This window comes from Bos indicus x Bos taurus, chromosome 18, assembly GCF_003369695.1.
Source record: "Bos indicus x Bos taurus breed Angus x Brahman F1 hybrid chromosome 18, Bos_hybrid_MaternalHap_v2.0, whole genome shotgun sequence".
Classification (NCBI taxonomy): Eukaryota; Metazoa; Chordata; class Mammalia; order Artiodactyla; family Bovidae; genus Bos; species Bos indicus x Bos taurus.
The window spans coordinates 55306634-55414663 of record NC_040093.1 but is presented as its reverse complement, the minus strand read 5'-3'; the positions used below and the strand labels follow the sequence as shown (position 1 = coordinate 55414663).

The 108030-nt window shown below is 50.7% G+C and overlaps 5 protein-coding genes and 1 pseudogene across 10 annotated transcripts; 3 read left to right on the top strand and 3 right to left on the bottom strand.

Annotated features, from left to right (window-relative positions):
• Positions 1-2753: 2753 nt before the first annotated feature.
• Positions 2754-47534, bottom strand: MBTPS1 (membrane bound transcription factor peptidase, site 1). 2 transcript variants are annotated; one of them, XM_027513927.1, is made up of 23 exons: positions 47411-47534; positions 37795-38278; positions 36802-37059; positions 33829-34032; positions 32158-32268; positions 31652-31761; positions 30080-30196; positions 29573-29640; positions 26000-26102; positions 24944-25095; positions 23517-23678; positions 20177-20321; positions 16380-16568; positions 15994-16166; positions 15425-15540; positions 14698-14854; positions 13873-13997; positions 13106-13183; positions 10377-10517; positions 8445-8576; positions 7576-7702; positions 4430-4560; positions 2754-3552 (listed from the first exon to the last, which is right to left on the bottom strand). In XM_027513927.1, exons 2-23 carry the CDS (start codon positions 37955-37957, stop codon positions 3356-3358), a joined length of 3159 nt encoding a protein of 1052 aa, XP_027369728.1. In that variant the 5' UTR covers positions 37958-38278; positions 47411-47534; the 3' UTR covers positions 2754-3355. The 2 variants fall into 2 exon arrangements, with proteins under 2 accessions (XP_027369728.1, XP_027369729.1); XM_027513928.1 differs by having other exon boundaries at positions 2763-3552; positions 33829-34029.
• On the top strand, positions 18789-18907 carry LOC113876855 (annotated as a pseudogene).
• A 2236-nt stretch (positions 47535-49770) lies between the features above and the next one.
• Positions 49771-61539, bottom strand: HSDL1 (hydroxysteroid dehydrogenase like 1). Of its 2 annotated transcripts, XM_027513926.1 has the most exons (6): positions 61434-61536; positions 57294-57347; positions 54182-54407; positions 53063-53508; positions 52628-52855; positions 49771-51959 (listed from the first exon to the last, which is right to left on the bottom strand). In XM_027513926.1, the coding sequence occupies exons 3-6, from the start codon at positions 54399-54401 to the stop codon at positions 51861-51863; spliced, it is 993 nt and encodes a 330-aa protein (XP_027369727.1). In that variant the 5' UTR covers positions 54402-54407; positions 57294-57347; positions 61434-61536; the 3' UTR covers positions 49771-51860. The 2 variants fall into 2 exon arrangements, with proteins under 2 accessions (XP_027369727.1, XP_027369726.1); XM_027513925.1 differs by lacking the exon at positions 57294-57347 and having other exon boundaries at positions 61434-61539.
• Positions 61540-61635: 96 nt separating this feature from the next.
• Positions 61636-82216, top strand: DNAAF1 (dynein axonemal assembly factor 1). The gene is made up of 12 exons (XM_027513923.1): positions 61636-61881; positions 63992-64127; positions 64589-64680; positions 66515-66736; positions 67734-67900; positions 72261-72382; positions 75424-75590; positions 76534-76785; positions 77895-78004; positions 79705-79761; positions 80733-81108; positions 81879-82216. The coding sequence occupies exons 1-12, from the start codon at positions 61758-61760 to the stop codon at positions 81983-81985; spliced, it is 1932 nt and encodes a 643-aa protein (XP_027369724.1). The 5' UTR covers positions 61636-61757; the 3' UTR covers positions 81986-82216.
• Positions 82217-82497: 281 nt separating this feature from the next.
• On the bottom strand, positions 82498-92341 carry TAF1C (TATA-box binding protein associated factor, RNA polymerase I subunit C). Of its 4 annotated transcripts, XM_027513922.1 has the most exons (15): positions 92159-92340; positions 88934-89142; positions 87485-87566; positions 87203-87300; positions 87036-87125; positions 86866-86939; positions 85999-86237; positions 85786-85902; positions 85586-85703; positions 85425-85496; positions 85162-85297; positions 84898-85041; positions 84364-84538; positions 84151-84288; positions 82498-84076 (listed from the first exon to the last, which is right to left on the bottom strand). In XM_027513922.1, exons 2-15 carry the CDS (start codon positions 89069-89071, stop codon positions 83016-83018), a joined length of 2682 nt encoding a protein of 893 aa, XP_027369723.1. In that variant the 5' UTR covers positions 89072-89142; positions 92159-92340; the 3' UTR covers positions 82498-83015. The 4 variants fall into 4 exon arrangements, with proteins under 4 accessions (XP_027369723.1, XP_027369720.1, XP_027369721.1 ...); XM_027513919.1 differs by having other exon boundaries at positions 84151-84247; positions 84364-85041; positions 92159-92341; XM_027513920.1 differs by lacking the exon at positions 92159-92340 and adding an exon at positions 92049-92136 and having other exon boundaries at positions 84151-84247; positions 84364-85041.
• A 1573-nt stretch (positions 92342-93914) lies between these two features.
• ADAD2 (adenosine deaminase domain containing 2) lies at positions 93915-100324 on the top strand. Its single transcript, XM_027514523.1, has 10 exons — positions 93915-94210; positions 94305-94448; positions 97828-97980; positions 98315-98362; positions 98453-98813; positions 98894-99061; positions 99165-99394; positions 99484-99727; positions 99960-100080; positions 100163-100324. The coding sequence occupies exons 1-10, from the start codon at positions 94009-94011 to the stop codon at positions 100265-100267; spliced, it is 1776 nt and encodes a 591-aa protein (XP_027370324.1). The 5' UTR covers positions 93915-94008; the 3' UTR covers positions 100268-100324.
• The last annotated feature ends 7706 nt before the right edge of the window (positions 100325-108030 follow it).

Genomic DNA, 108030 nt, shown 5'->3' with positions numbered 1-108030 from the left:
ACCACCCATCGGGGGGAAAAAAAATCGAGTTTTTTTCTCTGGAAACTTCTTCTTACTCTACATGTGACAGTCCTTAACTCACTTCATCTTGGAGCCAGTAAACATTGAGTAGCACCCCCAGCATTACCAGGCAAGCAGACAGCCTTCCCACCATAAGAAGTGATCTGGCACTGGGGGCTCAGGCCCAGGCCAGATCTGGGTTGGAAGGCTGGCCCCCCTCAGCCTAGAAATGGTGGTTGGGGTATCACGGGATGAATGAGACTACCCTGCCCAAGCCCCTTAATGCACACCAAACACCCCCCTGGCTAGGCCAGCGGTGCGCTCAGCAGAGGCAGCACCGTTGTTCCAGGGGGGCTCGCTGAGCACAGCCTTGTGCTGGTGGGAGGTCCTCAGGGTCCTTGTACCCGGGCACCAGAGGCTAGGTGTGTGCAGGGAAGACCCCAGACCGGTGTGCCAACACAGGGGAGGGCTGAGGGTGGGAAGAGTAAGCAGCAGGGCTAAGGAAACCCTGATCACCCCACTTCTGGCCCCTCTCCACACAGTCAGGATACTGCCTGCCTGGGTGAGCATGCCTAACCAGCCCTGGGGCCAACCTCCATGCTCAGCCCCTGGGAGACCCCAGGGCCCTCGAGGACTCCCAGGCCTATCTATAGTTGTGCTGGGGCAGCTGCTCCTGCTTTTGGTTTTTAAGACACGGAGCCATTCCCTAGAACAATGAGAGTCCACTCCAGGCAAACACGGGACTTTTCGAAGCAGTGAGTAGGCCTCAGGCACACGTGTTAGGAAGAGACCCACAGTCAGCCAGAGAACATAACTGAGCACTGCCTCTGCATAAGGCCCAGGGCTGGATGACAGCAGACAAGGCCCACTGGCTGGAAGTGGCCGGTCTGAGTCTACACCCAGGGCCCCGGCACGTTCCTCCCAGGTGGGCCTTGTATCCCACAACCCCCGACAGGTCTCCCCTTAGGACAGGGAGGCGCACAGCAGATGCCATCGAGTGGTCCTGCAGAGACTCTCCCCCTCTCTGTGCACGCTCACCCTGCTGAAGCCCTCTCTCCAGGCTCCTTCGCCTGTAACGTCCACATTCTCGGGGGCGGCAACTGGGGGAATGGGAGAGCTCTGCAGGGCCCTCAGCAATGCCTCTAAGTCCTCAAAGCAACAGCAGCCATGGAACATGGTTCAAAGCCGCCAGGTTACCGCTGTGACCTGCTGAGGGTGACATGTGGCAGGGAGAGTTGGGCGTTTGTGGCTCCTCCCTCATCCCTTGTCCGGGGTCCCTCTCTTCCCGGGACCTCACACGCGCCCTGACCCCACACGGACTCTGCCCTTTCCCGTCAGTCTGTCCTCACCTGTCATCAAAAAGCTGATGTCTGGGCCAGCTGAAGAACAGAAAGCAGACTATACAGGCAGGGGTTAAAAATTAACAGGCTGCCCTGGATGAGGCAATGGTTTCTTAGAAATCGACCCTGAGAGATAAAATGAACTTCATCAAAATGAAAAACTCAGGCCCGAAAGGATACCATTAGGAAAGTAAAAAGATGATTGACAGAATGGAGAAACTATTTTCAAGTCATAAATCTCATAAGGGACTTTCATCTGAAATATATAAAGAACTCTTAGAAGTCAACAATAAAGACAACTCAAAAAATGGACACAGCACTGAAACAGACATTTCTCCAAAGACAGAAAAATGGCCAATGAACACATGAAAAAATGCTCAACACTCATCTTTAGGGAAATGCAAATCAAACCACAGTGAGACATCAGTTCACATCCCCTGGGGTGCAACTGTCAAAAAGATGGGTAATAGCACGTGTTGGAGAGAAGGTAAAGCTGTGACCCTCACACACTGCTGGCAGGAACTACTGATAAAACAGTGAAGCTCTGGAAAGAGAGCTTGGTGGTTCCTCAAAAAATGAAGCATAAAGCTACAGGATTTTACTCTTAGGTGTCAGCCCAACAGAAATGAAGACTTATGTCCACACCAAAAATGGTACCCGCATGCTCAAAGCAAGACTATTCACAATGGATAAAAAGTGGAAGCAGCTCAGAGGTCCATCAAGTGAGGATAAACAAACTAAGACCTGTCCACATGAGGTCCAGAAAGGAGTGAAGTACTGAGACAGCTATGACACGGACAGACCACTAAAACACGCGCTGCGGAAGCAGCTAGTCCCCAGAGGCCATGGATTACATGCTGCTGTTTACATGCAATGTTCAGAACAGGTGAATTCAGAGACAGCACATCAGTGCCAGCCTGGGGCGGTGGGGGAGGGGATAGAGGCTGACTTGCTACTGTGTACGAGGTTTCTTTTGGAGGTGATGAAAGTGTTCTGGAATTACAGCACTGATGGTGCACAAACTTGTGAATATACTAAAACCCACAGAACTGTACACTTGTAAAGAGAATTTTGTAGTAGTGAATTAGATCTCAAGAAGAATTCAGTAGGCTGATTCAGAACCCATTCCAGGCTGTCAGTAGGAGAAAGGGACAGGTAGGAAAGGGACCACTTACACATTGCTTCTTAGCCTCATGCATGCATGTGTGCATGTTCAGTCATGTCTGAACATGTCTCTGCAACCCCACAGACTGCAGCCCACCAGGCCCCTCTGTGTGTGGGACTTCTCAGGCAAGAAGATTGGAGTGGGTTGCCATTCCCTCCCTCCATGGGATCTTCCCAACCCAGGAATTGAACCCATGTCCCCTGCATTGGCAGGCAGATGCTTTACCACTGAGCCACGTAGGAAGCCCCTTAGCTTCATACAGGTAATGCATATTTATTGAAAATTTTCTTCACCGACAATGGTGAAATCAAGACCCAAATTACAAAACATGATGGCAGTTGATACTTATAAAAATAAAGCAAAGGGCTATGTTTCACAGATTTGTGCAAGTTTCTTTCAAATCTCAGTCTGTTCTTTCATCAAAAAGGAGATCGCAGCATCTGTGTTAGTCCTCATGATGAAATAGTAAAAAACTGCATTCCATTGACAAAAAAAATAGCTTTGCTTCCAAACAGCACAAGTCTTTAAAGTGACTTTTCCCCAACAATAAATATAGAAAATAGCCTTTATGGAGCATGTCTGGCTTGGTCAGAGCTGCTTCCTCCCCAGTAGCCTTTAGACGTCGTCTTAGTCTTTGGTGCATGGGCAGCCGGCGAGGTCTGACTCCAGGCTGCCCTTCGGGGCCCTCCAGTGGCCCCAGCCCCGTGCAGCATAGGCTCTCAGCTACTGCAGACGCCCAGGTGAAGGCTTGAGCCCTTTCGAGCCGGGGCCCCTCAGACCCCACGGCTCCACCCGCCCCATGGCTGCCTGCGAAGGCGCTCCCTGGCTCTCACGGCCGGCCGGGGGGACGTCACACCGAGGGGGCCTTTGGCGGGTGAACTTGCTGCACGAGCTGTGGGCGTTTCACCCTGGGCTTTCTCCGCTTCGGCCTGCTCTTGGCCTTGTTGATCTGCACCACGAAGAAGGCCAAGACCACCATGGCTCCCAGGAAGGCGAAAACGGGAATGGTCTGGCCCACCTCCTGGTTGTAGCGGCCAGGCATGATCCCTGCAGGACAGTGGGAAGATGGTCAGTCTGACAGCTGCAACCAGCTGGGCTCATAGTGACCCAGAGAAAGGAGGAGACAAAAGTGCCGGCCAGCAGGGAGGTGAGGACGGCTGGCCTCACCGCTGGGAAGGCCTCCCCCAGGTGAGACCTGTGGTGGGCAACTGAGCGTGGCTGCTGGTGGACCCTTGGGTTCGTGCTGTCGTCAGCTCTGTAACTGGACAACATGTGTTCTGGGTTCCAGAACACAGGGCTGGACCACATGGGACAGGGTACCCCTTCCTGATCCCTGGAGTTTCTCTGGCCAGTTCCTAGACCCAGGAGAAATGCCCCCAGGGAGCTATAAAGTCATGTAAGAGCACAGGGATTTCCAGAGCAGATGAGGGGCCCACACTCTGCCAGAATGACTTGATCCCATCGTCCCAGATAAAGGACCACCTGCCCCCAACATTCTAGCCAGGCCAAAGCCATATCAGGGTTGGGGGCGGGGGAAGGACATCTGATGTCACTTGGGGGAAGGGACACCCCCAGAATTAACTGGGCATCCCAGGTTAGGGAAGTCCCATCCCAGGTGGGCTGGGGCAGAGAATCGGTGGAGATGTCTGGGTTGAGGATTCAGGGCCAGGCTGTGACAGATGAATATCATAAAATAAATTCTGATTTGAAAATTCAGATAGGATTTTCTAAGAGGCCACAATGGATTGATCCTTTAGGTCTGCTCTGGCCTTGTGATTTGTACCAGGAAGAAAGCCTGGACCACTGCTGCTCCCAGGAAGGCAAAGACAGGAACGGCCCGGCCCACCTCCTGGGCAAAAGGGAGAGGCTCTTTTGAATAAACCATAGGATGACTCAGCCCCACAATAAAGCACCTAGAACTGACCTCCAGGAATGTCCCAGGCTCCACTCTCTCCAGGAGACAAGGGCCTCACTTGAGGGCGATTCGATCGGAAGTTGGGCAGTACCACTTTGTCCAGGTCAATGGAGAGCAACTTCTGGTGTTTCCAAAGGTTACTTCAAGAAAACAGATTCAAACAAAATAAACATAAGCAACTGTACTGGCCCCAGGCAACGGAGCCAACTCCTAAGAAACAAAGTGATTTAAACAGAAACGTGAATTGATGTCCCATCTATGTCTATCTAAACACAACTGCGGATAACTGAGGGGCACTTCCAGGCCCCCAGGCGAGGACGTCAGATTGAGACCTTATGCACGAGATGCTTCTAGAGGGTCTATAACACCACCAACACGAGACTGTCTTGGCTCCAACCAGGAACACGACCCAGCAGAAAATGAGGAAACTACACGTGACCTCTGAAGGAGCTGGTGGACAGCGGCAGTGGACACAGCCCGGCTGGAAGGACCAGTCTCCACCATGGGACAGCAGAGCCATGGGCACCTACTGTGATGTGGCAAAGGGGGCAGACCTGGTGCTGGGGGCCAGCTGTCACCTTGGTCCTCAAGGACACTACGCGCAGGACGGAGAACGAGGCAGACACCCAAGTAACCAAGCAGTGGACAGAAACACGGGAATAAAGGAGTGAGCATGGGCCTTGCCTGAGGGCTCAGGATGATGAAGGGAACACATGTGCTTTGCAAAATGCACTGCACTCGTTTCGACTGCATCATTACTCTCAGTACTAACTCTGAGATGGGAAGCACATGTAACTGAGGAAGAGAGGCTGGTACACGGCCAAGAGCAGCGTGGGAAGACACAGAGATGAGAGCAAAGAGTGCAGACGGAAAATCTGAAGACCGTTCTGGCTAAAATAAAGGAAGAGAATAAAATATGCTTGCAATTATGAATTCCCCATTCTGCTTCTTATTCATGTGGACCCTGCTGGCCCATCTCTTACTTTGGCCAAGTGAGAGCAGAGAGTCGAGTTCTAGCAGCAGTCAAGAGGCAGGTCAGTGGGCAGCCAGGAGATGCCAGCTCCGTAAAGAGGCTTTCGGATAAGCTGCTATCGGGCACGTCCATCTGGGCAACTGCTTGGACTATAACCTGCTCTATTTTATATGATTTCACTTTGCTTTTCAGTTTCATCAGTCTGGAAATTAAACTGACAATGCTAAGTTACGGAATCGATGCGTTTAAGCTTTATAACTCTGCAGGTGAATATACATGGGGCTGTCTTTTAACGCTCACAGCGCTCTCCTGTTCTGGAATTTAATTACCCCACAGTGACCCTTTCTTGCTGAGCAGTCGGGGTGACAGAGCTTCACACTATCATTTGAGAATTCCACAATGTCCCGACGGGAGGACAGGTTAGCCTTGCGTGGGGCTCCTCGTAGGTCTGACCTACAGCCACTCGTAGTATGGACGCCCGGGAACAACGCCGGGAACTACATCCCGGTTTCAAGGACGGAGTGAACACCTGCACTCGGCACTAGGCTGACGACCCTGCCCTTTCCAGGGCTGACTGTGACGCTCTGACATTGTTTTGCATCTCCTCAGAGATTCAGAATCTAGACCCAGATCTAGGTCGCTGAGGACTGAGAACAATTTCCAGCAAGAAGTGAGATAAAGGTGGGGCCTGGTGGGTGTTTTAAGAAGAAGGAATTCCAGAGAGCAACAGTGAAAATCAAACTCTACGGGCTGCACAGCAGCAGCACCCTGATGGGCCAGGCTGGTACGTGACGGGCTGTCTGATGGACACGCAGATCTAGGACACTGTCACCTGTTCTCAGAGCCCAGAGCAGTACCATGGAGAAATGGGTTTCAGGAACCTTTGCCGACAGCGACTGTCCACTGAGTGTGAACTGCTGACAACAGCTGGAATTAAAGTCTGGTTTGAATGTTTGGATAATGATAGGTTATAAATAAATGAGATATAAAAATGGAATCTTATCAGAAAATTTTAAATGATGGCGTGTTAATTGGAATGGAAAAGTACTCAGTAATTAAAGTTTCAGGAAGAAACTGCTGACGAGGAGACAACGTGATGAATCTCCAATGCCGTTTCCTATCAAGCCTGTTCTAAAGATGACATGGTCAGTGAGAGGTGCACTCAGGGCTTCTGTTCATGATGACAGTCAAGCACAGGAAGCTTCTAGGCCTTCTGCAGGCATCTCCCTCCTCATGGTTCACCGTGTAGATGGCAGTCCCCGTGTCCTGCCACACCGCCCCCCAACACTGTACATGCTGAGACCCAAGCAAAGTGGGCAGCTGGTAGGGGAGAGAAGGCAGGAGCCCCTGGAGGGGAAATGGCCGCATGTGTGGGGTGTGCTGCCCGTGAGGGAGACAGTGGCTGGCAGCACTGCTCAGAGGAAGAGGAGCTGTGGGGGGGCGGGGGGGTCTCCCACACCCATGCCCAAAATATGGGGCCCTGCGTCACTGTACTAGGACTGCAATCCTCCTCGCCAAAGCAGGATCTCCTGCTGGGGCCAGAAATGCCAAAGAGAAAAACAGGAGAGGAATGATCTAGAGAAAGCAGGAACCAGTGGACTGAGCTGGCTCTTCTGCCTGAACAGAGAAACAGCACAGGTCACTCAATTTTGGCTTCTAAAAGGAACTGACACAAACGAAGAGCTCAAGCTTGACAGCCAGATGGAGAAGCAGGCAGATCACAGTGTCTAGGCCTGTCACAGTCTGAGGTCACTTTACCAGGGACAACACCCAGCACGGGGTGAGGGCATAAACGTGACTCCAGGTCGCCCCGGTGGGACACAGGAAGACCCCATCTGTATTCCAGAATCAACACCGCACACAGGCGAACTCAACTCCCGGATCTCCAGCTTAAGGAGTCAGAGCGACCCTTCCAGGGACAAGATCACAGCTTTTCAAGCAAAAACCAAGCAAACTTCACCAGAAGGCTAATTACCAGAGCTCTTTTTATGCATAATACCACCAGGGTGCGTGATTCTAAAGGTCAATACGGGGGCTCGCTAATTTAAAAACCATCACAAATGACAAGCTAGATTTGATTATTCGATAATGATGTCAGTAAAATTCCATTCTCTCCTATTAAAAAAGAAGCAATGAATCATAAATCCAGCAGAAGAAGTGGAAAAGCACAGGAGACACCAACCTGGGAGCCGTCTCGTTTAAAGGCTGTGGCTTGGCCCACGACAGGTGCGGACAGGCCGGCAGTGCGCGCGCCTCAGGGCCTCCGAGCCGGGCCTCCAGGACCTTGGAGTACCGATGCAGGTGGTTCCCTGGGCAGCACCACAGACAGGCCATCGTTGTTAGGAGGCGGGGAAAGAGACTTCGTTAGTTGTTACCTCCTCTAAAGTGGCCAGGCTGCATGCACAGCAGCAGCCGGGCCCCACATGCCCGTAATCACACATACGTGCCTACACTCAAGGAGTCTAACCTGTAGATGCACTTCATGGAAACAGCATCTCTTCAAATATTTAATGCTCAGACCAAAAAGAAAATCTCCATTTTCAAAATTCCAAATTCCTTTTGTTTCTCAGATCCGTGCTGCCCCGTAGCCACTGCCCACCCATGGCTACTGAGCAACTGAGAGGCTGGGTGCCACACGTTTAAATAATAATATTCTGGGGACTGGGGCTGTACAATTTTATCACAAGAACTTCCCGTTTCTTTTTACTCCTTAAGTGCAGCCAGTAGAAAGGTCAGAACTACACCAGCTCACACCACACGTCCATGGACAGCCTGGGAGGCGGGCCTCAGGCTATGAGGGCTCGCAGACCAGGGCTCCGCTGAGTGGCCCACTACTGAGGGACCTGGGCCCATCTCTTCCATGGACTTGGAAGAAGTATCTGCTTTCCAGGTTCTAAGAGGACTCAGAGAGTAGTCCCTGTGAAGCCACCCTGGCCCAGCGCCTGGTACCTAGTGACTACGCAGACCTGCTAACCACTCCTTCCCAGAGCCCCGAAGCCACGTCGTTTCAAGAGCCTCCACCCTGGAACCCCGACCCCTGAGGCCGCTCACCTTCCATCCTCTCCGGGGCTGCCGAGCCTGCTCCACTGGGGGGGCGCTGCCGAGCCCCCGAGTGGCTGAGGCTGGGGGGCGTCACCCCATACGACGTGAACTGCAGGAGTGCATCCAGGAGCCAGAAGCAGTCTGCGGGGTCAGCAACACACTGCTTAGGAAGTAGACTATTTTAAAGCAGCCTCTACAGGAAAACTAAAGTGAGCCCCGAACAAGGGGGAAATGGGGCGGGAAAAGATCAGGTCCCAGCACGGCCCTGCGTGACACACTCATGTCGTCACGGTCATCGGCTGCCCACAGGGCCTCCTTTCAAGGCCACAGGCTCAGCCAGGCTGGCCCACAGGCTCGGGGCTGCACGAGCTGCCCAGGCACCCCCCAGCTTTGGGCCCCTCATGACGAGGATGGGGGGTGGCCCCTACAGGGACAGCAGGACCACACGGCAGCACGGGAAGAAGAGCTGCTTGAGAACGGGGGGCCTGCCGAAGAGGGGAGAGTAGAGCTGACCCCAGTCAGCGCCCGCAGGCTGTCCTGGAGGAGGGGAGAGCCTAGATCTCAGGCGAGGGCAGAGCCAGGACCACCACGTACGTCCGGAGAAGTGGGCTCAAGGTCAGTGCAGGTGCAGTCTAGTGGTCTGGGCTGCCCTGAGTCGGTGGCCCCAGCCACAGAGTAGGAAGACAGTCCTCCTGGGGACGTCACCACGAGGCCTATGCCAGGCTGTGCTCAACAACCACCTCGTGGGGCCAAGTGGATGGACTTTCCTCTCAGGAGACCGAGGAGCTGCACTGGCTAAACCTGGATCACTGCCCCCACCAGCTTCTCCCCACGGCTGCCACGTCCCCCAGAACCAGCACGGACAGAAGAGGCCCACAGAAAGGAGAGGGGATGGCAGGAGGCGCCTGTACCCCAACAGAGCCCGAGTCAAGTGCTCACGGCCCCGAAAGCTCCTCCAGGTGGCCACAGGGAGTGTGGGACAGGACAGGCCCCCAACCACTGACAAGGCCAATAAAGACGCTTCCCAAGACCTCAGGTCTGCAACAACAGTCTCTACAGAAACAAAACATTCATCTTCTTTCAACTGTAACTTTAACCTTCACTTTTGATTTTTATTAAAAAAAAAAAAAAAAAAACGAACAATATTCTAATGCTTTACGTGAAATGCTAGGAACGCATAACCACTTAACATTCACATCACAGAGAGGGCGCAGGGAGAGAGACAGGGGGAGAGGTGCACCCCAGGCAGGAGGCCAGCTACGCTCAAGCCACCTTGCCCCTTCCCATGAAGCCTGGTCACCACCTGCCCATGAGGACACGCCTCTCCCCGCCGTCCTGCCCCTGAAGACTAGGTTCTGGTTCTGGTCTTGTCGTCTCCCCCCAGCAGAGATGGAACACTCGCACCCATCCACCCCTCCTTTACAAAGCAAGAGAAAGAAAAGTCTGTGTCCAAGCTCATCCTTCAAGTGTGAAGGACTCATCAAGAGATGCTGGAAAAGAGGGGTGCTAAGGACTAGGTGCCCCCTCTCTGCCACCCCCTCACGCCCAACAATGATACCACACACCCCTCACAACAGCCAAAACTCCCAGGTCTGGCATGAGGGCCAAGTGCCGGGCCCGCAGAAAAGGGGTGGTCAGATGTGAGAGTGGGCCTGCAGAGTAGTGCCAGGGACACAGACGCCAGAGAGGGAGTCGGAGAGGGCAAAGACAGGTAAACGGCCTCCCACCCACACATGGTGGGTCTGCCATCCGCCAGCCTCTGGAAGGCCACGAAGTTTTGTTTTGCTTATTAAACACGTCTGGCCCAAGATACCTATCGAAACATCCCAAGCAGCCTCTACCTGTTCACCAGCACCTCTTGGGGGCCTGTTCGGGGACCAGGGCAGAAAGTGGGAACGTCATGGCCGCTGAGCCCACCCGCTCAGCTGCACCACCGCTCACCCTTCTGCCGGTGACTGTCGTCCAAGCAGTTGGAGTCTCCATACAGCACGACACGGCCGCCGCCCTCAGCTGGGAGCTGGTACAGCCCCAAAATGGGGACGTTTTCAACCACCACCGTTTCCTGCTTCAAGACCTCCAGTCCTGAAACAACACAACAAAACAGGAGTGAGAACTTCCGTGGGGAAATGAAGCACTTCCCAGCTGCCCCTTAACTTAACATTTAGTCCACATGACAAAACAGAGAAAAAAAAAAAGAAAAATCACACCAAGATCTAACATGCAGTCACAACAGTGCACTTTTAGGAGAAGAAAACAATGTATAAAGTGCCACTAATTTGGGTTGTAGCGAAATTCGCATATGTATATCCCCATAATCCTCCTTTTCCATTTTTACTTGAAATGGTGATACATGGTATTCACAGTCCTAAAGGCATCACTTCTCTCTTTTCATCCCCCAAGCACAAATTTTCGTCCCTTCTTCTTATGCTGAAAGGCTATGTCTTCAGACTACACGCACACAAGCGGCAGTGCCCCTCAACACACAGGTACCTATGCACACAGCTATACACGCTGATGCCCAGGCTTCATGTTTAGTAACAAAAGCTACGACAATGACACTCATCTTTAGAACACATGCCCACGTATTTCTGATTTAAGGTATCTGTTACATGAGCCTCACAAACAGTACAAATGCTCCAACAGCAGAGCCTCTCGCCTCTGCCCAAACCGACGACAATTCACATCAACTGAACCAAGACGACACTGCACAGACACCACAGCAGCTGCTGCCAGTGACAGCAGCCCATAGCACAGTCTCGGCCCTGAAGCAAACGCAGCCACACACTGAGATGACGCAAGTCTGCATCCAGCGTCTACCACGCCGGTCACTCTAAAACATGTGGCTACAGGAACGCAGAGCTTCCTATTCTCTGCGTATAAGCCCCAGGAACCCTGCGGAAGGAAAACAGGCTTTTCTTTGTCAGAGGGAGAGAAGGGCAGTGAAACATACGAGGCAGGGAAAGTGCACACAGCACTGCAGCCTGGCCTCGGGCTTTGACAGTTTTGTCTCTGACAACAAGGTCCTTTTTGATCCAGCATAACACGGTTTTTAAATTCCTATTTGTACCCGCAAGATTATTCAAGCAACTTAAAGCCTGTTTGGAAATAAAAAGCCCTTTAAAAAGGATTCCAAAGTAATTAATCTTTATTTTCAGACTAGCAGAACACCAAAGTAAAGTATGCACCCTTAACCTACTTCCTCTCCCCCCAAAATGAAGAGCTACCAGACGGCAAGAGGCTAACAAGGAGTCCACGGCCTTCACCTGGGACCTAGGGGCGGAGGTGGTGTCTAGAAGCGACACGGCCTGGTGAAAAATGGAGCTCAGAAAGAATCACTAAGCCTGTGCCAGGGGACTGGGAAGATAGGATCATACACGTGCTTAAAAGTTAAAACATAATCTTATGAACACAGAACTACTCATTGACTGACTTTTCCTTGACTGGATGGAAGGAGCCCCTTCCAGACAACAAAGAAGTAAACTTCACCTTGCAAGTGCAAACACATGAGTGAGAAACCCTGACTTGTCATTCTCTATTAATGAAACTGTCCCTGACTTCAACTGCAGAAAATGACAAACATCACAATGAAGGGGGCCTGCCATTCTGAAACACGAGAGAAACATCAACCTGCATGAGGAGATGGACCCAGTCTGCAAGTGTCCATCACGCGGCCATGCAATAACCTCGTAGGGGAGAGATGCGCGGTGCGAACCCTGGCCCAGGAGCGCAGGGCTGCAGGACGACCACCCTGGGCAGGATGGGGGCGGGTGGCGCCTGCAGGAAGGGCAGAGGCACCCAGGCTCCCCGGCTCCCCTGCACCCGGTCCGCTCTGTGAGCCAAGCATGGTCACAGCACCAACGCTGGGGACACAGCATGGCTGATCTTCCAGGGTTAGAAAAGAGCAACTAAAAGCAAAGACCTTTCCTCCCTTCTAATTCTTCAGAGAATTTTAGGAGATGACTTTGTATTACAATATTCTTTACCTTCACATAGTTAAGACATTCAAGACAGTCAACATTTCTCTAAAATTTTAGTCATCTGGCAATCACAGAGTAGAACAATTCATAAATAGTAACAAAAGTTTCAAGCAACTTTGAAGGTAGTTTACAAAATACACAAAAGCCCCTTACCAGTGCCCTCTTCTCCTATATGGAAGTCAACTTACTTTGCAGTGCTCACTACCCACATATTCTAATTATCAGCAAGAGATGGTTGAACCTTCCTAGGTACCTCCAGAACCATCACACAGACGTCTTACCTGAAGTACCATACACACGCTGTGATGAATTTTTTAAAAATCCAAACTGCTAATGGAGAATGGATTTCTTTTCTGGTGATGAAAATGTTCTGGGACTAGGTGGTGGTGATGACTGCACAACTTGTGAATATACGAAAAAAGTGACTGAACTGTGGACTTTAAAAGAGCGAATGCTATGGCAGGTGCCCGCATGCATGCTAAGTCGTTTTAGTGGTGTCCAACTCTTTGGGACCCCATGGACTGTAACCCGCCAGGCTCCTCTGTCCATGGTGTTCTCCAGGCAAGAAAACTAGAGTGGGTTGCCATGCCCTCCTCCATATGGTAGGTGATTTACATGTAATAAAACTGTGATTAAAAATTAAAAAGAAAGAAAAAGAGAAACCAGAAAGTATATGGATAGCATATTCTGTACCTTGGTCCTTAAATGTCTGTGTTATCACGATGCCATCTTCTGGAAATTTAGCAATGCTGCACCCCGACGCGTAATACACTAGAATAAACAGCCGTTCACAGTTAGAACCTGGAAACACTGAAGGCATTCAGCAGCAGCTGCTTATTTACCTGGATGCACGCTTTAAACATTATGTATTTACTAAAACCATTCCTAATCTTAAGAGAGGAGCTACTATTATTGCCTGATCACACAAACTACAAGTAATAATCTCAAAATTCAAGCTAAATTATGCTATTAATCTAAGGTTTCTGGGCAGATTAAAGAAATCGGAGCTGTCAGACTTGGGACAACCTAAGTCAGAAAGAGCAGTTAGTGATAATAATGCTCAAGACGCTGTTTCAGAAACTAGTCACCAGAACGAAGGGGGACAGTGGGGTACTTGTTAAGTGAGGTATGCAACGTTATTTCATAAATAGAATTTCATAAATCATGAGGGACCTGGGCAGTGTTCCTTATTTGGGAATATACAGAACACAAAGAACCAAAACTAGGAATGCTGACAGGAGGTATTGCATCTTACAAATCTGGACAAAGACTAGGGGAGCACCCAGAATTGCAGGTGTCTGTGCAGACACTGCACAGCTCTCTCCACAGGTCTTGCATATTTAGGTGACAGCATGTTATTTTCTCTTGCTCTGAAACTCAAGACTTCAAAGTCGCACGGCATCTGCTAGCCCACCTCTGGGAACGATGAGACCTACTAAAAAGCAAACACAAAACCTTACTGTCATGGTTCGCCAAGGTAAAGTCCCCCTCGTACAGGCCATCGCTGAACGCCATGTTCCAGACTGAGAGCAGCTCGTTCAGGGCTGGGACGTTGGCTCCTCCGGTGTCCGGCATCCACCACTGCCTATGACAGGGACAGGGCCTTCGTGAGGCACTTGAGGCATCCCATAAACCCATCATATCTTGTGAGAAAATCGATTTCTCCCACCAGAGGCCACTCCATCCACACTAGGCTTCACCTAAAATTAACTGTCCGGGTTTGAGTAACAGCACAATGTAAATGCTCCAACCAGTGTACAGAATAAACCGAAGCTCAATTTATTTCATGAAATGCACCACATTCAACATAAACACACTGCATATACAGCCTAGACCTTGAGAGGGTCAGTGAAGGAAGAAGGAAACTTACGAAGTTCAAGTCACAGACTCTGAAGAAAAACCATGTATCATAAGGATGAGACATTCATAATACACTGGAAATTTGTCATCCATAACCAATCTACTGCAAGGTTTCTTTAAATAACCGTTCTTTTGGTGCATTTAAACATATACAGTAAACGAGAGATGGAAGAACAGAAAAGAATAAACAGAAAATTAAGGCTCCAATGTCTTAAGATCAACAAAAACAATGAACCCTTTCAACTAGAACTTGGTTCAATGAGCAGCTGACTTTCAAGAACATCTCTGCCAAAGGAGAGCTTGCCCTAACCAGGTGTCTGAACCTGCCTGATGGCCAGAAAGGTCATCACTCTAGGTCTCTGCTGGGTGGGATTTAATTCCTATAAAGTCAAATTTCTTATCCAAATACCAGTTAGTGTTAGTACCTCGTGTTTTCATCATAAAACTTGACTTTCCTCATCACGGATGTGTTGTACCAGTCACTGAAGACAATGAGTGAGAGGCCGTTGTCCACGTCCCTCCGCAGCTTGGCCACCTCTTCCGGGAAGTACTCCTCCTCACTGTCCACCATGAGCAGCGTTCCTGAGGGACAGGGGCGAGAACGGCCAGCTCACCATTCCAGACATGTGGTTTACACCCGCCTCATATCTCCAGTTACCGGCTTCTAATATTTTGTCCTGTACCCCTATTCCATGTCAGAAGGGGGTGTAAAAGAAAGGATCAGGGTCCGAAAGCACGTGGACACTGGCCAGCTGTAGCCTGTTTCACTGGTGATGACCTACATGAGGATGTTTCACTTACTCAAAAAGAAGCAAAATTCTGTGCTAGAATTTCTTTTGATTAAAAAAAAAAAAAAATCAACAACTTATTGACCAGAAACGTATTAATACGTATTTTGTTACTTGAACATTACCAAACAAAATGTTCCAATTTTTACTTACATAACAAATCATAGGCCACAGGCGTTACTTTCTGCAAAAACCACCCAGTCAATAATGTTGACGCTAATATAACGAAACTGTACCGATGTCCTTGTCCCCAGTGATCCTGAGAGTTTCACATTTCAGCTGAATGTCAGGAGCACAGACCCTAGCCTGCCTCCACCCGTCCCCAGCCAAGCAGGGCAGCCTGCCAGCACCTCGCATCGCTCACCGTACTGATTAGCATCAAAACACGTGAAGGGGGACCCGAGGACTTCGACGAAGTAGCCCATGCTCCTCAGGTGCTGGTACATGTCCCTGAAGTTGGTGTGGATGTGGTCACCGTTCCTGAAACAGAGGAAGCCCAGCACTAGCCCTCCCAGTCCTTCCACGGATTGAAGGCCACATGGCCGCGGGGTTCACTTCCAAAGGAGCAGCTTCACCGCCCAGACGGCTGGTCCACTGGCACGAAAGCCAGCCTTTCAGACCAGCTTGCCCTGGGCTGCATATAAAGTAGTGATAACAGGAATTACCCGCATAGCACAGACATGAAGAAGGGAAAATGAGAAGATATAGCCAGACATGTTTCGTAAAGTGCGCCAAAGCATCACTTTAGTGGTGGCACAGATGTAAAAGGCCAGCAAGCAGCCAGCTGTGCTGCACAAACTCAGCATGGGCATGCAGAGGTGCTGGCAGGGAACCGCGGTGGCCACACAGGCAGCCTTACATGCCTGCCACGGGTCACCTTCCCTCCCACCCCAGCCTGGCCGGGGAAGGACAGGGCAGGGTTTGTGGGCTCACCAGTCCAGAGGGTCGTTCTTCATCCTCAGGTTGTCCCGGGGGAAATAGCCAGGCGGGTAGCGCAGGTTGTGGTACTGGTCCCAGAGGACGCGCTTGCTCCGGGGAGGGGCGGGGATGATCTTCACCTTGATCGGCAGTTTCACTGTGGACGTCTGTTCTGCACCACTGTTTGACTGAAGGAAGAGAAAAATTCTGAAACACCCCTTCTGCTCAGAAGAAACGTTTTATGCCAGAAACGTGGCAGCAAACAGCCCACAGCCTCTTCACCGTGTAGGCGGTGCCCCCAGGTGCTCGCCAGCCAGGACCCCCATGGCCGGCGTCTCACACCCGAGTGCCCGGCGCTCGGCCCACGCCCACCTTCCCAGCAGCCCCCCAGGCACACGTACGTCCACCTCTGCCGGGGAAGCCACGGTGACCATGACGTGCCCCTGCGCGATGCCTTCCCAGGAGGCAGCCTTCTTGGTGACAGAGATGGAAATGGCCAGGTAGCCGGACCAGGGCCATAGCACTGAGGAGTAAGAGAAAGCGACCTCGATGTTGTCTCCGTGCTGCGGTAAGTAGGGCTGCCACTCGGGCTGCAGGAGGAAGAGGCAGAGGCCCGGGTGAGAAGCTCGGTTCCCAACTCACCCACGTCGGTGTCTGAGAAACACTCCAGTAAACAGGCGAAGTGAAATGTACACAGACACGGAGCAGCCTGTAACCAAGGCCGCCCGGGCAGGGTCTGGACCATCACCCACTAGAAAAGCCTAGAGACACTATTTTTGACAAAACACTTATTTTGACAAACTCCAGTTTTAAAGAAAAACTTCCTCCCCTCCAAGCTTTAACAAAGGAAGGGGTGGGGACAACACACATGGTTTGATAAAGAACTTGTTTCTGACAGATAATTAACATAAAAGAAATGCTCACGTGTGGGGTTGGATCTCAGCTGTGTGCTTAAAGAACCAAACTACTTATAAGGAATAAAATAATAAAAAAGACATGGATGTAAATTGTGACCAATCAGATTCAAAGGCCAGTGATTGGGCAGGCAGGGGGCCCAGAAGCCCCAGAAAGAGCTGGCCACGCTGTGAGGGAGACCACCCACCAGGCTCTCCAGGCTTGAGGAAGAAGGGAAGCCTGAAAGGGGAGACAGACAGTAGCTCTCACAATGAACCAGTACTTCAAGCGAACTCCCTCACAAGCCAGAGAACAGTAATATACTTCCCAGGAGAGTAAGCATATTAAAAAAAAAAAAAACCTGTGAAAAAGAAGAAAAATATTCATGGGAAACAACATCAGAGACAATGAGAAAGGACAGGGATTTTGAATAAGTTATTTTGAGACTGCTGGTTAACAACCGAGAAAAAAATGAACTCTCATCCATCTCTTATAACACACATCAGACTGACTCAATACAGATGAAAACATTAAATATTTAACAAGCATAAAAGAAAAGTGAGTTGAAAATAAAACTGAAATTTTCTTATGTTTCTGGAGAGATGAGTTTCTAGTTTTTGAAACAGAAGTAATCATAAAAGATGAAAATAACAACTACATGAAAAAGTGAAACTTTTACCAAACCACTCCCTTACCCCAAATTTTTAAGCCACTTCTAATATTAGAGGGACAAAAAACCAGTACTTTGGGCAATCTTTCAGCATGACACACAATATTGGTGTGAAGATGACAAGGACAACCTAGACTCTAATGAAAAATGGGTCAAGAAATGAAAAGCTAATTCACACAAGAGAAACATAATCAGAAACAAACATGCAGATCCCCACCTTATCAATAACCAAAAAAGTACACATTGAACAAGGTACCCGCTATCCTCTGTAGATTTAAAGTTATAAGATGAACCACATAAAAACAAAAGGTTCACCAACTGACACCGTGGGGTCTATCCACACAATAAGGCATGAAAAGGAGTGAAGCACTGACACACCTGCAGGGCGGAGGAGCCTCTTTTAAAGACACTGCACTCAGCGAAAGAGGCCACTCACAAAGACCATGAGATGTATGATTCGGTTCCTAGGAACCGTCCAGAAAAGGTAACTCCATGGAGACAAAGTGGATTAGGAGTTGTCAGGGTCTGAGGCGGAGGCAATGGGAAGTGTTAACAAGGGTCTCTCCTTCAAGTGATGAAAATGTTCCAGAATTACACAGTATGAGACTTACATAACTACTTGTGAATATAGTAATAACCACAGAAATGCACAATTTAAAAGGGCAGCATTAAAAAAAAAAAAAAAAAAGGGGCAGCATTTCATGGCATGTGAATTTTATCTCCGTTTTTTAAAATTTCATGCAATGGGGAAAAAAGAATGTACACCATCACTCTGTACCCCATCAGTGGCAGCCTCAGGTGATGGACCTCTTCTGGAAACCACCTGGTATTATGTCCCAAGAGCCACAGTAACATTCCTGTCCTCTTACTTGGAATTCTAACCCAGGGAAATTATGTTAAGAATATAATTCAGAACAAAAGAAAACCAAATATACAAAGATATTCTGTGAGGTGTTTACAGGTGAAACCACCTTGTTCAAGTAAGAATAGTAAGCAAACTATGACTTAGCAGTTCCACGTAATATTAAACCATTAACATTAGCGCTTATATACAATACAATTTTTAAATGCTTGAATGTGAGAACTGAAAAAACAAAAAAAAGACTAAATTTTTGCCTACCCACACAAAGATAACTAAAAATACCCTTTTCAGATAAGGGATAGAAAAGATTCTTTTTTTTTTTTTTTCCCCTCCCAGGCAACTGACTTTCATTAATCTCACAAAATCAAAAGAAAAGTACTTTCTGGGGATTTCCCTATCAGCCTGAAGGTGCCTGAGCTCATCTGATCTCGGAAGCTAAGCAGGGTTGGGCCTGGTTAGTACTTGGATGGGAGACCACCTGGGAATACCGGGTGCTGTAGGCTTTGGAGAAGGCAATGGCACTCCACTCCATGGAAAATCTCATGGATGGAGGAGCCTGGTAGGCTGCAGTCCATGGGGTCGCTGAGAGTCGGACATGACTGAGCGACTTCACTTTCACTTTTCACTTTCATGCATTGGAGGAGGAAATGGCAACCCACTCCAGTGTTCTTGCCTGGAGAATCCCAGGGACGGGGGAGCCTGGTGGGCTGACGTCTATGGGGTCGCACAGAGTCGGACACGACTGAAGTGACTCAGCAGCCAGTGGTTAAGACTGTGCTTCCACTGCAGGGAGCTTCCCCTCAACCCATGGTCAGAAAACTAAGACCCTACATGATACACTGTGGCCAAAAAGCAACAAAAAGAAGAAAAAAAAAAAGTACTTTCTGTGATAGCTTCCTGAAAAGTGAATTTCCGCCATCAAGACATTCTGCACCAATCCTGGTGGCCCAGTGGTTAACAATCTGCCTGCCAGCACAGGGAACACAGGTTCCAATCCTGGTCTGGGGAGTTTCCGTGTGCCTCAGGGTAACTAGGCCCGCGTGCCACAACTACTGAAGCCTGCACGCACTGGAGCCCGCGCTCTGCAACAAGAGGAGCCACCGCAATGAGAAGCCTGCACGCTGCAACCAGAGAGCAGCCCCTGCTGGCGGTAGCTAGAGAAAGCCTGCGCACAGCAACAAAGACTGAGTACAGCCAGAAATAAATAAATAAATAAGAAAGAAGTCAAATAAAGGACTCAGAAATGAAATAAAGCAAGGATGAAATAGTGTTGATAGGCACTGAATCAATTTAAATACACTTAAACAACTACAGTAATTTGTTACAAAATATGACTTGAATTTTTTTTTTAATAGTGGTTCTGTTCATGTCTGAGGCTAAAACCATTTTCTGTTCTTTTTCCCTATCCTTTATTGTTGTGATAATGTTTATATAGTAAGTGTAAAACAGATTATAAAAACAAAACTTAAATAAAGACCATACCTTCTAAATACAAAAGCCCATGTGTACTCATTAAACAATAAAATAATTACAAGTGGGCCTTTAATTATCAGTGATTAACTGTTAAGATGAAGACTCAAATGCAATTAGCTGATTCAAGAACCAAACTCAAGATACCAAGTACAAGCATAGCAAATTGGTCTCATCACTGTATCTCTGACTTATCTGTAAAGGCCTCAGGAGAGAACAAACCACTGCTTCCCATCCCCAGCCGTGGACAGGAGGAAGTCTGGGCCACATCTAGGTCCCCGCCAGCCGGAGGGCAGTCTCACCTTGTCCACGATCCTCCCCGTGACTCCCATGCCGTTGAGGATGGTGACGTTGACGATAGTCGGCATGCCCCCATAGTAGATAGGCTGGGAACAGTAGGGCCACATGTAAGGACACTCGGTCAGGTCGATGTAGCTGGGGCTCAAACTGAAACAGACAGGACAGTGTTGCAGCAGACAGAGTCGGAAACGGCAGTGACGCAACACAACCGCAGGAAAGCGTCGTCAGGGCGGGCCTGAGCCTCAGCCCGGGTCCGGGAACCTGGCCTCACAGCACTCCCTGCGGCGAGGAGGCCTCCAAGCCAGCCGGCCTCGCCCGCGGCACAGTGGCGTGCGTGGGCATCACCTCTGCCCCACGAGCCTGGAGCCTGGAGCCTGCAGCTGGCGAAGAACAAGTGCATGAGCGGCCCCAGGACAGACCTGGACTCAGTCTCAAGTCACGGGGCAAAGATGGCCTTTTTAATAACTGGACCTGGAATAAATGGGTGGCCATTTGGTAAAAGATAGAATCAGATTCACAACTCACACCGTACATACTGGAGTAAACCCCAAATGGAACAGAGTCTCAAGTAAATAAAAGAAAGCAAACAAGTAGAAGAAAACGGGTGAGTCTCTCCTTTACCTCAGGGCATGCGCCTCAAAATCCAGGGGCAAAAACAACAACGGACAAACTAACACAGCAGTTAAAACAAAAAAGACTGCATGGCCAGAAACACTTTTATGACAAAAGGCAGCTGACAAACTGGAAGAAATACCTGCAGCAAAGAGTTACTTGCCCTAATATGTAAACAACACTTAAACCAAGGAACGAACACCCCAGAAAAAAGAAAAATGGGTGAAAGAAATGAACAAACACTTCACAAGAAAGATACAGAAAAAGTTCTTACCTACAGACAGTGTTTAAACTCACTCACAACCTGAGAACTGCAAATAAAAGCAACCCTGACACAACTTCCCATGTGTCAGACAGGCACGAAGTGCAGCTCTGGGCAGACAGGCCAGAGGTGCCCCTGGGCACCCTCTGCTCACAGCCTGGACCCAGCGACCCTGCTTCTAGGAATCTTCCCTGCAGACACACCTCCAACAAAACTAGGACACATAGACATAAGCAGCTTAAAATGACAGAACGCTGAAAACATTTTAAATGCCCGTATATAGACGTGTACTTGAATACGCAAAGCTATCCACACTAGGCAGCTATAAAAAAGGAGACACGAGATCTCTGTGAATGGATACAAAGTGATTTCCAAGATACCTTTACATGAAAAAAGTACAAAATAGTATTTACAATAATGTATCCTTCATGTAACAAAAGAGATATATAAGAAGACAGATATGTATCTGCTCATTTGTGAAAACAGAAATTTAAGAAGGATAAATCAAAAACACCCAGCCTTGTTACCTGTGGGGGCGGAGGGGCGGGGAGCAGAACAGAGGGATGGGGGGACCACACCTGGCCAGGCGCACTCTGTGCAGCTCAGACCTTAGAGTCACCGTCCTTTCACAATGCAATACGTAACCAGCTGAAACCAACCAGAATGTAGTGGGAATCCAAAAAGAAATACGCATACTAACCAATGAACTCAACTATACTGCAAATAAAAGGCAAAATCAGACTGCCAGGGCCTGGTGGGGAAGAAAAGAACAGAACTGAGGCCACTGACAATGTGATTACGTTCTGTAAGTCTAAAAAGAACTGCCCACAACCGCCATCCTCTGGGGAGTAAACTCGTGTTCACCAGGGTACAAGTTACAGCTCTAAAACTTTCCACGTGTGCGTCCTAGGACCGAGTCAACAGAGACACGGTGAAGAGCGACAGCCAGGCTGCCTGCTGCTGGAGAAGGACAACCAGCGAGAAGACTCTGAGGGCCGCGGTGGGACAGGAGACAGGTGGCATCACACAGAGAGAAGGCACAGGAGTGTGCATGCGGACACTCGCCAGCTTGGTCTGCAGGAAGGGCCCAGAAACAAGCAGAAGCACAGGCGCCAAGAGCACACCTGGAGCCAGGTGTCCATTTCTAAACCCCACTCTCCAACTGAAGGACCAGGGCTGCTTGGACAAAGAACCGATACCCACAATGGGCACAGAAATGCTGCCAGTGGACAACGATGGAGACATGCTGAAAAGACACAGGAGCCAAACGGAAGGAACTCCAGAGAGCCAGATCTGGGACGACAGGAGCAATGAAATAAACAAAGACATTAGTGGATTATAGTCAAGAGTGAAACGAGGATCTCTGTCCATGCTGATGTAACTGAAATAATAAACAAGAGAAGAGGACAGCGCTTCCTTACAGCAGAATTTCAGTTAATAAATGCACAAAGAATGAGAGAAGCAGAAAATCGCCAGGGGCAATCTCTATATAAGAACCATTACAGGAAAGAACCATCTAAGGATACTAAACGTAGTGACGGAAGGTATGGCAAGAAACAAGATCATCTGCAAGCGTGCACCCATAAGACACTTCGCAGTCACAGAGAGACAGAGAGCCCCTGCAGTGGACACCTGGCACCGCCTCTCCTGCTGCCCAGCCCTGGACACTCTACCACAACTGTGTCAGGGACCGAGCACAGCGGGCACCAGAGCTGGCCCACCCTGGGGACTCAGCCTCCTCTAACAGGGACCTTGATTCAGGGATTCTCCGGGATGAGGATAGATTTCAGACCTGTGCTGGCGTGAGGGTCCTCTCCCCACTTCTCCCGCCTCCTCCCCCAGGAGATCTCTTGGCGCCCGCTTCCTGGAGGGTCCAGCCTGACACATCACCTAAACCTCAGGATGCAGGCAAGCACCGCCAAGAACAAAAGGGCACTGAGCCAATGAGCCCAGCTGGAGAAAACCAGGGACACGTGGCAACTAACCGCAACGCCGATGCTGGCCTGGATCCTGGACCAGGCTGAGGACAGGGTGGGGAGAATCTGGGCGAAATCCAAACACAGCCTGCAGGTTAGCAGATGGTAATGCATCACTATTAACTGCTAGGCTACGTGGCGTGTGCGATGGTTACGTAAGATGCCAACATCGGAAAAGCCAGGGCAGGGCTGGAGTCCTGATGTACGATATATAAGAACGTCCATATGATTATTGCAAATTTCTCTAAGTTTAAGGTTACTTCAAAAAAAAGTTTTACTAAGTAAAAAAAAGCAGGAATTCATTACTCTAAATCACTGACATTACAAACGGCAGGATGTAGGGAAGTGGGGAGCAGTCCTGGTGTCCCAGCAGAAGCAGCAGCACGAAGCTCCCCAAGGCCCCCAAGCCTTGTTGGTGGGGTGGGTTCTGTTTTGAGGCAAACAGCCTGTGCTGAGAAAGCCCAGGAAGAGGAGAAAGGCGGGAACACCAACCTGGCCTGGGGCTTGTAGCTGTTGAGGATCTGATAGGCTCGGAGGAGATCCAGCTTGCCGTGGCCTTGCTCAAACATGTTGACACCGGGAAGCCGCCGGGCGGACGCGATCAGGGCCTGCTTCATGCTGGCTGGGTTCACCAGTTCACGTTTCTGGACTGTGCTGGGGGGAGAACCACGTATTTGCTCATCTGCTCTTAGCAAAAGAAAGAAAACCAGACGATCCCTAACCCATAGTAGTGCAATCACACAACCTCCAACCTTGCTCTGTACCTAATGGGATCTTCAGTAAAACTCGTGTAAGACAAAGGCAAATATGCTCATTTCTGCTCCTGTCTCGGGACTGACCACTTACCTCCTTCCAAGTGGCTGTGAGAACACGGACTCTGGGCTCACACTAACTGACCAGGAAAACATATTTTCCTACTAACTCAATACAGCTGACCTCAGAGGCTGCAGGTAGGAGTTACAGGTTCCTGACAGGTGGACGCAGCCTGGCTGGGAGAAGGGGAGGGTGGAGGTGGGTCCAGCAGGCACTCGCTGCTGCGTGGCCTAGAGGCATGGCCAGGAGGGACCCACTGTCAGCAGGCCTGTTCTGTCTGGAGACCTGCGTGGGGTGCGCCACCCTGGTGGGGCGGGCCTGGTGGGGGCTCATCGTCAGAACACAGCTGGACTCAGGCAGCAGTGCCCAGACGCTCTGGCTTGCTTTAGAACACCAGCATTAACACATGTGCGTTTGTGTGCCTACATGCTATTAATTCAAGTAAACTCTGACTGCCTAAGTGCAGAGAAGAGACCTTTAGTAAACAGTAACGAAAATTCTCTCTCCACAGTTGCTAAGTATTTTTCTTCGAGGATGGCTGCTCTTGGAGTGTTACTGTGTTTTTTGCTAACAGGTCTAGATGGGAATCTGACTTCAGGAGATGTGAGGAGAATAAAGTGGAACTTTTGGCAAAAACAAGAACTGCTCACAGCTCAGCCCAAGGTGGATGCCCTGCCCCTCCTGCTGACAGAGCAAGACCAGGCCGCAGCTCCAGCTGCTCCCAGGGCTCTAAGGCCTGTGCTTCCCTGTGGCCTGGCATCTGCACGAGCTGCTTCTCACACTAGAAAGCACTGCTGACCCCCCAGAGGTGCTATCCCTGCTGCAGGGAGGAGGAAAGCGAAGCGGTCCTCCCCACTGAAAGCGTCATCCTCAGAGAGGCTGTGAGGCTGGGAACGGAAGGCACCGAGGACTCCCCTCCCGCCCCTGACGGCAGGAGACCAGACAGCACCCCCCCCGCCGCCCCGGCAACGCCCACAAGGACCGTCGAGACACAGACTCCTGGCTGCTCTGCAGACACGGGCCGAGGCCCCGCAACAAGCTGGCCAGTCCCAGGAGTCAGTTCCTGGCCTGCTGCCGCCTACCCCTCCCAACCAAGCGACACTCACCTTACCAGCAAGGTGACAGCACCGGCCACCACCGGGGAAGCCACACTGGTCCCCGAGAGGGCCCGGCACCCCCCTTTCACGCCCGAGCCCCGCACTCCAGCACCGTAGGTGACAATGTCAGGCTTCACGCGGCCATAGCCTCCAGGCAGCTCCTGTAACAACAGCAGTGTGGTCTCCATCAGGCCCCCACGTGGGCATACAGCCCTGAGCAGTTATGAGTGAATGAAACCAGAAACGCCATCAGCTAAACAGCATAGCCTGAGCATGGTGCTGGTTTTCATCTGAAATTCACTGCAATTCAGAAGAAGCTTAAATGATCTTACAGAAAATAAAATTATTTTTGATGTGTTTTTATAATGACCAGCATAATGCAATGCTCTACAGCATTTAGAAAATGAATATCTAAAATTTTGCTAACATGCAAGACTGGAAACTGATTTATAGACAACTTAAAAATTAGAAATATGTTAGAAAAATCAGCAAGTTAAAATTAAAAATTAGGAAAAAAAAAAGACACATTTTCTTAATAAGGTAAAAAGTTACATATGACTGACATTTCAATCTATCACCAGAAGGGAAAGAATGACTTAGAACGGTCAGTGTAGCCATACAAGTAGCCTAGGATAAGATTTTAACTGAGTACTCTCTTAAGCGTCCCTGAAACTGGGGGAAATGAGAATTCCATTGGCACTTATGTTCTGGAAGAAAGGACACATGTAAAGTGAAAACTCCTTCCTGGCCGCCACACATGAATGGCCCCTGGCCCTGCACGCATGGGACACTGAGCAAAGATGTCTTCACCTGCAGCTTCGCACATTATTTGGGAACATTTCTCAAAATGCCATTAAAACACCTGCCTCAATAAAGACCCAGGACACAGCAGGTGGGTGAGAAGACCAGGAGGACAGCGGGTACAGGTCAGGGTGCCCGGCTGCCATCCAAGGAAGCATCTGCTCGGACGGAAGGGTGAGCCAGACGCATAATTACAGCTCATGGAAGTACACACACATGCATGTGCGCACACACACACTCCAGCAGGAAAAGAGCCCCGCCTACCCAGGTGGTCATTCCCCGCGAGGAGAAGCGGGCGATGTTGTCCTCAAAGTCGATGCCGCCCACTCCGATGACATCCATCTGGTCAGCAGGGTTGTTCAGAGTCCTGCATCGGGCAAAAACACAAGGGAAGAGGACCACTTTAAATGAAAGATTCAAGTCAGGGCGAAGTCTGAGTCTGCAGCAGGCGCTCCTGTGACACGACATGTGGCTGTGGCCCTGGCCCGCGCACCGCCACCTCTGCCGGCTCGGTCTCCTCACACCTGGGCGCCCTCTCCTTCTCTCCTTCCTTCCTGCCCTGTCGGCTTCCCACCCTCCCGCCCCAGGCTCACGTCTCCCTCTACTGCCAGGCGTGAAGGAACACGCCCTCTGAGCTTCACAGGACCAGTCACCGTCACAGCATCACCTATGTACGCGCCCTCGCATCACCTCCCAACTGCTGCAAGTGCGTCCTCCTGCCTCCCCAGCTTGAGTCCAGATCCAGTGGAAGGAACTACAGCCACAGACGTGTCCCTGCCACCGTCAGAAACAAAGCTCTCAACTGGTCTTGGGTAGCTGTCCCCTCCCTCACGGCAACCATGGGGGCCACTCATCTCTCAGCAACCTGCGCTCCTCAGGGAGACGACACAGATGCACCAGGGAAGACCGTGCAATTCTCCCCAGCACCTCAAGGGCACTAGATCGACAAAGAAATGATGGTGAAGGGGGGAATGACACAATCGCTTACACTATGGAGTCAAGGTGGAAGTCAAGACGAAGCTGAACTTTTTGAAAGTATAAGACCACCAGTTATGGAGCTTTGTCTATTTCAGCTCCACCACCAGTAAATGAACTCCGGAACCACAACTGGCTGCATGCAGCTGAAATGACATCAGCAGGATTCAACTGTTTTAACCCATGGAGTCGATCCTGGCACCGCCTCCTAGATCACCCACCACCAACACACTACCAATCTGGTCGTACAAAGGCACCACAGTGATTTTTCAGTTGGCTGACAGTGAAAGTTTACAAATTTCCGTGACATCAGAGAGCAGAGATGAGAACAGAAATCACTGGCAGAACTTCCCACTGAAGCTAATACCAAAGATTGCCACCTTCCTGCCCTCCCTCTCCCTGCAAACCCCACACTTTGTGAGCGTTAAACCCTTAACATACAGAGGAAAGCATTGACAAAGCTCTGCTGGCGCTGAAAAGGGGGACGTGCAGCGTAGACTCCCAGGCACTATGAAGTCCAAGTGTCAAGGGGGCCACACCCCAGAGAGCTCCGGGAAGGGGTACCCGCGGGGACAGATCAGGCAGTGCCAGGCCTACAATACACAGCTCGGCTTCTTAGTGCATTACGGTCACCCGACCTGCCCTACCCAATGCCAGCAATAAGCCACACCTACTCAGGCTGTGCCCTGGTGAGCAGGTACCACCCTTGGCCCGCCCACCAGCTGGTGGACTCTGGATCCCGTGAGGCTCCGTGGGCAGACACCGGGGCCGCCTCTCCTGGGATCCTTGCTAACACACTGAGCATGAGTAGCTCTCTGATTAGAGGCTCCCACATGTGACTGCCCACAGGAATACAAGGATTTCAGAAGAGTGACCAGCATGTGCAGAGCAGTCAGGATGGCATGTGGAAGAGCTGGTATGAACGGAAAGGCAAGCCAAGGGTGTGGGGGCAGCAGAGGCAGTGAGCAGCAAGAGCAGGTGACAGCGACAGAAACATGGGGTCCCCAGGGAGACCCAGGGAGGAGCCAGACTTGGGGGAGATGTGCACAGGAGAGTGAGCAGTGAGGCCACAGCTGTGGAGCTCTGCCTGGGCCGGACCAGGCCCCTCATCCAACTTCCTAAGAAAGGTGTTACTGGGACACAGCCACGCCCCTTGCCTACACACACCCACACTACCTTCACACTATCAGGGTAGGTGAGCAAGTGCAACAAACACCATGTGGCCCACAGAGACTCCGCTGCTTACTGCCTGCTGCTTTCACAGAAAGCCTGCCGACTCCAGGCTAGACTACAGAAGACCCTGAAACCCAAGGAGAAGCTGAGATCTGACCAGGCAGTAACAATCCACCACAGATCCTTAGTTAGGGAAACTGCCTGACTGCATTTTAACAACAGAAACACAGAAAGAGGAAGAGAAAGGAACAGCTACCACTCACAGAGGCTCAGTGTTCATGGTGCTTTCCCTTGGATGTCTCATTTCATCCTCCAGCCACCACCCTGAGGAAGGTCTCGCGCCCTCTGGAGCCACATGGGGTGGCCAGGCCTCAGGAAAGCAAAGATCCCTCAGCCTAAGGACAGTCAGACCTGCCTGGCTCCGTCCCACATCACCCATGCAGGGAAGGGAGAGCTGGGGAGACTGAAGGCAGGAGAATGGGCTGGAAACCGACAATAACCTGGGGCTGCTGAGCTGTGGATGGCTGGCCTTGAGCAGGGACATCAGAACTGGGGGAGGGGTAAATGGAGAAGCATGAGAAAGAGAAGACAAGAGCGCCTAATGAGAGATGGCTAAGTAACTGGTGTCTGTCACAGCAGAACTCAGTTGGGGACATGTTTATGCCACTCACGCTCATGAGTCACAACCTGGACCCCCACAAGGAGAGTGGGATCGATGACGGAACTGAGGCTGGAACCATGACCTGGAGAGTCATTAATTTCATGGAGTTCAGCCTAAGCCTCCGCCCTGGACAGTTTCGCACGTGCTGTCAGGGCTCCCAAGGCCTGCTCCATGCAGCCACACAGCCAGGACGCCACGCACGCAAGCTTTGCGGGGCATGAGCATACAGCCGTGCCGGCGGCTCTCCTGGACCGGGGCACGCGGGGGCAGGACTGAGCGTTCGGTGCTTCCCCTGCATCACCGCAAACCCCCTGACACAACACTGAACTGCACCCATCCCGGGACATTACTAGAGACACTAGCTACAGAATAAAACTCGGAGCTGTAAGCAGAAAGGAAATTCGGATCTCTAACAGATACCGCCTGTGAACCAGTGACTAATGTCCCGGATCTCCAGTCACTCTGAAGTGACCTGATTCACCACACAACTGGGCACAAAGGGACCTGGCTATGACACTGCTCTCTGGCCCCTCCGATCTGATCTGATCCTTCCCGTCTGTGTCTGTCATGCCAGCCTGCACTTTGTCCTGTTAAGTTTCGTTGTATCCGCATCTTTTCCTAAAAAGGCAGGCGTCTCATCTCACCTACCTGCTCACCCTGTGCCCTGTGCACAGTGGGCCTCAAGAAATACTGTGGAGCCCACTTATTTCTGGTAGATTTACTCTCCTGACTGCTTGCAGGAGTAAAAAGAGCAGAATAAAAACATTAGGCCTCCAAATTGCTATTTCCAGTAAAGGTGAAAAAAAAAAATTAAACAGAAACAAGACTGTCCTTGAGTCACAACTGCTGCAGTATGTGGGTACCTGAGACTCATTACTGAGTCTTTTTTGTATGTATTGAAAAGTTCCACAACACAAAGTTTTAGATAGATACAAACAGGTACAGAAAAATACAGAGACAGACAACAATGCTGCAGTTATTTCAAGGAAAAAGATACCTCTAAGGTTATTCCTATCAGAGATACTTACCCATAAAGAGGCCCGTCATTGCCAATGGCAGACACCATGATGACATTGTTAGCTGTTAATTCCCACACCTACAAAATTAGCAAGCATTTACTTATGAAAGGACATCACTTTTAGACAATCAACGTATAACTGTCCAAAAACAACTTTCAAAAACAGAACTAAAGCATAAGAGATCCCCTGGAAGTGCAACATTGGGCCAGGACAGACATGGTACGTCTGGCAGCCAGTGTGTCAAGAAGAGAGAGTCCAGGACACAGGTCCCTGCGGCACACAGCAGACCTGGGCTTTCCTGACACGCCCAGAGAAGACGGGCCCCGTGCTCAGGTGAGAGGCACCAACACGGCGCCGTGACCTGCTGCCCACAAAAGTCTCTACAGCTCACGCCCTCAGAGCTGTCCCCACGTGGCTGACAGAGCCACCAGCATGCCAGACACCAAGCAAAGTGGGGAGCGGGAGAGCAGGAGCCACCACCCAACCAGCACGGGCCCCTGCAGAGACAGGTCCAACCTTGTCGACGAAGGGATGGTCCATGAAGTCGGGGCCGCCAATGCTCAGGTTCAGTACGTCAATCTTCTTCAGGATGGCGTAGTTGAAGGCGTCCAGGAACCAGGACGTGTAGGAGACCTGGCCGTGTGAAAACAGTGCTTAGGTGTTGCAGGGGAAGTCTCCAAATACCAGACTGCCAGTGGCATGAAGTAGTCACGTGAACTTCAGAAAGAGGTCCCAAGAACCACGAAGGCTCTACCGTGTACACCACTACACCCAGAGCCTCCGCTCCTCGGGCCTGGACACCGGGAGGGCGGGGTCCCAGGTCCTGTCCCGCCGGGTCTCACGTCCAGCACCTTCCTGACCTTACAGCCCGCCCGCCCGCCCAGGGGAGACCCCAAACTTCTAGTTGCCGCTCTTGCAGAAGGACGTGTCCTGAGACACATCTATTCAGTTAAGTGTTTCCAAACAGTTTAACGTATTTGTTTAATATTCTTTATTCCTAAATAGACTGAATGTCATTTCGCAGAATTATTTCTCTGATAGTTATTATTTCTCTCAGCTTCCTCACAGAAGTTAAATTACTTCATGTACCACCATTCAGGTGCTTTATAAGATACAAAATTAAATAGAGTAGAAAATAATAGACTGAAAACAATGGAGTAAAGTGCTGGAGGGAATAAAGACTTCCAATCCAGAATTTGATACTCAGTTAAAATAGTTTTTTGAGAATAAAGATGAAATAAAGATATTTTCAGATAAACTAGAGCTGAGAGAAATCATAGCTAACAGACTGCATTACAAGCAATACTAAAGGCATCTCTTCATGCTGAAAGGAAATTATACGATGTGGAAACTTAGACCCACAGGTAAAAATAAAAAGCACTACAAATTAAAAGCATGAATGAACACAAAACGTTAAAAACAGTGGAAAGAGAATATGATTCAGAATTATGCTTTTTAAAGGCTTTTTTTAAAAAAAATACAGTTATACTTGCTTGAATATGCAAAAGAAAGTCTAGAAGGAGAGGATATAAGAAAAAAAGAAAACATCACATGGGGGACTTGGGGAAGTGAGGTAAAAACCTGCGGGATGGGAGGGTTGGGAGAATTATCCCTGTGTGCCCTGGATATTTGTGAATTATGTATTACCTGGGCAAAAATTAGACTTTAACAATAAATAACTAACCAGGACTCTCCCTCTTTCCAGTAACGTTTCCAAATGCAGAGCCAGGGAGCAAGCGTCTAAATCCTCCTGACCCAACATGATGCTGGGTGCTGGGCACACAGCGACCCTAGTCCAGCAAAGCAGCAGCAACACAGACGTGGATTAGTCTCAAGTACAAGTGTGCCTGAGGCGTGGTGGACAGGAGAAACGGGAGGTCAAGGAACCCCCCTGGAGCAGGGTCTTTGGTGTTCTGGCGAGGCTGGTGAAGGGGGTGGCGGGAGGAGGGCAAAGTCACATGCGGGGCCGGGAGATGCTCAGCATCACGGGTGTGCATTGCCTTTAAACCAGCACTTCTCTTCTGAGTTTCGACTTTTCACATTTTAAAACCAATTCTTTTAAGTTTTAGGGGCCCTCAAAACACATACCTGGTTGTTGGTAAAGACTCTGAAAATATGAAGTTCTGCATCGGGAGCAAATCCCTGGCACTCTCTCATGCTGGCTATCACACCTGCCACGAACGTGCCATGGCCCAACCCTGCTGTCCGAAAGGAAAAATCATGAAGCATGGCTGATAACGTGGGCCATCCATTCAAACAGACTCGTTCTCCAAGTCCAAGACAGAGTCCCCAGTGCCTCTCCAGGGCCTCCACTCAGAGCCTGCACCTCACCAGCCCCACCTCGGGGGCCAACAGCTTCTGCTCCCCCAGAACAGCAAGGATTCCTCCCACCAGGCAACCCCTCTCCTCAGTCACCTCCCAACCTCCTCTGAGATAGTTAGAAAAGCTTCTGCCAAAGGCACAAAGCAACTTGGGTTTGTCTGAATAACTGTCGAATACAGACTATTTAATCATTTACACAGGAAAACCCCCTCAGCTGATAAAAGGGAGGATGGGAGCGACCAGAAACGCCCCTCAGGCCCCCGGCCACCCACCGTCGTCCAGCGTTCGCTCATTGGTCCAGTTGGTTCTCTCCTTCACGTTTTTGAAGTGGGGGTGCTTCTCACTTAGCCCAGTGTCAAACACGGCAACCCTTACATTAGTGCCTTATTCCAAGAAGAGAGCAGAATCGTGTTCAGAAAAACCACTGTTCTGGATTTTTGTCTATAAAATACATTCCTCGTTGGGACCCACACAGAACACCAGGGGACCCAGAGGCAAAGCCTGCCCACAGAATGCCCACAGTAGGGAAATGCCCGGGGCCTGGCTGGGCTGAGGCCAGAGAGAGGGACAGCTGAGGATGGCCAACACCAGCTGCTAAGTAAGACCCACGGACACACAGGAAGTCCTTCTGGCCATCCCTCAACTGTCACCCGCACCCGGGCGTGAAACCACCTCCCCCAAATCCTCCACTGATGATGGACTGTCCTCTTCAGGCCATTTTCTCCAGGCTCCATTCCCCTTAGAGGGGCCCTGGGGGTAGTGCAGAGCTCACTCATAGGAGCGGGGGGCGGCTCCTCCTTCTGACAAGGACTCAGTGCTGTTCACTCATGACAACAACTCTGCAGATACGAGCTTTCACCCACATGCAGGGAAAACCACACTTAAAGGAAAACCACTATACCACACACTTTCCTACAATAACAAGTCTATTTCCGATACTGGCCAAAAGGTATGTGCACAATGTGAAATATGATTGATACTGTCAGATCAAGAAATTCTAGAAAATATGTTAAGAAAAAAATACAAGATACTCATATTATTTAAAAGCTAACAGGAGTAAGCCTTGATATGTAAATGTCTTTCCAGTAAGAGAATTGTTTACATATCAATACTAAACATTAAACAATCAATTTACAATGAAACAACCATCAAAGTATATTGTTTCCTTTTTTAAAATGCACACACAATACTAGAAAATAGCTAGTGTGGGGGAAATAAAAAATGCTTTTCTGATGATTAGAGAATTTCTGTTTTGTGAAGCTATAAACCAAGAGGAAATCATCATTTAATAAAATGTCAGTCTCCCGAGTGTTGAGTCTGAGCAGGGGTAAGGTCTCTGGGTCTCTAAGCCAAGGAAAAATGGAAAGACACCAAGACAAACTGTGACGTATCAGGGGCCAGAGACATGAGTTGATGTTTAGGATCCAAAGTTCCACATCAGTGAAAACAGGAATTTTCTGCCATGATTAATCAGTAAGAAAAAACATTTGATTGGCTGAGTTCCATTTGCTAAGAAACAGTCTTTAATATTGTTTCCTGTTCTGAAACAAAAGATCACCATCTTGACAATCACTCAGCCATACTGCACACAGGCCACTGCATGGGAGGATGTGCTCAAATCAAGGTGACATCTCTGGATCTGACTTCCTTCCCTGGGAAATGACAGAACTCCACTGGACTGCCAGTCAGCCCTGGCGTGGGCAGCAAGTACTGTGCCTGCTCACGTGCAACAACAGGAAAGAACATGCCCTGACTACCTCAGAAACAGTAAGACACAGTAAGTGAGCAGGACTGGACAAATATAGGAGCTGTCACCCATACGTAGGACAAAGGGACAGCTGAGTGCGTCCAGCTCAACCTGCAGAAGGACAGATGCATGAGGTGGCACAGCCTCAGCTACGGGTGCTGGAGAGGGAGGAGGCCTGCCCAGCCCCCACGCCCACCTGTGTAGCCCATCTGCCACAGCACGTCAGCCTGCAGCGTCTGGGCGACCTGGCGCGGGATAGCCCTGAGCAGCCGCCGACTCGAGTGTCTCCCAGTGGCGTGCCAGAAGCCGGAGCCCAGGGAGAGGCTGGCCCTGCGCAGGGGCCGTGAGGACTGCCACTTCTGGCTCCAGCGGGTCTCGTTACAGGGCGAGCCGGGCTCTGCTGCAGGCAAGGAGAGAGAGCAGATCTCAGGATGTGTACCGTCAGGGGACACTCCTTCCACCGGTGCAGTGACCCCCTCCTGAAATCCCCGTGCAGGAGAGTGACACTCTCTCCCCTCTGCCAGGAGGAACTTCTCAACCCTTACATTCACAGGACATTATTTAGCCACCACATTCTTCCCAAACAGTTCTTTACCTGGAATCTTCTAACCAATAAGAGGGAGGGAACAACTGATAAAATGATTATTTCTAAAGAGATAAAGTCAGTTTTGATACTGAAATTGAAGAAATGCTTGGTATTTCACCAACCACTTATTCTCAATGAACCAGAAAGGGGGTGGGGGGGAGGGCAGAGTGCAAGAAAACGTGCACTAAGCAACAGCGCAGCTTCTCCGTTCACCGCGTGATCTCAGACAGGAAGGACCCTGTGATCCCCGGACACCTCGCTGCGACCTTGTCCTACTGTGACCTGTTCCACGTCCTCAGCACGAGTATCTACGAGGCCATCGCCCTTCAAAAAACAAAACACCTACACAGGACTCAGGGAGAACTGCTGGGGGTGACGTTTTACATCTTGATGTTGTTGGTGGGCACCTGACTGCACTTTTATCAAGACCTGCCAGACTGGGCACTAAAAGCATGAATTCACCATCTGTAAGCACTTGTTCTTTAATGGAAGAAAAAAGTAGAAATATCACAAGGGTGTCCCTTTACCTTTCAAAAACCATGCTATAAAGAAGAAAAAAACATATTTCAAACCCTTCTCTACAGGACCATCTGTAATACTACTGAAGTTCTGTTTCTAAAGGAAGTTATTATCTCTCTCTTTCCGGTCTCACCAGGCTATACCCATGAAAATACAAGGACCTGGAGAAATACACAGTTGCGTCAGTTCCATTAAGTGACTATTTGCACACTGCAACTGAGACGATTCTGCACTGACCCTCCCATATTGACTCCGTGCCTTCAGTCAACAGCCGGGGAACTGACAGAAGGACAATATTCAGACCAAGGAGGGTCTGCCAGGCTCTCGCTCCAGCAGACCATACTACACCCGGAGGGCTGAACTCGGTTCTGGCTTTACTCGTTAGGAGCAATTTAGAGAAAACGGGACATATTTGCAAGCAAGCCATTAAAAGGGTAAGACCAGGTTATATGAGTAGCTCCTGAAGGAACTGGTATCTATTATCCCAGAGACAAGTAACAGACAGGGACACCAAGCTGTCCTCGAAACGCCTCACAGTGCCGTCTCATGGAAATCAGGTCAGCTCTGTCTTACAGCCCACCGAGACCAGGGGTGGGATCCAGAGTGTGACAGGTTCAGACCCTAAATAAAGCAAAGCATTCTAACAATAAAGCCACAGAAAAATGAGTTGGTTTTTTTTGCTGCACCATGCAGCATACAGGATCTTAGTTCCCTGACCAGGGACTGAACCCAGGCCCCAGCACTGAAAGCTCAGAGTCCTGACCACTGGACTGCCAGGGAACTCCCAAAAATGAACATTTAACGTCTGCTTATAACAGCCCAAGAACTCTGCTAAGCTCTCTTCACGTGCACTATTTCCTTTCACCTTCAGAAGAACTCAGGTGGGTGGCATCATCTCCATTTTCTGGATAAGCAGAAGCTTAAAGAAAAGATGCTCACCACAGGTACCCACAGCTCATGACCAGAGGAAGAGATACACTATGTCCTTTCAGGGCAGCCCAACAATCTGAAACCATGCTGGAGAGGGTACAGAAGGGGACCCCGAACCATGAAACTCTATGCACTTCCCATGCTACCACATTTCCTAAAATATTCTGCAGCTCTCTAAAGAATAAAAAGACACAAGGCACGCATTTGGCTAACTGCACAGGTCTGATTTGTTTTTATCTTCATGGATTGCTTTGAGGTGACTGCTTTTCAAAGAGAACACAGGAAACATGGACTAATGGAAAGAGCTCTGCGAAGTCAGACCCCCCTGAACTCCGCAGCTGGCACGCGAACTGGCTTGTCCCCTGGGTGTGGTTTTAAACCTGAGAGGCTCTCGGGCCTCATATGACAGACATCTTATTTCGTTTTCCTTCTAATGAAAGAAAAACAATAAGCGATAACAGCTATTATCTATTTGCTACCCCAGTTTCTGATGAATAGGGAAAAACCCTTTCCCCTTTGGTAGTACACCTGCTTTGGAAACTAGCATATACTAATCTTCAACTAGTTATCTGAGAAGGAACTTCTCTCCACAGGCCTGTCGTAAGGACTCGGAGAGTGAGCCCTAGAGCTGAAAGGGACTCAGCAAATTCCTTCCATCCCCGCACGAGCCCAGCTTTCAGCTTCAACAAGCCCAGCCGAGGCACGATGGTGCACGGTCAGGAGGGTCTGAGAAAAGCAAAATGAAACCCAAAGAAAAAGCATTTTGCCAGATGCATCCAAAATAAAAACACGCACTGAAAGACGCAAAATGCAAGCAAGGAGACTCGAAGACACCATCTTAGTTTCCAAGCGAGAAGGGGTGTCAGGGCCTCACAGCCTGAAGGCTCTGAGAGAAACCTGGTGAAAATCTCTTCCCACACAACAGAGATCATTCTTACTGCAAACTTTTGATCAGAAGCACAAAGTCTCTTTTCTGGTTTTTTTTATTCCTGCTGAGAAAGTGTTCACAGCTGATGAAAGACGGGGTGTTCACTGTACTATTTCTCAGATACTGCCCTGTGTGAAGACATACACCCCCTGTGCTTCCAGCACAGCAGAAATGCACACAGACCAGCCCTCGGGAGCAGTACTCACCCTCTGTGTACTTGAGGGAACGAAAGACTTTCCGCTGGGGTGTTACCCGCTTGATGTTCGGATGGTCTTCGAGAGTCAGCAGCCCCGCCTTCTGTTTCTCATTTATCTGAATCACCTCAAAATCACTAGGGTAGTCACTGGATGGATTGTTTCGAGGTATAATTCTCCAGTTGTCGATTGCACTGCTCTTCAGGGCGCTTGAAATAAATGAATTTCTAGCTTTGGCCGTAAAGTATCCATTGAAAGCCACAATGTACTCTGAAATCAATGACCACAAAATAAAAATAAGAACTTACGAACCTATATTTTGACATTATACAAGACTATAGGTAATACAAAGTTTTCCTGGTAAAAGAAAACATATATATCATAACACCTACAGCAGAAAGAGCAGTAAACAGACTAGCTTAAACACCCTGGATGGCAGTGTCCAGAGCTCTGAGCTAAAACGATCTGGATGAACCCCACTGATCACAGGACACATCACTCAAAACCAGACACCCGAGCTCTTTTTCAAATACCGAATGTTAAGAGAAGTTTGAGCACATGGCAGAGAAATGCACGTAAGGTTTCAAGTAGGAAGGAGGAATTCAGAGAAGTGAAGGCTCTCTTCTTCCTGAAAACTTAACGAAACTTAGAACAGATCATATAAGACTCATTACTTAGTTATTCACAACTGGTCACATAAACTTTCAGCCTCTCCAAAGTCCCCACCCTCACCAGCTACAATGACATCTGTCCCATGGAATCCAATTTTAGGGAAATAATTCAGAATGTTAATTTCTTTGCTTTATATAAAATAAGTAAACTGAAAAAACAAACCAGCAGAATTAATATACACACACTACGCACTCAGCCCATTTGACCTTTATTGCAGAAGAGAGGGAAATGTTTTTGGCAAAAGCTAATGTTTGTAATAAATCTGAAAAAAGAAAACAGAAAAACCCAACACACTGAGGGGGAAGTCCCTAACATTTAAAATAATATCATTACCATATTCCACAACCGTTGAGGAGAACTCCACCTTCAAAGCCAGGTGGGAACAGCCAGGGCACGGGGCCTTTTCAAAAGGTTTCTTTTCCAGTCTGTCGCCCAGATGCTTCTTCCCGCAGAGCAAAACCACCAGCAGAAGCAGCCAGATGTTGACAAGCTTCATGGTCGTAAGTGAGTATGGTCATAAAATCGCATAAACTCAAATCGCACTTTTTTCTTCCTTGATTATAAGTTAATTTTTGTTTCAGCTTTCAGCTGAAACATTACTGATCCGCCATTTTACAGTCTTGTCCAACGTAAATAAAAGTTAAATTTCATGGCCTCTTGTGGCTTGGCCTGAAACGAGGCTTTCATTTCTTTCTTCGTTTCTTCTCCATCTTGGGCCTCAGGCTTCGCTCACTCTGGCCCAGACCCCTGAGTCCTACACTCCATGTGCACCACGGAACCAAAGTCCAGCGGGGATGAGCGATCACTGAGAGCCAGTCTACAAAACAAAGCAAGCAACAGGGACATGAGCAGCACAGCGACAGGGCCAGGGAAGTTTCGCGATCTCTGAAATTTAGATAAGAGGGTCTAAAAGCCACACCAGCTATAAGACAAAACAAATGCATGATGCAACCAAGAAATATCTATGGGCTCATTTTAATTTAGTCACTCCTCACCACTTTCACGGGGAAAAGAAAGTTTTAAGACAGCTTCAAAAATAAAACAGGATAAAATAAATGAGAAAAATGGAGAAAAACAAGGATAATAAATGACCCCCGGAACACTAAGCACATCAGCCCTGAGCTAACGAATGGGAGGCATGACTCTGCTCAAGCCCCTCCCTTGCGCCTCAGGTGTAGATCCCGCCTTTCCCTACCCCAGGGCGCTGCCCTCATCAGCACTTTAACTCCCACGCGCACTGCTGGTCCCTCAGCGCGCTGGACTCTGCGATCCAAGGCTCCTCTGTCCATGGGTTCTCCAGGCAAGAACACTGGAGTGGGTTACCAATGAAATTCCACCAGTTTTTCAAGTAAAGGCTTGGTACACATCCTTTTCTTTCTACTATAAGAGTAACTCCTAAGAACAGGCTAATTTCCATGCAATTCATGTATCTACCACCCTCTAAGACACACTGTGCTCTGAAATTACTCAAACTACACTTTTTCAGGTTTTGAAATATTTTCTGCCGATTCTATGAAGAGAGCATGGAAGAGTTTTTATTGTCAGTAAATGTATTTTACCTGAAGCCTCAACTTAAAGACTTTCAACCTGCTGAATGTGTTATAAAATCAGATTCTCTCTTTACTGGATGTGGTATGAGAAGACGGACAGTTGGTGAGGTAAAAGCTGTTGCCAGAGAAAAATGTGATTTGAGTATTAAATTGTATGTAAGCACAAATACCTTTCAAAATATCTGAATGGCAAAGAAAAGGGTAATTCTTCACAGTGAAGAATAGAGCAGCAGTTAAAAAACAAAAAACACAGGCTGTAGCACATCCAGAAAAACACATTGCACAGATCACATCAGAAACATAAATAACCCAGCAGGGGGAAAACAGAGCAATGAGACAGTCCTTCCTTCCATCACTACTTGTTTCTAAGAAGAAAACATTCAGGACAAGGAGTCAGCCCCTTTTTGAGAGAGGTGTGTCAAGGTATTAATAAACCCATTCTTCCGGCAGAAACTGGTATCTGAGAATAACAAGGGGTTTGTGGTTTCTAGGACTACTCACGTGTGCTTCTATAGGAAGCACAGATAAACAAGAAAACAGTGGTAAATACAGATAAGCAGTTGGAGTATCTAAACAATCTTTGCACTAATAATTAGTACATTCATCATTATAATAACAAATGATATGAAAAGCAGGCCTAATTCGAACTGGAAACCAAGGTTGGTGGAACAGTTTATCAGATAGAAATGAAATATTAAAATCTATTTCCATAGCAACACAGAGAACAAGAGAATGTCAATCATATAAACAATTAAAAACAACGAACAGAAGAGAAAGATGGAAGAAAAGCAACAGGGGACACCAAAAGCCTCTCCAACCTGTTTTAGAAGAAGCCACCTGGGAGTGAGCCCCAAGTTTCTGTTCATATTTGGTACTCGCAGCAATGAGGCTATCACAGAATACAATTACCTGAAGCATACACCTGGCTCATCGTATTACAGGTCACAGATGAGAAAGCTAATCACAGTGCCAAAGGCTAGCATGATACAGGAAATGAACTTACAGTGAAAAAACAAAAAAATAAATACAAACAGAATGCTATAGAATCTACGACACATTTGGACTGGATACCACACAAATATTAGTGAGCGACACTAGTGAGCAAATGTTAGACTCTGTAAGTTGAGTTACATCAACTTTCATTAAACCTGTTCCAAAATAATTCACACACAGGTAAAGACGATGAACTTAAAAGTCAGCCTGTGGGGAGAGAAGGCTGATGCTCTCTTCCAACTGAGGCAGTGCCCACGCCATCACTGGGGTCGCAAGACCAGCCACCGGCTACGGACCTCTGCAGCCCTGGCCTGTCTGCTTTAAAGACACAGTCCCCTACTCCTCCGTGGGGCTCTGAAGGCACTCCTCACCGTGCCCACGACGGCTCCTTCCACTCCGTCCCCAGTGCAGACCTGGAGAGCATGCTCCCCGGGCCAGGCTCACCATCTGGTAGCAGACACACACGCAGCAACCAGCACAGGTGGGCACAGAGAATGGAAGCACAAACACCTACACAGACACACAGGAAGGGAAAACACTTTTTACAAAAACAACAGGCTGAGGACAAGAAGGCAGGTGTTGGTGGGAAAGCCTCAGCAGCCCAGCCCGTGTGCAGTGATGGAGACTGAGGGCGGGGGGGTGCGTGTGAGGCCCCCAGCAAGGGGCGTCAGAATCTGAGTGAGGGGTCAGCAGTGACAGAAGGCAGAAGGACACCGATTGGGTCAAATAAATATTTTGTGGAGAATGGGAGGCACCTTTCTCACTGTCAGAGAAGGAAGTCTCAAACATGAAGGGAAACACTGGAATGAACCATGCAGGATGACAATGGAAACTGGTGTGAATGCAAGGTTTTCAACAGACAGCTGCAGAAACATACACCCGCACCAACACATGGAGTGTCTGCTCAAGGAAAGAGCATGGGGGCAGCAATATTCTCATAGGAGGGAACCCCTTACCCCCACTAGTGCCCAGCACTGCTTTTCTAAACACTATAAGCCACTGAAAGACACCAGGCTCCTTAGAGAGAGAGCGAGTTTCAGGCTGGGCAGGGTAAAAAGAGACAAATCTGCAACATCTGTGCCAAAGAGGAAGAAGGGCTCACAGAATGGTGGGGAGGGTCACAGGGGCCCGCTGGGATCTGAGCATCAAAGTAAACGTTGAAAGTAACAGATCTTGACCCACTGAAGACAAAAGTAAAACACGAGTCCACCATGGCATACACACAGAAAATAAACTTAAGTGCAAAGAGGATTAAGCTAGTTACATGATCTCAGAATGCCTCCCAACAAAACCCTGATTTACAAAAGGAAGTAGAGGAATGTCAGGATGGAGACGCTTCATCAAGTTAACCAGAGATGGGACAAAGAGACCCGGGTCCATCAGGCAGACGTGGTGGAAGAGCCTGGCATCTCCTGAGGGGTCCTGCCAAAGACACACAACTTGAATCAGGTCATGAGGAAACATCAGGACCCAAACTGAGGGACATCTTTCAGAACGACTGGCCTACAACCTCCCTAAATACTGAGGTAATGAAAACCAAGGAACAGCTGAGATTAGGCTCCAGACTGAAGGCAACTCAAGACTCTTGAACTGGATCCCTTTGCTGTGAGGATGTTACTGGAAGGAACAACTGGCACAACCTGCATGGGACCAGTCTGTGATTCGATAGTGGTGGAGTATCACGACCAACTGCTGGACTCCGAAGGCTGTGCCGTGGTTATGCAAGAAGGTCCTTGCTCGCAGGAAATGCCCACTACAGTACCTGGGGATCAAGGGCATCAGGTCTGCAACTTACTTACAAATACAGAGAAAAAAGGGCTTGTACTATTCTTCCACCCTTTCTGAAATGGTGGAAATGGTTTCCAAAATATACAAAGAAAAAAAAAGGTCCTATATTTAGTCTCAGTTGCTAGGACTGCCCTCAGTGAATTTGCAAATGTAGGGAAGGAGAGGAGGCAACTTTAAGCCTCTTGCAGACTCAGTCTGCACCGACCGATGTATGCCCAACCAGACCATGGACCTTGTCAAGCAGATTTACAGCCATCAGCTGTCACACAGAATGATACCTGAACATCCCAAGAGATGTGCTGAGCTACTCAAAGGAAAATTAAAAGTATTTCTCATTCTGAGGAACTGGGATAGTAAACAGCTGCTGGAATTAACCCCGGTGACTCTAATTTACATCATAAAAGTCAAGTAACATTTTGACAGACAAAACTGAGACAGCCAGATAAAATGAAATCAAGTTTAAGAATTCAACTTGAATACTTTCCTAGTTTGCTAGTGAATGTAAAAACTCTTATGACCTTTAAGAGTTGAAATTTGTCAATAAGAGAATGTAAAAAACTTTTAGCCTGATAAATTCGGTAAGAACAACAATGAACACATACGGAGCACTCAGCATGTGGCAGACACTATCCTATGTAATGCACATGTATTAACTCACTTAATCCGTACAACAATCTGTCCCCACCCCACTTTCAACAAGAAAACTGAGGCCTAGGCTGGCTCAGCACTGCCTGGAGTCACCTGGCCTCTGAGTGGGGAAGCTGGGCTGGGAACATGGGCGGTCTGGCTCCAGAGGCTACACTCTTAAGAGGAAGGTTGTTACCCAGCTTTCCTGAAATCCGCAGAAGTATGAATCTGAGGGCACACAATTTATGTGCAAGGCTTTTAACTGGGAAAAATCAGAGACCACCTAAAATGCAACAAGGAACTAGCTAAATAATTCATGTACATTATGGAATGCAATACAGCAATTTAAAATTAGGCTCCTTGGGAAGGCTGAATAGTGGTTCCCAAACGATGTCCACATTCTTATCCGCAGAACTTATGAATGTTACTTTATACGGCTGAAAGGACTCAGCAGGTGTAACTAAAAGCATGTTCTGATGGGGAGAGCATCCTGGATGGTCCATTTGGGTCCAGCGTAATGACAAGAGTCTATAAGAAGGAGGCAGGGGAGTGATGATGGGCGCGTGGGGCTGAAGTGATAGCAGCAGGACAGGCACCAAAGTCTGCAGGTGCCTCTGGATGCTGGAAAAGGGATGCAAACACATGTTCCCTGGAACTTCCAGAAGGAATGAAGCTGACACCTTGACTTAAGCCCAGTGACACTGATCTCAGACTACTGACCTTCAGAACTGCAAGACAACAAATCTGTTGTTTTAAGCCAACAAGTATGTAGAAATTTGTTACAGCAGCCACAGGAAACTAACGTATTTCCCAGAGAATATGGGGGAAGTGCTAATGAAATATTAAGTAAAACAGTTAATGTGATCCAAATTTTCATTTTTAAATATCTATCTATATGCACCAGGAAGAAAGAACATGAAAAAAGATAACTTTATGCAATAAAACTTGCACAGTCAAAATATGTTAAAAATGTAATTTCAATTATACATATAGCAGAGCTTAAAAGGGATCTGCATGTGTGCGTGCCAAAACACTTCAGTCATGTCTGACTCTCTGAGACCCCATGGGCTGTAGCCCACCAGGCTCCTCTGTCCATGGGATTCTCCAGGCAAAAATACTAGAGTGGGTTGCCATGTCCTCCTCCAGAAAAGGAATCTACTTCTTAGGATTTGTTTTTAAAAATCTGTCTACCTTCTAACTTAAGGTTATGCTAACTTAAGGTTATTCTAACTTAAGGTTCAACTAGTTCATTCTAAACAGATTTGTCATCTGTAATATCACTTACTTATAGGGCCTGGTTAGGGTTGTCTCTGGATCCACTAACTGTTGACTGGATTTAATTTCTATAAATTCTTTATGTAGAAGGCCTGGTTATTTTTCCATACAAAGGTACACCCTAAAAGATGGTATTTAACATTATGGATTTTCCATAAGTAAGTATAATTATGTCTCCAATACAGGTACAATCAAAAAATACTTGACATTAAATACTAAATGTAAAATACAAAGCTCAAATAATACAATGACAGGAATAAGATTTAATGGGATTGGTTAAGAGGGAGACCAAGTAGAGGAGATGGATTACCTGGGCAGGCAACAGTCAACATTCCTTACAGCCCAGAATCTTCTATGTGCATTATAAAACAGTGTCACTAGGATTATGATTCTGGGTATAGCTAAAGTACATACAAATTTGTTTCTTTGCAAATAATTAAAGAACACAAGTCAGGGAAATGACTTTTATCACCCAATAGTCGTCTAATCAGGAAGATGTGCCTTGCTTTTTAATGACCCTTTACTGAAACAGATCGAGAAAATTGTTTAGGTCACAAAAGGGTACCATTCAGTTTAATCAAAATTTGGCTGTAAAAATACCACTTTCATAGCTAACTGCACACTTGACTGTATTACCATTGTTTAACAGGCTAACATTTGAGAGATGCCAGATCACAATATCTTAAAACAAAGGTGTATTCTTAAGCCTGATTAAACCATTCATTCTGGCACATTCACCCATCAGTAGGTTCTGTAGGGGGAAATTCAGCCCCGCGAGTCAAGAGCACCAAAGTCAAGAGTCATGGTCCACACTGTTTTTATTGTCTGTTCTTTCACAGAGGCTGCTGCTGTCTCTTCATTCTCTTTACCTTCCCACCATCCAGGATCAGTCAGCCACACAGGAGGTTCACACTTGCCACATTTTAAACTCATTCCTTAAACAACCTCAGACAAAAAGACATCCTCAATATTAATAAACCAAGTGAACAGATTTTTGTAGCAGGTCAAAACTGATTAGGCCCCAGGGAGGAGGAAATCAGTCTCAAGCTGACTCAGACCATACACTGAGAGACCAAGGTCCATCTCCCGTTCTTAATATTTCAAGTCATCAAGGGTTAGACTTGCCAAGTTCTTCCAATAAAATATATGCAGTATCTCAACTCTCTCCTGATGTAAAGGGGCAGATGCAAATACACCACCCCCTACTGCACTTACAGCACTGCACTAGGAGCCACGTGCGGTCTATTGGGCCTGCAGCCTCTAGTTACTCTGGCACTGTGGCTGCCACACAAATGAAAGAGACAGCAGGCAGGACAAGAACCATCTCCCCCCGAGACTGACAGACAAGGTAATCACACAACATGAGAAGGACGTGAAGGGGATGATTAAACCTCCTGACTCTTCAGGAGGGAGCCTACAACATCCCATGGGGCCCAAGGAGCTTCTAAAGCTCTGCAAGCACTAGACTAAAAATGCTTTATTTACAGAGGCAACCAACTCTTGATTATAAGGATACTTGGGGAGCACACTGGAGTTAGCTTATGGGCCAGGGTCCCACCCAGCCACCCCAGGCGTCCCCCTCCCCACCTCTAACAAAAAGGGCTCTAGCCATCTGCTTCATACATGGCAACAAAAAACATTATCTGAAAGAAGTGCCCTGCATGAATGGATAAACAAAATGTGTTACATGCAAAGAGTGGACTATGAGTGTGCCATAAAAAGGAATGAAGTATGGAGGGAAAGGGTAAACTAGGAGTGCAGGATTATCAGATACACACCACTATGTATGGGGGCTTCCCTGATGGCTCAGATGGTAAAGAATCTGCCTGCAATGCAGGAGACACGGGGCAGGACACCCGGGTTCAATCCCTGGGTCAGGAAGATCCCTTGGAGAAGGGAATCGCAACCCACTCCAGTACTCTTGCCTGGAGAATTCTAAGCAAAGAGTCAAAGGGGTTGTAAAGATAAACAAGGACACGCTGTACAGCATGAGCGTCCCAGGGGGCACTACTGGTTAAGAACCTGCCTCCCAGTGCAGGACTTGTAAAGAAACACGGGTTTGATCCCTGGGTCAGTAAGATGCCCTGGAGGAGGGCAAGGCAGTCTACTCCAGTATTCTTGCCTGGAGAATCCCATGGACAGAGGAGCCTGGCAGGCTACAGTTCATAGGGTCACACAGAGTCAAACACGACTGAAGCGACTTAGCTCTGTTATAGCACAGAGAACTATGTTCAATATCTTGTAATAACCTAGAATAGAAAAGAATCTGAAAAAGAATATACATATGTGTAAATGAATCACTTTTGCTGGGCACCTGAAACTAATACCACATTGTAAAGCAATTATACTTCAATTTTTTTAAAAAAAAAAAAAAGAAGGAATGACACACCGATACAGGGTACAAATTACACGAAGTCTAAAGGCAGTATGAAAAACAGAAGGAGCCAGACACAATAGTCACATATAATCCCATCTGAATACACAAAATATTCAAAAAAGACAAATCTAAGGAGGCAGCAAATTAGTGGTCACCTGGAGCTGGAGTTAGAAATGGGCACTGACTTCAAATGGGCACTGTGGGGGATCTTTTGGGGATGGAAGAAATGTTCTAAAACTGGATTATGATGATTGCACAACTGCAAATTTACAGGAAAAAAAAATGTTGAATAAGCACACTTAAAAACAGTAATTTTAACCTTAATAAAGCGCTCACGTTAAAAAAGTGTGTGTGTATATATACATATATATATATATGTATGTATGTAAATATATATATGTAAAATGGGTGCCGCAGATTAAAAGTTGGGGGGGGGGGGGGTGGGAAATCACTGTTCTCCAAACCCTCATTTTCATACTTAGGCAAACTGAAACCTTGAAGCGAGAGCGCTACTTACCAGCAGTCAAGACTAAAGGGCCAAAGGAAACGAAATTCTCCAGTTCAACTCCGAGACCTTAGGCTACTCTCTCTTACTTGGAAGTGTCCTTCGGAATCTAAAGTAAATATTTAACTTAATCTGCATAAGCAAATAGGCCCAAAGTCTCAAGGGCGCTAACCCAGACAAGGGGTAAACATCTTAAATGAACGTAAAGGAGACGGCGTACAACAGTCTTAGGCAGCACGTGAAGCTCCTTCAGGTCTGAGAGTCAACCAGAACCTCCCCGACCCAAATGACCGACGAGGTTTTTGCCCCGCATTTATGAAAAACCAGACACGGAAGGGGCAGGAATCGAGGTCCCTTAAAATCCCACAGCAGGCTCCCCTCTGGGAAGCAGACCGAGAACCGCGGTCTGCTCCGAGGCTGAGGGCCCGGACCAGGCACACGGTGTGACTCGGTCAAAGTTCACTTCAGATCAAGGAAGCGGGGAAGTGAAGCGACCACCGAGGCGTGTCAACGCGCAAAGAGGGCCAGGCGGGGAAACCGGCCGGCAGTCCGGCCGGGGCGAGCGGCGGGACGGCGAGGCTCCCGCGGGCAGGCAAGCGGCGCACCGGCACGTCTCCAACGCTCGTCCTCCCCGCGCCCCCCACCGCCGCCCCCGTACCGCCCGGTTCGCGCCCGCGCGGCTCCAGGGGCGCAGAGAGGCCCCGCCGCCGCCGCCCCCGCCCGCACAGACCCCCGCCCTCGGGCCCTCGAGCGCGGCGATCAAGCCGGAGCGCGCGGGCGACCCGGCAGGTCGGGAGGGCCGGCGGCTCTGGGGAGCAGACTTGCTTGACGTACCTGCGGCCGCCTCAGGCTCGGGTCTGCTGGGCCCGGGATAACGGCGCCTCCGCCGCAAACACGCCTCGGGTCTCCATTCGGTGCTGTTTACTCCCAACTCTCGCGAGACTGCGCGATTGGGGCGGGGACACCGACGGCCCAGAACGCCGGACCCCGCCGACCGTGCGTGCCCTGCGTGCGCGCGCTGGACGCTGAGGTCCCGGGGCGGGAGGCACCCTGGCTGGGAGGAAGGGTGGAGGTCTCGCGACGTTTGCGGCCCTGGGGCAGGGGCGGGGTCAGGTTGCTGGGACTCGGCCCGAAGTCTGGAGAAAGGAAGATTGGGGGCGGATGGGGGATTCACAGGAGCTCTGGAAACCTGTATGGCCCCCGGGCGGGCGCAGCCCTGCGGAGGACAGCCGCGGCGGAACAGCCACCGAACCTTCGTATTCATCCAGTGCTCTCCTCCTGGGGCCTGTGGAGCCAGGTGCGGCGGCGCTCCCCCTGCAAACCTCTACCCGTTTAACCCTCGCTGCAGCTCGGATGCTGGCGAGTAAAGTGCTTACTCAAGGCCGGAGGGTGTTCGCCAGACTTCCACCCTGACAGGCGAGACCCCGGCCCGAAGTCCGGTCTGCTCTACTCTTAACCCCTCCCAGCGTCGCCTGGACCACGGACGCCAAGCGGTGACCCGTTCTGAAGATCAATGTATTAAACTCCCCTAAAAGTGCGCCCCCCCCCCAATTGTCTGGGTGATTGAGATACTAAAATCACCCACTTAATGTCTACATGTTGAGCTGATCCACACTAGACATTGGGCACAACTAGGGGATGGAGGCTTTCCAGCTGGCGGCAGTGGTAAAGAATCTGCCTGCCAATGCAGGAGATGCAAGTTCGATCCCTGGATAGGGAGATCCCCTGGAAAAGGAAATGACAACCTTGCCAGGAAAATTCCATGGACAGATGAGCCTTGAAGGCTACAGTTCATGGAGTTGCAAAACAGTCGGACACAACCAAGCTGGCACGCAAGGGGGACTGAAAGCCTGTTTTAGGTCATGCTGATGACAAATGATGTGCTATGTCCTGAGATAAAACTGCTCGTATTGTTTGACCTTTCCACAGCACCTGGATAATACCCCAATATTAGAAACCACAGTACTGCATATTCCTTTTAACACGATTTAACCAAACTGATATAATATAGTGAAGAAACTTAGAATCACCTACTAGCTTTTTGTGATCTTAGGCAAGTTGTACCTCAGCTCTCTGGAACTCACCTTACCCAAAGGAGTATGAGTATCTCCCTCAAAGGATGACGGTTAAATGAAGCATATACATACACACTTTGACACACAACTTATTCAATAGATGTGGTTGTACTAGACCAACCCACACCTGATCAAGTTCTTCCCCACCCCGAGATCACATCAGTGTTAGGAACTTTCAGAGAACTCTTGACTCTTGGATTTGTAAATCCAGAACACTCCCCTCCTACCACTACATAAGGGACTTGATCTTAACAGGGTTCTTTTAACAGCCCTTGAAGTCCCTATGCCATTGAATACAAAGCCCCACTGTTAGGAACTGGTAGGTTAGTGAATCGCAAACATCCTTGTCAGGTGATACTGAAGGGGAGGGGAACTTTGCAGCTCCTGAGAGCCCTAAAAACTGCAGGGGGCCTGGGGGGTGATAGGAGGTGGCCTGGAAATTTACCAAGGGAGGCTGAGCGCCCCAGAATCCTGGTCTACCGGTTTTCCACCACTCCAGGTTCTGGTAACTCCCTAAACTAACACTTCATGTGTATAATAAAGCATTTGTAATCCCATGGGAAGGTTAATCTTTATTAAACCTGAATGCTATTTTAAAGAGTTAACAGTCCAGAGACAGAGACACAGAAAGAAAGACTGATTTCGGAATGCACACAGTGTCAAGACTCGAGATGCCATTTAACCCAAATGTGCCAAGATTTTAAGTAACTGAGGTGAAAGCAAAACAAAGCAAAAAAAAAAAAAGATTCCTCAGAAGAGCTGTCTCTACTCACTGTCTCCCTTTTTCTTCCCACCCCTTGAACTTGCTACTTTTCATCGCTACCAGACGAAAAATGGATCATGGCAAAACCACCAGTGATCTCCATATCACCCACGCCAAGGAATAAAAATCGGCCTTTATCTTATTCAACCAATCAGGAGAATGAGAGCAAAAAATCAACTCTGTAGTTTCAAGACCCGTAAGACATATGGCTATGCATGATTTTCTGACTGAATTACCAGCTTTTAATAACTTACTGTCACAGGTGTTCAGAGATTAATTTTTTATAATTTTTAAATATTTGTTTCTATGGGGGGGGGAAACGTTTCTCTCTTTCCAAACATACGGACCAATACCTCTTCTAAAGGAAGCAGAAGCAACTGCTTTTATTGTTAAATTTTCAGGTCACAAGTTGTTTCAAAGGTTTATTTCCCACATCCTTAATAAGAAACCCCAGCTACAGTGGTCCAATTATAACTCTCAAATGAGCGCTGGGAAAGATGAAACCTAAGGAAGATTCTTGGTTTTCATCTTTCGTGAACTTTGCACCAATCAGTATATTTACATACATCCTGCCAAGAAGAGAATTTTAAAACATCACTGACATGGTTTACTTAGTCTCATCATGTAACAATGATCCAACATCTAATCTATAAGACACTGCTGTACCACACATCACCTTAAATATAAATATGGTATTTTTACATCACATCGCTGCTTATTATATGTCAAAGTTCAAGTCAATATGGCATGAAGTCAAGTTTTCTCTAGTCTTAATGACCATCAATTAACTGTCAGGTGGGGAAACGCCAAATATGACAAAGGCTTCCAGCTAACGCCATCAAAGTCGGCACTTCTGTGTCGAATCACTGGAATGTGACTTTCCACACTGCACTTCTTCCTCTTGTGTGATGAAGGCCTGATCTGTCAATGGAAGAGCTTCTGAATTTAACCTCTGATCCTGAGTCCAAGTCAGGTCTGGAAATACTAAGGCAATGTCACTGGCAAAACCGTGGGCATAAAATAAAAGCATGCTCAGGCCCCCTCGTAATGGGTATCAGCTCAGGAGTCAGCAATTCCATAAAAGTCCTGATTTCAATTAACTGGTTTCTGCATCAGCGCTGCAACATTAAACTCTGGATCTCAAATGTGCACATACTGTCATATTCGTCTCGTGATTTACAACTGTCAAAGCACTAGGTATGTGGTTCTCAAAAATGTTTGGCTTCAGGAGACCTGAACCAAAAAGACTACACAGCAGGTTTCAGTGCAAACCCACAGAGTGGTGGTTATCGGGCATTAATTATCTTCACATCAATGGAAGTGTTCACTATAACATACAAATTTGTTACATGAATCAAGAACGAGCTTCTGACTGATTTCAACAGATACAGTATGTCTTTTCATACACGTAATTTGTCCATATTTTAACTATTATTCTATAAATACTTGATATTTATATCATTAATGCTACTGGGATGGAATAATATTACACAGAAAAGTGTTTCACAACCAGGTATGAGAAGTTCTAGAGGGCTAAACTTCAGTTATAAAATGGGTCATAGGCTGAGAAGTCACTACTTATCCACAGTAACTATAAATCAAGAGATGACTGACGGTCAGTCATCACATGTCCAAATCTATGAATGAATTAATTCCTTAGTAGATTAAAAAAAAAACCAGAACACTGTTAGGTGATATTATATATGGCAAACCTATAGCACAAAATTAGGTGGCCTCATTTAGGGTGAAAAATAATAATGCAGAATTTTAATACCCCTTTGGGTGCCACATTAAGACATCTTGACAAGAAATACTTTTTAAAGTAAACTACCAATAAATACAGTTGCCCGGATGTACACAACATGTGTACACACGTGGGTCTCTAAGTATCAGTTGAGGAGAAGCATTTCATACACAGAGAGCCAAACGACTAAAGCTACACAATGCAATACAGGTTTCCACTAATCACACCAGCAACCTTACCTAGAAAATAACGCATTTCAATAGTCTTTCCTGATGGACATTTGAAAACCAATGCTGTAATTCATCTACTGACATAGATAATTTCCCTTAAGAAACATGTGAGACTGTAAGAGCTACCAAGTTATATCATATTTCAGTATCATATTACTGGAGCTCCTAGAACAACATATATCACACAACTTCTGAAAAGTTTAAAAAACAAAAGCACACATCACATTCTAGGTGTCCTCCATCGGTTCTCGCGCCACAGTCGGTATTCACCCTGTGCCCTCCGTGCGGCCCTGAAGGCTTTCCCACAGCACTCTTAAAAGGCTTATGTTTGTTTTGCAAAGGATGAGTCAAGAGTATGCTAAATAATCAGTCGTGAAAAAAAAATGCAGAAGATAAATTCCATGTGTTCCTCCAAATGTAGAATACTGCAGGTTCCCACGAATTGGTCAAACTTCCCAACCATCATCTGGCTTCAAGCTTTGCAGGATAAGGCCTCCTTACGCAAAGAACGGTTGAGAATATTTGCTCCCCACACCCAGAGCCATTCAGGCATATACTGTGCGAAAAGAAACTGAAGATGAAAGAGAAAAGGATTACAAGGTTAGAATCCAAAGCCATTGACAACAAACTGCACAGATCAGCAATGATTTAAGCCAACAAACATCACCAATCACCTTAAATACAAAAGAGGAAAAAAACCTTAGGTGATGCTGCACTGAGTACCCGCTTTTGCATAAGACCCTATGCTAGACTCTCTGGGGAACAGAAATGGGATCCCCACCCACTCACCCCCCTTCCTCTAAGTAGGCAGGACACACCTACATGCAGTGATACGATTCCATCTTTACTCAGTGTGATATGAATAGCAGGTCATGTAGGTAAGAATTCCAAATATCCCAGGAATGAAAGGCAGGTCAAAGAGCAAAATGCATCCATGGTCAGTACTGTGAGAGAGAACTGGGGTTTGAGGGGCAGGGTGGAGCTTACTGTACTGACATTAAAACAGTGAATTTCCTCTTCTAGACGTCATGCAGCTGGAACTTTCAAATGTTCTTAACATATAAATCCACAGAAGAGAATTCAGTGACTGAACTGGAACCACTAAGATCTGAGAATCAGAAGTTATGATCCTCATCTTCCAGCATCAGGTTTCCATCAGATTCCCATGTATCTATCGTTTGGAAAGGTTTAGGATGCCTTAACCTTAATTACGAGAGCTGAGCGCACACGGCTGGTTACCTGGATGGAATGGGACCAGTATCCTGTGGTCCTTTTTGAAATGCCGAGGGTAGAAACAGCATGATGTGCGTACACTTTTGGGGAAGGCACCAACCATGGGCACTTGTGCAGAAAGCTGCCAGGGGTGGCCACGTTGGTAGCCACGTAGAATGGGATTAAACTCTGTACAAAGATTCCTTTGGAAGCATATTCATACTGCAATGCTCTGCTGAAGTGGTCTAAATAAGCCTGTTAAATAAAACAGAAGAAAAGACTAATTTCGTTGGGAACTCGAAAGAATCAAGAGGGAAAAAAAAGACTAATGGTCATTTTGGGAAAAAAATACAGCATAAGCAAACATCAGCTGCTGACACAGAACTCAACAAACTAGACCAAACCACTGTGACAAATGTTTTCCTACATGATGACTTCACTTTCCACCTGGGAACGGGTTACCTTAGATGCTGAGAACGCTGCCAGCTGGGGGGTGGGTTTGCAGCAGGAGCCAGAGGAGATGGTGACGATGGCGCCCTTCTTCCTCTCCACCATCCCTGGTAACACGATGTGGACCATGAGGCTGGCCGCCGCGATGTTCACGTTGACAATGTCCCAGAGCGTGTCCTCAGAGACCTGCGTGAAGTACTGCGGATAGGGGTAGAACACACCCACGTTATTCACCAGGATGCCAATGTCTCTGTCCTGCAAGGCTTCCCGGATCATGTCATAAATCTCGCGGCCGCTGCTGAAGTCCGCGACTATGATGTCAGTCTCCACTTTGTAGGTGTCAGCTATGTCTTTAGCGACCATCTGCAGCTTCTCTTGGCTCCGGCTGATCAGGACAATGTTGAGCCCACGGCTGGCCAGCTCCTCTGCATAGGCCCTTCCAATCCCGTCCGTGGCACCTACAGGACAAGCCGGCAAAGGGAGCAAACTCATTTCACGGTGTGATCCTTAAAATGGACTTTAAATACCCTGGGTCTGGGTTTAATCAGAGAAGGAGTCACACTAGACATAAGCTCGGTTCTGTGAGTAATCAGTCAAGCACAAGGTGGAATCTGCAATACAAATGACATGAGCTAATCAAATGCTCGCCCAGACACTCTGACAGGTAGAGGAAGCGCCGCTTTACGTTTGCCAAGGTGACTGCGAGACACAGTGGGAGACTGTTCTCAAAGCCTCACCTGGTCTCTGTGAGTGTCAGGAGGTACTTTCCTAGGAAACAATGGTAAATGAAAATGAAATTTAAAAGAAGGGAAGCATTTCTGAAAGTGGTACCTGTTTGTAAGGACAGTTTCAAAACCAAGAGCAAGAAGGAAAAGCAAGCAGCAGGGAGGCAGGGCTGGATGGGGAACAGGAGGCAATAGAAGGACAAAAATCACAAGGAAACACCTTCCAAGATGAGCAGTGAGAAAGGTGCACATAATCATAACAGAGGAAGTTTTATTTCTTTATCCCATGAAAACATGATTAAATTCAGTTAAGTCCCTGAATGAAGCATCCAACTTAAAACACAGATCAAATGGGAAAGATGACTTCATTTTTAAATCAGGCATGAACTGAAATCTCATCTCTTACCACTCACGACCGCCCATCTTCCATACTGCTTGATCAGGTCCGCTCTGCTCACCAGGCGCGGGATGAAATGCAGCCTGATGAGGCTGTAGAAGTCACAGACGACGGTGATGCTTTTTCTGGCCGTGTACCAGGCTCCAACCAAGGCGAGGGCTTCAATGTAGCAGTTGCAGGACCTGGCGATTTCCCTGTACAAGAGGTAGAAGCTGTCGACGGCAGCCATGGCAGCCTGCAGGGGCGGGGAGCGAGAGAGGTGGTCTTTGCTTAGTAACTGAAAGGGACACACACAGTTTGGTTGAAGAAGGACATTTGAGACATCAGGGCTTAATAATTTTGCATTTAAATAACAGTAACTGTTCAAATGCACGTAGCCCGTGGATCCAGTCAATTTATGATATCATTACTTAACATCTGCAGCTTACAAAGTTCTTTCCATCCAAGAAGATTAGTCAACATGATTATCAAGAGTTACCAAATTCCTACTAAAATCCAGGCACTGAGCTAAATGTTATGGATACGACAATAAACACAATATGCTCTGCGCCCTAAGGAGTTCCCGGCCCAGCTTAGTGACAGGCAGACTTTTTAATCCACGTAACAGCTGAGAGTAATGTTTATTTCTTTTATTGAATTTATTCATGCAAAACCGGCAAGCACAGAGGACCTACTATTCCTGTAAAGACAAAGTATGAAAAATAGAAGCACTATTAAGACATAGCCTTGGCCTCAAAGGGGGCTTCCTGGTCATGCAGACAATACTGAAACTGCCTGCAATGCAGGAGACCAGGGTTCAATCCTTGGGTCAGAAAGATCCCCTGGACAAGAGAATGGCTACCCACTCCAGTGTGCTTGCCTGGAAAATCCCATGGATAGAGGAGCCTGGTGGGCTACAGTCCACAGGGTCTCAAAGAGTCAGACAGGACTGAGCGACTAACACTTCAGCCTCAAAGACCTTACAACTCACTTTGAGACAAAACTATGCTCTAATACTCTTTAATGTAAATTGCATCATGTATAAGTAATGTTCATAAATGTACATTTTAAAAAGAGATACTCCCCGAACCTGAAGACATTGTTTTCTGAAATGACAGTGGCTAAGCATGCTTCATCTAGCTGGCATCACTGGCACACCATCATCCTTGCCTGGCCCCTTGTGTTTGGGGAGAGAAAAGCCCAATATGACTCTTGTAGTACCCACACAGCAAGCATCTTTATGTGCCATGTACTGGGATGGACGCTAAGGTTTCAAAGATGAAGCAAAGGACTGCCTAGGAGGAGAGACTGACATCTAACAAAACAACTTAAATGCCATATGAACTGGTGTGTACGTGTGTGCACCTGCAGTCAGAGAGGCAGAGAAGGGCTGGGCATGACCAAGGCTGATAAATTTCCTTCTAGACCAGACCAGGGGAGTCACCAGGGCCTGAGCCAACCACGAGCTCTCAGTGAGGGTCAGGTATCAAAAAGATCAGAACAACCACAGTTAAACTACAGGGAGCTCAGATATGCACAAGCACAAGGGTATATAGCATTTATTAATAGTACGTAAGAGAAAATAGATTTAAGCCAAAAACAAAATTTATATAAAATTTCTGGAAGTGGCCCCTCTCCTAGAAATCTGTATCGAAAAAAACTTAAGCTTTTTTCTGAAACTAAGAAAAAAATCCCTGACAGTAGCAGCAAAAATTGGCATAAGCTTAAGGAAGAATAAGTGAATTCCCTCCCACTCCACCGCAATGCAATTTGAGCTCAACCAAGGTCTGCAGAGTGAAGAAAACAAATTCACCTCTGGAATGGAACATGCTGTAAGAATGACACCACACTGGTTAATAGGCACACGAAATAACAAAGGACTGCTGAATGTAAATACGTGTGTGTGTGTGTGTGTGTGTGTTGAGTATGCATATGAATGTGTAGGCCAAGTTACAAACCAACAAAACATACGAAAGAAATATGATAAAAAACTCAAGAAACAGGCAGTAGGATTCTTAAATGCCCCACAATGAGCATATAACCCCTCAAACATTAAACTTTACAAGCCTGTCCTGTGCTGTGCTTAGTCGCTCAGTTGTGTCCAACACTTTGTGACCCTGTGGACTGCAGCCCACCAGGCTCCTCTGTCCAGGGATTTCCCAGGCAAGAATGCTGGAGTGGGTTGTCATTCCCTCTTCTAGGGAATATTCCCGACCGAGGGATCAAACCCACTGCTACCACACTGGCAGGCAGATTCTTTACCACTGAGCCACCAGGGAAGCCCTCAGGGTCACAGTGCTCCACCTCAAAGGCATCCCCTCTTTGTACGCTATGCACGAGCGCCTCTCAAAGCTTCCAGATGCTAGGGACAAGGCAGGCACGGGTCACCTCCCCAACGGTCCCCTGCCACACCGTGGCAGTCCAGAGCCACATCCTGGGGGGCAGGTGCTGGCTGGAAAGGCCCCTCCCAGTCACAATGGCTGCTTCCCGGGACACAGCTGATTCAAGATTCCCAGAGAAGTGACCAAAAACACTAGCTCCTTACAAAGAAGAACATAAAAACTGAGACTCCGAGTCCAACCATCCTAAGGTGGGAGTTCCTAAAATAACGCTTTTATAGTGGACACATGCCATCTGTCACACTTACTCAAAGAGTAGGCCATGAGGAAAGTAAATGAAAAACATGATACTTGTATGCACAGAAAATGTAATAAAGTTAGAAATAACACAACCATAAGCAAAAAAAAACAACAAACAACTAGATACTTGGAACATTAAATCTATTTTTCAAAATGACAGGTGGGTATATGTCTAAGATGCTACAATGTTTTCAGTAAAACACTGGACGCCACATATCAAGGTCTAATAGATTGAAGCCAAAGAAATACTTGTGGGGAAAAATGCATGGCAGGCGTGTCTGTAATAAGGTTCCAGCTAAAAGGAGGTCACATGTGCCTTGGGGAATGACCTCACCCCAAGGGGAAGCTGTGTTAAGGGAACTTCGACCCCTCCTTGAACACCATTTTTCTCAAGAATGTGAGACGGAAAAACTCCAGAAAAGATGCCTGACTATGACAGAGTCCTCAGTCTTCCTGCCCAAGTCATTCTCCCCAGTCATTCTCCACCTGCAGTCTGCTCTTACCTCCTCTGCCAGCTCTGGGCCTCCAGGAGCTGCTCTGCCTTCTCTTCAGACAAGCTGCAAGCAAAAACAAACAGCAAATGCCCTTCCTTCACCACTCAGCTGGGGAAAACTTAACAAAAAAATTAGACCAAAGGTTTTAAAAGTTAAAAGTAAAAATTCATGTGCCATGAATTCCAAACCGGCATTGATGCTGAAGCTCCAATACTTTGGCCACCTGAGGCAAAGAGCCAACTCATTGGCAAAGACCCTGACGCGGGGAAAGAGTGAGGGCAGGAGGAGAAGGGGACGACAGAGGTTGAGATGGTTGGATGGCTTCACCGACTCAATGGGCCTAAGACTGAACAAACTCCAGGAGATGGTGAGGGACAGGGAAGCCTGGCGTGCTGCAGTCCATGGGGTTGCAGAGTCGGACACGACTGAGCAACTAAACAACAATTTAAGAAAATTGGAAAAATGTACACTGAAGTTGTCTATTATGCACAGCTCAAAGAATAAAAAAACACTCACAGGGCTACAGAACTCCACCAATCAAATCAGAGTCTCAGAAGGCCCAATGCCTCCTCCCTGGTCACAACCCCTTCCGCCACCCTTAGGGTAATCACTCTCCTAAGTTCTGATGTTGGAGAAGGCAATGGCACCCCACTCCAGTACTCTTGCCTGGAAAATCCCACGGACGGAGGAGCCTGGTAGGCTGCAGTCCATGGGGTCGCTAAGAGTCAGACGTGACTGAGCGACTTCACTTTCTCTTTCCACTTTCATGCATTAGAGAAGGAAATGGCAACCCACTCCAGTGTTCTTGCCTGGAGAATCCAGGGAGAATTCCAGGGAGGGGGAAGCCTGGTGGGCTGCCGTCTATGGGGTCACACAGAGTCGGACATGACTGAAGTGACTTAGCATAGCATAAGTTCTGATGTAATCATTCCCTTGCTCTCTTCTTTCTTTGGAAATAGTTGTATACCACCCTACCACAGATTCTGAAATAACAGTACTCCGTTTTGCCTGGTTTTGCCCGTTACATAAGGAATCAAGCCCACGTATCCTTTGGTGACTCGTTCCTCTCACTTGGGGCTGTTTTCCAGACCCAGGCACACCTCCGAAGCTGCAGGCCATAAACTCTCACTGCTGCACCATCTCATGGCACAGACACAACTCGCATGTCCAGTCTACTGCTGATGGGTTGTTCTTGTTGGTTTTGACTTTACAACTACGAACAGCGCTGCTATCAACATTCTCGTGCATGCACAAGAGTTTTCAAAGGGACAGGCCTAAGAGTCGAACTGCTGGGCCACCGGACATCCATGTGTTCAACCAGATGCTGCCAAAGCAGCTGAGCCACTTTACACGCCCACCAGCAGCGAGTGTGAGCTCATGCTGCCTCCTCTCAATGGCTAGCAACATCCAACAGTTCACCTCCTGCCAAAGGCTGGCTGTGAAATGGGGCCTCACCATCATCTGCACTGGCATTTCCTGACTGTTAATAAGGCTGGCACTCCTGACGTTTATGTGCTGTTTGTGTTTTCTCATCTATGAAATGCCTATTTCTAGCTTTCGATCTTATTTTTTTTCAAATCAACTTTTTAAAAAATTTAATTTTTAAAAATTGTATTTATTTATTTTGGCTGAGCCACACAGCATGCTGGATCAAACCCAAGCCCCCTGCACTGGCACGCAGAGTCTTAACCACTGTACCTCCAGGGAAGTCCCCTTGTGACCTTCTATTGTGTTGTCTTTTTTTCTTTCAGAGTTCTAAGTATTCTTTCTACATTCTAGATACTAGCCCTCTGTATGCTTTGTCTCTTTATATAAGTGCTTTTGATGAAATGAATGTCTTAGTATCAACATCAACATAGTCCAATTTATCAATCTTTTTCCTGCATGGGTTATGCTTGTTACGTCTCATTTCAGAAATCCCATCTTAGCCTCAGGTCAGAAAGATATTTTTCCGTATTATTTTCCAAATTTTTTTTTTTTTTTTACAATTCTGCTTTTCAGATTCAAGTCTTCAATCCACCTGTGGCCTTGTGATGGTGTGAGGCTGGGGTCACATCCATCTCTACTGTTCCTCCCCAGGCCCTAGCATGGTGCTAGGTATACAGTATTTATTTAACAAATAGAAGCAAAGAATGCCTTGTGTTCAAAGCTCAAATTTCACTCAGAAATAACTTGAGAAGCTGCTCCAACTTTGCATCAGCACTTTGATGAAGCTGTTATTGGTGCATCCTGACTTTTTGGAGTTTCCTTACCTCCCTGTGCCAAGTTTCAGTATGCCGCTAACGTAAACTACATGCAGAGAGTAAAAACATGGGCCTTCTTGTCCAAGATCCAATACCCCTCAGTTTCAGGTCTGAGAATTAGAACCATAACAGCATCCACTCCTGGGTACAGACGCAAGATAACTGAAGCCTTAGGCTCACACAAAAACCGGCATGGATAAAAGTGGAAACAACCCAAACATCCAACAACAGATGAGCGGACAAACACATGTGGTCTCTCCACATGATGAATATTATTCAGCAATGAAAAGAACAAAGTATGGATATATGTTACGATACGGACAAATTTCGAGAAGAGTATGCTGAGCCAAAGAAGCCAGACACAAAAGGCCACTCGTTATATGACTCCATGTACGGGAAATGTCCAGAAAACGCAAATCCAGAGACAGAAGGAGAGGAGGGCTGCCACAAGGCGGGAGGAGTGGGAAATAGGGACTGACTGCCAATTCGGTGGGATTTCTTGGGAATGTTCTAGAATTAAACAGTGGTGATGGTTGTGGACAGTGAACATGCTACTGTGAACAGCACACGTTTAAATGGCTAAAATGGTGAATTCTGTTATGTGACTTTTATTTCCAAAAAAAATCTGCTTTAAAAAAACAATTTGTTGAGCTCTATGTCTGTGGAATATTACTGTAGTGATCTCAACCACAGACTCCGAAAACAGACATCCTGGATTTGAACCCAGGCTCCCCATGTAAGAGCTGTGTGTGAAGTTACTTCATTACTTGTAACTTTTTGGGTGAAGTTACTTCATTACCTCACGGAGCTTTCCTTATATCACCTGCAAATATGGGGCTAATATTTCCTGCCTAAGATTATAATGAAAATTAAATCAGATCATACATATGAAGCACTCAGAGCCTGGGAACATCAGCGCTCAATAAACCTTGGCTATCAGCCACTGTAATTTAATGTTCAATAATGTTAGTTATTGTCTATTTGCAGCGCTCAGGGTTAAAATCTGGCTTTCTGCAAAAGACTCCATCCACTAAGTGCTTTCTTCCTATCATGGCACTTCTCTCATCAACCCTTCCAGGCAGAGTTGTAATCATGCCCAGTTTACAGACAAGGAAACTGAGGCTTACCGAGGTGAAGTGGCACGGCCAGGACTCTGCAGCTAAGAAGTGGGCGGTGGGAATTCAGATCAAGGTCTGTTATAGTCCAGAGGCCTGCCTTGCGAACCCCACTCTGAGACCCCCAGGCGGGCATCCTGCTGACATTACCAAGCGGGCCGCTGGGTTGGGCTTCGCCGGGCTGCACGTTCCTTTGGAACAGCGACAGCCTCTCTGGTCCCCATAACCCTTCCCCTCCAGCACCCGGCAGGGCGCAACAAACTATGGCCGCTGGAGAGCTGGTGGGGCCCTTTCTCCAAGAGCGCCCTTATTCTGAATTACTTCTCATTCAGAACAAAGACGAAGGCAACAAACCCTACTCAGACCGAGTGCCTTTGGAAACGAGAATAAAGAAGCACAAATGCGTGCCTTTCGGAGCCTCGTGGGGAGCACCTGGGTCAGGTCCGGGAAAGACATGGGCCCGCGTTCGGGGTGGGTGGGGCCCCAGGTCGGCCGGGTCCCGGGGGAGGGGCGGGCCCAGAAGACGGGCTCCTCATGGGTGCAACGCCCGGATGGAGTTGGGGAAGAGGCGCTCCGGGTGGACAGGCCAGGAAGGAGGGGTGCTAGGGGCGGGGGTCCCAGGGAAGGGAGGGACGACAGGGCCCGAGGGTCCCGGGGGTCTCGGCAAAGAGGGCACTGGTCCCGGGGGGCGTGGTGGGGCGCAGAGCGAGCAGACGGGCCGAAGCTCCGCCGGGCGCCGAGAGAGCCTAGGAGGGTCTGGGACCCGGGGATACGCGCGGAAGGCGCGGTACCTGCAGAGACGGCGCGGCCTCGAAGCTGGTCCCGCCAAAGACGCGCGGCCGCCGCCCCCGTCACCGCCGCCGCAGCAGCTCCCCGGGCCGCGCCCCCACGTGACCCGCGCACGCGCCGGGGGCGTGGCCGTTGCTGGACCCGCCCCCGGCGTTCCGCCGCTCAGGCCCGCCCGAGTGCGCGTGTGCAGCGGTTGCCGTGGAGACCAGAGAAGCGTTGGGCAGCCAACGACCCGGGCTCCAGTGGCCTGGTGGGTTAGGGGCCATAGCGATCCCGCGGAACCGGGCTCCCACTGCTACGGGGTGTTCGGTGTTTCCGAAATAAACATGCACCCCGAGGCCTCAGAGCCTGTGGTGGACGGGGTAGCGGAGCAAGAGTGCGCGCAGGAGCCTGGTGTGGAGGAGTCGGCTGGTGACCACGGGAACGCAGGCGAAGGTGGCCGCAAGGAAGGTGCAGACTACCGCCCCAGGGAGGCGAGGGGGACGACGGGCTGCGCCCAGCACCACATACCTGGTCTTCACTGCCAGCAGTAACCGTAATAATAATAACAGGGTCTTCCCTGGCGGTCCAGTGGTTAAGACTCCAAGCTTCCACTGCTGGTTCCATGGGTTTCCATCCCTGATAGGGGAACTAAGATCCTGCATGTCACAAGACGCGGCCAAAAAATAATAACAGCGGCGGCCCACACTCACTGAAGATTATGTACCATGCACTCACCACATTCCAACCATAGGCCAGCCCTCTGCGGTAGGCACTCCTCTTGCCAGGTCACACAGGTAATTTACCTGGAATTTAAAGAAGTTAAAGAACTTGCTCCAAACAGATTACCCTCAGCCAGTCAATGGTAGAACAGACTTATGCTTGGACAGTCTGACACCAAGAGCCCAAGCCCTCACCCAAGACACCATTCCCCTCACAACCCAGCTTTTGAATGTATCCCTTCATTTCCTTCACCATGTAAGATCAAAGGCTCTCTCTCCCTCTGGATGGCAAGCTATGTCAGGGCAGACACCCCAAATGAATTGGCAGTGTCCAGTCCAGTGCCTGATCTGTGGTGGACAGAATGAATGATGAGCTGGTGTTTCTGGGATCACCTGGTGACTCCTCACCAAAGTTTTCCTGAATAGGCTTAGAAGATAGCCTCTCCTGCTGCTTGGCTTCAATCATAAGGGAAACCTTTTAGGGACTGATAAAGAAACTGCTTGATTTGTGTTTCATTTTTTGAACCCAGCCAACAATTGTAAGCAATGACTGTCCAGGCAAGCCCTGTATGAGTTGCTATAGGGAAGCCATGTTGTGCTATGGACACACAGTTTGGACCAAGTTACTCTGGGTTGACACTACCCCTCTGCAACTTGCCAGTTTTATGGCGGTTTGCCCAGAGTTTAACCGCTCTCTAGGGCAGTCTCATCTTCCGCAAGCCGGGATAGTTATAATTAGAGTGACTTGCATACAGTGGGTCAGTAATAAATGGTAGTTTTGGTATTAATATAACCAATCAATTATTATATATATTGAGCACCTATTCTTTATTGGGCTTCCCTTGTAGCTCAACTGGTAAAGAATACACCTGCAATGCAGGAGACCTGGGTTCAATCCCTGGGTTGGGAAGATCCCCTGGAGAAGGGAAAGGCTACCCACTCTAGTATTCTGGCCTGGAGAATTCCATGGACCGTATAGTGCATGGGGTCGCAAAGAGTCGGAAACGACTGAGTGACTTTCACGCTCACACATTCTTTATTACCCCAAACCATCATCTGGTGCCTCTTGCAGCTGGGTATTGTAGGCAGTGGGAAATGGGGAACTGTAAGACATGGTCCCACACACAGAATGTTTAATCTCTAGGTAGTCTACAGGGACACCCAGAGAGCAGCAGCAAACAGCTCTTAAGATTAAATGCATTGGGGGACTTCCCTGGTGGTCCACTGGCTAAGACTCCACGCTCCTAACACAGGGGACCCAGGTTCAATCCCTCGTCAGAAAACTAGATCTCACAATACCGCAACTAAAGATCCCACCTGGCACAATGAAGACTGAAGATCTCACATGCCACAACTAAGATCCAGCACAAATAAATATTTCTAAAGAGAAAGAGAACATTTCAGATATATTTGATGTTTTTTGCCCTACCCCACCACTATTTCTACTCCCACTGCATTTTCCCCTCCTCTAGAATTTTGTGTGGATTCTTTCAGTCATGTCTGTCTCTCTCTTTCCCTATCTGTGCATTCTATTGCAAGGCAGAATAATGACCCATTGCTTTATTTAACCTGTCCCTGTGAATGGACATTTGCATTGTTAACTGGTTTTGGCTATTACAAATACTGCAGAAGTGAGTATGTTTGCACACATCCGCTTGTCCATCTGTACAAGAGCTTTTTTCAAAGATCTGCCTAGAAGTGAAATTCTCATAATCCTTAACAATGCTTTAAAAATTGTGATACATTTAAAGAGTACTGATTGTACACTAAAAGCAGACAATTATTCATCAAGTTGAAGTAGAGGGAAATTTTTTTTATACATTTCTTGCTCTCTACAGAACCAATCTCTTATCTTACAGAAATGAATGATCCTAAGGAAACGTGTGTGGGTCCTTTGAACACTTCCTGCCTCAGTGAGCAGAAGCAGAGTGGTGACAGCTGGTCAGATGGTCGCTTAGCACACCAAAGAGCCGACAAGGAGGATCGTGGCGCCAGGTACGTGGGCGTGCTGCCACCACTCCCAGCACACTTTTACACATTAAGGTAGATGTGATGATCACCCCTTTGTCCAGATAAGGAAATTGGGGCTCATGAAGATTAACTAGACAGCCCCTTGTCTGAGGATTAGTAGCAGAGTCAGGATGGTTAGTTATGAGTCAGAGTCGCATAACTAACTGCAATCTATTAAACTTTAATGCCAAACCTGGAGAGAGGCACACATTAGGAGTTCTTGATGACACAAAGATATTTCTATAAGAACATACACTGCAATTTTTAAGAATGCTGAAATTCACAATATTGGATGAGGCCCTGAAAGCTACAAACAAGCAGTGTCATCAGGCATACAGAAGGTTGTGGAATTTGGAGACGGAATGGATGTGGCAAAGAATTTACGGGATATATCTTACAGCTGACAAACTGAAATCAATTTCTGGTTCATGTTTTTCATTTGACAGAATGACTAAAAAGTTTCTGCAAAAGCTTTGCAAGCAGCACAAGCTTTACATTACCCCAGCACTGAATGATACGCTGTATTTACACTATAAAGGTAAGGATCGGGTGGAGGAGGTACCTTGTGTCAGATGGAAAGGCCTAGCAGTATAAAGAATTACTCACAGGGATCGTCTAGAGTTCTTACATTTAAGCAGAAATTTCAAGGTTTAGTGGAGATGCATGGGAAAGCAATAACATTTCTTGGAAGAAAGAGTCTTATATGACTAGAGTTTATATGAGTTCCAGGGAAACATACTGGCATCTTTTATTTGTATTTGCTAAAGGACTCATAGTTTCCCAGACCACTAACTACATGTAAATACTCTGCAGTTGGGAGAGACACATTGTGAAGGACTGTGGTGGTGTCCAATGGTCACACATCAACTTAAGTTCAGGTTCATAGACAGGGCTCTTCCTCGCAGTGACAAAGCAGAGCAATAACTCCCGGTTGATGCTGAATTTGGGACGGTCAACCTGCTTCATTGGGCCATCCACGTGGCCCTTTATTCAGTAAAAGTTTACTGAGAGCCTTCTGTGGGCCGGCACAGGGCGCAGTGCTGGAGATACAAAGATGGATATGCTGAGGATGCTCTTGGTGTCTTGGGGGACAGTCGGCCACCATGAGGAGATTCACACTGTGCCAGGGAGATTCACGGAGGGCTGCAGCTGCAATATCCTTTAAAGGTGGGGAAGGACCCCTAGTTGGTCTCCTCACATCCACATTGCCCCCTCCCAAATCCTCCTCTCAGTGTCTAGGTGTAGCAGTGATGAGATGACACAGGAGGGCAGACCCCAGGGGACCCGTATTTAAGAGGTGGGAAGAAGAAGACGAGAGAGGTGCCTATATTATCTACTGCTGCCTAGCAAATTAACCCCATGCCTACCAACTTAGGAAATTATTATTTGATACTGTTTCTGAGGGTCAGGACCTGGGAATGATTTAGTCGGGTGATTCTGCCTCACCGTTGCTTTCACCCTTTCTTCATAAAAACTTTGGGTTTGGGACTTCCCTGGTGGCCCGGTGGCTAACATCCTGCACTCTCAACGCAGGGCGCCCGGGTCTGATCCCTGGTCAGGGAACTAGATCCCACATGCCACAACTAGGACCCAGCACAGCCAAAAAAAAAAAAAACCCACAAACTTCCGGTTAAAACTTTTCAGGCAACCAAATGACTTTCAAAACATTTGGCAACAGCAGACGAACCGTGAAGTACAAATCTATAACGAGTTACTCAAGGAAACAAAAATGTTGGTTTTCCTCTCCTTAAACGTGGCTCATAAAACTGAGCCATACCAGAAAGCCAGACCCGAAGTTTGCAGTGGCTTCAGGTACCACTGGATTTTCTCACCGCATGTCTTCACGAGGCTGCCTCTCCCCCTTCTGAAGCCCTGCGTTCCCTTGTGCTCATTCATTTCAGGCAGGGCACCTGCCTCACTCCCACCTACTCCGAGGCGAGAAGGGAAGTTAGGCTCCCCCCTACCAGGCTGGCAATTCTCGAAGAAAGTTAACTCTTTCCAGTAGAGCCAGCCAAAGCTCCGCAGGGTTCCTGAAGGTTGGCCCCATGTGGCTCAGCACGACCAGCTCCCTGCAGAGAGCCACGGGGCAAGGATCAGGACGCGGGTTCTCAAAGAGGCGGTGGTGTGCCTAAGGAGGAATGTGTGGATGCTGGGCGTGTGTGCCTGCGTGCTGAGTCGCATCAGTCGTGTTTGGCTCTTTGTGACCCCATGGACCCTAGCCCACCAGGCTCCTCTGTCCATTGGATTCTCCAGGCAAGAATACTGGAGTGGGTTGCCATTTCCTTCTCCAAGGCGAGTAGGCATAAAAGACAGTGAGACCTGTGCCTCTGTGTGTGTGGGAGCCCAACAAATACCCACTTCCTTCCCACCAGGCTTTGACCGCATTGAGAACCTAGAAGAGTACACGGGGCTGCGCTGCCTCTGGTTGGAGTGCAACGGCATCCAGAAAATTGAGAATCTCGAGGCCCAGACGGAACTGCGCTGCCTCTTCTTACAAGTGAACTTGCTCCATAAGATCGAGAACCTAGAACCTCTGCAGAAACTGGATGCTCTCAACATCAGCAACAACTACATTAAGACCATCGAAAACCTTTGTAAGAAGGACCCACCGCAGCGGCAGCGGCGGTGGTGGGGTTGGGGGGTGGGGGTGGGGGTGGGGGTGGTGGCTGGTGTTTGGGGTGGGGTGGTGGCTGGTGGGGGTGGGGGTGGTGGGTGGTAGTGGGGGTGGCTGTGGGGGTGGGGGTGTGGGGGTGGTGGTTGATGGTTGGTGGGGGCGTGGGGGTGGTGGTTGGTGGTGGGGGTGGGGGTGGTGGTGGGGGGTGGGGTGGGGGTGGTGGTGGGGGGTGGGGTTGGTGGTTGGTGGTGGTGAGTGGTGCAGGTGGTGGTTGATGGTTTGTGGTTGGTGGTAGGGGTGGGGGTGGCGTGGGGGTGGCGTTGATGGTTGGTGGTTGGTGGTAAGCGGGGGTTGGGGTGGTGGTTGGTTGGGGGTGGGGTGGGGTTGATGGTTGGTGGTTGGGGGGAGTGGTGGTGGGTGGTGGTGGTTGGTGGTGGGAGTGGGGGTGGCGGGGTTGATGGTTGGTGGTTGGGGGTGGGGGTGGGGGTGGTGGTGGGTGGTTGGGGGTGGGGGGGTGGGGTGGGGGTGGTGGTTGGTGCTTGGTTGTTGGTGGTGGTTGGTGGTGGGGGTGGGGGTGTTGGGTGGTGGGGGTGGGGGTGGGGTGGGGGTGGGGGTTGGTGGTGGGTGGTGGGTGGTGGGGGTGGTGGTTGGGGGGTGGGGGGGTGGGGGTGGCATTGATGGTTAGTGGTGGGTGGTAGGGGTGGGGATGGGAGTGGTGGTTGGTGGTTGGGGGTGGGGTGGGGTTGGTGGTTGGTGGTGGGGGTGGGGGTGGTGGTTGGTGGTTGGTGGTGGGGGTGGTGTTTGGTGGTTGATGGCTGGTGGTTACTGGTGGCGGTGGTGGGGTGGGGGTGGTGGGCGTGGGGGTATTGGCAATGGTGTCGTTGTCTAGACTCGTGTTCACCGCTCTTCCCTGCAAGTGGGTCTAAACATTTTCTTTGCTGCCCATGTCACTCACCTCTGTCCACTCCCCCTTCCAGCCTGCCTGCCAGTCCTGAACACACTCCAGATGGCGCACAACCACTTAGAGACCGTGGAGGACATTCAGCATCTCAGGGAGTGTGCCAGACTCTGCGTCCTTGACCTTTCCCACAACAAGCTGAGCGACCCCGAGATCTTGAGGGTTCTTGAGAGCATGCCTGACTTGGTAAAAAACAAACAAACAAAAATAGAAAGAAACACGCACACCAGAGACTTCTCTGGTGGCCCAGTGGTTGTGACTCCGAGCTCCCAGGGCAGCGGGCATGGGTTCAGTCCCTGGTCGGGAAAGACCCTGAGTGCTGCGTGGTGGGGAGTGGAGGTGGGGGACAAGCCCCCGGACACAACTTGTGTCCCCTTGTGTTCTGTAGGCAGCAAATCTCTTTTCTTCTCCCCTCCCTCCCCTCTTCCTTTCTCCCCGCCTTCTGAACACCCATCACACTTTTCCTCTCTATTTTTAGCTGCTGTGTTTTAAATGCCAAATGCTGTGTCATTTCACCTACAATTTCAGTGTGTATTCCTGACAGATAATGACTTTTTAAAAACATCATTACAGTACTGTTATTATACCTAAAATAGTATCAGAATGACAGTTAATACCCAGTCTATGTCCAATTTTCTCCATTTGCCTCAAGCATGTGTTTTGACCATTGGATTCAGTTCAGTTCAGTGGCTCAGTCGTGTCTGACTCTTTGTGACCCCACAGACCACAGCATGCTATGCTTCCCTGTCCATCACCAACTCCTGGAGTTTACCCAAACTCATGTCCATTGAGTCAGTGATGTCATCCAACCATCTCATCCTCTGTCGTCCCTTTCTCCTCCCACCTTCAATATTAACCAGCATCAGGGTCTTTTCAAATGAGCCAGCTCTTCGCATCAGGTGGCCAAAGTATTAGAGTTTCAGCTTCAACATCAGTCCCTCCAATGAACACCCAGGACTGATTTCCTTTAGGATGGACTGGTTGGATCTCCTTACAATCCAAGGGACTCTCAAGAGTCTTCTCCAACACCACAGTTTGAAAGCATCAATTCTTCGGCACTCAGACTTCTTTATAGTCCAGCACTTACATCCATACATGACCACTGGAAAAACCATAGCCTTGACTAGATGGATCTTTGTTAGCAAATGAATGTCTTGCTGTCTGGGTTGGTCATAACTTTCCTTTCAAAGAGTACTGTGGTCACCATCTGCAGTGATTTTGGAGCCCAAAAAAATAGTCTCTCACTGTTTCCTCTGTTTCTCCATCTATTTGCCATGAAGTGATGGGACCGTTTCCACTATTTCTCCATCTATTTGCCATGAAGTGATGGGACTGGATACCATGATCTTAGTTTTCTGAATGTCGAGCTTTAAGACCATCAGATTTTACCAATCCAAACCAGACCCACACATTGTATTTGGATTATGCATCTCATCACAGCCCACCCCGCTTGTCTCTTCCTCTCCCTGCCACCACCCCCCCGCCAAGAATCTGCTGAAGAAACCGGGTCCCTCTGGATGTCGGCCACACCCTGGATTCAGTTGACTGCATCCTCATGGTGTGGTCTAACGTGTTCTGCTGTCTCCAGTATCTCCTGTAAAATGATGATGGAGCCAGAGGCCTGGTCAGATCCAGGCTCAGAATACAGCCCTGAGGTCAGCTGTGGCATCAGTCAGGGCAAGTGTAACACCTGGTTGCCTCTTGTTGTGACTTTAAGCGTCACTAGTGGGTTTGACTGCTGTCAGTCTGATCCAGCTTCAGTCTGATCCAGCTCTTGGCCTCCCATCCCCCGACTGCAGCTCCCAGGCACACTGCCTCCCTGTGTGAGTTCCTTAGCAGTCGCTCAGGGATCATATTCTAATTCTCTCACTCCTTCTGCCTTTCTTAGCGGCGATGCTTCCACAAAGAGCACTTTTGCTCATCAACAATTTACATCCCTAGTGTAAAGTGTATGCAGAAAACACTGGGATGAAGATGTCTTTGTTTTTCTTTTTATGTATCAGTTTTCAGAGAAATGGATCCAGAACATAGGGACCTCTAAAGATGACAGTGAAGGGTTTTTCTTTATCACTGTGGACAGATAGATTTAAAGATACAGTATTTGGAGTGACTTAACCTTTCTGTCATTTGAATTTGGGTGCTTGAGTGCTCCCATCTTCCAGCCCATGGCAGCCCCTGCAGGCAGCTCCTGTATCCTCTAGCCTCAACCCCAGCAGCCTGGGACCATTTCCTTGCTATTCAGTGTGTATGTGTTGTCATGTGTACTAGGAAAAAATATTTTCCAAATAGCACACGAAAACCCTCAGGTCATTGTTTCCTGCTTAAGGCCTGGGTAAGCGAGGGAAAAGTGAATCCATTTAAAAGAAAAACAGTAAGGAAAGCATCAGTTTAGTTCTGTTCAGTCACTCAGTCATGTCTAACTCTTTGTGACCCCATGGACTGCAGCACGCCAGGCCTCCCTGTCCATCACCAACTCCCGGAGTTTACTCAAACTCATGTCCATTGAGTCAGTGATGCCATCCAACCACCTCATCCTCTGTCATCCCCTTCTCCTCCTGCCTTCAATCTTTCCCAGCATCATGGTCCTTTCTAATGAGTCAGTTCTTCGCATCAGATGGCCAAAGTATTGGTGTTTCAGGTTCAGCATCAGTCCTTCCAATGAATATTCAGGACTAATATCCTTTAGGATGGACTGGTTGGATCTCCTTGCAGTCCAAGGGAATCTTGAGTCTTCTCCAGCACCACAGTTCAAAAGCATCAGTTCTTTGCCATCCAACCTTCTTTGTAGTCCAACTCTCACATCCATACATGAACACTGGAAAAACCATAGCTTTGACTAGACGAACCTTTGTTGGCAAAGTCATGTCTCTGCTTTTTAATGTGCTGTCTATGTTGGTCATAACTTTTCTTCCAAAGAGCAAGTGTCCTTTAATTTCATGGCTGCAGTCACCATCTGCAGTGATTTTGGAGCCCCCCAAAATAAAGTCTATTACTGTTTCCATTGTTTCCCCATCTATTTGCCATGAAGTGATGGGACCAGATGCCATGATCTTAGTTTTCTCAATGTTGAGTTTTAAGCCAATTTTTTCACTCTCCTCTTTCACTTTCATCAAGAGGCTCTTTAGTTCTTCTTCGCTTTCTGTCATAAAGGTGGTGTCATCTGCATATCTGAGGTTATTGATATTAGGAGAGCATAGTTCAGGAGTAATCTGCAAAGCAGACTGGCACCAAGAACTAGTTTACCATTCACGTAGTCACTAGCATATGGCATGATAATACACAGCTGAATAGTAATCCTTTTCTGGGGGGCCTGGCTGTCATAACAAAGTACCAGGCTGGGTGTTTTAAATTATAGAAATTTATTTTCTCATTATTCCGGAGGCTAGAAGTCCTAAATCAAGGTGTGGGGCAGGCTTGCTTTCTCCTGAGGCCTCTCTCCTTGGCGTGTAGACAGTTATCTTCTCCCTGAGTCCTCACGTGGCCTTCACAGTCTGTCTCCCAATCTCCTCCTTGTACAAGGACCTATGGGATCAGGGCTCACCCCAGTGACATCATTTAATCTTGATCACCTCTTCTAAGACCCTGTCTCCAAATGCAGTCACATTCTGAGGCGCTGGGGTTAGGATTGCAGCAGATGAGTTTGCTGCAGGCAGGGGTTGGGGGGAAATAACAACAGTCTGTCTCGTGGTTGTTTTCTGGTGGCTTCTACATTCTCCACACACACGTGCACACGTGCGTGCACAGCTGTTTAGTGCCCGCCCCTAGGGCGCACTGCTCCCGACACCCAGCCCTACAGGACAGGTCACTTGAACATGTGACAAGAACCATGACGGCCAGATGAGAATGAAGTTTGGAAAATGCTAAACTAACCAGTTCACAATGTATTTATTTTCTCCAACAACAGAAAGCAATTTAGATACAAAAACCATTTCACCAGCTTAGGCAAACCCATTTTAAATGCTTCACCCACATGTCACCTTGACAGATCCCCCTCCTGGAGAGGAGGTGACAGGATTTAAGGACGGGGGGACGGCACACTGGCACTGCTCTGCGCTGTCCCTCTCCTAGTCCCGGCTTGACGTCCAGGAGACCTGTAAGCCTGGCAAGAAGGAGCCTCGGGGTAGCTTAGAGAGTGCTCTGCATCCTGTCCCCTGATCACCATCTCTTATCTGTCCAGCAGCTGTGTGCATTTTCTTAAAACGGGTCCTGGCTGGGAAGGACAGAAAAACGATCAGAGATTAGTTCCAGTAAAAGAGATTGGGCGAGCAAAATCACCACCCTCGGGAAAGGCTCCAGGAAGGTTTTCCAGCACTGTTCTGGAAGGACAGTGAGAGTTCAAGTTCAAGTAGAGAAAGGGATACCTGATTCTCAGGACGGTTCTGATGGCACAGGAGCAGTGACAGCCCCGGCTTCTCTGAGACTGTCTTCAAGATTTCATGTCGACACTCCCTGTCTTTGTATTTCTTCTCAGCGCAACACACAAGTGAAATGTTTTAACTGCATCTGTTTCTCAGTGCCTAATGTGGTTCTGCCTGTGTGCTTCCAGCGTGTGCTGAATCTGATGGGGAACCCGGTGATTAAGAACATCCCCAACTACCGAAGGACACTCACCGTCCGGCTAAAACATTTAACATACCTGGATGACAGACCAGTTTTTCCCAAGGACAGGTACGGGAGCAAAAAGCCTTTTAGTAACACTATGTAACAGTTGAGCATGCTCAACAGGTAAGTTTTTAAATTTTCTGATTTTTGAGCATTCCCACACGTCTCTTATATATTCCAGTGAGGTAAGTTTAATGGCTTACGTGACTGTTTATAATAGGAAATTCTCTGTTTTAAGCACTTATTCCTGGATTTTTTTCATAATCCTTTGATAATTATCCTTCTATATAAAGTCTCTGATCCCATGGCTAGTTATTTCCTTAGGGTGGAATTCTGAGTTGTATTGCTGGATTAAAGACTGTAGTTTAAGACTTTTAAAAGGCACTTATAGTTTCTAGAATGTTTGTATCGTTTATAACTTTCCCAGACACAGCCATGTTAAAAAAAAATGTAGCCAGGTTAATTGATGAATGAAGATAGTACGTCATTTGCATTTTGGGGTAACAGATGAATTTGATCGTTTTTACCACCTTTGTCGGACATTTAAAGTTTCCTCCTCTGTGAGTATTGCATTCATGACCTCTTTCCAATTTCCTTTTGGGGAGATTTTTCGTATTGATTCATAAGTGATAATCGCTCAATCGTTTCTGACTCTTTGTGACCCATGACTGTAGCCCGCCAGGCTCCTCTGTCCATGAGGTTTCCCAGGCAAGAATACTGGAATGGGTTGCCATTTCCTTCTCCAGGGGATCTTCCCAACCCAGGGATCAAACCCGGGTCTCCTGCATTGCAGGCAGATTCTTTACCATCTGAGCCACCAGGGAAGCTCTGTTTCATTAAGAGCTCTTTGCATATCGGGAATATTGAACCCGGGGCTGCCATGTGTATCATCACTGCTTTGATCTGGGTTTTTAATTTACCTTTTGATTGAGGCTGCTATTCATTCCAGCTTAGAATAAAACCTCAGTAACTGGGATGGCCTGAAAGGAAGTGCAATCTGAAGCTTGAATTACCCGACATTTAAAAACACACTTGAACTCACAAATTTTAGTCAAACTAACACAAATTTCAAAGGGAGAGCCTCCACCCGGTCCAGGTGAGACAGCCAGGATCCCTGCTTGTGCGCAGTCGGGCCGAGATGCTCCCAGTTCCCTGGCACCCAGCCCTGGGCATTAAGGCAGACAGCGGGCGTGCAGGGCCTGCGGGCGGACTGCAAAGCCCAGCTCTGCAGCTGCAGGTCTTATGCCCCTAGTCAAGCTTGCCAACCTCCCCAGCCTCAGGCTGTCTCCGAAAAGTGGAGACAAAACCGACCTCGAGGTCTTTGTGAGTATCTGTTAGTATTAGGTGGAACTCAAGCAGGAGAGAACCAATGGGAACTCTCGGCTGTCCCGGGGCGGGGCGGGAGGCGGGGCAGGGAATGTGAGCTCCCTGCTGCACCCTGGGGCAGCGCGACCAGCAGGAACGTGTAAGAGCTGGGCCCTTTGCAGGGAGACCCCTTATCTCTGGCCCCTAGAACAGCCTAGAACAGACCTACTTATCTCTGGCCCCTAGAACAGCCTGCTCACTTCAAGTGTACAATTCAATGGTTTTTCAGTATATTCAGAGTTGTCCAACCACCCCCACAGTCAATTCTAAAATACTTTTATCACTCCCCAAAGTAACCCTTACTTATTAGCAGTCATTCCCCAACCCACCTCTAACAGCCCCAACAACCACAAAGCTACTTTCTATCTCTGTGGATTAGACTACTCTGGACACTGCATATGCTGTGTGCTGTGTGATGAGTCATGTTCAACTCTTTGTGACCCCACGGACTATAGCCCACCAAGCTTATCTGTCCATGGAATTTTTCAGGCAAGAGTATGGGAGTGGCCATTTCCTCCTCCAGGGGATCTTCCCAACTCGGGGATCAAACCCATGTCTCTTGTGTCTCCTGCATTGGCAGGCTCAGATCTACCACTGAGCCAATATGTATTTGCCTACTCAGGACATTATATATAGATGAAGTCATATGATACGTGGTCTTTTGTGACCGGCTTCTTCCACTGAGCATATTTTTAAGGTTCACCCACATTACAGCCTGCGTCAGTAAATGCTTCCAAAATAACACTGTGAAATAATCTCCCGTTTGGGAAGGCCACGTTTTATCAGTTGAGGGACATTAGGGTTGCTTCCACTTTTTGGCTGTCGTGAACAGTGCTGCTATCAATATTCGTGTGCAGGTGTGTGCGTGTGTGTGTGTGGACATTTGTTCTTAACTCATTTGAGAAATACTTGGGAGCATGATTGCTGGATTATACGGTAAGATGATCTTTGCTTTGAAATTGGCAAACTGTCTCCCGAGATGGCTGCTCCATTTTGCATTCCCACCAGCCATGAAGGAGCACTCCTGTTGCCCCCACATCCTCCCAGCCTTTGGTGTTGTCAGCGCTCTGGCTTTTAGCCGATCCACTGGGTGTCAAGTGGTTAGGTTTGCACTCTCCTGACGTCACCCAACGATGAGATTATTTTCTACCTAACTTCTTGGTGAGGGGTCCAGTTCTTTTGTCCACTTTTAGAACACTTTGTATGTTTTAGATGGCAAGCCATCTAGCGGTTAACTTTCTTCCGAGTGTTTTCTCCCAGTGCGGTTTCTTTTAACCTTTGCCCATCTTCAGGTTGTGTAGACTTTGTGTGAGCTGTAATAGGTCTACATGTAGTCTAGATACAACCCCAGGCAGGGGTCTGATTTGCAGCTGTTTTCTCACTTTCCGTGGGTTCTTTTATTTACGGGATTCTTTACATGACACCCCTTTTTAATTTTGGTGGAGTTCGCCTTATTTTTTTTGCTTTTGTCACACGTGCTTTTGACCTTATAGCCAGACGGGCTTTACAAACCACTAGAACTTTCAAGATGAAACTGTGCCTGTGTTAGTATGTCTCCTTAGAGTCACATGCCCTCTGTGCCTTTAGTTTGATTTTGGGGAAAAAGAGCAAGTTTGGTCAGAGAGTATATGTTTTGGATTTACTGTTAACCTGTGACAGTTCAGCACCCCACCCCCCCGCCCACCGCCTCTCTGACTTTTGGGGTCTGGGGTTTGTTTTTTGTTTTTAATCCTCCTAAACAGAGCTTGCGCAGAGGCCTGGGCCCGGGGAGGGTATGCAGCTGAGAAGGAGGAGAGACAGCAGTGGGAGATGAGAGAGCGGAAGAAGATCACGGACAGCATCGAGGCCCTAGCGGCCCTCAGGCGCCAGGCGGAGGAGAGGAAGCGGCAGAGAGCAAGCCAGGAGCAAGGTGTGAGCCCGAGACACAGGAGGGCCCCCCCGAGCTCCACTGAGATTCATCCTGGGGTGGGAGCAAGGGCGGGAACGCTTTGCTCACAGGCCTATGGATCCGTCTTCCCTCGACCTCACTTGAGGACAGTGCTCAAGACACGTTAATAAGAACCCCGTCCTCTTCCTAGATGCAAGAGGAAAGAGTCAGGGGCTCTGTGTGCACCTCCTTTTTTTTTTGGCTTGTGGGATCTTAGTTCCAGGGATCGAACCCACACCCCCTGCAGTGGAAGCAAGGCGTCTTAACCACTGGACCACCAAGGAAGTCCTCCATGTGTATTTTTAAATGACAGTGTTTTTCACCTAAATACAAACTGTGACTACACTACACACAGAAAACACAGACAAGCAAGGGTCAAACAGAATTTGCAGCAAGAACTGCTTAACGTTCAGTGTGAGCATTTCCTGGCTTTTCCTCATGAGTGTAGTGCATACTTTTTTTTAATAGAAGAAAGTGGCACAGCTCAATTGCTTTCTGCCCACTCACATTCCCATAAAATAGACATTCTCCTGCTGTATGCATTTCCCCCCCTTTTCCAACGTTTAATTAGGACATTGTTCAAACAATGGTCAAATGAACACCTGTGTCATCTCCTCAGGTCGGGTGTTGATTAACATTTTGGCGCACGTGTGCGCTGCTGACCTGCTGGAAAGCCAGGGCAAACATCGTGGCCCTGAGGCCAGTCCCTCAGCCCGCATCTCCTGAGAGCACCTGGTACAGTCTTCCAGGGGCCAGTGTGGGCACTGCATGTGCTGGGCATCCCCCTGGTGGCTGTGCAGCCTGTTTATCCAGCACCCTGATGACCGCCCTGCTGCAGGTCCCCACTGCCCACCCTCGGCCTTCGCTGCGGGTCCTTCCTTGTCCTCCTAGGACCATCCCAGCTCACCTGTGGACTTGTGCTCAGGGGAGGAGCCCACACCAGCCGGTGCTGGGGACGTGGACGCCGAAGTGGAAGGAGAGGAAGAGCCTCAGGAAAAGGATACGAGGCAGAAGATAGAGCAGTTTGTCAAGGAGAGCTTCGAGGCCAAGGATGAGCTATTCCCGGAGAAGCCAGAAGAGCCGAACCTCCTGGAGGAGCTGCCTCTGGATGTCGGGGAGCCAAAAGGGGTGCTCCCCTCTGAGGCCCTGCCAGCGAGCCCCAGAGCTGCCTGGGCAGGTAGGTGGTCGAGGAAGCACAGGTGCATTATACCTGGGGCAGCTCCCAACTGGGGGCCCCGGACTGCCTTCCACCCTGACTGCTCAGTCTGTAAGGTGATGTACGCACACCACCTCACAACAGGACCACAAGGGGAGCCCGGAGTGCGTTTCCAGTATCAGGTCCAACGTGTTTCAAAGAAATGGGCAAGACACTAACAGTGTATTTTATCGAACCCAGAACACCTAAAATATGTTTTCTCAGGTGACGCAGTGGTAAAAAAAAAAATCTGCCTGCCAATACAGGAGATGCCGTTTTGATTCCTGGGTTAGGAAAATCCCCTGGAGGAGGAAATGGCAACCCCCTCCAGTATTCTTGCCTGGAGAATCCCATGGACAGAGGAGCCTGGTGGGCTACAGTCCATGGGGTCACAAAGAGTCAGATTCCGGTTAGCGACTGAGCACACACACCTAGAATATAATTTAAATCAACATGAATTTATTCATGAGATAGGTTCCTCTTTTTGACACTAAGTCTTCTAAATCCACTTGCTTGTTTCATTCTAACTGGGTGCCCCAGTGTGGCTCTTGAGTCAAACTGGACCTAGTCAGTCCCCAAGGTGGACAGTGGACTGGCATGACTTGAGCAGAGCGGGGCCACTCATCTCTGATGACCGAGGCTGGAGAGGAAGCAGCGGGCAGGAGCAGGGGGGGACTAAGGGGAAGAGAGGAGCCCCGCCTGGACCCCACATTCCCTGGGCAGCCCTGCAAGGATGGCGCAGGTCTTCTTGACACTCTTGCAGCAGGAGGAGCTGTGAAACTTGCCCACTGATGCCATGGCCCTTCTTTCTTCATCTCCTAGTCGAGCGATCATGCTTTTTCCAAGGTTCCTGCATGTTTTGCATAGACTCTTGGCTGGAGCTTCCATCTCCAGGCCGTAGAAAGAGGGTGCTCTCTCCCTTCCCTTCCCTTTCACACATAACCTTTTCCTTAGTTCTTGTCACAAGGGCTGGAGGTCTTCAGACCCAAGGGTTCTGTCCTTTCTCTTGGAATCCACCCTAACTGCAATTGCCCGTCTGACTGTTGTGTATGAAACAGACTCCAAGATTACTGTAACTCTGTTGTCCTTAGAATTGGCTCCCCAAACTGTGGCCACTGAAAGTGCATCAGGCACAGAGCCCGATGGAGCTGAAAATCTGGAGGCCACAAGACTGGAGACGAAGGAGCAGCTCTTCATCGACGTACGTAGCCCGTGCACCTGCAGAGGAGCACGCGAGGCATAGCCGGTGTCAGTGTCTGATCAGACACAAACCTTCTGAATCCTGAGCTCAGTGGGGCCCGTGGGCTGGCGCGCGTGGCCTCCCCTGGAGGTCCCACCTAGACCCAGTGCTCAGCATCTGCAGTCAGTAAGCCCTCCTGGGGGTGGGCGGTGGGGAATCCATGCCTGTGTGCCTTCAAGACCGAGAGAGCTGGCCAGACGAACCCCTTGAATTACATCTACGAAACTCTTGAAACGTTTCCCCACGAGAAGTTACCCACTCAGCAGCTCCTTCTGGCCATAGACGGAACTGCTGGGAAAGCTACACTTAATCAGCAGAGCCTTGCGTGCTCTCGGGACAGCTGCCCATCTTCCTGGCCTGTCCTGCGTCCTGTCCCCCAGGGCCGATTCAGGGGGGCCACCTGACCTTGGGCCCGATCATATCCTTGGGAACGGTCCTCCTCCCTGCAGCCTGTCCACTCTGATGACAGCCTTCCAAGCTGTGCCCGCGAGAATGCATCCCTGGGGATATGCATGTTTGGCACGACCCCCGGGAACTGTGCTTTAGGGGGTGAGGAGTAGGAGCTGGTCCCCCCATCTTTAGGTTTACACCCTGCTTCCCCAGAGGACAGCCATCTCTCTGCCCACAAGCGAGGTCCTTCCATTCAGACCGTGTTGCGTGGCTTTGCCTGCCCTCTGCCCGCTTCCTTCACAAACTGCTACACTCATGTTTCACTCCCAACTTCACAATTTCACGTGGCTCAGAAAGGTTCAACTGAGCACAGTCAGCATTCAGAGTGGCGTTTCCAGTTTTCTGAGTGGGCCTAATATAGATACAACAGAAGTGGGCGCTTCAGCCCTAACGTGTGACAACCCACCACATACAGGACCCCGACGCTACGCTAACACCGACTGTTCTTCCTTTTTGTCCGGCACCACTTTAAATACCTCTTGTACTGACTGATTTAACCCTTCCAGTAACTTTAAGAGGTAGGTTATCATCCCCATTTTACAGACGGGGAAACTGAGAAATAAAGAGTAGAGCACCTTGCCCAAGGCTACACAGCCAGACAATGGTGGAGCAGGAACAGCAACCCAGGCAGGCTGGCTCTGGAGTCCAGGCATCTGACTGCCTCACAAGCAGGTTGGGGTGCTACAGATGAAGATACCCCAAGACACAAAACAGGAAAGCGCCGCCTCCCCACCCGAGTTTTGGGAAAGGTTCGAGAGAGACTCACTTTGTGCCAGGTAGGGTCCTAGGTCCTAGGACCCTATTTGTATGTAGGAGATACGATTCCCCCCAGATGAACTGGGTAATACCAAAGTAAAGTGGAGAACGAGGTGGAAATTTTTGAAACACGTCACGCCTTACAAAGCTCTTTCACTGACCAGATCCAGGTACCTGGAGTGTTACCTGGAGTGTGTGTGCTGCCTGTACACACAGCTCAAGTGGCCACGTGTATGCTGCATGTACACGTGGCTCAAGTGGCCACACGTGTCCCGCACGTATACGGGTCTCAAGTGTCCACGTGAGTGTGCTGCATGCACACATGCTCGAGCGTCTCGGTTGCTCCATGGGCCCCTCCACACTCTGTGGTTGGTTGGTGGGGTGGCCACGTCTCTTCCAAGGACTGGATGCTGAGCGCGCACCCTACCGCTGACCAGGGTCACTTCCTCTTCCAGGACCTGCCCGACTTGGAAGACGTGAATGCCGGCGAATCTCTGGGCGACCGGGATAGGGTGAGCTCACCTGCACCCCCGCAGTTCCGCTTCCCTCCTCCTCTCCCAGCCCCGTGGATGACCAAGTATGTCAGGGAGTCGCAGGCTCTGCCTGATGCCTCACACGCCCGGGGCCTTTACCTCAACCTCAGGAAAGGTTTACTGCTGCTCCCTTCTCTGAGGTTTTACAACTAGCCACTTGGGATTTTTTTTGGGAACACATCTTTTATCACTGATCTTTAATAACCATGTACTGTACATCATTACCTGGGGTTTTTCTGTCCTTGACGTTTCTGTGTGTTCATCTAGCGAATGCCAGTACGACAGTGACACACAGGCAGGGAAAGGAGAGAGCAGGGAGGAGAGGGCAGGGGCCCGATGTGGATGTCTCATGAGGTGACCTGATCCTCCCCCCAACATTACCAGAGCCCCTCGGGGCCTGAAGGAGAGAGAGAAGCCTGGGGCGTAATGTCAGGGCGGGAGCCAGTGATCACAGCAAGGACACAGACACAGAACCCAGTTCTTTGGGGGCCTGACCACCAACGCAGGGCTAGGTGGCCGGTGCAAGCGCAGCCTGCCAGGAGCCCGGGCTCACAGATGCCTGGTTCAGGACCCAGGTGGGGGCTGGTGCAGCAGGAGCAGAGAGGGTGGGCCTGTGCCCCATGGAGACCCGAGGGAGGAGGGGGCGCCAGTGGAGACCTGGCCGCAGGGCTCACGACCACCTTGGGGTCAGCGCTGTGTTCCCGGGGGCTGTCCTGATGTGGTGCCAGAGTGTGATGGACAGAAACGCAGAATTAGCAGCATGCACTTTAGGGACGAGGAGGAAATGGCAACCCACTCCAGTGTTCTTGCCTGGAGAATCCCAGGGACGGCGGGGCCTAGTGGGCTGCCGTCTATGGGGTTGCACAGAGTCGGACACGACTGAAGCAACTTAGCAGCAGCAGCAGCAGTGTGAAAACAGCATGGCTCAATACATCTTTTCCTTTTAACAGGAGCAGTGCTTTCCAAAGATTACAGCCATCTCGAGCCTGCGCGACGCCAGCGAGCCTGACGTGGACGACATCTCACTCCTAGCACTGGAAAACACATCCTCGGACACGCTTTCCAGTATATTTGCAGTCCCCAAGGATACTTCCTGGAGGGTGGAGACCGAGACGCCCTTCACAGACATACTTAAAGTGGCACCAGAGAGGGACCCGGAAACCCAAAGGAAAGCGAGTGAGGTCCCTCGCCCGCTGATTCAGGAGCTGGGCGATGACGAGGAGCCCTCAGGACCACCGCCCCTGCCCCCAGTCTGCGAGGGGGAAGCCGTGCCTGCCCCATGCACTGAGGACAGCGATGGAGACCTGCTTCCAGCCCCCGCTCCAGGTAATGTCCCCTGACCTTCAAGGTCACAGGGGCCGAAAGCTTCTTGGTGGGGAAACAGACAGTGGACCACCCAAGCCCAGAGCAGTGGCCACCTGGGCCTTTGTCGTCAGAATCCCACGTTCTCAGTGGTGGTGGCGGGTCATTCACAGCCTCTCCAGAGACTCTGGAGAGACTCCAGAACACTGCGAGCACGTGTTCCCACCTGGGCGGCTTGCAGCGTAACTGGCCAAAGAGCTGAGGAGCTGCCAGGCCGCCCTCCTCCCCCACCACCCCCAGGCTCGGCCCTTCCCGACCAAGGAAGGAGGGGACCAGTGGCGCCAGTCTCATCACACGGGACGAGGCCAGGGCAGCAGCTGGCCCAAGGGCGGTGCCGCGCACATGGGTGCCCAGAATGGCACGGGGGACAGACGTGCCCGCTGGGAAGGGAGTCGCAGCAGGTGCGGGCAGCGCCCACAGTACCCAGGGGGCGGGGCAGGAGAAGCCACTCGCCACACACCACCCAGCCCGCCAGCCTGGGGGCCTGAGCCCGTGACCAGAGAGAGGCACCACTGGGATGGCTGGTTAGTGCCTGCTGCTCACAAGCACACGGGGGTAGCTCCATGTGCCGAGACTATGCTCCCTGACTGTGAACCCAACATGGGGAGCCCTTGGCACACACGATCCCTGCTCTGACCCACGCTGTGCGGCCGTCTTGAGGCCGGCACACGGGAAGGGGTGAGGGCTGACCACACTTCCCCAGAACACTGAGCCACCCCTTGCCTAATCTGTAGGAAACGGCCCAGAGAAGGATGAAGTCCAGTCTGAGGTGGAGCCCGAGGAGCGCCTGGGGTCCGAGGCAGGAGAAAACCGGGAGGACATTGAATTTGGCCTGGACTGAGCCTCTGCTCTTGTACCAGCGGGCACGGGCCCAGGCCTGACTCCCCAGCAGGGGTGGGTCACCCTTTCGCCTGGGCTCCCCTTCCCTTCCGAGAGCTGCGGTTGCCGAGGGCATGGGCCCCAGTTCCCTTCTCCTGTGGGCACAGCCCCATGCTCCCCACGCTGTAAGCCTCTAACAAGCCAGGTCACTTCCAGGGGAAACCCTGTCACGGTATAAACGTTTCAGCATCCACGTGAGCCCTTGTATTACTGGATCATCTAACGTCTAGGTGAGTCACAGGTCATTCACTCCATCAGGTACTGAGACAAGAACCACTCCATTATTGTAAGAAACCCAGGTCCCGCTCAGGGGCCTGTGCGTTCCCAGGGGTGGGGTGGGGTGATTTCTCCATAGCAGAAGCAGGCTCTTGTCTGGGGCCACAGAGCCACGGAGGGTGAGAACCTAACACTGAGCGTGGAAAGCCATGGAAGGGGACACGGCCAGCCTAAGAAAGTCCATCATTCAACACCAGGCTCAGTCATGGGTTTATTCAACCCCTAACATGGGTCCAAAGTGCCTCCCTCTCCACGTTAGACTGTGCTAGGAACCGCATCGCACAGACACTGACCACAAAGCACCGCTGACACCCAGTGAGCGCGGGCTAGCTGGGGAGCTCATTTCACCGTCACCCACAGCGCCAAGCAGCTGGGGCTCTGGTCCCGAGGTCACTGGGGGCCCAAGCGCGCCTGCAGCCCCTGCCTTCAGCATGACACTGTTAGCTGGAAGGGATCCCAGCGACACCGACCTTCAGGACAGGGCTGCCAGAGCTCCACCACGTGCCCCGAGACTGTGACCTACGGGAGAAATGACTATTTTGCTGTTCTCCTTCCCCTGACGTTGCTCCAGACTGCTTCCAAGCGTCTCCCGCTCACGAAGGCATTCCAGAAGCAGGTCTGCCCCCTGGGGACTGTTCTCTGATTCCCGTTTCAACCACGAAAGACGCAGCTTATCAAGGATGGCAGGCTCCTGGAGCTGGCAACCTCCCCAGGCCTCAGAAGCCCATGCGGGGCTTTTTCCGGAGCCGCTGAGAGCCAGAGCGTGTGGCCAGAAAGCTGGGGGTCTGGGAGGAGGGCGGGGTGGCACCCTCCGGGGTGTCCCCTCGGGGCAGCTGCTGGACTATGCCATCCCGGGGAGTGTGAGGCCTGGAGGGCGTGGCCCGGACACTTGGGGTCTGGGAGGAGAGCAGGGTGGTGCCCTCTGGGGTGTCCCCTCGGGGCAGCTGCTGGACCGTGCAGTCTTGGGGGGCGTGCTGCCTGGAGGGCGTGGCCCGGACGCTGGGGGTCTGGGAGGAGAGCGCAGAGGCCCCTCCTGGGGTGTCCGTGCGGAGCGGCAGCTCAGCCATGTAGTCCCGGAGGGTCTGCTGCCGCTCTGAGGGGACGCCCTGGGCCCAGGGCTCCTGGGTGAGCTCCTGGGAGGGCGGGGTCCTCGGGGGCTGGGGCCTGGCCTCGGGCAGTGTATGGTCTGGGCTGGGCGCGGGGCTGGCGGCGTCTGAGAGGTCCACACGGCCGCTGAGGGAGGAGAAGGTGCTGGACAGCTGAGTCCGGCGCTTGTGCCGCTTGGGCTGCTTCCCGGGCCCCGCGCGGCTGCCCCGCTGCCTCTCCCACCAGGCCGCTGCCCCGAACTCCCAGGCTGCCTCCAGACGCTCACTGAGCTCATCCTCGGGGCCAGGTTCGGGGGCGGGGGGCCGCTCCTCCGTGGGGAGCAAGCCCAGGTCCCTCCGCTGTAGGAGCCGCCCCTGGGCCATGGCCCTGCGGAAACCCTCGGGCACCAGCCCCTCCACCTTCTGAGGCTCGAAGCCACCCAGCAGCCGGCGGTGGGAGAAGGTGGGTGCTGCCCACACCGGGGGAGTCAGGGGCACCTCCAGCAGGGCCTCCAGCCACCGGCTGCAGCAGGCAGTGGCCTGGGGTGTCCAGGAAGCTGCGGGGGCACGAGCATTGGGCCCGGGGTCTGCCCGGAGGTGGAGGCGCTGGTGGAAAACATCTCCGGCCGCGGAAAGCTGGAAGAGCGACAGCACTGGTGTGGAGGCGGGGGGCGGGATGGCAGCAGCCAGACCTGGGGACGGAAGGACAGTGACCAGGCGGCCTGGCGGGGGCGTGGCTCCCCACCCGCCCCAGCCCCCAACACACCTACGGTGGGTGCTTTCAGACGCTCCTGCAGCCGCCGGTGACTCTTGGGCTCCAGCAGGGGGAAGGCCGAGAGGGAGTCGCTCCTGGTGGGGAGAGACTGGGGGAGCCCCACCAGGCGGGGTGTGGAGGCCCCCACTCCTGGAGGAGGGACAGGTAGCTGAGGCCCCGTCCAGGTCCGCCCTGCCCGCCCCCCTGCCCGGCCTGGCCCCTCACCTGCGAGGTGCAACAGCTGCAGCTCCCCACCCTGGCTGGCCAGGAGCAGCGGCTGGGGGAGGCCTGGGCGCGGTGGTGGCAGCAGCCGGGCCAGCAGGGGTGCAGAGCGGAGGCCATGGTTCCACTTGAGCAGGGGCACCAAGGGGAGGCGCTCATCCACCAGGTAGAGGGAGAACTGGCAGAAAACGAGGATGAGACTGACGAGACGGGACAGGTCTCTCTGGGCTGGCCCCTTCCAGAGCTCCACGTGGTTTTCAGAGTAGCCCGGCTTTGCGCAGGAGGTGTCTCCCCAGCAGGCGTCCCTTGTCTTGACGGCCCCGCTGGGAGAGGGGCTTTCATAGCCTTCCCCACCTTGCCCGAGGCTGGCACACAAGCCCAGACACCCAGGAGCGCCAGGGTGCTGAGGGAGGGGAGGGGTGGGGCCAGACCTCTTCCCCCTCTGCCCCTCCCCATCCCTGGCTGCATCCAGGGCCCTGTGACCTGTGTCTCCAGTGACCTGAGACAGGGCAGGGTGGAGAGAAGAGGTGAGCCCACCTGGGTACAGATGAGGTGGAGCATGGGGTGCAGAGACTCTGGGCCGAGATCCCCCAGGTGCTGGGTGAGCAGGACCCGCTCTCCTTTCTGGCACGACGCCTCTGCCCCTCCACGAAAAAGCAGCAGACCGCAGCCCGGCGGGCCCTGGGGGACACGCTGGGTCAGCTCTCCCACAGTCCGCCGTGGGTCCAACTGGCCGGGGCCTTGCTGGCCCTGCAGCTTGTCACGCCCACTAGCAGAGGTCCCCACGCCCCGTGCCCTCACCTGAGTGTCCACCATCTTCACTCCGGTGCGGTCACCCACCGTCAGCACTCGAGGGTGGGCGGTGAAGTCTGCCCAGCGCCAGGAAGAAGGGTCCCGGAACACCAGGGTCTCGGGGTCCTTGTAGATTTGCCGCAGCCTTGGGGAGATAGGCCAGCCGTGGTGGGGGGACAGGCTGAGGGGGAGGACTGGGCACCCTGGCCGGGTCCCGGCCGGGTTCTGGGGGGCCCGTGTTGGAGTGGGGGTTTCTGTGGCAGGGGCCTTACCCGTCTTCAGCGCTCCACAGACAGACGACTCCGGAGCGGCTGCAGATGACCAGCTCTCCGGGCAGGTGAGGGCTGCAGGGCACATGCGTGAGGAACGCCAGGCCACTCCTTCTCCCAAGCCTACCTCCGTGCACACTGCCTCCTCCCCGTAAGCCCCTCACCTGAGGCTGATCCCTGTGGCCCCCTTGTCCACCTGCAGCACCTGGAGAGGGGCTGGCTGCCCCTGCGTGCTGACCTTCCACAGGCCACAGTGGTGGTCAGAGCGGACAGCCAGCAAAGCTGGAGGAGGGAGAGGGTCAGGGTGAGGGTCAGGGTCAGCAGCAGGTCAGTGAGCAGCCAAGGGAGGCGTCCACAGGCTTACCTTCTCCCTGCACGCTGCGGGTCACCACCTGCCGGACGGGTCCCCGGAGCTGGATACGGCCAGGGTCGCTGAGAACCTGGGGCTCGCTCTCTGGGGTCAGACTGACCTTCTGGAAACCTGGGCATCTTGCTAAGGACACGTTCACAAGCTACGGCCGCTCGAGGCCCACAACTCCCTGCCCGTTCCTGGCCTGTGCTCAGCAAGGTAGGATACACAGTGTGTCCATGGCACCGCCCATGGGGTAGACCAGCTGCCCGGCCCCGGGGGTCCTGCCAGGCACCCAGGCCAGCGCGCCCCCAGTGCAGGCATCATCCAGGAGCAGCTGCTCCCAGCGCAGGGCCAGCTCCTCGTGCAGCAGCTCTCCCAGGAGGCTCGCCACCGACGTGCTCAGGATCGGGGCCCCAAGGATGGAGAACCGGCGCTGGCGCTGGCTGAGGTAAGCCCAGGGACAGCTGGGGTGAAAGGACGGCGGGACGGTCAGGCCGGCCCGGGGGGGCCCAGTGCAGCGGACGCGTGCTTAAATCAACCTGGAACTCCTTCCTCTGCGAGAGCACCCCACCCTATTCCTGTGCTACAGTCATATGACCCAGGCCTGGGCACTTGGGAGTCACCCCAGCCACAGTGATCAGCTCATGCCTGGCATGACACCCAAGCCAAGCCAAACTGAGCCAAGCACACCCTTCCTGGGACTTCTGCTGGTGCCTCAGGAAGGCCACCAGCCCTCTCCCTGGAATCAGTGGCCTCTCCCTGGAATCAAACCACATTGCTGCCACCTGGAGACAGTCTGCCTAGGAACTCAGCCAAGCAGAGGCTAGTGGGTGAGAAGGTGAAGGGTCAAGGCAAAGCCCTGTGACGCCTGACGCCTGGACACAGCCATGTCTGCGCTCCATGAGCTTGCAGTCCTTCTGCCCCTGCACTGCTAGCACAGCCGCGATTTGTATGAGGAAGAGTGTGGCTCGTGCTCGCACTGGGGAGGGTGGAAGCAAATGTTGATGGGAACCAGCATCCTGGCCTGGATCCTTCCAGAGCCCCACCACCAGCTAGGCCTACCCAACCCATCCTCTCTCACTAGCCACTTGCCCCCAGGGCTGGTGTCCACCGAGGTCCTGGTGTAGCCTCTTCACACTGACCACTGTCTTCGTCTTAGAGCGGCTCTGTGTGGAAAGGCCTCGTCAAGCTCACATGCCCTAGGGCCCACCCCGATGGGAAGTGGGGCGCCTCCCCCCTCCTGGCCAGCCAGGGTTACTCACATGTGCTCCTTCCAGTTTGAAATTCTCCAGCAGTAGCCTCCCCAGGGGTGCAAAGGCTATGTCTCCGTGGTTCCACAAGAACCGGCTGATCTGCAGGAGGAGAGGAGGCCGGGTCAGGAGGCATAGCCCCGGGCCCACGGCACTGTCCACCGGGCAGGCCCGCGCACCTGCTCAGTAACATCCAGCACGGCTCGGGGATGTCTCCGGAACTGGTAGCCTCCCCGGAAAAGCAGATCTTTGGCAGTCAGGCCGGGGTCCCAGGGATCTGAGGGAAGAGGGAGGCTGGGAAGGGACTGAAATGGAACCAGGTATCCCAGTGCCCAGAGGTGCCAAGGACCCTGCTGGGTGGAAGGAATCGGCAGGGGGTGTGGGGGGAAGGCCTCAGGGCAGGAGCTGCGGAAGAAGCAGTGAGTGGGAGCAGCTCGGGGCCCCCAGCCCAAGCTCCTTACCGGGACCAGGAGGCAGCAAGGGCAGGGGCCCAGGCATGTCCGGCTCCCAGAGCAGAGCCTTGGCCACGTGCGGCGCGCTGTCCTGAGGAAACACAACCACAGCCATGATGCAACAGTGAGCGAGCGCCCAGGCCAGGCCCTGTCATCAGCTTTTGTCTCTTCTTAACTCCTTCAGTCCTCACCAGGCCTGCCAAGCTGGTCACTGTCACTAATGATGAAGAAAATGGGAGGAGAGGGGAGGCCGTCCCTGGTCCTGGGCAGCAGCCAGAAAAGAGAAGGGCTGGGATCTGAACCCAGGCAGCCTGACTCCAGTCTGTGCTTCCCAGCTCCAGGCTGCACTGCTCTCGGAGGACTGCCCGGCCTTCACTAGCCGGTCCGGATCTCACCCTCATGTCACTTACACTCGGGAGACCGTGCAGGCGCCCACAGGCTCTAACGCTCCCCTGCAGGGCTGCTGCTGCTGCTAAGTCACTTCAGTCGTGTCCGACTCTGTGTGACCCCATAGACTGCAGCCCACCAGGCTCTCCCGTCCCTGGGATTCTCCAGGCAAGAACACTGGAGTGGGTTGCCATTTCCTTCTCCAATGCATGAAAGTGAAAAGTGAAAGTGAAGTCGCTCAGTCGTATCCGACTCTTAGGGACCCCATGGATTGCAGCCCACCAGGCTCCTCCATCCATGGGATTTTCCAGGCAAGAGTACTGGAATGGGGTGCCATTGCCTTCTCCGCCCCTGCAGGGCTGGCCTCAGACAACTCAGCTCCACACTCGGGACGGACAGCAGCAGGTGAGGCTCCTGATGGAAGCCCATCCTTGTCAAGGGAGCTCCGCCAACCACCCCCACCCCGCCCCCCCAGTGTCTGTCTTAAATTTCTCACCCACGTGCCTCTGCCTGGCGTAACCCTCAGCCAGCCTGTCTCCAAGTGGCAGCCGATGGCTTAGGTGTCCAGGGAAAGAGCAGGTGTCCTTCTTGTCCCAGGAGGTCTCCCCACCCCCTCACCGTGCACTGTACGGCTCCAGCATCCTTTTGGTTTCGCTCAGAGATGTCCACACTTTGAAATGATTTTATCTTCTGGCCTATTCACTTGTCAGTCCCTACTCCACCTAACTGTTCCCCAGGGGCAGGGAGCGCATCTGACTTACTCACTCTGGATCCCCAGGGCCTGATAAGGCACCTGGCACACAGTAGGGCTATTCAGTGAGTGTTCATTGAACAAACAGAGGAAGGAGAAGGCGGGGGGAGAGGGAGCCAGGAAGGAGGCTGAACCGTCTGTGCATGGTAGGGCGCCCTAGGTCCCCAAAGGACGGGATTCTGGTTGAGCCTGGGTCTTAGTAGATTTGTACCAAAGCCCCCCACCCTGCACTCCTGCCAACTGGTGTGACCTCTAGGATGGGGGTGCCAAACGATGCCCCCCCCACCCCGAGCCACCAAGGCTCTCCCTGCCATCCTCACCTGAGAGCCTTGGGGTGAGGACGCCGGGAGGGTCAGCGCGTCTCTCCAGCTGCACATGAACGACAGGTCGGGGACATCGCTCTGACCAAGGGGGCCAGTCATGAACAATGAGGGTGGGAGGGAGCTGGGGAAGTCCATCTTGAAAACAGGAGCCACCGTCACCCTGGCCTTCCTCAGAGATCTGAATTGGACAGCGGCTTCCGGGGCTCCTGGGAGAGTGAAGAGTGTCTTAAGAGGAGGATAATCTCTTTGGGGAAGCAGATAACGAAGAACAAATGAATATGTTGCCGAATGCCCAAGAATAGTAGGTGCTATACCAAAACCAAGCAACCCTCCAGGAGGGACGGGGTGGCAGGGCCTGAGGGTGTGCTTTTTAGCATCCATAGCTTCATGAAGGTGGTGTTTGGCACACACAGAGCCTAATGAGAGAGACAAACATGCCATCTACTGGAAAGAGGGTGCTGGGCAGAATGAACAGCAAGAGCAAGAGTCCTGGAGCAGGAAGTATGTGAGAAGCAACTGGGCAGCCATGGGAAGAACTAGGGGGTGAGTGATGGGGGCCGAAGTTAGAAGGTGGCTGGTGGGGGTCAGCTTCCATCACGCTCTCACGTATTACATTATAATTACACAGGTCCTACCTAGAAGACAAGCCCCACACTCTAGGCTACACTCTCAAGACAAACTCAAGTTCCCCAAAGCCAGAGTTGTCTGCCTTCCCACTGTCAAGTACAGTACCTTCCAACAAAAAGGAACCAACTGTGTATTGAATAATAATGTTTATGTCAAAGGGCTTTGGTGACTGCAGCCATGAAATTCAAAGATCCCTGCTCCTTGGAAAGGGACGCTATGACAAACCTAGACTGTATTAAAAAGCAGAGACATCACTTTGCCAACAAAGGTCCATATAGTCAAAGTTTGGTTTTTTTCAGTAGTCATGTATGGATGTGAGAGTTGGACCAAAAAGAAGCCTGAGTGCTGAAGAACTGATGCTTTCAAACTGTGGTGTGGGAGAAGATTCTTCAGAGTCCCTTGGACTGCAGGTAGATCAAACCAGTCAATCCTAAAGGAAATCAACCCTGAATATTCACTGGAAGGACTGAAGCTGAAATTGCAATACTTTGGCCACCTGATGCAAAGAGCCGCCTCATTGGAAAAGACTAAAGCTGGGAAAGATTGAAGGCAGGAGGAGAAGAGGGTGGCAGAGGATGAGATGGTTAGATAGCATCACTGACTCAAGGGACATGAACTTGAGCAAACTCCAAAAAATAGTGACGGACAGGGAAGTCTGGTGTGCTGCAGTCTGTAGGGTCACAAAGAGTGTGAACAACAACAACAAAATAAGCAGCTTTTTGTTTAATAAAGGATAAAATAATATCCTGTATTAGCTGCAAAAATAAGAGCAGTTCTCACTTACCGAGTGCCAGCATCTGCCGACATGGTACTACAAGTTTTATTCTCCTGCCCCTAGTATGGAGGTCAGGAAACAGGCTGGGAAAGAGCAACTTGCCCAAGGCTAATAGTGCGATCCTCTGGCCGCTCCAAAACCCCAGGTCTGAACCACTACCCTCCCTGCATCCAGAAGCAAGCACCAGCCTCAGAGCCTGAAGATGCAAAACCTTTCCCCTTAGAGCTACCACTGCACGTATCCATTTATTTTGTAACTTCTATACATCCAGGTACTCTGAGCGCCTCCCAAAGTGCTCACCACACAGTAAATGTTGGTAGATGGTAAAGAATCTCCCTGCAATGCAGAAGACTGAGGTTTGATTCTTGCATAGGAAGACCCCCTGGAGAAGGGAATGGCAACCCTCTGGAGTATTCTTGCCTGGAGAATTCCATGGACAGAGGAGCCTGGCGGGTTATAGTCCATGGGGTCACAAAGAGTTGGACACAACTAAGTAACCAGCACTTTCACTTTTCAAACGAGGGACTTGCCCTGTGGTCCAGTGTCTAAGACACCTCACTCCCAATGCAGAGGGCCCAGGTTCGACTCCTGGTCAAGGAACTAGATCCCACATGCTGCAACTAAGAGTTCGAATGCCACAACTAAAGATTCTGAGTGCCACAACTAAGCCCCAGTGCAGTCATGTAAATAAATAAATAATTAAAAAAAAAAAAAACACCTGTCAAAAGAATGTGTTTCTCAGGGCACGGGTCAGCCTCATTCTAATTGTGGTTTATATGCCTTCTCTCTTCTTCGGGACTGCTCTCTGGGACAGGAACTGGATCTGATTCATTTCTGACCCCCTGGCATCTGATTGTTGCTGTCTTTCTCCTCCATCACAGGAGAGGACAGTGGTGGGAATGCGTCTTTTCACCACAGGACCTTTTCACACTATCTCTCCACTAAAAATGAACACCATTGCTCTTCCTACCCACCTATAAACTCAGCCCCCATCCTTCAGATTTTGAGTCAGGAAGCCTCTCCTGGTTCCCCCAGCTCTGTCCCACATCACCCTGCATCCCTCCTCTGGAGCACGCATTGCGATGTGTGATAAGATATTTAAAGGTAAAGCTATGTGATTCCAAACTGCTCTGAGAGTCCCCATGGGGAAGGGACTTTATCCCCAGTGCCTGCCTTATTTACTACGTGATGCATAGGAAAGCCTGGCGCGCTGCATGCAGTCCATGGGGTCGCAAAGAGTCGGACACGACGGAGCGACTGAACTGAACTCAAATCAGTACGTAAAAGCTGAAGGCACAAATCCAAGAATAAGGAACTAGACAGTCTCAAACAAACGTAGGGAGGCTGAGAGAGCTGGTGGAGCCCACGACCTCAGAGAAGCCCGGAGACAAGACAGCCTCGACTTCCCGCCCTCGTCTCTCCCGGACTCTAATTTAGACCTCCGGTTTCCTCGTGTCTGCACGAACGCCGGGTACGGCAATAGGTGCGCCTGCCGGGGGATGGGAGAGGGGCTCGGGGAGGCCCTTCCCTTCAGACCTCTACTCGCCCACGTCCTCCCCATCCGCCTCTTTCCACTCCACGTCGAGGCCCCAGAATTTCAACCCAAGAACAGCAGGCATCTCGCACCAAGCGCTGTGTGCCAGACAGTTGTTGCTACGATGCTTTACAACGGCTTGATGCTCCCCGCTCCATGAGCCAGCGGCTGCTCACCTACTCTGCAAAGGTTGGGCGACTCGTCCCAAAGCCACACAGTTTGGAGCCTGTGTACGGGAGCAGGAGGACCCGCCCCTCCGTCCCGTCGGGGCGGCGCGCGCACTTACGTGATCCCGTCGCGCCGTGCTCCTCGGGGAAACCGACCTCAGCGTGACGCTCGCCTGACCCTCGTGCCACGAGGGAGCCCCAAGGCGGAACCCTAGCTCTCGAGCCCTCAACTCGACAGCCGCACAGAAGCGATGAACCGCCTCCCCGGGCTGGGCTGGAAATGCTTCCTGGAAGACAGGAAGTCCCGCCTCCCAGCCCGGCCTCAGGGGCGCTCCAGAGCGACACCTCCTGGGCGGAGGGAGAATGCGAGTGCAGACGGAGCCGCGGGCACTGGAAATTAAGTAAAAGGAAATTAAAAGTGAAGTCACTCAGCCGTGTCCGACTCTTTACGACCCCATGGACTGAAGCCCGCCAGGCTCCTCTGTCCATGGGATTCTCCAGGCGAGACTACTGGAGTGGGTTGCCATGGTCTCCTCCAGGGGATCTTCCTGACCCAGGGATCGTACCTGCGTCTTTTGCAACTCCTGCATTGCAGGCAGATTCTTTACCGTGAGCCACCAGGGAAGTCCTCAGAATTGTCTTTCTTGAGGTCAATCCTTGAACCGTTTGGGAGATTGATTGCTCCACATCTGCTCTTCCAAGTCAAATGTTAACAGGTGCTACCAACTGTTTCTCTATTGCTTTAGTGTCCACATTGCCCCCGTCCTGGCTCGTGTTCAGATCCGAAGGTAGCAAGCAGCAGCAGCAGTAGCAACAGTAACAAAACTTACAGACCATAAACTCAGTAACTGGTCACATTTTCCCAGTCACTGGCTCCTCAAGACTGTTAAAATTTCCATCTCCTTCAAGCAACTGTGTTGCATGGTAGCGAGCCATATGTAAATTGTCTTCATCCTTAACTTTATTTTTGTTATTTCTCCTTCATCGCTAGACCCTCATTTTTAAGAATTGCTATCTTGACATGTTTTTACAAACCAATCCAGATTCACTTCTGAGGAAAAAAAAAAACGCAGGGGTGGGGTGGGGAGGGCAGGATATCAAATGACTAATTTTAGCTAGAGCCCACGTGGAACACTTACAGTTGGCTTCAGGAAGGCTTAAGGTGAACAGATTTTAAATGTAGGCCCTAGTACTTTGGCTACCTCATGCGAAGAGTTGACTCATTGGAAAAGACTCTGATGCTGGGAGAGATTGGGGGCAGGAGGAGAAGGGGACGACAGAGGATGAGATGGCTGGATGGCATCGCTGACTCGATGGACTGAGTCTCAGTGAACTCCGGGAGTTGGTAATGGACAGGGAGGCCTGGCGTGCTGCGATTTATGGGGTCGCAAAGAGTCGGACACGACTGAGCGACTGATCTGAAAGAGTCTGTGAGGCTGCTACAAATGAAAACACCATCACTTACAGAATGAGCACCTCCCATCCTCCTCTAGACTCAGCTGCTTAAGCAGCTGGGGAGGGCAGGCTGGCAAAATGGGGAGTGCAGGGCATCCTTGGACGGCAGCAGGGGTGAGGTGCTGAACTTGGGTCCTCAGACTCCTCCCCTGGTCTTTGTTTCCCGAATACCACGCAAGCAAGCGCAGAGAAGAACATGATAGGAGGGCCCTGTCTTCCACCCTCAGCTTACACCCGGAGCCCCGCCCTTGTAGTAAGGTGGTTGGCCAGGTGGCCACTTAGTCCACATCCAGGCTCTGGCTGCCTGGGAGACTGGCCTTCCCATTGGCTGGGCATACTGTCCTGCTACAGTTTTATGGGCTCTCATTGGCTACGAGTGAGGTGGGAGGCGGAGCTCACCATGCGCCGACAGTTGTACCACGTTCTCCCCACGTGGGCGCTCGCTCTGGCGTGTAAAAGGGCGCGGGTGGCGCCAGAACGTGCCCACTGTCCTCTCCAGCCCTCGAGTCCAGCCATGGCTTCACAGGCCAGCGCAGCTCTGGGCACTGATGACAGTGTCCGCAGGAAGCCCCGTCTGGCAGCATCACTGCAGATAAGCCCAGGGTCCAGCCCCTGGAAGCCCTCGGCCAGTCTGGGCCAAGAGCCTGCGCCCGCCCCCAACGCAGAGAATGATGAACCGGGCGGGCAGCTCCAGGCCTCGGCGGCGGCTGGGGATGGTGAGGCCTGGGTGGGGGCAGGGATCGGGGAGCTGGGGGCGGCTGGGCACAAGAAGGATGGGGAGGTCCCTGAAGGTCGCTGTACCACCCGCAGGGCCCGCCGGGGACTTCCCGAAGATGACCAGACATCGGGGCCTGCAGCTCAAAGACCCGCCACTGGGCCAGGCCGTGGCCTCACTTACTCAGTACGCGGCCAATCTGGGTGTCTCCCTGATATTTCGAGAAAGCCAAACAGCAGGTGAGGCCCAGGGGGCTGGGATGGCAGCATGCCCTGGGCTGTTCTCAAATGAAGCCAGGAAGACTGAGTTGGGCCTGAGCCTGGGGCCCGAGGTAGGCCTGTTGTGAGCAGCATGGTGCCAGGGGCACCAGGTACCCCAGATTTCTAACTAGCAGGTGAAGGGGGCCAAATCTGAAGCTCAGGTTGGTTAAAGGACCTGCCTCAAGCTACCCAGCCTTTCAGCAGGCTTTTTTGAAGTCCATTATATACAATTACAGTTGCCATGCCAGCGTTGGAGAGGAGGTGCCTAAGTGAGGGCCAGCCCACCCCAACTCAAAGAGGTTATCAGATACAGTTTAATGATGGCAACACTGTATACAGGTGTAATGGTTACAGGCCTCCTCCTGAAACCACCAAGATCAATCACCAGGTCCCTCCTAGATTCAGATTCCCAACTTTCAGCCAGCACATTCCCTGCTTCTAAGAACTTTTGGGAGCATTTGTAAAACTTCCTAGGAGAACCTCAAACTGAACAACTCAAAACGAGATAATGTATTTAAAAAAAAAATCTACCTGGGATTTGTTTTAATCAGGTATGTTAAGACAGCAGACGTGAGAGTGCTTGTCACGAAGGGGCAAGTATGGATTCCTAGAAACAGGAGGCACAGATGGCCATGCAGGGCTGTGCAGGAAAGGATGGGGTGGCCAGGAGGAAAAGGAGGGGGGCAGGCACAGCCCAGGGCATTAACTGGGTTTTCTTGGGAAAGAATGGTTGGAGCAGGGTACCTATGCAGAGTGAGATTAGGATAGATGAAAGCAAGACACTGGATAAGTTTAGGGGTTATGGGGTGGTTCCTAGCTGCCTAGTACCTGACCTCAGGGGTGATTTAGGGCATGGGGAATGTTGGCTTGTCAGAGAGTTCTGTGGTTGGGGCGTGAGCTCTGGATTGGTTGGGTTTTATATGAAAGAGTGAGCTTGCAGAGAAGTGGTTTGCTATGTCGAGGAATTAGCTAGTCCTGGGAGGGATGGTTTCTCCAGAATTAAACCCCCAACTGCCAGAGCATCAAGAATACAGAAAATAGGGACTTCCCTTGTGGTCCAGTGACTGAGACTCTGAGCTCCCTTGCCGGGGGCCCGGATTTGATCCCTGGTTGGGAAACTAGATCCCACATGCTGTAATTAAGACTTCGCATGCTGCAACTAAAAAAAAAAAGGAGGAAATCAATTCAAGACCAGTGATGACAGCTAACATTCATGAGTTCTGGGGGACAGACCAAGTGTTATTTGAAGGTCTGCAGACACATTAACTCATTGAGTCCTCACAAGTATTCCTCAAGAAAGGCAGATACCATTACCACCGCTTTACAGATGGAAAGACTGAGGCCAGAGAGGCTGAAGCTGCCAGGGGGCAGTCTGGTTTCAGAGCCTGAGCCGAACCACTGAGTAATATTGCCACTCCCTTCCGCCTAAGGTCCCTCTTTCCACTGTCGACGTGGGTAGACATTTTTTGTCATTTCTATTCTTCATTTTGGTAAATTTTCAAAGAATAGTATAAAAGAGCTCCCATAAACTCTTCACCCAGATTCTCCAGTTAACATTTGTCATATTTTGTATTTCTCTCTCTATATATATATTTATATATAAATATCCACATTAATTTGTTTTGAACAATCTGAAGGCTTAATTACCCCTTAAACATTTCAACATGTATTTTCTAAGATCAAGGGTATAGTATTATATAATTGCAGCACAAGGATCAAATTCTGGAAACTTAACAAGTGACGCTATGCACTATACAGTCCATGGAATTCTCCAGGCCAGAATACTGGAGTAGGTAGCCTTTCTCCAGGGGATCTTCCCAACCCAGGGATTGAACCCAGGTCTCCCGCATTGCAAGTGGATTCTTCACCACCTGAGCCACAAGGGAAGCCCAGTAATGCTGGAGTGGGTAGCCTATCCCTTCTCCAGCGGATCTTTCTGGCCCAGGAATAGAACCAGGGTCTCCTGCATTGCAGGCAGATTCTTTACCAGCTGAGCTATCGGGGAAGCCTATTGATATAATACCATTACTTAGTTACCAAGTTCAAATTTTGCTACTTGTCACAGTGATGGGCATTTTTTTTTCCAATCCAGCACGATTTATTACATCAGCCTGTTTAACCTCTTTTTATCTGAAACAGTTGCTCAGGCTGTCTTTGGCTTCAGGACAGTGATGATTTTGAAGGATAAGGTCTGGTTATTCTATAGAAAGTTGTCCGTTTGGGTTTGTCTGTTTCCTCAGGATTGGGTTCAAGTGATGCATAACCAGCGGAGGCATCTGTGGCAACCTCGTGTCTGTGGCATGCATCCTGCCAGGGGGCCTGAGATCTTACTCTACCCCTGGGGTGTCAGCTCTGGGGGCCTGATCAAGGTGCCTTCACTTCCCTCCGGGTGTGTCATCAGTCGTCCAAGCAGGGCATCTTGAGGTGGTGTGAGCATCCTATTCCCTAGAACTGCATCCCCGCCATGGTTGTAGCATCCTTTGATGATTGTGGCCAGAGCTGGTTATTACCGCACTGGCTGCCAGAGAGTCCTGATGCCACCCTTCCTTCTGCATCTCCCAGCTGGCATTCTTTTGTAAATATCTATTTGGCTGCCTTGAGTCTTAGTTGTAGTACGCGGGGTCTTCATTGACACATGTGGGGTCTTTTGTGGCCGGTGGGCTCGGTAGCCGTGGCTCAGTAGTTTCCCCAAGGCATGTGGGATCTTACTTCCCTGACTAGGGATTGAACCCACCTCCCCTGCATTGGAAGGCAGATTCTTAACCACCGGATGGCCAGGGAAGTCTCCCTAACTGGCATTCTTGTTGCTCTTTTACAGTAGGTGAATCTCCATGCTAGGGAGGGGTACTGAAATTCGGGTTCTCTTCAAAAGGAATAGACAGCCCTTTTAGGAGACAATTTAGCAGCAGGTAACAGCAAATACTGTGAATAGAAATAAATATATGCCCTTTGACCAACTGATCCCTGTTCTAGGATTTTCATCTGTCTCTATTGTGTCCTAAGTAACACCTGGAGTGGTCATGTTTGGAAGACGAGCTTCATGTAGAGAAGAAATAGAGCAGTGTGTCTGAGAGGGGACGGGACCTTCCTCCTGGAGACAGTGCAGCCCTGGATCTAGGTCCTGACAGCACCTGGGGTCGCTGTCCACCTGCCCCCATTGTCCCCTCTGTACAATGGGGTCACAGAGACCTATTTCAGAGGGGCTGGTGTGGATCTGTGAGCGGGCATGGACAGAGCTCAGCAGGCTGTCTGCCCGTCATTCTGGTCATCCTTGCTGGCAGGTGTCGTGGTCCTGCTAGGAAGCGCCCGGGACAAGGATGAAGCGCACGGTACCACTTCTCAGCTTCTCCTTCCCCAGATCCCTGCTCGCCCTTCTCTGTGTCCGTGGAGCTGGATGGGGTGGTCTGCCCCCCAGGCACCGCCAACAGTAAGCTGGAGGCCAAGCAGCAGGCGGCTCTCTCTGCCCTCCACTACATCCGGCGTCAGCTGGAGGGCCCAGCCGCAGGGGCAGGTAACCCAGGGCGCGGAGGGGGCGGGAACACACGTGTGCCTGGGGTGAGTTGCTGCAGAGACCATCCGGGCACCAGGACCCGGCCTGCAGGGAGCTGGGGGTGGAGACGTGAGCAGACCCCTGCCCTAACGTCCTTTGAAGCCCAACCACCCTGGGCCCAGGGACTACTGGGGGCAGCTGAGGGACTTTTGGCTTCTGGAGGATAACCCGAGCCCCCCACCTCCACCCCCGACACACACCGCTCACTAGTGGGACCTCTTGGATTCCTGAAGGATGGAGGATGGGAGGGCAGTCCCCAGCACCCACGACAGCCCACCCTTTGTCTCTCTTCCAGAGCCCCCAAAGACCCCCAACCAGCCTCCTCTCGCTCCTCTGAGCATAGGTAGGTGAGACCCCAGTGACGCCCACCCCCCCCCCCAGCATGGGAGGGCATGGCTTGTGAAGCCGCTTCTGCCCCCTCCCTCCCCTGCAGAGAACATTGTGACCCACGAGCAGCGCTGCGCGGCCGTGGTCAGCGCGGGCTTCGACCGCCTGGTGGACGCCAGCTCACCGTACCGGGCCTGCAAGGGAACCGTGGCCGCGGTCATCCTGGAGCGAGGTAGGGCAGCCCTGCCCCTGCCTCCCCGGGAAGGCCCTTGGGCCCCCTGCCTCAGGCCGGTCTTCTCTGCCCCCTTCCCCGCAGAGGTCCCGGGTGCCAGGGGCCACGCCAAGGAGACCTACCAGCTGGTGGCGCTGGGCACCGGTGGTGGCAGCTGCACTGGGTGGCTGGACTTCTCGGGCCGGCAGCTCCACGACTGTCACGGGCTGGTGGTGGCCCGCCGGGCCCTGCTGAGGTGAGGGGTGGAGGGGGGCCCTCTGCCCAGCCCGCCCTGGGGAGACAGGACCACCCCAGCTGCCCCTCCACCGCCCCCAGGTTCTTGTTCCGGCAGCTCCTGCTGGCCACGCAGGGGGGCCCCACGGGCAAGGAGAAGTCCGTGCTGGCCCCCAAGCCGGGGCCTGGACCCCCCTTCGCCCTCAAGCCCCGGATCTTCCTGCACCTCTACGTTAGCAACACCCCCAAGGGAGCCGCCTACGATATCTAGTATGTGGGGTACCAGGCGAAGAAGAGCCTGGGGGGGCCGCACCCGGGAGCGCCACATGGGCCTGGGAGAGGGGCCCTGACCCCCTGCCCCGGTCCTCCACAGCCTCCCTCCGTCCTTGGAGGGCAGCCTCCTGCACGGCCCGCCCCTCCGCCTGCAGGCCCACATTCAGGGGGAGCTGAAGCCCGTGTGCTACGTGGCCCCCGCGCTCCGTGACACCCACGTGGGCTGCCTCTCAGCAAGCGACAAGCTGGCACGCTGGGCCGTCCTGGGGCTGGGGGGGGCCCTACTGGCCCACTTCCTGCCCCCGCTCTACACCACCAGCCTGGTCCTGGGTGAGCCCCGCAGGGCAGGAGGGCAGGGGTGGGCCGTGGGGCGGGGAGGTGGGGGCACAGAGACTCAGACCTTGTCCTGCGCCCCACAGCCGACACCTGCCACGACCCCCCGACCCTGAGCCGGGCCATCCACACCCGGCCCAGCCTCGACAGGCTCGTGGGGCCGGGCCTGCCAGCCCCCTACACCCGGACCACGCTGCACCTCTTTGCAGGGCCCTCGGTGGCCCCCTCCAACCTCACTCCCAACACCTGCCAGGGCCTGAGCCTCAACTGGAGCCTGGGGGACCCTGACATCGAGGTGGTGGATGTGGCCACCGGGCGTGTGAAGGCCGAGTGAGAAGGGCCTAGGGGCTGGCTGGAGGGGGGGTCTGACAACCTGGGGGGTGGTCCCCGTCCCCTTGCCTGTGGGGAAAGAAGATGCATCTGGCCACTAGCCTCTTACCAGCAATGTGACCCCCCACCCCAGATGGTCAGGGTGGAGGTGGTGTGAGAGGGTGGCGCGGGCCTGTTGGCTCGGGCCTCCTTTGCCCTCCCCTGATGTTGGGCCCCTTTCTGTCCTTCCCAGTACTGCCCCCGGGCCTCCCTCCCGCCTCTGCAAGGCTGCCTTTCTCCGGGCCTTCCGCCAGGCTGCCCATGCCCTTGGGAAGTCCCACCTGCTGGCCTTGCAGACCTACGAGGCAGCCAAGGTCAGCACCTTCCCACCCCCGCAGCCCTCTTTCCCACACTCCCAGCAAGCACCCCCTCTCACCTGCACCCCTCCCGCCGTAGGCTGGGCCCTACCAGGAGGCTCGCCAGCAGCTGTCCGTCCTCCTGGACCAGCAGGGCCTGGGGGCCTGGCCCTCCAAACCGCTGGTGGGAAAATTCAAAAATTGAAGCAGAGCTCCAGGGGCTGAGGTCCTGAGCCCAGCGGGACGCCGCTGAAGGAGTACCGATTTGGGGGTGGGGGTGGGGGGGCGTGGGTGGAGCGGGTGCCAGTGCAAGGGTGAAGCCAGGAATGGAGGCGGGGTGGGGTCTGCTGCACACTGGGGGCTTGAATAAAGAAGCTGATTCTGGTGTTCTGTGTGCTGTTGGCTTTTTGGCAGGGAAGAGGGGAGCCCCAGTCCACACCCTTCAGGTCCTCTGGGTCCTGCAAGAGGTGGGCAGCCCTGGGAGGTGGCAGGGGGCTCATCCCAAGTGGGTCCCACTCTGCCTCTGTGTTACCACAGCTGTCCCACCAGGTGAGGCTGTGATACCTGGAGCCCACATGCTAACTGGGTGGGGGGTGCCAAGCCCGCCTCTCAGGGGTGGGGGTTGTGGGGAGTCTGCAGGAATGTCCAGGCTCCCCAAGGACCTTGGGGGCGGAGGGAGGACAGTGAAGCCTGCCCATGCACATGCCCACCCCCCCACCCTGGTGCTGGGCACACATCTGCAGGCTGGGCACCTCCGGGGCCTCCCTGCTCCCCCAGCAGTTTCAGGATTCAGAACTCCAGACCATTCTCCCCAGTGCGCTGGGAAGCTGGGTCGACATTCCGGGCCAGGCAGGAGCAGACACTGAAGCCCTGGGATAGCATCTGTTCCCTCCAGGCCACCTCCTGACCCCCACGGGTGAAGTGTGTGCGTGCGTGTGTGTGTGTGACCTTGGCGGCCACTTAACCCCGGTTCACTCCAGCGGACTCATCCGGAGAAACACCCGGAAGGCCGGCCCACATGCCTGTTCTCCAGCCCACCTGGCCTCAGGCTGGGCTTCCCCTCTGTCCATCTGCTGGCCCCGTCCTCTCCCTTTCAAGCAGTGCTGCTGCCAGCGAGGGGGCGATGGAGGAAAGAGCTGACAGGCTGGAGCAGGCCCTGCCTGCCCCTCCCCCCGCCCCCCGCCCCCAGGCTTTACAGATGCTGTCACATTAAACCTGCCACCAATGAGGTGGATGCTCTCGCTGCTCCACTTTACTGGTGAGAAAATTCACCAGGTGAAGGTGGGCACCTTCCAGAAGAGCACGCGGGGTTGGGATGGACCTGCGGTTCCCACCCAGGCCCCTGACAACTTCAAGCACCTGGAAGCCCCTGGGCTGCTGCTGGAGTCGATTCTGTGACCTTGGACAGACCCCCAACCTCTTGTATAACGTGGCTGGACAGTGTGTTTCCAAGAGCTCCCTCCTGGCTCTCAGCAGCTCTCCTCTGCTCTTTCCTATAGGCCATGGGGGTGAGAGATGCAGCCTTGGCCCCGGAGAGGAACAGCTGTGGGCTGGAGGGCTTGGGAGGGGGTGAGAAAGGGGCTGGGAGAGGGCAAGAGAGGATGGGGGCTGGGGGAGGTGGGAGCAGCTGCCAAAGGCAGGCTGGTGTTCAGGAACACGCACGAGCAAAGGAAGGACAGTGGGGAGTTTGAACCAGGATGGAGGATCTCAAAAGCCAGACAAGTGCTGATTTTTTTTTTCTCTTTAATTGAGAAAACTGAGATTATTTTTTAATACCAGTATTGTTATTTAAGGGCTTCCCTGGTGGCTCAGATGGTAAAAAAAAAAAAAATCTGCCTGCCACTCAGGAAACGCAGGTTCAATCCCTGGGTGGGGAAGATCCCCTGGAAAGGAAATGACAACCCACTCCAGTGTTCGTGCCTGGAAAATTCCATGGACAGCAGAGCCTGGTGGGCTATGGTCCATGGGGTTGCAAAGTGTTGGACATGACTGAGCGACTAACACACTTTATTGTTATTTAAACAGAAAAAAAAAAAAAAAAACAGGCTAACTTTGAAATAATGATTTCTTCTTTTTTTTTCAGGGATGAAGAGAATTTTTAAAACACCCAAGCCTATTAATTAGCACATTTATTACACATTGTTTTCCCCTGGAGATCATTTAAATTGATTTACTTTTTGTCCTGTGATGGTGACTACAACCAGATCCCAGCCATTCCCAACTGCAGTTCTATGCAATGAGCCTTTTGATATTCATTAATCACATAATCAGTGGGTAAACAAGTTATTCAAAATGACATTAACTCTGCCGTGTTCTGCCAAGTAAGTAATATTTGTCCCCACATGGCATAAATCTGCCTGTCCAATCCTTCCCTCCCAAGACAGTCCCTGTTACCACATTATTCGCGTGGTTCCTTTGACTCAGCTGATTTATTATTGTAGGGTGATGATGAAGGTTGCTTCTGAAAGGGAGAGCCTGTTAATGTCTTCCTGGCCCAATCCCCCCTGGGTGGAGTTTTGCCAACAACTGCATTTTTGAGCTGGGAGGTGACATAACCCAGCTGGGCACAACACACAAGCCGCCTTTGCCACCACTCCCATCTCCCATCGCCCGCAGCTCCGAGCCCCAGGGTCTGTCCTGGACCCCTGCCCCGTGCTGCCCCTCCCCTTGTGTGGTCTCACCGCTGAGCACGAGTGTGGACCAAGAGGCGAATCGAGGGGCCACTCCACCTTTCCAAGCCTCAGTTTCCCCACCCGGCGAATGAGAGTTGGTCACAGTGGAATGAACTGGGAAGAGAGCCAAGCCTTGTGCCTGGATCTTGGTGGTCATCGGCAGTGGTGGTGGCTGTTATCAGCCCTGGCTGCTCTCAGCTTGTTGTCTCTTTCCATCTCCCTGGCTCCCTGCCCCATGGGGTCTCCCACAAAGAAGATGCCCAACAAACCAGCGTTGAATGGAAAATGAATAAATGATAGAATCTTCTCTTCACAGGAGTGGGTTAGAGCAGGGGTCCCCGACATCCAGGATCTCATGCCTGATGATCTGAGGTGGAGCTGATGTAATAACAATAGAAATAAAGTGCACAATACATGTAATGTGCTTGAATCATCCCCAAACCATCCCCTGTCCCCCATCTGAGGAAAAACTGTCTTCCATGAAATCGATCCCTGGAGCCAGAAAGGTTGGGGACCATTGGGTTAGACAGAAAGAACAGAAACCCTGTTCCAAAATATGGCTCTGGAAGAGGTTTTGAAATTTTCCATTTTACTATGAGCTCTTTTTGTTGTTGTTGTTGCTGACCTGTAGAAGCATTCGAAAAGACCTAGAGAGGGACTTCCCTGCTGGTCTAGGGGCTAAGACTCTGAGCTCCCAATGCAGAGGGCCCAGGTTCAAACCCTGGTCAGGGAACTAGATTCCACATCCTTCAAATAAAAGACCCTGCGTGCCACAGCCAAGACTGAAGATCCCGCAGACTGCAACTGAGACCCAGTGCAGCCAAATAAGTCGATCAGTATTTGAATAATAAAAGACCTAGAGAATGTGGATCAAACCACACCTGAGCTCCTTGTGGATTGTCAGTCATAAGAACCAACAAAGTCTCCTTTTCTTTGTCTGTTTGACTGATGAAGTCTGAGTTTCCTGTCCTTGGAAATAAAACATCTCTAACTGATGTTTGTGGATGTGTCCTAAAGATGTACGTGTTTATTCAGATGATCTCCCAAATAAACTGCCTGCCTGTAAATCCTTGCCTCAGGGTCTCCTTCTGGGGGAACCCAAACATCTGGGAGGACCAAGACAGAACTCCTCAGAGCAGGTGCCCCATATGGCTCCTCCCATCACCACTCTGCCCTCTTTCCTCCTAGGCTCTGCTCGTCCTGTTTATTTTTTTTTTTTGGCTGTGGTGGGTCTTTGTTGCTGCCCACTGGCCTCTCTTTTGGGGGCACACAAGCTTACTTCCTGTGGCATGTGGGATCTTAGTTCCCAGACAGGGATGAAACCCACGTCCCCTGCATTGGAAGGCGGATTCTTAACCATTGGACCACCAGGGAAGTCCCCTGTCCTGTTAGTTTCCTTCTGAACTTATCTGTGGTCTGCCTCCCTCCCCTGATCATCCCCTCCAGCCACATGTCTGGGAGCATCTGTCTTGCTGACAGAACAATGCCTGGCCCAAGGCAGGCATTTAAGAAACAATGCCCTAGAAGCTAACCATTGCCCTTCTGACTTCTGACATGGCCATGATACAGAGATAGGTGAGCTTGACCCATGCCACCCATCACCTGGGGGACCCTCCCATTTCCTCCTACAGCCCGAGGTCAGCCCGAGGTCAGTCTCTGAGGCTAGACCTGCCCCAACACACCAGAGAAGCCACTTGTCATGTCTCAGTATTGTTTAATGTTTCTCTAGGAGTTGCAGGGGTGGGGGAGCCCCAGAAGCTTAGTTAGGAAGGCGCAGGTGAAATTGCTGAGTTCTCCAGGGGATCTTATTTCAAGCCAGTCATTGACTGAGTACAATGGAAGCCTTTGGAACAGCAAGATTGGCTAATTTTAGCTCAGGGTGCCCAAATTCATTCTTTTTCCTTTTGTCCCGCATACAGGAAAGGTGACTTAGGAAAGTCACGCGCCTTCTCCGTGTGTGACCTGGAGCTGGCAGCCAGGAAGGTGGGGCTGCTCTGGACGGCCTGGGAGCCTCAGAGCCAGTGAGGAGAGCATGTCCCTTTGTTTGTTTTATTTTTAACCAACACTGTGTTCTGGGAGGTGCCCCTTGGTTAGATGTCAAATGATGGATGAGCCCAGTGCTGGGCGAGGGTCAGGAAGCACAGAGCTGCAAGCGCTGCCTGCCAGTCCTGGCTTTGTCACCTCTGACTGTGTGACTTGTCCTATCATATCCCTTCCCTGGGCCTCCGTGTCCACACCCGAGAAAGGGGCAGGTTGGACACAGCGACCGTAAGGATCATTTAGCTCTGAGAATGTGTGCGCCAGGCGGCTCCCAGGCTGGCAGAGTCAGAGGGCGAGGGACGGTCCCCTCCTCCTGGCAGCAGGGGAGAGAGCAGACCTGCTCTGAGCCTTGGGGATGAGGTCACCTGCCAGGCAGACCCTCTTTCCACCTCACCGAGTCACTGGGTGGTCCTTCTAGCATGTTCTATGGGGGCTGCCTGGGAGCTGGGGTTCTTTTCCTCATTTGAATGCCTTTGGGCTGGTCAGCACTCCCCAGCTCTCTTGTTCCACTCCCCTGCCAGCATTTCCCAGGTCACCTCCCATAATAAAGGGCTCATATGTCACCCCTGGATGTGATTCCCAGAGAATAACACAACTTCTGGCCAGAAAAGCACAGCCTCAATCTAAACATGAAGAGACACAAGGGGATGGGTGCAAAATGAGGCACATTCTGCTGGAAAAGGGCGATGAAACTCACCCTGAATTTCCATGCCATCTATGACAAATGAAAGCTGTGGAAAGATCTGGACTACAGGAAGCTAGAGATAGGACAAGGAAATGCAACATCCAAGCCTACCCTGGACCCTGTCCCAGAGGGGAAAGTCTATAAAGGATATTATTAGGTCAGTCGACAAAGCTGGACCGGACGCTAGATTAGATTAAAATACTGCATCCAGGTTGAATGTGCTGACATTGGTTAACTGCCTCGTGGCTTTATAAGAGAATGTCCTTATTCTTAGGATCTACACAGCAAAGTATTTTGGGTCTCCTTGGGCTCTCCATCTTAAAATGAAGGAGTTGGTTTCCCTCAGAGCTTCTGTCTTTTTATTTGAGGGGAGGAGTTGTAGATTCCTTTGAGAGCCTGATGAAATCATTGGACACTGCACTCTGAAATGCACAAGACGTACACATGCTTTGTTGAGGGTCAACACCAGAGATTTCCAAACCCCTTGTGGAAACTCTTGGCTGGGAACCCTTGGACCCATGGTGTTCTGATAGGCTTTTCAGTTACCATCTTCTTAAGTTCTGAGAGCAAAGTGCCACGATATAGTCATCTGCCCTCAAAGGGTCCAGAAAAGCATCCTACGTATAGATAATAATAAAAAAAAATAGAGCAAATGATATAACAAATGGGGCTAAATGTTTCTTAAAAGGTGTATTGGAGTCTTCTGTGTACTATTTTTGTATTTGCAACTTCTTTTGGTGAGTTTCCCAAATAAAATGTTAAAAAATCAATTGCCCCGTGCCCAGTAACCATTCAACAAGTGAAGCCCATCATGAGCATTTCAACAAGAAGCATAGGGAGAGAGTTTAAGCCCTTAGAGGGAAGTGGGCGGGGGGAGGCTGAGCCGTGCAGCCAGGCACTGGGTGTGAGATGCCCAGGTGGACAGGTAGGAACGTGGTGGGCAGCTTGTGGGCAGAGATCTCCGTGAATTCCTATTCAAACTTGAACTACCTGTGGTTTTTGCTAAGGAAGCAGTTCTGCGGATAGTCAGGGGCCATGGTGAGCGTTTCTTTCTCAGCTCTCTCTCGGTTTCTTACCTGCCTCCACCCCCCATCATATAAACAGTTGCAATGAACTTCCCAGAATCACAGACTGTCCACGCTGGGAGAAAACAACAGTCTCCTCCACCCTATCCATGGGATCAATGAGAGAAAGAAAGCCCAGTGGAATTGATTTCCATGTCCATGTTATACGAAGGGTAAGAGCTGGTGCTCAGAGGCCCCAAGACGACTCTCCTTACCCTGCTCGGGGTACGTGGCAACGTGTTACAATCTTGTTTTGAATAGTTTCTTTGCGGTCTCAAGCACTGTGTCAGATGAACCTAAGAGCTGATATACTATTAACAGAGTGTTCTGCTGGGAGTCAGGATACTCGGATCTAACTAAATGAACCGGCTTTGTGGCCTTGGGTAGGTGGCTTTCCCATTCTGAGCCTTGGTCGCTCCATCTTAAAATGTCGAAGTCGATTTACTTCTTGTCCTTTTTCAGGGGTCATGGATTCCCTCGAGGGTTGATAAATGTCACTGGACCCTTGTTCAAAGCTGTGCATTTTGAGATGTACATAATCTCAAGAGGTTCACAGATACCCCATGGTAACCACCTGCTTAGACTGTCTTCTGATGGGCCTTCCAGTCCTAAAAGCCATGAAAACAGAATCAGTGAGTCAAGCCCCACCTGCTGGATGTTGAAGAATTAACCTATCCATCCTCAAGTCATGTGGGCTCAACTCTGGCTAGAGAGGTGTTGAATCAACATTTTAAAGTTGCCTCTGGGAGCCACATGGAAGTGACTTGAAGCAAAAGGCCCTTTGCTCTTTGCCTTCAGCTGGAAAATTTCAACTTTTGGCTGCAGTCATGCCCATTGGCCTCCAAGAAAAACAAGCCCTTCTGGGAATCGCGAGACTCTTTTCAGCCAATGGGGATGAAGAGACTGCCTAGCAACCTGCTGGTCACCCCCATTCTACCCAATCAGCATTAAGGAAAGGCAGCTCTGCCAAGCTAGACTAACCAAGATCAGTCCCCAGGGGACATGGAAGGGAGAGACAAATAGAGCTTTTAATTAAGCCCCACTTGCGAGCAATCAATTCCAATTTTCCGCTTCTAATTTGGTAAAGAATTTCCACCGGGCATGTACTGAGACACGGTAGAGGCTCATGTTGGTGATGGGCTCGACTGTTTTTCTTTTAATCTTGGCACATTTTCATTTGGATGCCGAAGTATGGGAAACAGGAAAAGAGGGAGGCCTTGGTGGGAGCCAGTCACAGAATGGGCTGAGTGGAAGTGAGGGGTTTTTGCCGCAGGTTTGCAGCACAAAAAAGTCTCCAATCAGAAGAGAGAGGAGGACCTGGGACTTCCCTAACAGTCCAGGGAGATTCCCTCCTTCTAATGAGAAGGGTGAGGGTTTGATCCCTGGTCGGGGAACTAAGATCCCACATGCTGCACAGTGGCCAAAAATTTAGTAAGAGAAAAGAAGAAAATGAGGGAGTATCAATTTGGAGCCTGATATGGGTCGTAGGCCATTCCAGGTCTGGGGT

What these genes read in the sequence shown, in the direction of transcription:
- HSDL1 (XM_027513925.1), bottom strand. Translation starts at nt 54,401, where the DNA reads ATGGCTGCCGTCGACAGCTTCTACCTCTTGTACAGGGAAATCGCCAGG. An exon ending in AAGATGGGCGGTCGTGAGTG is followed by an intron (nt 53,509 to 54,181) that starts GTAAGAGATGAG and finishes CTTGTCCTGTAG; the next exon opens with GTGCCACGGACGGGATTGGA. An exon ending in CAGCGTTCTCAGCATCTAAG is followed by an intron (nt 52,856 to 53,062) that starts GTAACCCGTTCC and finishes TTTATTTAACAG; the next exon opens with GCTTATTTAGACCACTTCAG.
- TAF1C (XM_027513919.1), bottom strand. Translation starts at nt 89,071, where the DNA reads ATGGACTTCCCCAGCTCCCTCCCACCCTCATTGTTCATGACTGGCCCC. An exon ending in CCGCAGCGTGCAGGGAGAAG is followed by an intron (nt 85,704 to 85,785) that starts GTAAGCCTGTGG and finishes TCCCTCCTCCAG; the next exon opens with CTTTGCTGGCTGTCCGCTCT. An exon ending in TGAAGATGGTGGACACTCAG is followed by an intron (nt 85,042 to 85,161) that starts GTGAGGGCACGG and finishes CGTGTCCCCCAG; the next exon opens with GGCCCGCCGGGCTGCGGTCT.
- ADAD2 (XM_027514523.1), top strand. Translation starts at nt 94,009, where the DNA reads ATGGCTTCACAGGCCAGCGCAGCTCTGGGCACTGATGACAGTGTCCGC. An exon ending in CTCGGCGGCGGCTGGGGATG is followed by an intron (nt 94,211 to 94,304) that starts GTGAGGCCTGGG and finishes TACCACCCGCAG; the next exon opens with GGCCCGCCGGGGACTTCCCG. An exon ending in GGAGCCGCCTACGATATCTA is followed by an intron (nt 99,062 to 99,164) that starts GTATGTGGGGTA and finishes GGTCCTCCACAG; the next exon opens with CCTCCCTCCGTCCTTGGAGG.
- DNAAF1 (XM_027513923.1), top strand. Translation starts at nt 61,758, where the DNA reads ATGCACCCCGAGGCCTCAGAGCCTGTGGTGGACGGGGTAGCGGAGCAA. An exon ending in TAAGACCATCGAAAACCTTT is followed by an intron (nt 66,737 to 67,733) that starts GTAAGAAGGACC and finishes TCCCCCTTCCAG; the next exon opens with CCTGCCTGCCAGTCCTGAAC. An exon ending in CTCTGGGCGACCGGGATAGG is followed by an intron (nt 79,762 to 80,732) that starts GTGAGCTCACCT and finishes TCCTTTTAACAG; the next exon opens with GAGCAGTGCTTTCCAAAGAT.
- MBTPS1 (XM_027513927.1), bottom strand. Translation starts at nt 37,957, where the DNA reads ATGAAGCTTGTCAACATCTGGCTGCTTCTGCTGGTGGTTTTGCTCTGC. An exon ending in ACCATCCCTTCGTCGACAAG is followed by an intron (nt 29,641 to 30,079) that starts GTTGGACCTGTC and finishes CTAATTTTGTAG; the next exon opens with GTGTGGGAATTAACAGCTAA. An exon ending in TTAAACGAGACGGCTCCCAG is followed by an intron (nt 4,561 to 7,575) that starts GTTGGTGTCTCC and finishes GTTTTCTTGAAG; the next exon opens with TAACCTTTGGAAACACCAGA.